Genomic DNA, 138801 nt, shown 5'->3' with positions numbered 1-138801 from the left:
AAGCTTGTAGCATCATACCCAAGAAGACTCAAGGCTGTAATCGCTGCCAAAGGTGCTTCAACAAAGTACTGAGTAAATGGTCTGAACACTTATGTAAAAGTGATATATACGTTTTTTATTTTTAATACATTTTCTAAAAAACACTTTTTGCTTTGTCATTATGTGGTATTGTGTGTAGATGGATGAGGGGAAAATACATTTTAGAATAAGGCTGTAACGTAACAAAATGTGGAATAAGTCAAGGGGTCTGAATACTTTCCGAATGCATTGTATGTGTTAATACACACAGGGTAAAAAAAAAGAGTGATGAAAGGACTCAAGAAGGTTCAGATTGCCATGACAGTATTGCGGCCTTGTTGCCCAGAAGTTAGGCGAAACATGCAATAGGCCTAGTTATTGTACCTGTATGGTGTCTAGGCCTATATCTAAAAACATAAAGGAATCTAACCTGTTCTAACATGAACTGAAGCGACTCCTCTGGCCTGTCAAAAAACAGGTTTTTAGTCATCTCCTGTAGAGAGATCACAAAAAAAGACTGCAAACACTGCATGCCCATGTTTCATAATCACCAACTTTTGTTTCACCTCAGAAGGTGCTTGTTTTCCTCACCTGAAAGATCTGAAGAAAGTTATGGCTTTCCATGTATTTTACAGAGAGCTCAGATGGGTTAATGTTGGATGGCACAGAACGGAAAGACATCAGCAGTATTGATTATAATCACTTTGTTGTTCCTGGATCTTCCATCTTAGCAGAGAAGTTATTAAATTTAATTTTGCAATACTGCATATGACACTACAAAAACTGTATAGGTCTAGGACAGGGGTCGGCAACCCAAAATGTTGAAAGAGCCATATTGGACCAAAAAAACTAATCTGTCTGGATCCGCAAAAAAATAAAAGGCTTATATAAGCCTTATAATGAAGGCAACACATGCTGTAAGTGTCTATATTAGCCTACTATCAAAATGATAAGTAGGCTACAAATACATAATGAGCGTTCATGATTAAACGTTTATTTCACCTGCAGCGCATCCTGGAGAGAATGACGCACCACGTGACTACTCTACTGTACGATGGTGCTTTAAGTTTAACTTCCATTATAATATTAATGTATTATGTTTCGTTGCATTGATGAAATTATAGAAATACAATACAGAAATCAGATTTTTGATGTCATTTTTATTTTAGGATTCGAAAAAACAACAACAAAATGTGCAACGTGCATAATAGGCCTCCTGTAATTTCAGACCTCCCCATGGAGTATATAAAATTAAAATAATACAGTTTAAGTTCGATTTCTGTGCATTATCCGCTTCTCTTTAGTTTTCTGCAAATGTGCAAGGGTAAAATGCAGCAGCACCCTCTTCTCTTTTGACACGCACAATACAATGCAGCCATCCTCGGACCTGAGCAACAAAACACAATAATATCCCTATGTGTCATTCCAAATATATACTGACAAAAATCAGAAATCACTTTATAAAAACAGACACTTTGTTACTAAATATGTGCCTATGACAGGATTGTGTTCTTACCCGTTTAATGTGACTTCTGTTTTCGGACATCACTGGACAGCTTCTCAACATCGGGCATGTAAAATGTAACTTTAATCTTCACGCAGGACTGCAAGCTCTCATCTGTGAGGCGGGTGCGGTATTTGGATTTTATGTAGTTCATGTTTGAGAATATCTGCTCGCACAGGTATGTTGATCCAAAGATGGATAATACTCTAAATGCATATTTCTTCATGTTCCTATAACTGTCAGGAAGAATGGAATTGTCTTTCCACGTTACTCTTTTTGTTATTTGACAACTTCTCATTACAAAGCAAACATGCAGGCAATCCTTCCGCATTGGCAATGTAAGCAAATGATTCGGTCCAAGAACTGTGGAATCCTCTGTTCTCCTCAGCTATCTTTCTCTTTTTCCCTTTGGGATCCATGGCCCATGACACACCCGCCGGTTTGTTTGCAACAGCCACCTGTCTGGCACTACGCCGAGGTGAAAGAAACGTGTGTCGCAGGCTATGACGTAAATCTTCGTTGACAGAAATGTTGAAATTAAATATTTATTATACACATTTTTACAGCATTGGATAATAAATTATATTAAAACAAAAAATATATTCACACCATCTTTTTCCTTTTTCATATTTTTGAAAAAGCTCCAGGGAGCCACTAGGGCGGCGCTAAAGAGCCGCGGGTTGCCGACCCCCGGTCTAGGAGATACAGTGATGCAATTGGCACGAACAATGACCTCTGGGGAATGAAAGAGTAAAATGGTCTGGCAAATTGTCCATAACCTATTTTTCCACTGGTGGTCGATATGCATTTGAAAGTGACAGGTTCTGGAAGAAAAAAATAATGGGTCTATAATTTTGTCTTCTCTCATTAGCCTACCAGTATATCAGCACACAGCTTAAGGCACAGTAAAACCAAATGCCTGAAATTGACACACGAGTGGTCGTTTTTCAATGCCACTGACTGATCTTTTGGCACCGTAGTGGCTGAACGTTAACTAACGCCAAAGAAATGAACCTCTCCTAATGTAGGTTTACAAGTAATAGTCTTTGAGACACCGACAATAGTGTGCAACTGCAGCCCACAATTCGGGGCGTTCCTGCATGTAGTCATTCCTGCATTTGCAGGAACGCCCCCCCTCGAGCATCCCATTGGTTCATTCATGAACACCCCCCCCGAGCGTCCCATTGGTTCTTGCATGAACACCCCCCCTCGACCACCCCACCCGCCCCAATCGAGCACAACATCTTCATGCTTGTGACACTTTTGAATGTGGGTCAAAAGGGAATTAAAATATTATCTGAGTTTTTTCCACCTCCTACCGGAGTCCTCCTTGCTAGCAACCAGGAGCGACACTGGTAGACCTTGACCTTCGCTCCTGCCTGCCGAACACCTGCCCTCACCTTCGTTAACAAAACTGCAGGAAAACAGTGCCCAACAGGCGGGGGTGAAGGACACTGTCTACTGGTCACCCCCGCCTCCACTAGCACAACATGCGGGAGGTTGGGGTGACACCATATGCTAGCCAACTAGCTTGTTTCCGACACCGTGTCGTGTGCTAGCTTGCTAGTTAGCCTATCCAACCGCTAGCACAGCAGGTGGAAGGAGGGGGGAGCGTGTGCTAGCTTGCTATTGTGCATTAATGCCACCTACTGTACTGGTGCACCACCGCCTCCCGCCTGTCCTAACTTAAAAAGTTACCAATAGAATTATAAAGAGGGGGTTCCCAAATGCCGGAATGTCCACATGCAGGAACTCCCCGAATTGCACTCTTCTCAACACTGAGCAAGTATGGGTAGCTGCAACCCAACATGGTGACCAGAGTAAGAGTGAGTGGGTGTATCGAAAGGAGTGGTTTTATGGAAAGCGAATCAGCTAATTGGGCAAATTTTTGGACAGTCTAGACTATTTTGCGTGGCGGATTGGACTGCACAAGTCAACATGAAGTGCTTCCTAATCTCTATCACGGTCCTGTCACCGCGATAACTAACGTGGCAATTTTTCTCTCACATGATTTTATTTTAAGTAGGATAGCAGCCTACACAAGAAATAACTAATATTGATAACCATCTAGATGTCACCTTGATGCATACAGTACCAGTCAAATGTTTGGACACCTATACATTCCAGGGTTTTTCTGCAGAATAATAGTGAAGACATCAAAACTACCAAAAAGGTGTTAAACAAATCAAAATACAGTATATTTAATATTTTAGTTTCTTCAAAGTAGCCACCCTTTACCTTGACGACAGCTTTGCACACTCTTGGCATTCTTTCAACCCGCTTCATGAGGAATGTTTTTCCAACCATCTTGAAGGAGTTCCCGCATATACTGAGCACTTATTGGCTGATTTTCCTTCCCTCCGCGGTCTAACTCATCCCAAACCATCTCAATTGGGTTGAGGTCGGGTGATTGTGGAGGCCAGGTCATCTGATGCAGCACTCCATCACTCCTTGGTCAAATACATCTTACACAGCCTAGAGGTGTGTTTTGGGTCATTGTCCTGTTGAAAAACATGATAGTCCCACTAAGCACAAACCAGATGAGATGCCGTATCGCTGCTGAATGCTGTGGTAGCCATGCTGGTTAAGTGTGCCTTGAGTTCTAAATAAATCACAGACAATGTCACCAGTAAAGCACCATCACACCTCCTCCTCCATGCTTCATGGTGGGAACCATACATGCGGAGATCATCCGTTAACCTACTCTCACAGACACGGCGGTTGGAACCAAAAATCTCACATTTGGACTCATCAGACCAAAGGACAGATTTCCACCGGTGTAATGTCCATTGTTCGTGTGTTTTGGTCCAGGCAAGTCTCTTCTTCTTATTGGTGTCCTTTAGTAGTGGTTTCTTTGCAGCAATTAGACCATGAAGGCCTGATTCAAGCAGTCTCCTCTGAACAGTTGATGTTGAGATGTGTCTGTTACTTGAACTCTGTGAAACATTTATTTGGGCTGCAATCTGAGGTGCAGTTAACTCTAATGAACTTATCCTCTGCAGCAGAGGTAACTCTGGGTCTTCCTTTCCTGTTGCGGTCCTCATGAGAACCAGTTTCATCATAGCGCTTGATGGTTTTTGAGACTGCACTTGAAGAAACTTTCAAAGTTGTTATGGAGTGACTGACCATGTCTTAAAATAATGATGTCATTTCTCTTTGCTTATTTGAGCTGTTCTTTTTTTTTTTAATTGAAAATATATTTTGATTTGTTTAACACTTTTCTGGTTACCACATGATTCCATATGTGTTATTTCATAGTTTTGATGTCCTCACTATTATTCTACAATGTAAAAATAAAGAAAAACCCTTGAATGAGTAGGTATGTCCAAACTTTTGACTGGTACTGTATATATAGTCTACTACTCAATTGGGAGGGCATGAACAGCAACAAGAATGGGACACAGTGCCCTTGGCTCTGCTTGACAAGCACTACTGTCTGGCCCTTGGGAAGTTGCAACCAAGTAGCAAATATCAGGGTGACAGCTGCACACGCATGGAACGCATGGAACACCCGCCATCAATACTTTTAATCAAAAATAAACAATTGCCAGTTGTATAACTTAAAATGAACAATTATTTCGGGAAAAATGAACGGTGAAATACGACTCGGACTCATCCTGTGGCTTAAAAAAAAAGAAGTCCAAACTCTCACGGTAAAGTAGCTCAATGTATGGTAGTTGCATGGTAAGAAACTGAAGAAAAAAAACACTGATCCATCAGAACCATCAAACCTATAGCATAACGCTTTAGACTCGCACACTCTTTTCCACACGTCCACTGATTTCCTTTCGACACACCCTCTCGCCTGTAGTCCAGTTGCCATATTGGGATGCAGCAACCGAAGATTTTTATAACTAACCCAAGATACACCACAACCTGTCGTTTACAACGGGAACAAATGTGTCATAGTGGGCAGATTAAGCAAGAGGGGGGGGGGGGGGGGGGGGAGATCCTATTGGCTAGATATATCATTGATTTGCGTATTTCCGTTAGGGAACGCCTACTCTGTGAAGTGCACGTGTACATTAACCCAATTCACCATTGCACTCCTGAACAACGCAATTTCTTAAAACTTTGGCAAAAGGTAAAATCTACAAAATTTTGTCCACTCGTCTTCGTATCAGATTGTAGTTTTGGGAACAGAAAACTCTATTGAGATCAAACGTTTACTCGATGAGAAAATGTGCAGAATGTCGGCCAAAATCCATTTCGCTCCATCTTCTCCCACTGCCGGCCACTGAGCTTCCTCTCATCACCATATTTGTTGGTGAGCGGAAAAGCCAACCCGATGCTTCACGCGTATACATCTGGTGACATTTCTGGCTCATTGTTCTATCTGTGGCTTCCCCTTCTCACGCCGAGGGTGTCCTCCCCTTAACCCGCAATAAAATTACATAACAAATATCCGCCAGATGGCGCTCATAATCAACCAAATGCACGTCTCTCAAAATCCGGAAATCTACAATTCGGAATGAAAGTTTACCATGAGAAATGGCGATTGTTTGAGTACGTTGTAGTTATGAGATGTGTCTTGCTGGACTAAGCAAAGTAGGAAATACGCGTATTTAATGTTAATGAACTACGTTTGCTCAATGGTTCTCGTCATGTTGTCTTTCTTAGTCTAATTTCATAGTAGGCTGAAGCACGCATATTATGTATTATTAGGCTATGAGTCACACCTAATTATCCTACAACAGAGCATTATGCATGAAACAGAACCTCCTGATAAGCATCATTCCAAGTGAGAACGTGAAAGCCTACTTCGGGTTCTGCAGATATGTTCGACATCTCATGGTGTTGTCGGCAACGAATAGCCCATGATGTTTAGAATGTACAATAAACATTAACTTCAGCTTTAATTAAGGCTGATTATTCAAGTCTAGACATCAGACAAGCGCGCTCGCACACACACACACACACACACACCTGTCACTGTCTAGACAGGGAGGGGGCATTAAGGCCAGAGGGGGGTGTGGGGATTTGCACGATCCACTATTGCTATATTTCATGCCAGTCAGAACATATCTGTGAACGCATTGGAGAACAAAACAATTTAATATTGCATTACTCAATCTGATTGGCCAGCTAAACCGTCAGCATTTTTTTTAATCTTGGCTTGAGGTCAGCTAGGGACGTTAAAAAATAAATAAATGAGAAAATAGAAATGCGTAGAAAGTAAAAGACACGGCAGCCAATCTAGCTTGTTGGTACTAAAAATGATAGGCAGCTACGTCATCCAATATGAAGCTGCAAACCAATCGGGAGCAGTTACTGACAACGACTTTGTCCAATGCAAAGTACAGACACATGATAGACATAATTCTTCAATTGACTGCCCTTTTGATCAATGGAATATTGAAGCAAGAGTTATTCTCTTTACATTATAAACCAAGCGTCATGATTCCAATATAGGCCTATATAATTATATATATATATTTTTTTTTATATTAAAGCGTGTAAGACGAAATTAACCCTTGATGACCTGAATAAAAATTATTTCCTTAAATAACATTCTGCGAAGACGTACATTCTGCATGGATGAACATTTCAAGACACAGAGAGTGGAATTTCATTAAAACTACGGTCTTCGGTTGTTCATATTGGATCAAACAACCCTGTCTGCGTAAGAGGAACATTGACTATTTCGGAGCCACAATGCCATGGTTTCACCGGCCCACTGCGCTCCGTAGAGAGGGTGTACGGCTCAATGATTGGGGCAAAACCACGCTGACCGATTTATGTTCCAACCTACATCGCTCAAGAGAGGCTCTGTTCCAATCGTAAGTGAAAAGGCGTGCCTGTCCAAAATATTCAACGTATAGTTAAAAAATGGGAGGGCACACTTGAACTCGTTGAAGTCCTTTATGAAGGTAGGCTGCAGCGTGTGTTTATTGATGAGATGAAAGAAGATGGAAGTGAGAAATGAAATAAAGTAAGGGAAAATATTAAACAATTCGAAGCCTTGCCGGGGAAAAACCGGGGAAGCTGTGACTCGCTGTCGCCATTGGAGAACAAGCTTAGGACAGCAGGTAAGAAATAGGAAAAGTGAGGGAAGGGGCTGGTGTTAAAACTGTTTATGTTAGGCTATTTATAAGAATATATTACAGTTATTCCCAATATATGATATATACTAAACTTAATAGTAAGTGAAGCTTAAAACATACAGACAATTTTACGCTTAGTTCCATTGCCTCCATTTCTGGATTTCCCAACCAGATTTACAGCAGAATCAGTAAAACTTTATTTCCTTCCAGCATTCCAGAGCCTAATTGAATTAGAACGTAAATGCAAAATGATATATGATATTGTGGGGTCTATTGATTACAGATAGTATGGATTTACAATAGTCAGTTTACGTTACACCCGACAAAAAAGACGCTCTGCTCACTTTCATGACGTCCTAGGTAGCCCATCTGTCATTATTCTCAACATCAATGCTTATTTCCTTAGTTTTACTCCTTCCGATTCTGGACAGAGATATGAATTGTGTTGACTGTTCTACTTTGGACTGTCACGTTATTATGAATGGGGCTCCATGGTTAAGACTGTATAACACAAATTAGACAATTTACATGAAACATCTGGAGTTTAGTGCATGCGGTGTGGTGCGTAAAGCGGAATAAACAGATGTATAAGGAAAGGTCAATCATTTGGGAATGAGAAGGAGCAGGCATACAATTTAAAATCACTATGTTGTATCTCCGTCTTTTGGCAGTTTTCTCGGACTATGTCCAAAGGTGTCCAACCCCCTACCAAGTCAACACTTGTTGGACCGAACAATGGGCGAAATATAAGTAAAATTACAATAAAGCCCTCAAATATTTTAGTTTGGTACATGCTGTACCTAAATTAAAATGAGGATGCAAGGTGTCAGACGTTTGTCAAATGAAATTATACATTAACATCTGCCTGACACAGAAAGGTAGCCTACATATTCAGCCAATATCCTAGGCTAAAAGTATGAAAGAGACTGCGGATTTAGTTTCACCGATAGAATAAAAACTGTCCATCTGCTCTGGATTTTGGTGCCATGTTTTACAAAATGAATGCCCTCTTTTATTGTCACGATCTTTGTTGCGCAATTCCAGCAATATTAACGTACATGACCGTATAGGAAATTAGAAGAGAGACCGTTTAAAAATATTTTGTAATGTAGAAATATGATATCATTAGTTATAGGTCTATAGTCCTATGGGAGACAGTCAGGTTCGTTTGATAAATGACGGCACGGGGGTGCATGAAGCAGTGAATTGGTTCATCAAGATGTTGGTTTCTCCAACTTCAAACAGTTTCATTAGTTTTAACAATTTTATTGACGGTTGATTTGACAGTTGATCAGTGGGGCAAAACGTCCTATCCATCTCACAAAAGTTGTTGAGACTATTGCCTCTGCACCTCATGTTTAGGAGTAGCCACAGCCTATATAATCTATTAGAATGAAACATTGTTACAAATGCTGCAGGTTCAAGAGAATTATGGTTGACTAACAAACTTTATTGAATCAGTCAGAGATTGTTCACAATGTCCTCTTCGGATAATTACATTTTTGAATATTAACTGTTTCGGTTTGGCTTGTTCCCCATTCACCCCCTTGTAACAGTCTTCTAATGGTCACAGACTACTGTTGAGGCTTATCTGCCCCATATAGAATAGGCTTACTATATATAGCTGGAATATACCGGTAACTCCACGACAGAAACTTTGCTTGGCACTGTGAGTTGTAATGGATAACCAGCCACACGTTTTTAAACACATGTGCACTGGCTGCTGCTGACATGAGTGTGTTGAGATGCGCATCTTATCCTAAATGATCATGTGAATCATAGGCTGTAGACATAATGAAGAATAGTGTTGAGCTGTAGGACAGCGAACACGCATTGAAGAATCCATTGTTTCAAATGCCTGTTGACAAGTAGCCTACGTTTACTGATCAATACACATCTTGAGCTAAGATAAAACTCATAACTGAAATGTACATTATAAAGTTTATTGCCTACAAGTATGTTCCCTCCAATTTTTATTATCCATTTCCCTTTTGATGATGAGATGGAGATATGCAGTTGTATGTTAAGTATACTGGTTTGATATGGAAAGTTTTTATTTAACACTTCCACCATTGTAGTGATTGAGGCTGTATGCAGAGTGGGCCTATGCTATGATGGGTGAAATTATAATTATTGTAATGAGTGCCAGTATCACACATGAAGTATTGCAATTCAGGCCTGTTGGTTGGACATTTAGGCCTACTCTTTAGTGAGATTTTGGCATCCAACAGCCATCTCTGCTCTTCGGTTTAAGTTAAATCCAATTTTCTTACAGAGTTCATTAATTGAACCACCAACACATAGTAAACAGGCCCAGTTGTCCGTAATTGTCACATTTTCATTGTAATCCCTCTAACAGTGTAACTACATGCACATCGTTACATAGTACCTACAACTAGTACAACACATTTTCAGGTTGTAAAGAAAAACCTCACTGGTTATTCAGGCTACAGTTCAGAGGGGCTAGCAGAGTTGAAGGAGTTTGTTTGTTAACTATGTCTTACAAGAACTCTTCATGTGAGCAATCACAAAACAAATATTTTAAATGCAAAATGTCAAGTTTCGATTCATGATAATTGATTCAGTACTTTGTCCATAGCGATACGTCTGGATTGGCTCACGAAGACACTGCCAGGACATCAAATGTGATCTGTGATGTCATTGCAAGGTGGGGAGGTTTTGGAGGTGTCCCGTTTAAATTGAAAGGTAAGCCGTGTGCCTATTTGTGCTCACAGAACCAAAGTTTGATGAAAATGTAATGGTATACCGTTCGGCTCTCAAGGGAGCCACCTGATAGCTTTGTGTGGCTAATTCCATAATCATGCAATGGGTACCACATCTTGATTAGATATACATTTTTTAAAGAATTGTAACTATTACAAAGCCAGAGGAAAAAATTGTATTTGCCGTTTTTATATTGCCTCCTGTCCTCTTTTGCTCAAGCACATAGTAGAATGGTTTCAGCCTCTCAGTTTTTGTAGTTACAGCTTCCAACCAACTTAGGCCTGCTGTTCAATCAAAGCTGCCCCCTATGCAAATACTGTAGTATGTTCTACAGTGTTAGCAAGCCCAGCTGTCAGCTCTCTGGCTAATGGTCACTAAAATATTGACATATTGAGACATTTGTAAATGCATCCCCTCCACAGAATGCTGGGGCCTCCCTTTCTCTTCAATACAGCAAGCTTTTAAACTGAAGACGTAGAAAACCGTAAATTAGCTAAGCAACAGCTGTGTTGTTCTCATTTGCTGAATAAATCAGTAAGTGGCAAACTAATGCTCCCCGACACATTATGTAATGATATTTTAGCATTAGGCTATACTCAGAAACATATATTGGTGTGGTATCTAGGGCACAGATTACAATATTGTGCATTTTTTGAAAGCCCATATTAGGCTTTTCAGGAGCATGCTGTAAGATGTCCTGCTGCTAATAGCTCCTTTTAGCCCTGAAATATATCCTGAAAATGTGAAGAAGAGTTCACATTACCATATCATGTCTTCTAGTCTACATGATACTTATTTCCGTTTTAAAGCCTTTTCGTATATGAACAGGAGGGGGGGTAAGCATAAGATATTCAGTAGTAATTGTCTGAGCATATATGTAACATGATTTAAGCTTAATAGTGCTATTGTGCCCAAATTGTGTGACAGATTTCTCTTACAGCTTTGAAAGGGATACTTTGGGATTTTGGCAATGAGGCTCTTTATCTTCTTCCCCAGAGTCAGATGAACTCATTGATACAATTTGTATGGCTCTGTGTCCAGTATGAAGGAAGTTAAAGCTAGCAGATACCAATAGACGTCCAGTCATTGTGCTAATGCTAGTTAGCGTTGGTTCGCTAAACAACTCTAACTTCCTTCATACTGGACACAGAGACATAAAAATGGTATCCACGAGTTCATCATTGCCAAAATCTCTAAGTATCTCTTTAAGGCCGAGCCTACATGCAGAAATGTGGCCACACTGCTACATATGAGTTTGTGGATTGTTTATATGAGTTGTAATTATTTTGAAATTCATAGTTTAATATTTGGTGTTTAACATACTTCAACCTTACTTTGCGTATTGTAGCGACCTAGGCATTAGAAACCATTCATCGACTACTGCCAAGGACATATGCCTAGTAGGCCAAGGAAGTATTGAGGCCATGGAAAGAAAGTTGAGGAGGGGTAGACTGCAGTGCGCCTTCCATTGCTAAATGTACTACAATCACTGCTAAGAGGTGGGTTCTCTTTTAATTTTTCGTTTTGACATCTCATTCATGGGATTCACCAGAATTTCCAAAGTAATTCGAAGAACCAATCATACATGTCTGTCGGAGACAGACAGGTCGAGTGGCGAATGAAGGAGCCCCTCCCCTGATATTAAAGAGCCACTTGCCTGCCCTCTGATCATTCTCACCTCTCTTCCTCACAGAAGACTTCTACTTAGTTTTATTCAGCACAACTTGATCTGTTTTCCTGCTTAACTGTTCACCGGTGTGCAGTCAAGGTTGCACCAACAAGCACAGGGTTATCAGATCTCATCTTTTGTCCTGGGTGACTTTCCTGAAAGGATACTTTCTGCTTCGGGTAAGAATTAGCTTCACCACTTTTCTTCCTTCATCTCCTGTTCTAGCTAGTGTCACACAGCTAGCTACGGAGACTTGGCTAGCTTAGCTGCAAGGCTTAGCTAACCTGGCTATCTCACTGCAAGGCTAGCTATCCTACCGACTAGGTTTTATACCTGCAATGGTAGAATTACTAGTTCGCTCTCTTGGTTAGTTTAACCCACTACCGGCTGTGACTAGATTGACCATCCTGCTTATCAGTCGAGAGCCATGCTTTTGTTCGTCGCAAGACGAACATAGCGCTAGCTTCTTTTGGCTAACTTTGTGCTAATTAGCTAGGCTACTAGCCCACTTGGTGAACACTAGCTACGTTCACATTGTTATATGATTAGCTTCTCCGACCAGCACTGTGTTAACTAGCTAGGCTACTAGCCCACACCTGTATTTGGGGAGTTTCTCCCATTATTTTCTGCTGATCCTCACAAGCTCTGTCAGGTTGGATGGGGAGCATCGCTGCACAGCTATTTTAAGGTCTCTCCAGAGATGTTGGATCGGGTTCAAGTCCGGCTCTGGCTGGGCCACTCAAGGACAGTCAGAGACATGCCACAAACGCCACTCCTGCGTTGTCTTGGCTGTGTGCTTAGGGTCGTTGTCCTGTTGGAAGGTGAACCTTCGTCCCAGTCTAAGGTCCTGAGCACTCTGGAGCAGGTTTTCATCAAGGATCTCTCTGTACTTTGTACTTTTCTGTACCATAGGGTTCTTGTTCACCTCCTTGACCAAGGCACTTCTCCCCCGATTGCTCAGTTTGGCCAGGCGGACAGCTATAGGAAGAGGCTTGGTGGTTCCAAACTTATTCCATTTATTCCATTTTGGTACCCTTCCCCAGGTCTGTGCCTTGACACAATCCTGTCTCGGAGCTCTACGGACAATTCCTTTGACGGACAATTCCTCATGGCTTGGTTTCTGCTCTGACATGCAGTGTCCACTGTGGGACCTTACAGTATAGAGACAGGTTTGTGCCTTTCCAAATCATGTCCAATCAATTGAATTTACCACAGGTAGACTCCAATCAAGTTGTAGAAACATCTCAAGGATGATCAATGGAAACAGGATGCACCTGAGCTCAATTTCGAGTCTTATAGCAAAGGGTCTGAATACTTAAAAAAAACATTTTTTTTTTTTTTTTAACCTTTATTTAACTAGGCAAGTCAGTTAAGAACAAATTCTTATTTTCAATGAAGGCCTACCAGAAGGCAAAAGGCCTCCTGCAGGGACAGAACAGTGGGTTAACTGCCTTGTTCAGGGGCAGAACAACAGATTTTTACTTTGTCAGCCCGGGGATTTGATCTTGCAACCTTTCGGTTACTAATCCAACACTCTAACCACTAGGCTACCTGCAGGGATTTTTTAATTTTTTTATACATTTGCAAAAATGTCTAAAAACCTGTTTTCACTTTGTCATTATGGTGGAATTGTGTGTACATTAATGAGAACATTTTTTAAATAATTCTTTAAAAGAAGACTAACAAAATGCACTGTATTCCCGGTTCTTTGATATCATCTCACCTAGGGTTGCACATTTTGGGGAATATTCAGAGGTGGAAACTTTCTGTGGGAATTAACGGGAATACATGGGAATTAACGGGAATATATGGGAATTAATGGAAACATATGCAAATTAATACAATTTAAATGTAGATGTTTTTTTGCATTGGATATGTTTACCATATCATATGGAGACAGAAATATAAACCTTTTACCTTATCATAAGTAGACATAATTGCAAATGGTTAAATCCTTCCAATATAAATAAAAATAAAAATTTAGTTACGAATTGAACTTTAATTAAATTAGTTGACTCTTCACATGGGATGATTTCACTGAACAACAAAAGAAAGGGAATATTGAATGATCCCCAATGATCCATCGCATTTCCCCAAAACATTTTCAACATACATCTGTAAAGTGATAGTTAAGAAACAAAAGCTTTGGCTGTCTCCGTCTCAGGCTTCCATGTCTTCTCCCTGGACCTCCTCAATGTCCACCTCTTGAACATCAGACTCTGAGGCCTCATCTTCACTGTCACTTTCCAACCTGGTTGAGGATGGCTCGTTGTCAGGCTCAAAAAGCCTCAAATTTGCCCGGATGGCCACCATTTTTTCAACCTTTGTATTGGTCAGCAGGTTGCGTGCTTTGGTGTGTGTGTTCCCAAACAAAGACCAGTTGCGCTCTGAGGCGGCTGATGTTGGTGGGATTTGGAGGATGATGGAGGCAACAGGGGAAAGAACCTCAGATCCACAAAGTCCCTTCCACCAGGTGGCTGATGAGATATGTTGGCACGACTGCCATATTGCATCTCCATCCCAAAGCCCTTGCTTGGAAGTGTACTTCGCCTGACAGCCACGAACCTTGCTCTCATCCAGGCCAAGGTGGCGAGTCACGGTAGTGATGACACCATAGGCCTTGTTGATCTCTGCACCAGACAGGATGCTCTTGCGGGTCCAACATGTACGCTGCGGCGTGTATGGGCTTCAGGCAGAACTGCAGTTTCGTCTGCTTGGAGCAACAGTGAAGTGGGCAGAGCAGTACGGATTTCTTCTCTTACATCTGCAAGCAGTCTGAACATCAGACAGGACCCATTGTCTCCCTCAATCTGTGCAATGGATACTGCTATACGTTTCAGTAGTTTCAGGTTGCTTACCACTCTCTCCCAAAATACATCATTCAGGAGGATCCTCTTGATGGGGCTGCCCATATCGGCAGACTATGAAATGGCCATTTCTTGGGAGAGACTCCTTCCCCTCCAGGAGACTGTCACACATGATAACAACACCTCCCCAACGGGTGTTGCTGGCAGCTTCAATGTGGTGCTCTTATTCTTCTCACTTTGCTTGGTGAGGTAGATTGCTGCTATAACTTGATGACCCTTCACATACCCAACCATTTCCTTGGCTCTCTTGTAGAGTGTATTCATTGTTTTCAGTGCCATGATGTCCTTGATGAGCAGATTCAATGCATGAGCAGCACAACCAATGGGTGTGATGTGAGGGTAGGACTCCTCGACTTTAAATCAAGCAGCCTTCATGTTCGCAGCATTGTCTGTCACCAGTGCAAACCCCTTCTGTGGTCCATGGTCATTGATGACTGCCTTCAGCTCCCCTGCAATGTAGAGACCGGTGTGTCTGTTGTCCCTTGTGTCTGTGCTCTTGTAGAATACTGGTTGATGATTTAGTTAATTATTCTTGCTCACGAACATTCGACCACCCATCAGAGATGATTGCAATACAGTCTGCTTTCTCTATGATTTGCTTGACCTTCACTTGAACTCTGTTGAACTCTGCATCCAGCAAATGAGTAGATAAAGCATGTCTGGTTGGAGGGGTGTATGCTGGGTGAAGAACATTCAGAAATCTCTTCCAATACACATTGCCTGTGAGCATCAGAGGTGAACCAGTTGCATACACAGCTCGAGCAAGACATTCCTCGGCATATCTCTGACTACGTTCCTCCATTGAATCAACAAAAACTTCTGATTCCAGGAGAACCATGAGGTGTTGCTATTGATAAGGTGTCTGATTCATCATTTTCCCCTTGAATAGAAGTAGAGGGACTTTTATCAGAGGTTGCTTGTTGTGAGCGCTGAGGGAACTTTTATGTACTTGGTCAGATGATTCTACATCTTTGTTGCATTCTTCACATAAGATTTCGCACAGTATTTGCAAATGTACACAGCTTTTTCATCTACATTAGCTGCAGTGAAATGTCTCCACACAATTCTGATAGTGCCCGTGGCATTTTCCTGTAAAGATTAGAAAAGAATGAGTAAGAAACCCTCCAGTACAATTCCATGTATGTACAGATAAATAGTTAAGCAGTTAGATTAAACAGCTCCTTTGTAGGATAAATGTTTTAAAATGAAACATGTATGGAAACAGGTGAATTAACACTCCTCAGTTAGCAGGCTCAAGCAAGCTATAACCCACATGGTAGCCAAAACTAACTAGCAGAAATGGTTAACCAGTTAGAAATTATTTTAACACACTTGCTGTAGGCTACTATTTACTAGTTAACAAAAAATCATGAATGTCATATAAAATATATTCACCCCACCCAGTATTGTAATCAAAATTTACCAGAAAGCATGTAGTCCTTGGCTCACAGTGTAGTAGTTTGGGCTCAATAGCTCAATATATATATAAAAAACAGAAATACCTTATTTACATAAGTATTCAGACTCTTTGCTATGACACTCAAAATTGATCTCAGCTGCATCCTGTTTCCATTGATCATCCTTGAGATGTTTCTGCAAGTCGAATGGAGTCCACCTGTGGTACATTCAAATGATTGTACATGATTTGGAAAGGCACACACCTGTCTATAAGGTCCCACAGTTGACAGTGAATGTTAGAGCAAAAACCAAGCCATGAGGTAGAGGGAATTGCCGTAGAGCTCCGAGACAGGATTGTGTCGAGGCACAGATCTGGGGAAGGGTACCAAAACAGTTCTGCAGCGCTGAAGGTCCCCAAGAACATAGTGGTCTCTATCATTCTTAAATGGAAGCAGTTTGGAACCACTAAGACTCTTCCTAGAGCTGGCCGCCTGTCCAAACTGAGCAATCGGTAGGGAAGGGCTTTGGTCAGGGAGGTGACCAAGAACCATATGGTCACTCTGACAGAGCTCAGGAGTTCCTCTGTGGAGATGGGAGAACCTTCCAGAAGGACAACCATCTCTGCAGAACTCCACCAATCAGGCCTTTATGGTAGAGTGGCCAGACAGAAGCCACTCCTCTGTAATAGGCACATGACAGCCTGCACCTAAAAGACTCTCAGACTATGAGAAACAATATTCAATGCTCTGATGAAACCAAGATTGAACTCTTTGGCCTGAATGCCAAGCGTAACGTCTGTAGGAAACCTGGCACCATCCCTACGGTGAAGCATAGTGGTGGCAGCATTATGCTGTGGGGATGTTTTTCAGCGGCAGGGACTGGGAGACTAGTCAGGATCGAGGGAATGATGAACGGAGCAAAGTACAGAGAGATCCTTGATGAAAACTGCTCCAGAGCGCTCAGGACCTCAGACTGAGGTGAAGGTTCACCTTCCAACATGACAATGACCGCAAGCACACAGCCAAGACAACGCACTAGTGGCTTCGGGACAAGTCTCTGAATATCCTTGAGTGGCCCAGCCAGAGCCCGGACTTGAACCCAATCGAACATCTCTGGAGAGACCTGAAAATAGCTGTGCAGCGACGCTCCCCATCCAACCTGAAAGAGCTTGGGAGGATCAGCAGAGAAGAATGGGAGAAACTCCACAAATACAGTTGTGCCAAGCTTGTAGCGTCATACCCAAGAAGACTTGAGGCTGTTATCGCTGCCTAAGGTGCTTCAACAAAGTACTGATTAAAGGGTATGAATACTTACTAAATGTGATATTTCTGTTTATAATTGTTTATACATTAGTACAAATGTATAAAAACTTGTTTTTGCTTTGTCATTATGGGGTATTGTGTGTAGATTGACGAGGGGGAAAAACAATTTAATCCATTTTAGAATAAGGCTGTAACTTAACAAAATGTGGAAAAAGTCAAGGGGTCTGAATATTTTCCCAATGCACTGTATTCCATTGGTTCTTCAAGCTACTTAGGAGAATCTCACGAATGTGATGTCGAAAAACAAATAATTAAGAGAACCCACTTAACAGTGATGGTACTACAGAGAACCGGGGTTACACAAGTAACCTTAAGTTACCCTATTATCACATGAAGAAGAGTTGTTAACACATTTTACTACCAAAAAAAATGTACAGGGTCAAACCACAATGATATTGATCACTAGGCTATATTGTTTATTTGATAAACTATCAAACTTCACAATAGTGACAAGCTTCAACCACCAAACTCTGGCAGTTGACTGGCAAGTTGGAGAGACAAGTTGGAGGGCACGCTATCTGAGCAGATCACTGGATGGTGTTAACATTCTTCCTCAGTGACAGTCACTTTTGACTTGTGAAATATGCATATAACTCAAATAATGCTTGAGATGGCAAACCCAACTGGTTCACCAGGGCTATGTTTTAGCACAAAGGTACACAGTGTACGCTTATAGGCCTACCTCTAATAGTCATGAACCGTGTGAATACATTGCCACTCCTTTTCCAATGTTTAGATTGCAGTTATAAAAAAAAGAACCAAAAGTCCAACAGGAGACTTTGTTGAAAGGATTTTCTATATGGGGTCAAGCAGTAGGCCTATATTATCTCTCTTGCCTAGGTTTATTTCTTTGACAGTACAATGTAAGTCCGTTTTCTGTGCCAGATCTGACATGACTACTTCTTACAATGAATAGTGAATCAGCTTGATCGTCAGATAATAAGGCTGAATTCAATCAAACCCACACCGCAGCCAAGGGGCACATTGGAAAAGAATATTGTTACCATGTTTATGTGTTGGGATTTATTAGACAATGTTTGAGTCAAATAAAGTGAAACAAAGCCATTATTATTCAAACCATGCATTTTTCTCAGAACACTCAAAAGAAAATACCTCAGTGGGGGTATGATGGAGTAGAACATGTAGCGCTAACACATATGTAGTGAACTTTATGGTAGATTGCCATTGATCTAAGGACTTTGTAACCTACAGTAGTTTATTGTTTTAGAATCTCTTTTAGCCTTTACGGTAGTGTCTGTACGTTCTTGCTGTGCTGTTCTTGAATTCCTTAAAAACTGAGTTGATTTAGGCAAAAGACAGGGTCATGTAATTACTTTTTTCTCTGTCTTACTCTTTAAACACATCCACGAGGGCTCGGGCATTTCACTGATGTGAGAAATGTATCTTGGATTCTAATAGGGAAGTTGTATGTTTGCCAAGGTGCATGTGTGTCCTCAGCTAACCCCGCCAACCATATGGTTTTCTACAAGTCATGGTGAGATCACTGTGTATTCAAAAGGGAAAGTTTCTGAAGATGGTTTTCGAAAATAAATAAAATGGTTTCTTCAGTAAAAGTTGTGGATTATCCCATAGTAAGTTTAGACTTATATTCTACTTGTTTACACTTAGACCTCCTGAAAAGCCTTTTAGACCCCATGCTAGTGAACAACGCTTTTAGCCAAAACTGTAAGACGGACTATATCCCATAAAAAAAAACGCACAGGGACATTGGTGTGCTATGGAAAAACCGGAGACGTATTATCTACACAACAGGATTTATGTTATGAAACCAGAGTTGCCCCACAAAAGTAAATGCTATTTGGACTTTCCACACCTTGTTGTTACTTTTTATTAATAGGGTAGCAATTCTTTTTTAGGAAATAGCTGGCAGTCATATCTTTAGATGTTTTGCTTTACCGATGAAAACAGTTAGGCCCTACTTCTTTTATGAAATTATTTTGGTTTATGCACAAACAAGTCTATTTTTGCTTTATGAATATCCACTGAAGAAACAGACACTCCGCTTTTGCATTCTTTCTCTAGCTCGAACACTTGCATGAAATGGATCAGGATTGTCAAATGATACTCATAATATACTCTTTATATAAGCTAGCTTCTCAGTATTATTTTTAGTAAGTGTGCTGACTGATTCAGAGTGTTTAACAGCTAGGTAGCTAACCTTTTTAGAGAGAGATTGTGACAAGTGTGCTTTCTTGTAGGGGTAAGAGAAAACAGGTCACAATGGGGATATGACCTAGTGATCCAGGCACATTGTTATTCTTCTTTCAAGAATTTCTAAGAATTTCTGCTCTCTACTTGCTTTTACATGTTGCAGCAGCTTGCATGTCAAGCATAGTAAAACTCGCTTGTCTCACGTGTTGTTTAAGCTCTGTTCAATTGTTATACTGTGTGAGATAATGCATAACTGTAGCCTATGTTCATGCAAGCTTTGGTGGTCTACTGCAGGCCACTTCACATTCTAAAGGACAATTATCAAGGTATCACAACTACATTTTAGCAAATTAAATATTTGGTAGAATGACTTGTACATTTTTAGCAACATTGCTAGTCAAGGGTTTTTTATTTGTCCTCTGACTATCTGTGTCTGTAACAGCCTTACACATTAGCCAGTAGTTGTGCAAATGATTGTTTTGTCCTAGCCTAAATTAGGACGTCAAAGAGGATGTAGTTCACTCAAACGTATTGTCATGAAATGTATCGATTTTAAGAAATATATTTTATGTCATCTTGTGAAGATGATAGCAGGCGTTTACCTATTTCATGATTTGCCTGTTGCACTTTTCTGTGACAAAGTTTCTGTTGAGCAACAACAAAATATTTGTTATCACGATTAGCTGACATGGCTCTTATTTCATTTTTTTAAGAGTACCGCTGTCATTATGAATTGAAATATTGAGACCATGCCAAATGGTTTATGGTTTAATGGATTACTAAACTTTGAATACAACACCGTAGTCATCACTGTTCACTCTTGCTATTAGCCTAAATCCCGTTGCTATTATTTTCTGAAACAGAAAAAAACAACAGCGAGCTTCTGGCTCGTTGCTTCATTCTTGTGGAATGGCTGGCTTTCTTAAGTCGTTCTCCTTGCAACACCGTTATTAATCTATGGGTCAAGTTTATAAAGACCTTATATTTTCGTGTTGGCAGTTTGCATCTACCCCTTCTGGATTAACAACAAACAATACCTTTGTTTCCTGAATGACACATGCTTTATAAATACTTTGTGTAAGTGTGTGTGTGTGTGTGTGTGTGTGTGTGTGTGTGTGTGTGTGTGTGTGTGTGTGTGTGTGTGTGTGTGTGTGTGTGTGAGAGAGTGTGTGTGTGTGAGAGTGTGTTTTGAAATGTTCTCTATCTCTGATGCAATGTGTAAGCTTTTGTAGCTAGTTACAGTAGCTGGATGAGAAGCTGGCCAGCAGGCCATTGGCACCGAAGTAAGATGAGTCTGCCAGCATAACTATTATAGAGAGGTCAAAGGTTATAAGAGCTAACAAGATACAATATGACTGTATCTTTTATACAACATACCCTTCTTCAGAAGTCTGTGTTGGGTTTGGCTTTGGAGTCTGGTATGGTGTAAAGTAATGACAGAATGCTTTGTATGTAAAAATCTATGACTGTTTTATTTTCAAAGATTCCTTATTACATCCTATAGGTCAAGTGTTTATACTGTTTCTCTTGAATTCAATATTTTTCTTCCTTTTTTTCTTCTTCCAAATTTGGCAGTTGCCATGGACACCTGTTGTGCCAAAATAACGAGACTGCAATTGTACAAATATCTGCTTCAGGGTTAAAGCATTTTAAAGACGGTCACATGAGTGGTCAAATGGTTTGTTTTCTGAATGGCTTTGTGAAACACGAAACCCACTAAAATGCATATCAAAAGGCAACCAAGCCTGAGGTTCAAACAGCATCATGATATTGACTGCTTTTACAAGTACTGTGTAGGCCTACTGCAAGATTAACTTGATCAATGGTTTGAGAATCATTTCTGGTTGAGCCTTAACTTTGTTTTGAGTTCCTGTCTTGATTAATGTTAAGATAGTCAAGATACTTGAGTCATTTGTACAGATGTAGGATTTTGAGCCAGTTTGAAATAATCCTGCAGCAACAGGAAATGTGAATTATTATTATGTGAATTATTATGTTAGAATTAATGGACATTTTTGTAGGCGTTGATACATTTTTCATGAGGGAAAATCCAGTCTGAAATTTCTTTAGAAGCCTTTTTAAACCTCAAATCCAAGTTTTAAATTGTTCTCCTGCAATAGGGTGATCAAATTTAAATCCTACATCTGTAAGTATTTATGATAAACCTCATGAATGCAAAGTAAATCATACTAGGAATTAAGTTGAAGGGGTGTTGGCTGGGAGTTCTTGACATGCAATGAATTAAGTGAACAAGTTGTTCAGCCAATTTTTTGTTGTTGCTGTTGTTCGTTAGACATGCTTATGCTTGCGTCACTCATGATGGCATAATTGCCTCAACCTTTGATGAATTGTTATGTCATTGCATGTTTTCAAGTAGCCCTAGTCTTTACTTTTGTTATCTCAAGATCACGGGAAACTGTGTCATGTTCTGGTCATGTAATACATTTCTCGTAATCTCAAGAAACGTCTTGTGTGTCTACGCCAAAGTCACACTCATTACTATGACGCTGGACTGTTAGCATTTCCCATAGGAATACATGTCCTGATAGATTCAGTAGTGCCATCGAAAGAAAAAGAACAAGGAAAAACTGCCTTAGCAAAGCATCTGGGTGCCCAGGGGTTTCCCCCGCTCTGAAAATGTCACTCTCCGCACAATGATGGTATTCAATTATGACAAACCCAATCTACATCTTTGGCAATGTTTGATCGAAGGACTAGCTCTATGAGCTCACCCACCAACCCCCGCCCAGCTACTGATCTTCTGGTATACCACAATGCAACTGTTTTTCCCATTACGGCGAATGCTAACGAGCGGACTCTATTGGTTTACACCCTATTTGGCTACCTTGCATACTTGCATAACTCAAGTCTCAGAAGAAGGTTCACAAAATGTTTACAGAAGAATGCAAATATACAGAACCTTATTTTGTCATGTTTCAAATCAAAATAAAAACTGAAGTACAATGGTTGAACACACTGTGTGCAGGCTACTTGCAAATAAGCACTTGGTCACACAGTGTAAGCTGTAGTCCATTCAATCATTTTTTATTTCACCTTTATTTAACTAGGCAAGTCAGTTAAGAACAAATTCTTATTTTCAATGACGGCCTAGGAACAGTGGCTTAACTGCCTTGTTGAGGGGCAGAGCAACAGATTTTTTACCTTGTCGGCTCGGGGATTCGATCTAGCAACCTTTGCAATTACTGGCCCAACACTCTAACCACTAGGCTACCTGCCGCCCCAATCATTCTATCTATCATAAAATGTTCCCATTATATTTCCAGCTCATTCTGGAGATTTTCTTTTTTAAGCAATGCAGACTACAGTTATGTCACAACCGAAATGGGAGCTTTTAATGCAACATCCCCTCTAATGTATTTGTTATAGATTGTTGCATAACGTTGTCAGTAGTGCTTTCATAACAATTCGGAGATGGTATGGCAACAGTGTTCTACAGTTCCTAACCTAACATTTTGTTGTAATTTTACTGGAGCCACAATTAGTAATTTCATCAGCCTGACCCTGAAATGTAACCACTGTCAAATTCATAGATATGGATACAAGGACTGATCATTTGATCATTTGAAACAGTTTTTGAAGCTTATGGAGAGAACTTAGATTAGAACAGGGCAATGTTTATCATGTTATTTACCATTGATGAATTCATTCTGATGTGTTGAGTGGTGGTATTGCTTTGACTTAAATGGCCTGTAGTATTGGCACGTATCAATGACCTGTACCTTTTTAGAAACATGCCCGTAGCGCATGTTTCAGCTTCGTTAAGTCCGGCACACGTTTTGAAAATGAGAAAAAGCTAGTAAGGATTGTAGACAGCACATCATGTCATGACAATGTGACCTTTTGGGGGGGATTTTTACATATTTGTAGCAGTGTGTAGGTGTTTTGTTAATGTTGATTTTTCAAACGTGATGGATTTTCTGCCAACAAAGTTCATAAGCAGAACAAAGGATAAATCTATTAAAACCTGAGATTGAGCTTCCAGTCATTCTACTAAAGAGTGTTTGTGCATTTTGGGTGCATTAAGCGTGTTATCAGGCATTTTTTATGTTTATACTTAATAGCACAAGGGTTTGATTTTAAACCACTCAACTGTAATAAGAGATGTAGTACTGTATATTGCTCATTAATTTAATTACCCAACAGAATGTTGTTGGGAGAGAACTGAACAATCAATTGGCCAATAATGTATTCAGATCAGAGTGTCATTTGCAGTATTGTTCCCATTTACATTCTGTTTATTTATGCCTTATCCAGATTTAGTATACATTTTGGTGAATTTATGTGCAATGTAGCTCCTTACAGTGAATGAATAGATGTGACCTATGTGTATTTGGTTATTCATGTTAGTCAAACGATTTAGAAAATCGTGTGAAATTATAGAAATGCCTTGATGAAACAGTAGGCTAGCTGCTAATGGGTTTGATGTCTGTCAGACGATACCTTAGTTACATCAACAATACAGTCACGGGAAACAAATTAGGTTTGAATGAAGTTTGCCACTCATGACATTTTGTGTTTATAATTATTTCATCTGGTGTAAAATGTTTTTTATTTTTTGCAATTTCGTCAGTGTGCAAATACCATACAATTGTTGAAAGCGGACCCCGTTTTCTTATGCTTTATTTTCGGCACGGCAGTATGATGTACATGGTGATGAAATGGTTGAACCAGATTGATAGTACTCAGGTGCAACAACTGTCAAATACTGTCAAATCTACCATTCCAGTGTTTTAATTGCTATATTGTATTTACTTCGCCACCATGGCTTATTTATTGCCTTTACCTCCCTTATCTTACCTCATTTGCTCACATTGTATATAGACTTATTTTTCTACTGTATTATTGACTGTATGTTTGTTTTACTCCATGTGTAACTCTGTGTTGTTGTATGTGTCGCACTGCTTTGCTTTATCTTGGCCAGGTCGCAATTGTAAATGAGAACTTGTTCTCAACTTGCCTACCTGGTTAAATAAAGGTGAAATAAATAAATAAAAAAAGAAGCAAAACACTACGTGCTGCATTAATGGATAATAGCTATTAGCAGTAAATAAAATCAGAATAGGTCGGAATATTCTTCTGAATGGTACAGTATGCACAACACAATACACATCCCAGATTATTCATCACCCAAGGAAGCAAATGGGTTGGTTCATTTCCAATAAAATCCCTCGCCCCGCCCCCCTGTAGGCTCACATGTATCAAGGAGAAAATATACGCTTGTTGTGTGTATTGAAGTCACATTTGCATATTCAAGATGTATATTATTCACATGGCTGACATCGTCTCCTTTCACAAACCCGCCTCTCATCTCTGTCCTCAACCCCATCCCCCACCCCCACCTTTTCATTTTCCCCCTAGATGAAACTGATTTCCAAATTCAGCACAGTATTCGTCATGAGGTTGCCAACTAATTAAAGCAGCTCTGATTAACCTGAAGTCAGACTGGTGATGCTGCTCTCTTCCCATTTCTCCACCTTTTTTCTCCTGTGGTCTTTGTTGTGGCAGCAGGGCATGGCACTGTCAGTCTGGAGCATTGTGTCTGATTTCTAGCAGATGAACTGACCTCTGGGGACTTATTGACAGCTAACTACAGAGGGAAACACAGTGCAGTGCAGGGAGGGAGATAGAGAGAGAAAGGGAGAGCTGTGGGGAAGATCAATATCAGACAAATAAATGCATTTTTGTTTTTAAGAACATAATATTTTCGCAAGTATAGTTGGATTCCCCCTGAACGGGGATGAAAAGAAAAATGCTACAGATTTTGGCAGAGGCATAATGAGTGAAAGAAAATGGCTGCCTCCAAAAAGGATCTAATTAATTTTGAAGGATCATCAGCCCCTTTCGTCCAAGGCAGGGGAGGGAGGAGGGAAGGAGGCAGAGATACAGACCCCTGGACTGATTAGCATTCACTGCAGGTAGGAGCTGGCTGCTGCTCACCCACTGTGTCACAGCTAAAATGGAATCACTGTTGTGAGTGACAGTCTGAGCAGCTGAAGCCTTTGTTGCCCGTATTCACCTCACTTCACCCCTCAGGCAGGTGGCTTTACATGTCTAGATTGCAACGGAAGCCAGGGAGGAAATGTATATGCTCGTGTTGTCTAAATCTAGCCATGCAGGGGCCTTTGTCATCAGGTCATCAGAATGTCCCTGACCACACTATTACACCTGCATTGGCTGGCTTATTGTAAACTAGTGTAATTTCCCTCATGATTTCAGCACTTTGTGTCACTCTTCCAAAGCACTATGGTGAGAATAGAAAAAGGCCCTTTTTATGTGCTTTCAAATGTGAGTGAGTGAGTGAGTGCATACTGTGTGTGTGCTTGCGTGTGTGCATGATGATATGTACATTTTATGACACTCCTTAATATAGAATGTACTATTGTACTTGAATTTAAATTAATACGGAGATATTTACCACAAATGATCTGATAGTAGGAATAGGAAGGGCTGACGTTTAGTCAGTGTTGGGCAATGGGCATACTGGATAGGCAATAGAGAAGTCAAAGAGTGACTACTGTCCTGGCAAGTGTGCTTACACATTCAACCTTATCAGGGGTCCACAAGTGTAGCTGCTGGAACCTTATTGTGATTATATGGATTATTAGGGGTCACTAGACAATTGAGGGTGTCCTATTGGTATTGGTGTGTTTCAGCTGTTGCCATGCATCACTCGACATTTTTCAGCTGCATAGCAATGGCTTCGGACTTGGTTCATGGCTTCGGACTTGGTTCATGGCTTCGGACTTGGTTCATGGCTTCGGACTTGGTTCATGGCATCATTGGAAGGTATTTTGCAAAGTCCCTATATCAAAATAATATGGCTACCGTGAGAGAATCATCAACATCTTAGCTGTGATTTTAACACAGAAAATGGCCATAATGTGTCTGTGAGCAATTGAACTGTGATGTAGTTTCTTGATGGCTTAGTTGGCGAGGCTATCCAAAGCTTGTTTCCTTTGAGCTGTTTGACCTAAAACCCTGTGATTTAGTACAAAGCAATGGTTTGTTATGGGACCATGGTGCCATTTTGTCCAACATAGAAAACAAACAACACATGCTCACGGCTTTATTTACTGTGCCGCAAACTATAATTCAGTAAGACAATGGAGAGAAACATTATTAATGTTGTGGCACACAGCTATTGGCTTAGAGGTGATGCTGTATGTCAATCTTCTGTAGTGAAACCACCACAGGCATTTGGTTGTTAGGAAACAGGTTAATGAGGTCCACATGTATTCAGTGAAGTAATATTTTCGAGGAAATTAAGCTTACTATCTCACCAATATACATTTCTTCTAAAATAAAAATGATCAACAATGGCTCTTCTGAAAAAAAAGTGTTATCTAGGACCTAAAAGGGTTCTTCAGCTGTCCCCATAGGATAACAGGATAACCCTTTGAAGAACCCTATTTGGTTCCAGGTACAACCCTTTTGGTTTCAGGAAGAACCCTTTTGGTTTCCTTGTAGAACCCTTTACACAGAAGGTTCTACATGGAACGCAAAATAGTTCTACCTGGAACCAAAATGGGTTCTCGTATGGGGACACCCGAAGAAGCCTTTTTGAACCCTTTTTTTCGTTGAACTAGTCGGGCATTACATTGTGTTCTCTTAGTTTATGATATTTGACTGTATGTCAATATCATTGTTTTTCCAAAGGTTGTCTTTGACTGCTGCTGTGCATCTACAAATCATTGTTTAATTATGTTCATCTGGCTGGTCTGCCAGGGGCATAGGCATACTAATACAATGGAAAGTATGCAAGGATAAATAAAGCCCTTTTTTAGAAAAATAAATATCTCAGCTCAGAGCAGACTGGGTAAGATAACCAAAAGCAGAAAATAAAATCTGATGAAAAGATAAATTACATAAAGTATTTATGGAGACAATTCTGTATTCATTGCCGTCACATGTTATGTCTTCTTTGTCTGTTGCAGTCATGAACGGAAGTTAATACAAGTTGTGTAACTCGATGCCAGTACATTTTCCCAGTCAAATATATGTAAGGATGGTTGGCTCCTTAGAATATTAAAACGGTTGTTGGTTACCCAAATACCCCTCTACTGAAATATAAGGGTTTAATCAAGCTCAGTGCTTAACATAATATTCCTACTGTATACTGTATGATCCTATTCATGAAGACCATGCAGCAAAATAGATTGTAATAGATGAAGGACACATACGGACATTTCCTCCATTCTGTGAACAGTACCACCCCGAAGATGCATAAATTGGCCGTAGTTGGCCTCTTACAGTTTGTGGTCGTGCACATAGAGTATGATCCAAAATGATTGACACCCTTGATAAAGATGAGCAGAAATGACTGTATGAAATAAATAATTCAAATACTGAGCTATATTGTATGCTCACATGTTTTTCTACTAATACAATTGCTCAGATAAATATTTTGTTTAACAAGTAACAATGTCTCTAAACGGTAGGGGCCATATTTGTTTTCTTCATGTCACCCAACAAATGTACATCCCTCGAGTTGGCACTTGGATTGGAACCAGTGCTTTGGCCAGATGACATGAAATTCAAGCTCTTTGGCCACTCACACCAGGGGTGGGTTTGGCGTCCAAATGAGAATGCATGAGCAGAAAAGAACCCCATACCTACTGTAAAATATGGTGGTGAATCTTTGATGTTATGGGGCTATTTTGCTTTCACTGGTCCTGGCGCCCTTTTTCAGGTCAACGGCATCATGAACTTTACCCAGTACGTGGACATTTTAGCCAAAAACCTGGTTGCCTCTGCCAGGAGGCTGAAACTTGGCCACAAGTGGATCCACAAAGAAATGCTTAATTGGCCACAAAATTGGCATTTTGCAATTGCCATTTTAGTCTCTAGACTTGAAACCCATTGAAAGCCTTTGGTTTGAATTGAAGAGGGCAGTCCATAAGCGCAAACGAAGGATATCAAGGATCTAGAAAAACTCTGTATGGAGGAATGATCTAAGATCCCACTCAATGTGACCAATGTGTTCTCTTTCAGAAAAAGGCTCAGTGTCGTTATCCTCGCCAGGTGAGCTATTGAAAGGTATGGAAAACAGAGTTGTCAATCATTTTGACACTTAACTTCTTTATAAAAAAAAGTGCAATTACTTGTTAACTCGTGGGAATTGGCCTATGTGGATAGGGCTAAATTGAAATGTTTTTACAGAATAAATATAAAAGGTATAACCATGGTAGCAATTGAAAGGGAACAGTTGGAGATTATGGGAATTATTAGACAAAAGGTGAGGACACAACAGTTCACCTGACACAAGACTGAATCCAAACATTACACTGTTGATTTTAAGTGCATTTTACATTTACTGTACTTTTTGCCGCATTTGTTTGATAAGGAAATCTGAAAATACTCTGGATACATTCTGTAACATGGTAAGAACAATCCTGAAACATGTGTTGTAGGTGCAACATAAGATAAAATAATTACAAGAGTTTGAGGGAGAGGACTAACTGGTGTCTCCAAGAGACCGCAGACCTGTCCAAAGTGTGTACAGTTCCTAAGTATTCTCAAAAAAGAGTCTTCAACTATAAGGTGATATTTTTTTTTTCAGCTCTCCTAGGTGTGCCGTTGAACTAGAGCAAGCACACTTGTAGTTGTTTTGAACACAACCCTGCATCTCCACCATCACATAATTACTGTTGTTGTTTACACAGTCCCCCAAAAAACGGTTCATTATAAAACACAGTATTGCGGACTTAAGCTTTCACAATGCAATTCAGGGGAACAGATATAGGTGCGCATAGAAAAGAGTTATGAGTGCATTCAAGTACGTGTGTCGCTGCAAATTTTCATCACTATAGACAAACATAGGCTAATTCTGTTCAGAATAACCCAGGGTATAATAACATGTCATCTTGTAACAGTACATCAAACTTAGTGATCATAAACATGGACACTGTATATAACATGAGTTTATGATATGGAAATTTGAAGTGCACATTTGGACTTCCTTGTATGACATCAAAGCCGTATTTCTTTTTAAACCTCAACGTCTAATCTTTCAAACATACACCGAGTCCTCTTAATTTACAGAATTTCCCTCACTCGGTCAACCAACAAATTTGCGACAGTTGCCCAATTAGCGGGAGGGATGGGGCAATGCTCAAGTTCAAAGCGTCTGTCAGTCAAAACCCATACGGAGCTGTGAAGCACAGAGCCTGAGCTCTGACGTTATGTATAACATATTACTGTACCGATTTAGGCATGCATTTATCAGTGCCCATGCCATTTTCAACTCCTATACAGAGACGAGTGTAAAGGGTTAAACAAAATATATTTCTGAGCAATTGTATTAGTATAAAATAATATAATTTCCCAAAATGTTTTGCATGCAATATAGCTCAGTATTTCAATTATTTATTTCATACAGTCATTTTTGCTCATCTTTATTAAGGGTGTAAATAATTTCGTACCCCACTGTATACTTGTATAGCTTAGAGTCTCTGTAAACCTGAGAATCACGTGCTGGGTGTAGCTGAATGCCTTTTTGTGTTTCTCCATGAATGCCTTATGTGTTATGGTATATATCATTTGACTGTTTCTTTTTATTTAACCTTTATTTAACTAGGCAAGTCAGTTAAGAACAAATTATTATTTACAATGAAGGCCTACCAGAAGGCAAAAGGCCTCCTGCGGGGATGGGGGGGCTGGGATTAAAAATAAAACAACAATAAAAGAAAATATAGAACTAAACACACATCATGACAAGAGAGACAACACAACACTACATATTGAGAGACCTAAGACAACATCATAGCAAGGCAGCAACACATGACAACACAGCATGGTAGCAACACAACGTGACAACAACATGGTAGCAGCACAAAACATGGTACAAACATTATTGGGCACAGACAACAGCACAAAGGCAAGAAGGTAGAGACAACAATACATCACGCAAAGCAGCCACAACTGTCAGTAAGGGTATCCATGATTGAGTCTTTGAATGAAGAGATTGAGATAAAACTGTCCAGTTTGAGTGTTTGTTGCAGCTTGTTCCAGTCGCTAGCTGCAGCGAACTGAAAAGACGAGCGACCCAGGGATGTGTGTGCTTTGGGAACCTTCAACAGAATGTGACTGGCAGAACGGGTGTTGTATGTGGAGGATGAGGGCTGCAGTAAATATCTCAGATATGGGGGAGTGAGGCCTAAGAGGGGTTTCTAAATAAGCATCAACCAGTGGGTCTTGCAACGGGTTTACAGAGATGACCAGTTTACCGAGGAGAATAGAGTGCAATGATGTGTCCGATAAGGAGCATTGGTGGCAAATCTGATGGCCGAATGGTAAAGAACATCCAGCCACTCGAGAGCACCCTTAACTTCCGAAAGTTTTGTCAGAAGTGTTACTGATCATAATGTAAGGTCGCGTCAATTCGAATCTGGTATCAGAACAAAATAGTCAGCACATAGTAACTTCTGATTTCTTTGTACTTTAATTAATGCAAACACTTGAATGGTAAATATGTGGTTCGTATATACGGGCTCCCTGTAACACCACGCAGGGCAGACAGAGAACTGGAATGACATTACAAGTTCTTCCTTAAATACTTTGACAGACTTAGTTCCCTCTCCTTGAGGGCCTGTCATAGTAGAGGCTAGAATATGGTTTAGACTTATTCCAGCCTATCGTTGGCGTGCCGGTTGGTCCCAACCTCTAGACGCACTCCAGCTTCCTGGCGGATGTCTCAACTTGTGACTGCACAATGCACAGTTCTCTAAAACCCTTACACCCCCCTGCATATACATTTCACCCATATCCTGTTATTGCTGTTATTCTACAGAAAATCCTGTTTCTACATCATCAGCATTCTTTCCACATGACCCACCATCACATGAGCCACTTCCTCTTAACATATAGCAGTACTCAATTATCTATAGTTTATATACTCATTATTATAGCATCTGTGTTATATTATATAGGTTATGCAAACAAATTGTTGGTCAAACCCTAACAATAAGCTCTTAATATGGTATGCCATAGTAACACCATTTTTGATATTTACAGTTGATACCGGAAGTTTACATACACCTTAGCCAAATACATTTAAACTCAGTTTTTCATAATTCCTGACATTTAATCCTAGTAAAAATTCCCTGTTTTAGGTCAGTTAGGATCACCACTTTATTTTAAGAATGTGAAATGTCAGATAAATAGTTGAGAGAATGATTTATCTCAGCTTTTATTTCTTTCATCAAATTCCCAGTGGGTCAGAAGTTTACATACACTCAATTAGTATTTGGTAGCATTGCATTTAAATTGTTTAACTTGGGTCAAATGTTTCAGGTAGCCTTCCACAAGCTTCCCACAATAATTTGGGTGAATTTTGGCCCATTCCTCCTGACAGAGCTGGGGTAACTGAGTCAGGTTTGTAGGCCTCCATGCTCACACGCTTTTTCAGTTCTGCCCACAAATTTTCTATAGGATTGAGGTCAGGGATTTGTGATGGCCACTCCAAGACCTTGACTTTGTTGTCCTTAAGCCATTTTGCCACAACTTTGGAAGTATGCTTGGGGTCATTGTCCATTTGGAAGACCCATTTGTGACCAAGCTTTAACTTCCTGACTGATGTCTTGAGATCTTGCTTCAATATATCCACATCATTTTGCTTCCTCATGATGCCATCTATTTTGTGAAGTGCAGCAAAGCACCCCCACAACATGATGTTGCCACCCCCGTGCTTCACGGTTAGGATGGTGTTCTTCGGCTTGCAAGCCTCCCCCTTTTTCCTCCAAACATAACGATGGTCATTATGGCTAAACAGTTCTATTTTTGTTTCATCAGACCAGAGGACATTTCTCCAAAAAGTACAATCTTTGTCCCAATGTGCAGTTGCAAACCGTAGTCTGGCTTTTTTATGGTGGTTTTGGAGCAGTGGCTTTTTCCTTGCTGAGTGGCCTTTCAGGTTATGTCGATATAGGACTTGTTTTACTGTGGTTAAAGATACTTTTGTACCTGCTTCCTCCAGCATCTTCACAAGGTCTTTTGCTGTTGTTCTGGGATTGATTTTCACTTTTCGCACCAAAGTACATTCATCTCTAAGAGACAGAGCACGTCTCTTTCCTGAGCGGTATGACGGCTGTGTGGTCCCATGGTGTTTATATTTGTGTACTATTGTTTGTACAGATGAACGTGGTACCTTCAGGCGTTTGGAAATTGCTCCCAAGGATGAACCAGACTTGTGGAGGTCTACAATTTTTTTTCTGAGGTCTTGGCTGATTTCTTTAGATTTTCCCATGATGTCAAGCAAAGAGGCACTGAGTTTGAAGATAGGCCTTGAAATACATCCACAGGTACACCTGTAATTGACTCAAATGATGTCAATTAGCCTATCAGAAGCTTCTAAAGCCATGACATCATTTTCTGAAATTTTCCAAGCTGTTTAAAGGCAGTCAACTTAGTGTATGTAAACATCTGACCCACTGGAATTGTGATACAGTGAATTATACGTGAAATAATCTGTCTGTAAACAATTGTTGGAAATATTACTTGTGTCATGCACAAAGTAGATGTCCTAACCGACTTGCCAAAACTATAGTTTGTTAACAAGCAATTTGTGGAGTGGTTGAAAAACGAGTTTTAATGACTCCAACTTAAGTGTATGTAAACTTCCAACTATGTAAACTTCCAACTTCAACTATATATATATATATATAGTTGAAGTTGGAAGTTTACATACACTTAAGTTGGAGTCATTAAAGTATATGGACACCTGTATATGGACACCTGCTTGTCGAACATCTCATTCCAGAATCATGGGCATTAATATGGATTTGTAGGTATGGATTTGGTCCCCCCCTTTGCTGCTATAAAAGCCTCCACTCTTCTGGGAAGGCTTTCCCCTAGATGTTGGAACATTGCTGCGGTGTCTTGCTTCCATTCAGCCACGAGCATTAGTGAGGTTGAGCATTGATGTTGGGTGATTAGGCCTGGCTCGTAGTCAGTGTTCCAATTCATCCCAGAGGTGTTCGATGAGGTTGTCAGGGCTCTGTGCAGGCCAGTCAAGTTCTTCTACACCGATCTCGACAAACCATTTCTGTATGGACCACACTTTGTGCCACAGGGGGCATTGTCATGCTGAAGCAGGAAAGAGCCTTCCCCAAACTGTTGCCACAAAGTTGGAAGCATAGAATCGTCTCGAATGTCATTGTATGCTGTAGCATTAAGATTTCCCTTTACTAGCCCAAATTATTCCTCTTTACAGTTGACACTGAATTGGGGCAGGTAGCTTTCTCCTGTCAACCGCCAAACCCAGATTAATCCGTCGGACTGCCAGATGGTGAAGTATGATTCCAGAGAACGCGTTTCCACTGAGTTCAATGGTGGCGAGCTTTACACCACTTCAGCCGACGCTTGGCATTGCGCATGGAAACCCATTTCATGATGCTCCCGATGAACAGTTCTTGTTCTGACGTTGCTTCCAGAGGCAGTTTGGAACTCGGTAGTGAGTGTTGCAACCTAGAGAGACGATTTTTACGCGCAAGACATAGGGACTGGGAAAAACAGGGATTTGAAATCACGTTCAGTACGGCCTTGGTATGCACGCACGCACGCACGCACGACACACACACACACACACACACACACACACGCACACACAATCCAGTTGGAGACTTTTATATTGGAGAGCAATCCTTTTGCGATTGTTGTGTGGGAGAAAGGTAGACGTGCTGAAGGAAGGAAAAATATAAATACATTAGCTAGCGAAAGAGGAGACTGGCAGCTGACCCTGAGTGGAGATAACAGGTGGCCATACATCCCCAAGTAGGAACCACGCAACGGCCAGGCAAGCTGAACGTATGGCCATGACTAAATATATGCCAAGCGTAAGCATGCAATGCATGCATTATTTTCATATCCATATGAGGAGAGTTTAGCCACCATTATGTTAGAGCTAAAAGCAGATGTGGGCGTTATCCTCAGATATGGGCGTTATCCATTGGGTTGAAAGATAATGGTGGCAGAACGCATAGGGGGTTTTACTTCATTTACATAAAGGGTGGACCTATGTATTGTATGTGCATAAAAGCAGAGCCGGGGCCTAAGGAAGGCAGTTGTTGTCCGCAGACCGGCTCGGCTTTACTACTCTGTATTAAAGTCTATATTGAATTTACAAGTTCTTGTAAGAAGTGTTATTCTTAAGACAATTTTCCACGACAGTTGCAACCTTTTATTAAATTGATTCAAGCTCCTGTGTCCTCTGTAGGTCCGCTCGAGGCAGGTTGTAGACATTTCTGGTCTCTAAATGCTTTTCTGATAACGATCAGACTGTGAGCATAATGGTATGTCTATAGCCTTTGACATTTTATTCAGAACTGACAAATATGATATGAGGAGATATAATATAATTGTGGGTAAATCAGACCGAAAGGTGGATGGATTTCCTTTGGCTGTGTGTGGTTCTCTGACCAGTGGTTTAGATAACGGCTGAAAAGAGATTTGGCCTTGTGATTTCCAACCTTGACATATAGTTGGCAGTTAACTGTCCACTAGAGTATTAGTCTAGAAGGTCAACTTACTCTTTACGTTGGAAATTAGAACATATCCATTGCATTGCATCCACGTCGCCACTTCAAAGTTTCCCAGTTGTGTTTTGTGAGTTCCGAATGCATTCGCTGGAGTCGTTCTCTACCTTATCAAGGTCAGACACTTCTTCCTCAGAGTGAGCATGTTGATTTCTGAATGGTTTCTTGTTCCCCTATAGGGTGGTATTGAAGAGACCACTGTGGCAGAGCGACCTATGATAGAGGCAGCAGAGAGGACGGAAGGTATTGCCTAGCACTGGTCTTCACTCAGCCACCTCCACCAGGAACCTGTAGCAGTGTGTCCCGTGCCTCATCACCAGCCTCACACACATCTTCCCAATCAAGCGTCATCTGACTGTGTGAGTATGTTTCTGTGGTCAGTCGGTCAGCGCCCCTCATAGTTAGGCTACACTAGCAGCATGGGTGTGTTTCGCATTCATTAAACAGTCATTGAATATGATTTTATTCATATATACCAAATCTGTCCTGCATGTTGCGATCATTAACATTTTCTGTTTCTGATTGCAGTGAGCCTAATGGATGTGATTTGGTTTGTTCTCATTCTTTGAAAATTTTTTTTTCTCGGTTTAATTTATTTAGATATATTTACGATCATTTGGTTTCCCAGGAATTAATAATAATAAATGGTATTCATTAGTCCTTCCCTTGGTTTTGATAGACTGTCTTCGATAATACCTTATAGTAAATAGGCTTTCAACTTCACTGACAGGTGGTCAAAGGTAACCACTTGGGAGCTCTCCTTTTGTTGACCTAAAAGCAAGGCGCGGCCATGAATATACATTATCTAGATAGATCTAGATGATCGTGTTTAACATCAAGGGAAGGTAGGTTATTTTTTTCTGTCACCATGGATGCATAGTAAAGTAGCCTAATTGTAGTTTTACTGCTAAGCATATGATAATTACAAGGGTGAAAGTAGTGAAGAGGGGTCAGGTGCTATATGAATAAACGTGTGTGTGTGTGTGTGTGTGTGTGTGTGTGTGTGTGTGTGTGTGTGTGTGTGTGTGTGTGTGTGTGTGTGTGTGTGTGTGTGTGTGTGTGTGTGTGTGTGTGTGTGTGTGTGTGTGTGTGTGTGTGTGTGTGTGATGTACAGTATGTACCCAGTGAGTAAAGGGAGAGGCGCTGTATAATAGCAGTGGTTTTAAGAACCCTTGTGCTCCGGGTGTGGGTTATGTGGATGAATGAAAATATGTAAAACGTATACAGATTGTATGAACAGGTGTTCAGTCTTACAGAGAAGCCATTCATTCTTTTTTTGGTTGAGGATAGTATAATGAGGCTGTTTGCTGGAGGGCTAATGCTAAATAATATTTAGTGATTTGATACAGATGAGTTAAGAAAATCAATGATGTTATATTGAGATGAGATGTAATGGTAAAATAGTAGAACACCCCATTTAAACCATTTAATCAATCAAGCTTCCATGTGTGGAGTGACAAAGCTATTGGATGCCATTGATTGTCTTTGTCATATCCAGTCTTGTTAAACTGGTCTACAAATGTCCGTGATAAAAGTAAAACATTCAACAAGTGAGTCGTGTATTGTTTTGTAGCAATTTGTTCATTCTACATGTAGATATCTAAGAGCTTTAACGATGCATGAATTGAGAGCAATACTGTAAGGCGTGAAATATTATGAAGCCTATAGCTGCGACATTTTGTAGATTTGTAGTTTATTATGTACAATTTGTGTTCAGGGCAGTCACTACTCCATTCGTGAGTTTGGCTTCTACATTTTAGCAAAGGAGACGGGTGCAAATACAAACTTAAACACTGCTTAAGCCTAGCTGTGTAACGTCCTGAAATTCAGAGAGGAAGGTAGTTAGATACCACGTCACAGTGCACGCTGAAGGCTGATAAACGAGGCTTTATAGTCTAAACCCACACCACCACCTACTGGGGGTTTGGAGTCTCATAGAAAATATATCACCAGACTTGTAAGACAGGAACAAAACTAATTGGATGGGAACCATCTTGGTTGTTTCGTTGTCGCTGTTGCCCTACAGATCCTTTGTCGTGCTGTTTTGTGCAGACATTCATCCAACTAATAACCAGCTAGTTTACCTCGAATGATATGATTGTTTCGATCTCAAATGCCAACATAAGATGAAATAACATAAAGTAAGATGACCACCGAAATGTGAGGAAAGCACATGGGTTGGATGGGAAAGGTCATATGTTGAAGTGGATTAAATTGGGCATATCTGTGCTAAAAATCGTGATTATGTCCCTACAACAGTGCAGCTGTGTTACTTCTCAAAATGTATTTGATAATCAATTTCACTTTTTTAAAAATTTTTTATTAGATTGTTGCTCGTCACGTGGCCCACATTTCTAAAGATTGATTCATCATTTAAAATGTTTGGCGTTTTTCTTCTTCTGTTTCCAGGTGACATCAGTTGCAAGGGGATGACCGAGCGCATTCATAACATCAATCTCCACAACTTCAGCAATTCTGTACTTGAGACCCTCAATGAGCAGCGCAACCGCGGGCACTTCTGTGACGTGACTGTTCGGATCCATGGAAGCATGCTGCGAGCCCACCGCTGCGTGCTGGCCGCTGGGAGCCCCTTCTTCCAGGACAAGCTGCTCCTGGGCTACAGTGACATTGAGGTCCCCTCGGTGGTCTCGGTGCAGTCCATCCAGAAGCTGATAGACTTCATGTACAGCGGGGTCCTGCGGGTGTCCCAATCGGAGGCTCTCCAGATCCTCACTGCTGCCAGCATCCTGCAGATCAAAACGGTCATCGATGAGTGCACCCGCATCGTGTCCCAGAATGTGGGCCTGGCTGGGCCAGGGGGGTTCCCTGTCAACCCGGGAGACTCTGGGCAGGAGACGCCCCGGGGCACACCTGAGTCAGGCACCTCTGGGCCCAGCAGCGATGCGGAGTCAGTGTACATGCAGGCCACGTCCCAGCAGAGCCTAGAGCGTGCGTACACATCGCATTACTCCTACTCCGGCCTTTCACTGCAGAATGGAACCCGTGAGCGCTCCCACTACGTAACCAGTATGACAACAAGCTACGACCCAGCCCTCGGCACGCAGAAGGACCAGCATGACCAGGACCCGCCGTGGATCACCCGCATCCATGAGAGATCACAGCAGATGGAACGCTTCCTATCCACTCCTGAGACCACCCACTGCCGCAAGCAGCCCCGACCGGTACGCATACAGACAGGAGGCGTTCACATAAAGCAGGAGGCAGAGGACGAGTACAGCAGCTATGGTATGGATGAGTGCACAGAAGACACAAACCACGTTGAGTGTGTGGAGAGTGAGCCGAAGGGTGAAAGCTTTGACTCGGGGGTAAGCTCCTCCATCGGTACTGAGCCAGACTCCGTGGATCAGCAGCAGTACCTGCTTGGCTTTGGGAGGGAAGGGGTTGGAGAGGGGCAACAGTGCGAGGGGACCCCAGTGCAGATCGATATCAATGACTCCTCCCCAGAGCAGATGCATGAGACGGAGGACAGGGGCACATCCCACGGCACTAGCGACAGTAACATGTTGCAGCCCCTGCCCAACCCAATCATGGCCCAGTCCCTGCCAAGTGCCCCACTCTATATGCGTCAGGCCGAATCTCACACCAGCAACCTGAGGATGCCGCTCACCATGACCAGCAACACCCAGGTAATGGGCACGGCCGGCAACTCCTACCTGCCCAACCTCTTTGCCACACAGTCGGCCAACAACAACAAGCCCTTCCTCTTCAGCCTGCCACAGTCCATGGGAGGCCAGCAGCCCCAGTTTGTGGCCGTGCCGCCCCCTAGTATGCCCCCATTCCCTCAGCAGTTGATGGTACAGCAGCAGGCAGCACGGGAACAGCAACAGGCAGCCCAGATGGGACAGGGGGAGAAGAAGCCCTATGAGTGCACTCTATGCACTAAAACCTTTACTGCTAAACAGAACTATGTCAAACACATGTTTGTGCACACTGGTGAGTACACTGGCTCCTCTGATCATTTTGCATGTAACACTAGTATATTGCCATGAGTGGTTTGGGGGTCAAATCATTTCCCTGTACATTTGCAAACATAAAATACACAAACTCAATGAATGGTTCTTTAAGTTAACATGTAGCAATGGATAAATGTTTATTTTGTTTAGTGGCTTGAAATATATAGGCTATTTCTTGATTGATGGCTAATAGCAAACAAATATTTTACTTGCATAAGGAAAATTACATAGGTTTTCTGTGCATGAAAGAAGTATTCATTTTAGGGATTGACATCAATGGTTCCCCTACTGGCCGGGCAAGTGAACTTTCTGGTTTCTCCCCTTATTGAATTCATGGCAGTCGGGCAAGTTGAGCCTGCTCTGTGCCGTCCCCATTGGTCAGGTAGATTTTAAAAAAACTGAAAACAAACTGCAAATAATTCCAGTAGCTTAAATATTATCTTTTTGGTTCCTGCCCATTGTTTAAGTGAAAGACAGAACATTTCTGGCATTTTATGGCCCTAGTTGTTTACACACAGAAATGCCATCAATTGTCTTCACTTAAACAATGGGGAGGAACCAGAAAGATCAGTTTTAGGTTACCTTAATGTCAATCCCTGATTTTGATTCAGCTGAGCGGTACAAATTAGTTCTAAGGCTCTGTCACATTGAGAAATGAACTTTGGCAGCCTGCATCATAGCTGATATTCTGTATTTGATTAATACAGTGAGTGATATTTAAGGTCCTGTATGGTTGCCAATGAAGCTAGTCCTGTAAAATATGACACATTGATTACTATTTGTGATTTAGAGTTTTATCACTGGGTGGTGGTTGGTGCATAAATATTAAAAGGTAAGAGGGATGGCAACTACCACTGAGCAGGACGTTGGAAGGGGTTCTAATTCTACCAGAATTCATAATCGGGCTCTTTATATTCCAGTTAAGAGCAGAATGATGTTATATTAAATAGTTTCAAAAATATATTCAAGCCCGAGATACTTATTCATAAACAGATGGAGGACGAGTGTGCCGATCAACAATGTCTGCTTGGCACTGAGGTCAAACTTTGTTAGGGCATTGGGTTTAACTTGTTTTGTGACGGGCACAGTCCTCGTTCATTTGCAAAATTACATTTTCAAGGCTACATTGGAAGAATTGAGTTGCGCTGTCGGTGTCCTTCATTTAGCACCGTTTTGTGTTTTCCTGTCTCCCGTTTTTCCTCCTAATGACTGTGACTTCTTTGTATATTCAGGTGAGAAACCACATCAGTGCAGCATCTGCTGGCGCTCGTTCTCCCTGAAGGATTACCTAATCAAACACATGGTCACACACACAGGGGTGCGTGCCTACCAGTGCAGCATCTGCAACAAACGCTTCACCCAAAAGAGCTCCCTCAACGTCCACATGCGGCTGCACCGTGGAGAGAAGTCCTATGAGTGCTACATCTGCAAGAAGAAGTTCTCTCACAAGACCCTGCTGGAGAGACACATGGCTCTGCACAGCACAGCGGGCGCCGTCACAGGGCTGTCGGGGGCAGTAGGCGCCGGTGGCCCCGTCTCCATTCCCATGGCCGTGCCCGAACCCGGCGCCGGAGTGGTGGCCATCGCCATGCCCGTCAGCGGAGGCGCCGGAATAGGGGGTGGGGTCGGAACAGGAGTGGGTGTGGCTGCGGAGGCAAGCTGCCAAGAAGGGACCACCTACGTGTGCTCCGTCTGCCCTGCCAAGTTCGACCAAATTGAGCACTTCAATGACCACATGCGAATGCACGTCTCTGATGGATAAGTACAAATAGATGCACTTCTTAAAAAAAAAAAGAAAAATGGCACTCGATTTTTTTATTTTGGGGCATGAAGAGTAATGAGTATAGACACTGGCACATTAAGTTTCCCAGAAAGGAGTTTTTTGTTGTTATTCTAAAAGAAAAACAAGATGGTGGCCTTAAGGCTTTTGTAGTTTGATATTGATCCACTGGATGGATCCTTACTACAGGCCTCTAAATGTATGCTTTCCTAAAATACTGATTTATGTGTTGAACACTACCGAAAGGCCTACGAAAGAAACACACACATACACAAATTCAAACTTACACACCTATATACAGTATAGATATATGTTTGTATGAGTGTATGTGTTTATGTGTGTATGTGTGTGCTTGTGCTTGTGTATTTGTATGTGTGTGTGACTGTTTGTGTGTGCGTGTGCAAACATTGCCATGGAATTTCTAACATGGTAAATGTGATCCCATATTGACCGTTTTGGGCACTATAGGAGTCCAAGCTTACTGTGGTATAATTTTCAAATAAACACAAAAAAAATATCTGGCTTGGGCTAAAGATTCCCTCTTAAAAAACATTGTTGGTCACAAGTTTGCCTTCTTATGTCGGATAAGAGAAGGAGAGTAATTCATTTGACACTGGGTTTTTATTTATTATTATGGTATCGAGGGATTAAAATGCAGCTGTTGTGGAGGTACAAGTTGATTTGACTAATTGTACTGAAATGTAACTTCCTGTGAGTGGGTATAGGAATGGTTATTTGGTTAATGTTTTATCGTCCATGCGTTTTGATGGTTCAGGTTAAGTTGACAAAATTAGGGTTGTCGATAAGGTCGTATTTGAGCAACAACAAAAACAAAGTACGATTGTTAGGAGTTTATTTCGTTCGCGAACACTGCCACTAATATCTTAGAAGACTGTTAAGGCTCTAGCTTATTAACAGAAGACAGAAGAAGGTTCTTCTTGACTTAATCCCTTTCTAAATGATTGTTTAGTTCTATGAAGAGGATTTGACATGTGCAGTTGTGGCAGGCTTGAGTATGCCACCAGACTCATCATGATTGCTGCTCCCACAACTTGCACCAGACTGTTATCAGCTGTAGGTTACAACATGATTCTTCATTATTACTATTATCGTTCAAATAATTCCCCCCAAAAATATGTATCTATTATTTGATAATAGAATGATTTACCAAGGAAGTTTAAGACAGCCGTCAAATGGATTACCGGTGAATTGAGAATGATTCTGTGAACTTGCATTGGATAGAAATATCATCCTATGACCTAAAACTCTTGTCTGTTCTGTTCCTAAGGACATGACCCCGCTATTTGAGCAGGTGAAAAAAATAAAATGCACTACTCCTGAAATCTTAGCTCCACCTGGTGGCCAAAATGGCATGTCATGTCCGGACATGACATGCAGACAAGAGAGACACGAGGCAAAATAAAGCATGATAACGTATACCCGGGTCAATAATTAGCCTACTTCATAATATACCACAACTTGCAGATGGACTTTCCAGACAATAAGATACATTCCTGTTTTCACCGGATACCTAGACACAAGTGTGTACAGAATAGATTTGGGAGTAGGGAGCAGGGATGCCGTTCAAGTGTCACGTCACTCAAAGGCTCTGCTCTGATATTTGTCTTGTTGTTCTTGCATTTTATCCAAAATAAGACAGACACGTCTGCCTGCAACGGCAATCTAACGTTTTTGCTCATTTCTTTGAGTAGACACTTTTTTTTAGTTACAGTGATGAGATCGTAACTAACCACAATTACAGTACAGTCTGAAAACAATATGTTGTAGATAAAAACAAAGTGCTGCATTGCAAAGTTTCTTCAAATGCCTGTGCTTAATATTGAATTGTTTTACTTAAGAAATTAAATTCTATGATTTTCATTTTGTCATTTTCTAAAGGAAAAAAAATATTTCTTAAAAGCTTGATAAGAGGACTGCATTATTTTCTTGCATATATGTTGCACTGCTTAAACCGATAAGTGCACTACTGTTACCAGAGATATTTTAGTTTTAGAGAATAATAATCATTTTTTTATCGAATGTTTGGTTGTAGAATTCACGTGTTAGAATAGCTTTGTTCTATTTTTTTGATAAGGTAATTCAACGTTTCTTGGCTTTTGTTATCGCTTGCTATTATACGTATTTACTTGTGCCGTGTTTGCGCAAGCGTTTATTTTTATTCAAATCCGAACCATCGTGTGAGCTTCTCTCTGTTTTTACCCTTTTAATGTATTCTTTTCAGGAGTTAATCCCTTCTAACAGCAGTTATCGCACTGCATACATTAGAACAGATGCTGAATTTTCATACAAAAGCATTCATGCCAAATGATACCCCCCCCCCCCCCCCAAAAAAAAAACGAACGTTTTTTTATATAGTGTGCGTGGACATAAATGATATACATAAATCATAGGTGTGTTTTACAAATTTCTTTGGGAATAAGAGGGCGGGTGGGAGATTGTACGAAGCTTATTTGCTATTTGTAAATTGTTTCGCGAGTGTGTGTCTCTTGTGTTTGTCTGTGTGAGTGTTTGTGTGTGTTGTATAATCACACTGTTGGTGTCCCAAGTGGATGTGTAATACCTGAACTGTAGGGCTTCCTTTGCAATATGCAGTGCATGTACCATGAGAAGCAGCTTTTGCTAACCCTCATGGGCTAATGAACACATTTGTGATGCACACTTATGAAGACATCTATTGATCAAATATTGATACTGGTAAACACATTGCCCCTATTGGAAGAAGTATATGGCATTTTGTGCCTAGTGCTTTAGTTACCCTCATTCAGCTGGTTGCTATTTGAAAAGGCAAGGTGTACCTGGTGATACTCTTCTGCCAGCTTCACTGTGTTCTATCTTTGTCTCTTTCAAATGGGAAAAACAAGGAAGTGATGAGGACTGTTATTAACATAGATCACAAAGTTAGAATATCCTCATATCAGAAACAACAGACCTACTGCATGCATCAGAGAGGGGACTTCGTATTATGTTATAGAGTTTCCATCTGGTCACTGAATAGCATGTGGTTGTCAAGCGAAGGAGACAATATAGGAGACAACATACTCTCCCCTACGTGTTTTGTGGAACAGTGAATCTATGTGTTTAATTTGTCTCTATACCCCAGCATATATTCATACATATCTGTTTTACCATTTAGAAATTAAAGCACGTTATGTATGTAGTCCCCCCCATTTGAAGGTATTATAAGTATTTGGACAAATTCACTTATAGTGTATTACATTTAGTCAAAAGTTTTGTATTTGTTCCCATATTCCTAGCACACAATGAGTACATCAAGCTTGTAACTACAAACTTGTCGGATGCATTTGCAGTTTATATCGGCTGTGCTATTATGCTATGCCCAATAGAAATGAATGGTAAATAATGTGTAGTGTATTTTGGAGTCACTTTCATTGTAAATTAGAATATCATATTTCTGAACAATTATACATGAAGGTGGATGCTACCATGATTATGGGTAATTATGAATGAATTGTCAGTAATGATGTGTGATAAAGTTACAGAGACATAAATATCATGCCCCCCCCCCCCCCCCCCCAAATGGTAACCTCCCTGTTATTGGTAATGGTAAGAGGATAGCATGTTTTGGGGGATCTTTGTGCATCTGTAACTTGGTACATTAACGTAAAAGTGTTCAGAAACATATTTTTTTCTTATTTACAATAAAAGTGCCTCCAAAATGGCACAATAAGTATTCACTAGAAGTGAATTTGTCCAATACCTATGACACCTTAAAATGGGGGGACAAGATACATGAGGTGCTTTCGTTTCTAAACGGTAAAACAGATATGCACTGTATGAAAATACCTTCAAATAAAAGGTGATATTCTGTACTGGCGCTTCATAAGACAATATTAAACGTTTTAGCTTCAGTGTCCAAATAAATACGTAGGTGAGTGTATGTGACTTGTGATTGGCCAGCAGTTTGTTATCCTCTGCTGCAGAGGTCTCTAGGGGGAACATAAGCCTATACATGCTTCTACTCTATAGCTTCAATTGCTTACACTAAGACAAAGACCACTGAATGGCTGCATGCAATGTTAATTTGTCTCTATTCTTGGAGGACTCTCTGTATTCGTAGGTTTGAGGAGGCAAAGTACTTAACAGACGGCTACAGTATGTAAGGAACTGCTGAGATCTATTTTGGTCACGTTATTGCTCTGGCATACAGTTGTTGTTGTTGGTGGTAGTGTTCAGGGCCGTAAACCAGGGCCTTAGTTTTAGTGAGGTCCGGACTGTTTTAAGAAAGTTGAAGCTCATTTACTGCATTTCGATATATATATATTTTTTTTTTTACTCTAAAATGGTATTTGGAGAACAGCAAACGTGACCCCAGCCATGATCACACTGGTCGCTGTAGGTCCATTCACCTCAGTCCATCTCCAAACACATAGCCTACTAGCTATACAATTAGCCGCTACACATGAACTCAGACCTGGGATTAAAAACTATAATTGAATACGTACAGAGGGATATGTTGGCAGAAAAAAAGTATTTCATTAATGAAAAGTAAACAAATTAGTTTGTTTTACAGAACAATTGTTTTTGCAGTTTTACAGCTAATTTCCTGCCATTCTCCACATTTTGCCATGACTTATTCCATGTGAATGATATCTGAGTGAGAGTGACTAACAAAATCAGTTGGAATCCCCCTGGAGTTCCCTGCTTGCCCAGTCGGTAATTCAGCCACGATTACTACAAGTTTAGATAGCTGGCTAGACTAACTAGACTAATTTACCAATCTAAAAATGTGTTACTGCCATGGGCTAATTGAGTGACTGTCCGTGAGTGACCTATAACAACAGGAAAACTACTGATGGACAACTAAGTTTTGAAATGTCACCCTGTGTATTCTACTATTCTAACTCTCAACAGGAAGTTGAGACCCTGACGGAGTTCCATCTTTAAAAAATGTTTTATTCAGACCTCTGTGTCCTGCTGTGTAGTTACAGCCCTGGTGGTTGTCTGCTCTGTGGAATAATATAGAAATGGTCAACCAGCTAGGCAGAGCAGTACAGTCACCAAATTAGTCCCAGCAAACACAGTGTGTACCATGCACCGTGAAGGCAAGTCCAACCTTCAGTTTCACAAAACAGAGTAATGAATGCACTCTATGATAGCCATGGAGCCATCACTTATTTATAATGAAACCAAGACCAGACAATAGTTGCTTCCAAATGTATTATCAGTGAGATAATCTAGCGTTATTTTGTGATTATAAAGATTATCAAGTGATATCAAGTGATTCTTTTAACCACTTTGCAGTCTCTTACAGTCAGCCTAAATGATATTTATGTAATACCGTGAATCAAATGCACTATTGACTCTAGGTGTTTTTCTAAAGTGCGTCCTTTTCTCGATGTCACAGGTTGTTTAAAAAGATAATAGCGATGTAGATGTTGGTTTTTGAGATGCAGCGTTTTGAGAGTGGGTTTGGGCTATAAATCATCCATATTATCACACGGCTTATGAGAGGTTTAATGGAAATATGACATGACATTGACTGTACTGAGGTATAGGCCTGTTGGTTACCCATAGACGGTTGACCTCGCTCATACGTGTGTTTTTAAGGCAAACTTGACTTACAAGCAGAAGTTTAGCATTAGTATCATCTTATGATACTATACATTGACATGACTTAAGAACTACCTAGGATTTGTTTTCCAACAGCGCCATTTTCCCCTCTCCCTGGCCTTACTTATAACAGCTCTCTTTTTGTTTTATTCACTTATTGTACCAGTGGCTGATGTCCCATTTATTGTGTTCAATGAATAGTCAGAAAGTTGTGAAAACATGCAATGCAACCCTGATATACACCCCTGTCATAATTGTCCAATTTATGTTTGTAAGATTGCTATAACATAATGTATTTTTCAACTATACAATATATTCACAGGTATAGAGTTACGTAGAATTAAGCCTATAGCTTTTCGTTTGGTGTTTTAACGGTCATTTTCTTATATTTCACGTTTTTACTTCAGTGTAGAGACACAGGATCAGTTTTGCAGTGTTTGAATCATCTGTGTGCTTATGTGTTTCAGGGCTTTACTTTGCCCTTTTTTCTTGCAACCATTGTGTACCGGTGTTTTTGTAATTCGTTTTTAGTTAGTGGGCAGAGGATAGACAGCCATTGAAGACATCACAGCTTGCCAGAAGCGCATATCTTCTGGGTGGACACAAACCTCTTTTCAAATGAGAGATTTTTGGGGGAAAATATAAGAACAAAAGTAGTGATATGCTTGAATGCCACAGCACATGTGATGTAATCGATATACACTCTTAGAAAAAAAGGTGCTATGTAGAACCAAAAGGATTCCGTCAGCTGTCCACATGGAAGAACCATTTGAAGAACCCTTTTTGGTTCCAGGTAGAACCCTATTGGGTTGCAGGTAGAGCCCTTTCTACAGAGGGTTGTATATGCCTGGAACCAAAAAGAGTTCTACCTGAAGCGAAAAAGTGTTCTCCTATGGGGACAGCCGAAGAACCCTTTTGGAACCCTTTTTTTTTCTGAGTGTAGTTCTAGTTCTAGCAGGCTTAGAAATACTCATGCTATTTGTCTAACAGCTTACATCAGTGTCCTCACATTCATTTCATGCGCTTACATAGTATCTTGCATAGTAACTCAGATAGTAACGAACCGTTACCCTGACAGTAAACCTGCTGGCATACATTATATCTCAGATCAATTCCAACTACACGGTATCAGTTGAATCGAATGGATATACAGTACATACACCTCTTCATCAACAACACGTATAATATAAACTTTTTGAGATACAGACAGAACTGCAGCTAAATGAATGTGCTTTGAGGGATATAAGGAGTGTGCCTATCTATCAAGTGCCTATTTGTACAGTACTATACGAAATCTTCATAAAGTAGTTTTGCTCTCCTGCAGTACATTTTCCAAATATATACAGTATATACACATGATAATCTATACACAAATGATAACAATATTTATACTACTATAACAACAATGTTGGTCATAGTCATAACACAGTGCATCCTAAGAAAGCCTTTTCAAATATCTTTATCCGCCTCAAATCTTCTATTTATATAATGATAGATTTGTGTTTTTATTTCCTGCTGTCATACATAGCTTTGTAACTAGTACATAAGAGAGAACAGCTATGATAAACAACAGGAGTTCATTTACTGTAATACAGTAAGACTCATAGCCCACCCAACTCTTCTTCATTAAAACAATGAGTAAGCATATACAATAATATGATATAGTAGCTGGTCCCTGTCTTCATATTTTCCGTTACACACACACACACACAGAAATGTTTTGTAATCTCAAAGAGTTTGCCCAGGTTTGTAAGCACACCTAAATTGTCATGACTTTTGGCTTATCAGCTTTAGCTATCATTCTTCTTCCATACTGAACATCCATAATTACATTTTTTATTTTTTTTGCTCTTCTAAAAAACAAAATAGTAATCACTAAAACCCTTTTCACATTTTGTTTTGATGCAAATTGCCTACCACAGTCAAATGTTGTCCTTAGACACAGCCTAGCTGTTCTCTCAGAATTCAGTGATTACGATCTCATGTGATACTCCAGTCAGTTGAGCACATACCGTTTGTTTGTTCCCTGCTCGTGGTTCATATTGATGGATTGCATGTATACTCGTGTCTTGGTGCTGGTTCGGGCGATGATAGGCAGTCGAAATCTGTTTCTGACCTAGCAATCAATTATGCTTCTCTGTCCCTGCACATAGCTACATGTGCACCTACATTTCTGTGCATGATCAGTGACACAGATGCAGTACTATGTTTGATTCAGCTACTCCAGTCTACAACACCACAGCAATACCAGTTAGAAGTGCAAACAAGTTTTACGTGAAGAGTAGCAAGCCTTTGTCCGAGTGTTGACTGTAATTAAGTGTCCTTATAAACCAGAATCAGACAGCTGTCCCATTATTAGCCTCTCTTCAGCGTTCTTCTCTTCACTATCGTTGTATTAGAGTGTTACTCTCTGGAATATGATTTGGAGATAAATCGCCATCTTTCTTTTTTTTGTGTATCTCTAACTTCAATTGATAGGAAAAGTTCATGTTATATATTATCCGAACCCAATACCCGCCGCATATTTGAAATATTGACATTCCTGTATTGTCCAGAACATTCCTAACGAGTCTGGCATCACATTACGTGACTATGCTGTAACAGATGACGTGACCCCCAACAGCCTTACTAGGACACCAGATCATTTACTTTCTTTTCACTATTTGCTGGTCTGCTGGTTATTCTGTCCTGGGACATTTTCCCCTCTAAGTTGGTTGGTCAAATTTAGATGATTACAGGTCAGTCTCAGAAAAGCACTGCTTAGCATCTCTTGCATTGATGATTCCATCGTTGTATTTGCTATAGCTTCTAAATCTAGGGCAGAATATGCCCCTGCGTACACGACAATACAATGGTCTGCTTGCTACCATGGCGTGCTCTCCTGGACCATGGCGTGCTCTGGTGCCTATCTGATTGGGTTTCATATGCAATATCTCACCCCCCCCCCCTCGGTAAATGTTGTCTTTTAGTTATAGAGAATACTGAGTCATCCAGAAGCTGTGGCGTTTGAAAGGTGCTGAATAAAAGAGCCTCAACAGTAGCTTGCTTAGCACCTTTGGATGTCTTGGGGCTTTCGGCAGGTCCCTTGAACTTCTCACATGTCCAAAAGATAGTTTATGTCAATGGTGAGATTAAGCAACATGCACTGCACTGTGTTACCCATATGTTTTTCTAAGTTGGTCCCTCTTTCACCTAATAGGTTCGGTTAACACTTTTCTGTCCACTTTCGGCTGTGTTCCCCTTCCCCCCCACACTTGTGGTCTCAATCAGCATGCAATCATATATAATTAGTTTGAACATGCAGAACTTCCATGACAATACGTTGCTTTGTGTTGTTGTTGAAGGTGCCGGTAGTTGTCATTATTTTTGTCTGTTGTGATATGGATCCAAGAAAACCATTAGGGGGTTATTGAACATGTTGGATGACATGTTTTTTGTTGTTGTTGCCGTAAACACCAAAGAATCATAAGAATATCACAGTGTCTTGAGTTTCAAGCAGAAAGAACATAATCTGTTGTGTAAGCGATAACAAAGACTACCAAGATGTACGTTCCTGTACATTTGTACGCGTTCAGATCTGGCTACATGGCTACTGTTCTATTTTATTTTGATACTAAAGACAGGGTGCTTGTGAAAATGCGTTACTGCGTTTTATACTCTGATCACGATCGGTAGACTGTAGTTGAATAGTTGTGTTGATGTGCCTACTGTAGACCAAAATAGCTTTTCTAAAGAAATTCAGCAAAACAGGAAAAAATTAATCTGACACGTAGTAGCTGGGATGTAAAACTATAGCATGTTATTACATGAATAAGATTTTAAATGTTGCATTGTTCCTCGGCTTTAAAAGTAATACTCAATATCTATTAGTTTTTTTTCTACATACTCTCAGCTAATTGATTTAGGCCTTTCCAATACGTATTTGATTTGGTTTGATTCATCTGTTTGTCTTTGTTTGAGCCGTTCGTCTGCTATTCCAGTTTTCAGTAGGTGATTTCTTCCTGCCGTATTGTTGATTTCAAAGCTTTTATTCTCTGATAAACAAAATGCACTGGATTGGTGGAAAACTGATACTAAACTGAAGTGCCATGCACGATTTATCTATTTGCCTGACTAATATTCAAAAGACACATGTCTCAAAATGTTATTCAAACATATAGTGGAAGATCCATACCGAATTTATACTGTTTTTTTTTCATACTTTGAGATGGACCAAGATGCTAGTTGCTTTTGCACATATTTGTTTATTGGTTTTGCAATGTGTTGATGCCATTGAGTCAAAAACTGCCCATAACAACCAATCCAAGTAACGCAAAGAGGCCTAAATCTGATTTAAGGGCCTTTTTTTTTATCCCACAATACGATATTATTACATTTTGATGGCTACCCTAGAGCCTGCTACAGATACATTTTTTTCCCAGAGAGCATTAAACCCAATAGCCAGCAGACATTTGATGAATAATTACTGCAAAAACAACAAAAGAGTGTAATAATATTCACATTAATTGAGTTGTATTAACATCTTGAAGATGTGGACCAAATTTCTTATCAGTTGGTGTCATACATGATATCGATTACTACATGATATATATTCTGTAAAATTAATTGTTCATATCAAAGAAGAATGTTTTGTTGTTAATATTACACTTATTGATGAGGTATGGCCTTTTGAAGCTTTTTTCAAGCTGGATGTTTGAAATATGATGAGTAATTTCTGTCATGCTTCTTTAGTGTAGTAGTGTCATAAAGTCAGTGTCTCCCTTGGACATTGTAAGATCCCCCTCAGTGATAAATCAGAAATTCAGTGTGCTCTCGAAGTGTAGATGTATGTTACAGAAAGCTTAGGTTTTTAATCAGACAGTCAAGCTTTTTGAGAGAAAAAATGCACCTGCAGTGAAATATGAGGTGCATTTATATATACACATGTATTTAGTTAAGAATACTTTGTTAGGTTTTGTTGCCTGCTTTGGCTTGCGATTTCATTATCTTCCTGATCAAATACTCCTTATATATTAAAATAATGAACTTGGCAGAAGTGGAGCTGTTGTAGTACAGGTAGTTAACATCACAATTAAGCAACCCTGACTTATATGCTGCAGTAATGTTTTGTCAGTTTGTTTCTTTTATGTGTGCTCCAAGTTTATTTTTATTTTTATTACTGTTATGAAACAACCTTGTTTGAATTGTATGACTGCTGTTTTGAAATAGGTGATACTTTTTTTTTAATGTATGTACAAGGAAGTTTTATACTTTGACTTGTCAAACACTGGACTGGACTGAGTTTTCCAACATTTCCAAGTTGAGAGCTATTATATGCGAGACATGAACCGACTGCACAGAATAAAGCCTTACCACACCCATTACCTGACAGATGGAGCATGTCCACACTGCTGGAGAAGGAATAGTGACAACATTTTTTTATGGAAATTGCTAATTTATATTTGCACCATTTTAATTAAGTTCAATAAGGTGCTGAATATATATGCTAAATTGTTGCATTTGTCAGGCTTATAAAATCTGTCCGTCATTATTATACAATAACAATTTCAAAATTCTCTGTTCTAACGAAAGACTGTTCTAATAAGTATATGCTAAAATATCAAAAGGGATACCACTTAATAGCAATTCAATAATCAAACTAAACCACTCAGTATATGTTGTCTTAATGTTAAAGTCTTTTACAGAGTCAACTACCACTTATCAAACCAGAAAAGAGATTTGCACTAAACATATTTTGGTCTTTGTTGATGGAAAGCAATACAACACAGAACATTTGAGACATTCTTCAATCCACAGTATTTGAAATAAAAGCGCTGTCTGTGTACAGGTGTAATGCTGTGTAAAAGGTTATATTTTAAAAGTTTTTTTTTAATTATTTTTGTTTAAAGGTACAGAATGGAAACCTGTTGTCTTTGAGACACATTATGAACTTGGACACGCACATATTGTTGTTTAGAGTTGACATGTTTGACCAATCAGATGTTCTGTTTCCTCTTGTAATTGTTTTGGACTAAATGAAATTGCTCTTACAAGCCCTAAGTGAGGGACAGGAAGGAGTTGAGAGTCACAAGATGTCCCATAAACATGCACTCATTGTAAAATGTCCTCATCAGAAAAAGATGGTGGTAACGGAACAAACGGTAATAAAGGTTTATGTTATGTAGACAATATTTTCTTTCAAATGATGCCAACATAACACATTAAACTTCCTCCATGTTAAAACATTCAATTTCTTCACTGATTTACTTATTTTTTGGTTTTAAAACACTCACATGTAAAGATCTGAGGTCAGGTCGGAGTACATTTTTCTGGGACATATTTGATAACATTTTTGAAAATGGAAAAAAAAGACTACAACATTTCTGTAGAAAAACACTGATGGATGGGAAATGCATCTTTCCTTGTCAATTTTAACATCAGTTTAGTCATCCAAAGAATCAAAGTCCACCCAAATATATTGTAATTCATAATTATCCGTAAGGAAATAGACATCAAGAGTAGTGGGGTGAAATATTATTGAAGTCGAAATGTTCTCTATTGATAATTATAAACTATCAATCATTTATGATAGCAATCATGATAATTCTAATTTTTGGTATCTGGGAATAGTAGCTTTCCTGTTATAACCGCTTTGTGGTGTAATTGAAAGGTGTTGCAGTTTGTCTAAATATGAAGCATAAGTATGTGCCTTGTAATCTCCTTGGTGAGCTTGTTATTATTGAGAAGCTGAAGCCAGCCAATAGTGTTTGCACTAAAACCAAATTGCTTTTGTGATGTAGGCTATTTAAGCAAGCTTGTTGCATCACTTTAAACGTACAGTATGCATGAGGGTGAAATTGGTAAGTTCTAGGGCTAGCGCTCCCATCTGCTTGATCTGTTAACTAGTGCAGCTTAGTGAATACCCCGAATATATATATCAGCTTTGTACTGCGTTCAGTTTTTGATTCCATCTCATTCATTACTCTTCTAATTTCTCAGACGCATGTTCCACATTAAATAACGTCTGTGGAATGTCCATACTCTAAAAGACAAGCAAATGACATAACAAATAAAATACAGCTCTCCTTTTTATTTTCATATGCCACAGCTGAAGAGCTGCATTACTGTAGTAAGAGATATTCAACCATTTCTCTCAATCCATGGGGATGCATGAGTACAAGAGGCTACTTTCGAGACTTGGTCAACTTTATTTTGATTGTTTTTTAAAGTTTGTGTTTCTAAGTTATTTTAGTCAGTTGAAATCTAAGAGAAATAAATACCTACATGCTTTGAGTCTTACAAATGCACCTTATTCATGTCAGTCTGAGTGGAAAAGGCTGGTTATGTAATATCTCTGATTTAGCACCTTACTACACAGCATGTTTTCACTATATGCCAGTTTTGCTATTCTTCCGTGCATATGAAATCCAAAATAAACCTTATATATTTTGTGAAAATGTTTAAAGGGATGTGCCAAAGTTAGGAGGCGATCTCCCGAGTGTTTAAGCTTATAATTTTTTTCTTTCTTCCTCCTTCAGTTATCACAATGGTATGTCAAACCTTTCCTATCAATGTGTGAAAGCAAGTTATTTCAGCAAACAGTATCATTACCTGCCATTTTACAGTAAGCCCTGTATTTCACGTATATTTACCAGTGATGTGTATTTGTTATTATAAAGAAAAATAGCCGTAAAGCTTCATTATGTTACATAATATTGTGACTTTTTTCGAAAAACTGTGAAGACTTATCTTGCATATACTTTATACAGAAGTATTAAGCCTTAATACAAAATACTAAAAAAAGTGTGGAAGAATAAACTGATTGTTGCTAAGTAAGGATGATTTTTTGTAAATGTTACCAGCACTTTTTTTGTAATTTTCACTCTCTGAGGTATTGTACAAGTTCACGCTGTTTGTGAAGTTTGATTATGAAGGAATAAAAAAACTAGTACTTTCTTGTACTTCACAGAAAGTAATGTTGTCTGTTTTTATTTCATTAAAGGATTTGCCTAGTAGATCAGACATACAGTGCATTTGGAAAGTATTCAGACCCCTTGACTTTTTCCACATTCTGTTACGTTACAGCCTTATTCTAAAATTGATCAAATTGTTTTTTTCCCCTTCAATCTACAAATAATACCCGATAATGACAAAGCAAAAACAGGTTGAGAAATGTTTGCAAATTTATTTAAAAAAACAACTGAAATTTCACATTTATATAAGTATTCAGACCCTTTACTCAGTACTTTGTTGAAGCACCTTTGTATAACCTTTATTTAAACGTAACCTTTATATAACTAGGCAAGTCAGTTAAGAACAAATTCTTATTTACAATGACGGCCTACACCGGCCAAAGCCGGACGACGCTGGGCCAATTGTGCGCCGCCCTATGGGACTCCCAATCACAGCCGGTTGTGATACAGCCTGGAATTGAACCAGGGGGTCTGTAGTGACGCTTCTAGCACTAAGATGCAGTGCCATAGACTGCTGCGCAACTCGGGAGCGATTACAGCCTCGAGTCTTCTTGGGTATGACGCTACAAGCTTGGCACACCTGTATTTGGGAAGGTTCCCCCATTCTCCCAAGCAGATCCTCTCAAGCTTTGTCAGGTTGGATGGGGAGTGTCGCTGGACACTTTTTAGGTCTCTGCAGAGATGTTAGATTGGGTTCAAGTCCGGGCTCTGGCTGGGCAACTCAACGACATTTAGAGATGTTGAGGTGTTGGAAGGTGAATCTTCACCCCAGTCTGAGGTCCTGAGTGCTCTGGAGCAGGTTTTCATCAAGGATCTCTCTGTACTTTGCTCCGTTCATCTTTCCCTCGATCCTGACTAGTCTCCCAGTCTGAAAAACATCCCCACAGTATGATGCTGCCACCACCATGCTTCACCGTAGGGATGGTGCCAGGTTTCCTCCAGACGTGACACTTGGCATTCAGGCCAAAGAGTTCAATCTTGGTTTCATCAGACCAGAGAATCTTGTTTCTCATGGTCTGAGTCCTTTAGATGCCTTTTGCCAAACTCCAAGCAGGCTATCTGGCTGCTCTACCATAAAGGCCTGATTGGTGGAGTGCTGCAGAGATGGTTGTCCTTCTGGAAGGTTCTTCCATCTCCACAGAGGAACTCTGGAGCTCTGTCAGATTGACCATCGGGTTCTTGGTAACCACCCTGACCAAGGCCCTTCTACCCTGATTGCTCAGTTTGGCTGGGCGACCAGCTCTAGGAAGAGTCTTGGTGGTTCCAAACTTCTTCCATTTAAGAATTATGGAGGCCACTGTGTTCTTGGGGACCTTCAATGCTGTAGCAATCTTTTTGGTACCCTTCCCAGATCTGTGCCTTGACTCAATCCTGTCTCGGAGCTCTATGGACAATTCCTTTGACCTCATGGTTTTGTGTTTGCTCTGGCATGCACTGTCAACTGTGGGACCTTATATAGACAGGTGTATGCCTTTCCAAATCATGTCCAGTCAATTGATTTTACCACAGATGGACTGAGAAACATCTCAAGGATGGAAACAGGATGCACCGGAGCTCAATTTGGAGTCTCATAGTAAAAGGTCTGAATACTTACAGTTGAAGTTGGAAGTTTACATACACTTAGGTTGAGTCATTAAAACTCATTTTTCAACCACTCCACAAATTTCTTGTTAACAAACTATAGTTTTGGCAAGTCGGTTAGGACATCTACTTTGTGCATGACGCAAGTAATTTTTACAATAATTGTTTACAGACAGATTATTTCACTTATAATTCACTGTATCACAATTCCAGTCGGTCACAAGTTTACATACACTAAGTTGACGGTGCCTTTAAACAGCTTGGAAAATTCCAGAAAATAATGTCATGGTTTTAGAAGCTTCTGATAGGCTAAATGACATAATTTGTGTCAATTGGAGGTGTACCTGTGGATGTATTTCAAGGCCTACCTTCAAACTCAGTGCCTCTTTGCTTGACATCATGGGAAAATCAAAAGAAATCAGCCAAGGCCTCAGAAAAGAAATTGTAGAACTCCACAAGTCTGGTTCATACTTGGGAGCATTTTCCAAACACCTGAAGGTACCACGTTCATCTGTACAAACAATAGTACGCAAGCATAAACACCATGGAACCATGCAGCCGTCATACCGCTCAGGAAGGAGATGCGTTCTGTCTCCTAAAGATGAACGTGCTTTGGTGCGAAAAGTGTAAATCAATCCCAGAACAACAGCAAAGGACCTTGTGAAGATAATGGAAGAAACAGATACAAAAGTATCTATATCCACAGTAAAACGAGTCCTATATCGACATAACCTGAAAGGCCGCACAGCAAGGAAGAAGCAACTGCTCTAAAACCGCCATAAAAAAGCCAGACTTTGCAACTGCACATGGGGACAAAGATTGTACTTTTTGGAGAAATGTCCTCTGGTCTGATGAAACAAAAACAGAACTGTTTGGCAATAATAACAATCGTTATGTTTGGAGGAAAAAGGGGAGGCTTGCAAGCCGAAGAACACCATCCCAACCGTGAAGCACAGGGGTCGCAGCATCATGTTGTTGGGGTGCTTTGCTGCAGGAGGGACTGGTGCACTTCACAAAATAGATGGCATCATGAGGCAGGAAAATGATGTGGATATATTGAAGCAACATCTCAAGACATCAGTCAGGAAGTTAAAGCTTGGTCACAAATGGGTCTTCCAAATGGACAATGACCCCAAGCATACTTCCAAAGTTGTGGCAAAATGGCTTAAGGACAACAAAGTCAAGGTATTGGAGTGGCCATCACAAAGCCCTGACCTCAATCCCATAGAAATTGTGTGGGCAGAACTGAAAAAGCATGTGCGAGCAAGGAGGCCAGCAAACCTGACTTAGTTACACCAGCTCTGTCAGGAGGAATGGGCCAAAATTCACCCAACTTATTGTGGGAAGTTTGTGGAAATCTACCCGAAACGTTTGACCCAAGTTAAACAATTTAAAGGCAAAGTTACCAAATACTAATTGAGTGTATGTAAACTTCTGACCCACTGGGAATGTGTTGAAAGAAATAAAAGATGAAACAAATCATTCTCTCTACTATTATTCTGTAACGCCCTGGCCATAGAGAGAGTTTTTTGTTCTTTATTTTGGTTAGGCCAGGGTGTTACATTGGGTGGGCGTTCTATGTTCCTTTTTCTATGTTTTTGTATTTCTTTGTTTTGGGCCGTGTGTGTGGCTCCCAATCAGGCACAGCTGAAGCTCGTTGTTGCTGATTGGGAGTCACACATAAGGAGCATGTTTTTCCTTTGGGTTTTGTGGGTAATTGTTTCTGTTAGTGTTTGCACCTGACAGGACTGTTTTGGCTGTCAGTTTTCTTGTTTTTGTAAAGTGTTCACGTTGGTCTATTAAATTCTTATGATGAACACTAACTCCGCTGCACCTTGGTCTCTCTCTTCAGACAGCCCTTACATATTCTGACATTTAACATTCTTAAAATAAAGTGGTGATCCTAACTGACCTAAGAAAGGGAATTTCTACTAGGATTAAATGTTGTGAAAAATTGAGTGTAAATGTATTTGGCTAAGGTGTATGTAAACTTCAACTTCAACTGTAGATAGATAGATAGATAGATAAAGATCAGAAGAAGATAAGACTCACTCATTCATTATGGACTGGATGGTTATGATTAGAGAGCCAGGAGTTTTTCTAAAGTGAATGTTAGAGCAGGGCAAGGGGTCAATTTCATCACATCTGGGCAGAGAGGAAGAGAAGAAGCGAAAGGAAAAATATGTCTGTGCAGATTAAAACTTCTTAGGGGTAGGGTCTAAGTAGAGCCGTGTGGCTCAGTTGGTAGAGCATGGTGTTTGCAATGCCAGGGTTGTGGGTTTGATTCCCACAGGGGACCAGTACCGAGGTAGAAAAATAATGTTTGAAATGTATGCATTCACTACTGTAAGTTGCTCTGGATAAGAGCGTCTGCTAAATGACTAAAATGTAAAATGTAGTTTCCTGAATTTCTACCTGACTGATGTGCCCAAAGTAAACTGCCTGTTACTTATGCCCAGAAGCCAGGATATGCATATAATTGGTAGCATTGGATAGAAAACACTTTGAGTTTCTAAAACTGTTAAAATAATGTCTGAAACTATAACATAATTGATATGGCAGGTGAAAATCCGACCAGGATATTTTTTTTTGAGCTCCCAGGCTCTTATTATGGAAACCTATTGTTTCTATGTAACTCCGTCACCCAGATTGCAATTCCTATGGCTCCCACTAGATGTCAACAGTCTTTATTCAAGGTTTAAGGCCTCTTTTTATTAAAACGAACAAGTATTTGGAGTTTTTGTTAGAGAACCACCTGAAGGAAATCAGTCTTTCGGCGCGCGCTTACGAATTTTCCTTTCCTGTTGAACATACTACATTCTGTGTAAAATATTATAGTTTATTTACATTTTAGAGTACCTGAGGATTAAATAGAAACGTCGTTTGACTTGTTTGGATGAAGTTTAGCGGTAGCTTTTTGGACTCCTTTGTCTGCATGTTGAACGAGTGGATTACTGAAATCAATGGTGCCAATTTAACAGACTTTTTGGGATACAAAGAAGGATTTTATCGAACAAAACAACCATTCATGTTGTAGCTGGGACCCTTGGGTTTGCAGAGGAAGATCTTCAAATGTAAATAATTTATTTAATCGCTATTTGGGACTTTGTGAAGCCTGTTCTGGTTGAAAAATATGCTGATGTGGGGCGCTGTCCTCAGACAATCACATGGTATGCTTTCACCGTAAAGCCATTTAGAAACATGACAACACAGTTAGATTAACAAGAAGTTAAGCTTTTAAATGATATAAGACACTTGTATGTTCATGAATGTTTTAATATTACGAATATTTATTTGAATTGCGCGACCTCCAATTTCACCGGATGTTGTCAGCAGGTGTCCCGCTCACGGAACACCTAGCCCTAAGAAGTTTTTTAAGCAGACCAAATTAGATGTTTTTGTATTGGGGGGGGGGCAATGCGAGTGTCTAATTTGGTCAAGATAAAAGTTAATTGCTATTTTGATAGCTGAGGCTTATTTGATCAAATAGAAGTTTCATAATGCTTAGGTTGTTATAGCCCAAACTGAATCAGGTTAGTTACAATTAGGGTTGGAGCAAAAACCTAGCTCTCCAGGAACAGGGTTTGAGAGCCCTGGGCTAGAATGTTCCCACCTGATTTTGCTTCCTCCCGCCTGGCTTTCGCCTTTGCATACATGTATTTCCATCATTAGAGTGGTCAGCCAACCATATTGTCAATATAGATAATCTTTGATCTGGGCCACGTGCACTGACTGTGCAGTGCACAGCATTGATGTCCTCGAACACGCCAGCTGTGGAGCACGTGTTTATATTTACATTGCACATGTGAGTCTAGCTAGTCAAAATCGCACTAAAGGGTGCAGAAACTATGAAGATTTCAAGGTTTGTGCAACGAACTCTAGGCTTTTCAATAACTCGGGCTGTTACTGATATTTTTTGTTGTGCTACTGGTTAGTTGAAATGAAAGGTCGAGAGCCACTGATGGTGCCAGAGACATCTAAATTACATTCGCTAGTTAGCTCATATTAGCGTTGTAGCTACCTGGCTGACCAAAGTAAGCCTGACAATTTTTCCTTGTCCATATGGAAGACCATTTGCTAACTAACAAGCGACACCCTGTAACATTACACAAAACTCCAGGGCTAATGATGACGATCTTTGTTAGCTAAATCAGATATTGATGATACAATAATAACAACAAGCGATTTGCAACATAAGTAATGATTGTTGTCCCTCACTCCAGTGCAACGATGGTCCAGGGGATGGATGAAGAGGAACTTCATCAAGCACTAGCAGATTACATAACTAGTGCCAGTGAGGATGAGGTGGGATACACACACCACTGCAGTTATTATCTTGAGAAAATAAAACAGTAGCATATGGGCATTTCCATCTGAAAGGACCCATAAGCATCAACATGTAAAGTTCTGAGTAGGGATGAAACGGTTACCGGTATCACGATAAATCACAGTAAAATTCCCAACGGTTAGCATTACCGTTTCAAACTTTAATTATCATTTAAACTGTGTTTGATTACCGTGGCTTGAAAAACTCACTGTAAATACTGTCCAGCATCAAGCAAAGTTAGCAACAGTCTGACGCAGGCGCAGCATGCAACGTGGGTTTTGTTTTGTGTGAAAACATGGCGGAAGGCAGTGACAGCGCTCAGGAGGTTTTTCAGCCTTCTAAGAGGACCATATCTGAAGTGTGGTCGTATTTTGGGTTTTACAAGAGTGCTGAGGGAAACTTAATCGGAGATGGTCACCCATGCAAAAAAATAAAAATATCGGGCTCATTGCAATTACTAAGACTCATTTGTATTTATGTAAATTGTGCATGGGGTCATTGCATATACTCAAATGCAACACAGAAGAGTGTGTGTGTGTGTGTGTGTGTGTGTGTGTGTGTGTGTGTTAATCATAATAATACATTTGCTATTCCCTTGTTTACAGAGTGGGCATGCGGCAGGCAAACCCAGTGATGCTACTGTTCCCTCCTTATCTACGGTTGGGACACAGACACTCCAGCAAGTATTTAAAAGGCAGGCTGCTTATGCACCCACATCAAAAAATGCTCAAGACCTCACTGCAGCCCTTTCATATTACATTGCAAAGGACATGATACCATTTCAAATTGTTGAGAGGCCTGGCTTTCTGAGGCTGATGAAGGTTGCCGCGCCTCACTACAAAGTGCCATCACGAACATTATTTTCCAAGACTGAAATCCCAAACCTGTACAACCAGGTTAAAGCTGATGTTAGAAAAAGTTTGGCTCAAGGCACATGGTTTGCTGCAACTACTGACCTCTGGACCAGTAAAAGCGGGGGTGGTCAACCCTATATCAGCTTCACTATCCATTACCTCACCCCAGACTGGTAACTGGAATCAAAACTGCCTGGAAACACAGTTCTTCCCAAAAGATCACTTGGCTCACATCATCAGAGTGTTTTTTGAGAATATGCTGGAAGAGTGGGGGATCAACAAGAAAGACCTGGTCTGCATAACCACAGACAACACAACAAACATGATCAAGGCTTTTGAAGAGTTCCCAGATCTGTGGCTTGGGTGCTTTGGCCATAATTTCAACCTGGCCATCTCAAAGGCTCTGAAAATTCAGAATTGACACAGCAGTCAAGGCCTGCTGTCATCTGGTCCAAGGCTTCTCATGGAGCTGGAAGAGGAGAGAACTGAGAGAAAAGCAAGCTGGCCTCAACATGCCACAAAAGGCTCTGATCCATGATGTGGTGACTCGATGGGGATCTACACACAAGATGCTTGAGCTTTCCTCAGCCAACAGCAGCCAGTCTGTGCAAAACACTGGCTGGAGAAAGTGGAACATGGCATCTGATGCCCAAGGATGCCGAGATAAGTGTCATGGAGAAACTGTGCCAGATCCTTGAACCTCTGAGCAAGTTTATAGATGCACTTGCCTCAGAGACACGAGTGACACTGTCAGCCATCAAGCCTGTCCTGGACCACATCACCTGTGATGTTCTGGTGGAAAAGGATACAGAGCCATGCCTGACCAAGGAGATGAAAGGGGTAATGAGAGAAGACCTTAACAACAGATACACAGAGAAGGCAAAGAGAGTCATGCACATGGCTTGTTTCATTGACCCCCGCTTCAAAAGGAGCCTTTTTAGATGAGCCTGAGGCTGCAAAAGTTGACACTGACAGCTGTGTCCAGGAGGCCTTGAAGCTGGCAGCTGCACAAGTCAGGGAAGAACCACAAAGCACCAGCAGCACCTCCACCACCAACACCTCCACAGCGGCATCGAAGGGGAAAGTTCTGGCTGGGTTATTGAGAAGGAGGCAGCAGAGAGGTGAAGAGGGTCAGATTCCGACCACCCCAGAAGACAGAGTGAAAGAAGAGATCAAGGTCTACTTGTCTCTGCCACCCATTCCAGCAGAAGAGGATCCACTGGTGTGGTGGAGGGACCCCACCCATTCCAGCAGAAGAGGTTCCACTGGTGTGGTGGAGGGGCCCCACCCATTCCAGCAGAAGAGGTTCCACTGGTGTGGTGGAGGGGCCCCACCCATTCCAGCAGAAGAGGATCCACTGGTGTGGTTGAGGGGCCATAAATCAGAGCTGCCTCACCTTGCCAGGGTTGCCAGGAAGCTTTTGATAGAGTGTTCAGTGCCAGCGGGCACATTGTCTCCCCTCGCAGATCACTACTTAAACCGGACAAAGTAAATATGCTGACATTTTTACATTTCAATCTCAAGTGAACAAAGATGCATATATACAGGATGTTAGACCAGCAGCCCCTTATTTATTCATGAAGGAGAGAACGAACATACAATCTGTGCTGTTCATTTCATTTTTTTTTTTTTTTACATATTTTGTGTTGTTATTTTAATGTCAACACCTGCACATTGGATGTGTTTACATATGGTTGTATTGTTCTTACATGCACATTGGATGTGTTTACATGTGGTTGTATTGTTCTTACATGCACATTGGATGTGTTTACATGTGGTTGTATTGTTCTTACATGCACATTGGATGTGTTTACATGTGGTTGTATTGTTCTTACATGCACATTGGATGTGTTTACATATGGTTGTATTGTTCTTACATGCACATTGGATGTGTTTACATGTGGTTGTATTGTTCTTACATGCACATTGGATGTGTTTACATATGGTTGTATGGTTCTTACATGCACATTGCTTTACTTGTGTTGCTTTTATATGCACATTTGATTTGCTTACTTAAGGTTGTGTTCATTTAAACCTGCACTAGGGAAACTTTTACCTCTCATGGCCACATGGTGCCATCTTTAATGTTAATGTTATTATTTTAATGTTTATGCACACAAAATGGATTTCCATATTAAACTTGGTGAAATGATTTCAGTGTGTGTATCAGTACTTTTTGAACATTTCCAGCACGTTTTAACAATACCGTGATAATACTGGGATCATTTTGGTCACTATAATTGTGAAATAAAATCTTCATACCGTTTCATCTCTAGTTCTGAGCATGTCAAATTGGGTGTCAAATGAAAACTAAGAGCCAATATTAAAAATATATATATATACATTTATGAAAGTTTCAAACCTTTAAATGAGGAATAAGCAAAGGCTTTGATTTCTGGGCAAACAGATGGATTAGAAATGCGTCACTCTGCCCAGTGGGTGAATATGCCTTTGGTGATGAATTTCACTTCCCTATGTTATAAAATACTTTTAAATAAAAAATAAAAAAATACGTTTCACCAAGACATTTGATTCTTCTGAATCGTCCAGTGGGGGTTTTCTCAAAATATTGAATTAACACTATATCCAAAAAGTCAGAATTCGTAATCTAATACATCCGATAATAAGCACCGAGCTGTGTTGACAGAGGTGTGCAGCTTTCTCGTTGCAACTTGATTTTACATGTGGTGGTCATTTCCGCAGGTTGCAAAAGGACAAATTAGTATCACGAGCGGAATGAAGTGTGAAAGGCTTTGAAAATAAAAAACTTGTGGTACACACATTGTCCTGACGCTGTTGACATTTCAGAGATACACTTGTTTTTGTGAGAAATAGATATTAAAAGCGGATACTAAATATGAAAGTACTACGTCATGTCTCAAAATCTCAAAATGATGTCCTGTGGCTCCCGAGTGGCGCAGCGGTCTAAGGCACAGCATCTCAATGCAAGAGGCGTCACTACAGTCCCTGGTTTGAATCCAGGCTGAATCACATCCGGCCATGATTGGGAGTCCCATCGGTGCGGCGCAATTGGCCCAGCGTTGTCCGGGATAGGTTGTCATTGTATATAAGAATTAGTTCTTCACTTACTTGCCTAGTTAAATACAAATAAATTAGAGAAGAAATATGACGAGTTCAACGGGAAAGGGAATCCTGTCACCTAGCCTTCGTTCTCGCACAGCATCCAGCCAAGCTAATTCGATGCTGTGCAATCTTCCTTATTTTTGACCACTTTTTTTTGTGGCCTCCATTAATTTAGTCACCCTAATTTTGACCATCCAACAAGGGAAAAAAACTCCAATCATTTTTTTACGGATTATGATAGACAGTATTTTAGGGGATTATCTACACAATTAACATATTATTTTACCCATTGGTCAAAATAGGCATTTTTGCTTGGACACCCTAAATAATGTTGAAGTAAGAACTCCTGCCATCTAATAGCAACACTTATATTTAGTTTTGGAGAAATTATTTGCCTTCTGTATGTTTAAGAAACATTGCTTTGTGCCTTGTAATTCCATTACCCAAAAAATCGAAACATCTTTAAAATATTCAAATTTCTCTCCCTCATGACGGAGGATAAATGAAAGCTCCCAGAATTAACAATTAAGGTAGACCTACCAATTAGTTAGTGTTTTTACTGATATCAAGGTTGTTTATGAATTATTCCTGTTACCAAATCGTTAATTACTGCAACTGAATTGGCTACAATGGGAAATCAATGTAGTCACAAACCACAGTTAGGTCACCTGCTACTGTCCTTCCTTCCACTGACTGTTATGTTCAGCTCATGACAGTTTTTCTTCCATTTGGTGGACAAAGCAAGACTGTGAAAAGTCTGGACGACCCCTCATTCTCCCTTTTGCTGCCGCTCTTCTCACTCGCCCAGTTAATGTCACATCTCATGGCTCTTACGGATACCTACCATGACACCTACCACCTACCCTCCATTTACTGTAACAAGCATCCCCCCCCCGAGCGACCGGCCAACAAGGGACGTCCATGGACGTTGAAAAGTAGTTGAAGGAAAAAGGAAACCGCACACTGCTCTTGATAGTATCACTGATCTTTAATAAGCTTTACGTATCGGCCTCACGGCCTTCGTCAGAAAAGTTGTTCAAATTTGGTCAGTCCGGGTCATTTTCTCAGTGGGGTCATTTTATTTATGAATATTTCTAACAGACAAAAATTATTTTCGCCACGGGATCCGGGAATAACTTTAGAAGGTGTAATACAATACATTACAATGTAATATTATTAATTTATGTTTTTAACCCTGGGCAACATGGGCCTGGGAGGCTCACAGGGATATTGGTATCTGCAGTGCTCCACCAATTAAAAATCTTTAAACTCAAACGTTTTTTTTTCTTTCCTCTAATTAATGCACTGTAATTTAAAGCTAGAGTCCTTAGTTGCTACATACATTTTAGGCATGGAATACCATGATATACCCATTGATTCTTGAAGAATGTAACTTATAAATGCTTCATGAGCTTAGTTCAGCTGCCGTACTTCATCCGAACCCAAAGTATTAGCTTGTTTTACGCCAATGTTTATAAACATTGTAAATGTAAACAAACACTGTATAGCCTCAAAACATTGTTAAAACTATAATGTTGATATCATAAGATGGTCAGTCCTTGCATCCATAGCTCCAGCCTTTCTGCTGTACTCATTTAACTGTGGTGTTGCGCCATGGCAAAATCATTGTCGCCACGTCCAAAAAATATGAAACATGAACAAATATTTCTGTCGAGGCCCACTTTGAAGATGCTAGAACTGTCCACATTTACTTTTCCTCTGCAAACAAAGTAACAAGTAATGATTTGAAAAATTGGACAACCCCATGGTAGAATGTTTTATCAATTTACATTGTCTGCTTGTTGTGTGTTCTATATGAGATAAATATTAATCTCGAGTCGCATTCAAGTTACGAGTCAGAGGGAAACCTGCATTCTGACAAGCAGTCAATGGCCAACAATTCTTGCAATTGCGCAGGAAACAACAGTTTAAAGAGGAAGTTCCTAGCTTTCCGTTCCGACTTCATTTATTTATCAACTCCTAAATATGCACGAACTGTACCATTTTAAACCTTGAGTTTTTTAACAGCGTCATGGTTAAGCACGTTACCACTCCGCAATTCGCTGTGAGTTCATAGGGGAGAGAAGGCAAAATACCACCCTACCTCAATCTGACCATGACTACTCTCCTGCTCAAACAGGAAGTACCAGTGATACGAACGTATCCAAACAAAAAAACATGGATTACAGGCAACATCCGCGCTGGACTAAAGGCTAGAGCTACCCCTTACAAGGAACGGGACACGGACATGGGCGCATACAAGAAATCAAGCTACGACATCAGACGAGACATCAAACGTGCAAAAGGCCAGTATAGGAGTAAGGTGGAATCCTATTACACAGGCTCCGATGCTCGTTGAATGTGGCAGGGTTTGCAGACGTTAACGGATTACAAAGGGAAACCCAGCCATGAGTTGCCCAGTGATGCAGAACTCCCAAACGAGCTAAATGGCTTTTATGCTTGCTTCGAGGAATATAACACTGTGCCTTGCGTGAAAGCCCCTGCTTTTCCGGATGACTGTGTGATCTCGCTCTCCGTGGCCGATATGAGCAAAACGTTTAAAAAAGGCTAATAGTCACAAGGCCTCCGGACAAAAATCCAGGGCTCATTCTCAAAGCATGCGAAGACCAGCTGGCAAGTGTCTTCAGACATTTTCAATCTCTCCTTGTCTCAGTCTGTAATCCCAACACGTTTCAAGCTGACCATCATTGTCCCTGTTCCCAAGAGCCCCAAGGTCACTTGCCTAAATGACATCTGTAATTATGAAGTGCTTTGACAGGCTGGTCATGACACACATCAACATCATCATCCCAGACACCCTGGATCAGGGGTCTCCAACCTTTTCTACCATTAAATATTTCGCAAGCTACTCATCTTTTTTTACCTTTCAAATGGTCACGTTCTTCTCTTCTCTCCCCGGCAACTCTTCCGCGGGTCCTTAGTGTACAAGAGAAAGTAGTACACTATGTTTTCTCTCAATATACACTATATATACAAAAGAATGCAGACACCCCTTCAAACTAGTGGTTTGGGCTTTTTTAGTCACACCTGTTGCTGACAGGTGTATAAAATCGAGCACACAGCCATGCGATCGCCATAGACAAACATTGGCAGTAGAATGGCCTTACTGAAGAGCTCAGTGGTTTTCAACGTGGCACCGTCATAGGATGCCACCTTTCCAACAAGTCAGTTTGTCAAATTTCTGCACTGCTATAGCTGCCCCGGGGCAACTGTATGTGCCGTTATCATGAAGAGGAAATGTCTAGGAGCAATAGTGGCTCAGCTGCGAAGTGGTAGGCCACACAAGCTCACTGCTCGTTGAACATCTCATTCCAAAATCATGGGCATTAATATGGAGTTGGTACCCCCCTTTGCTGCTATAACAGCCTCCACTCTTCTGGGTAGGCTTTCCACTAGATGTTAGAACTTAGCTGTGGGGGCTTGCTTCCATTCAGCCACAGTTAGGTTGGAGGAGCATTAGTTAGGTTGGAGGATTAGGCCTGGCTCGCAGTCGGTATTCCAATTCATCCCAAAGGTGTTCGATGGGGTTGAGGTCAGGGCTCTGTGCAGGCCAGTCAAGTTCTTCCACACTGATCTCGACAAACCATTTCTGTATGGACTTTGCTTTGTGCACAGAAGCATTGTCATGCAGGAAAGGGCCTTCCCCAAAGTTGGAAGCACAGAATTCGATTCGTCTAGAATGTCATTGTATGCTGTAGCATTAAGATTTCCCTTCACTGGAACTAAGGGGCCAAGCCCGAACCATGAAAAACAGCCCCAGACCATTATTCCTCCTCCACCTCCAAACTGTACAGTTGGTACTATGCATTGGGGCAGGTAGTGTTCTCCTGGCATCCACCAAACCCAGATTCGTCCGTTGGACTACCAGATGGTGAAGCGTGATTCATCACTCCAGAGAACACATTTCCACTGCTCCAGAGTCCAATGGCGGTGCCACGTTGAAAGTCACTGAGCTCTTCAGGAAGGTCATTCTACTGCCAATGTTTGTCTGCGGAGATTGCATGGCGGTGTGCTCGATTTTATACACCTGTCAGCAACAGCAATAGCCAAATCTACTAATTTGAAGGAGTGTCCACATACACTATATATACAAAAGTATCTCTCAGATATAGGAGAGGCTCTTCAGAAAAAACTTCCTGCTGATATTTGGGGGGGATTATCTGTTCCATGTGGTGAATCTGTAATGCAATGTGTTTAGCAGTAAGACAAACTGCTTCAAAATCAAATAGCTTATTGGTCCTTAGTATGACCTTCTTAAAACAATTCCATATAGCTTAGTAGACCCCCCCCCCCCCCCCCCCCAGACTCTGATGGGTTAATTGAGAAGGCTTTGGGGAAAGTATTTATAATCAACACACAAGACGGTTATCACATCAACTGACCACACACGGAGTGATAGACATACGCAAGCACCACGCAGACAGACGGGCAATATTGCTGGAAATTAATTGCCAGATATTGTTAGATTTGTCTTTTTAAGCCAATAGTGGATAACTAGGGGTGTGATAATGTCAATGTTCCATTGACTAGATTGTAGCTGGGAATTTGCACTGTCTGATATGTGATATTTGTTTGACAGTTTTCGGTGGAGTGCGATTGAGATTGTGTCATCTCTGGGTCTATTGTGGTGATATGTGAATTGGAGTGGATCTAGGGCAGGGGTCTCCAACAGGTCGATTGCGAGTAGCTCGCAGCCCAACTATGAGTAGCTTGCACTTCACTTGAAAATTGCATGCACTTTCAGAATTGTTTGGCACTGTCAACTGTGGGACCTTATATAGACAGTTGTGTGCCTTTCCAAATCATGTCCAATGAATTGAATTTACCACAGGTGGACTACAATCAAGTTGTAGAAACATTTCAAGGATGATCAATGGAAACAGGAAGTACCTGAGCTCAATTTCAAGTCTCATATCAAAGGGTCTGAATACTTATGTAAATATGATATATCTGTTTTTGTTTTGTATACATTTGTAAAAATGTCTAAACCTGTCTTTGTGTTGTCATTTTAGGGTATTGTGTGTAGATTGATGAGGAAAAATAATAATTTAGTACATTTGTGAATAAGGCTGTAACGTAACAAAATGTGGAAAAAGGGAAAGGGTTCGAATACCTTCCGAACGCGTTGTATGTGAGAATGCTGTTCATTGAGTACAGCTCAGCAGAGGTAGAGAGAATGGTGACATTAAGTGGTTTCTGTCCTTTTGCATAGTTGTATAATTTGTAAATGTTGAAATCAATGGTTTTTGTTTGGCATACATTTTAAAGTGAATAATCTGATTTAAAGAGTTATTCCATTAACCTGGAATTGCTCATATGTGTCTATTGGGATTTTAGAAACATGTAGAAGGAGATCACTATATTGAATCTGACTTTTCCAAGCAAATCAATTATGGATTGGTCGGTCAACTTTGGTACTGTGTGTCTTGTTTGATACAGGGAGGCAGTGATGATAGAAGAAACACTGCAAGCTACTGGAGGCTATCAGCTCGCTTGGGGGGGAAGAAAAGGTCAGAACTGATCATGTTTTAATGGTACATTCCTAGATAAGTGGGGCTTCTGGAGTTGTACAAGATGTTAGATTCTAAATGAACAGAGTAAAACTCGCAGACGACTAGTAAAGCTCAAACCAAGTTTATTCAACCGCTGGGTCATTCAGCTGCTTAAGACAAAGACATGTTTACACAAGCACAAGTATTTATAGCCCCCTTTAGGCTTAGCCTCCTCCTTTTCTCTAAACACTACATCTTTGTTGCTAGGCAGGAATTTATGTGATGTGGGTAATAAAACTGTTCCTTCTCCTTTCATGGGACCTGACCTGACCTGAACTCGGCCCACATTCTTCCCTAATCTACAGCTATCCACCCTTATCAGTGACCACAACAACGTGATTGCCTTTTCCCTTACTTAGTAACTTTCCAAACCCCTGGATCTTATCCACCCTCAATTGACCCCACCATATACATTTCTCCTACATATAACCATTAACTTCTGGTGTAGCAAGTATTTCAAATTACAACCTAACAAAGAGAAATGCAGACCGGAGGACTTAGCCTACCAATTTAATTAAATCACCAGTATGTAATGTAACATTTTTTATTTGTGTTGCTTTTGTAGTCATGTATGCTTGATCCGTTTTTTTGTCAATGTGTATTATTCATACTATTAGGAAGAAGCTTACTGAACGGTCTGAAGAAAGCATTCAGGTGTCAGAATTCACAGTCAAAGGTAAATTAAACTAAATGTACCCTGTTTATTTTTGTGCTTATATCAAGATAGTTTGGCAGTTCACTAGTGAAACGTGTAGCTAAATGTCTGACAAGATCCAGGAACATGTGATTTGACAGTCTGAACTGTATGGCTGTCTGCGTGTCATGAATGACAGGTGAATTAGACAAAATCAATTTGACCTCATTGGAACCTTGGGTAAGACCCCCAGTGCCTTAATGAAGACGGAGAAGCAGCTGAAGAACCTTCAACACAACCAGAGCACCCTGGAAACACCCCTGACCAGGAAGTAGACAGAACGGGTAAGACCATCAATGGGTAGTCTTGAATGCAGGCCTCTGTTTACAACTGAGGATTTAACAAATATCCTTTTACAGATCCAAAGAGAAGTGGCTTTTGAGAAAACGTCAAGAGGTGTCCCGCTGGCAGAGTGTGGTCCTGCAGAACCAGAAGGCAGAACAGCTGGTCTTCCCACTGAACCAGCAGCCCTCTGGCCCAAAACGCATAGAGCAGGTGGTGGCTGGATGGAAGGTTGGTATAAAAAGTTCCTTTGTTTTTTTTTCTGTTTGTGTTCTATAATTGTAAACTAATTTCAGATATTATATGCTCCAGGCCCAAACTTTCCTAGAACAAGCAGCCTCTCCATGACCCTGTTCTGACACCCACTGAGGAGGCCTCTCTGAGGGCCATAAGTCTGGAGGAAGTGGGTCCCACCTCAAGCATCCAGCATGGGGTCATATGCATAAGATAAGCTAAATCTAGTGTGTTAGTGCTGGGTAAGTGCAAAGACCTGCACACACTACTGCCCTTGACTTAATTTTGTATGTGCACTAAAAGGACAATGTACTGGAAAAACAACAACGCACAAAAGTTTTTCTAGATGGTTATTGATGGTCTCACTTATCTACAACCAATATATAAAACTATATTTTTTTTGTCAGGCTAAGATCCGTCGTGCAGATCTCCAAAAAGCCAGAACTCTATAGTCTTATTATGAAGTGAAAGTCAAAAGGGAAATAAAAATAAAAAGCCGGGGCATATCCTTCCAATATACTGTACAGTTGACCGGGGCATATCCTTCCAATATACTGTACAGTTGACCGGGGCATATCCTTCCAATATACTGTACAGTTGACCGGGGCATATCCTTCCAATATACTGTACAGTTGACCGGGGCATATCCTTCCAATATACTGTACAGTTGACTGGGGCACATCCTTCCAATATAGTGTACAGTTGACCAGGGCATGAGTGACTCAGCAGTAATCCGCTTCAAAAGATCATCTCTTTATTCAAGGCTCCCAATTCACTCTCTTCCTCCACCTGCCCTCTTTGTACATAGTGCCGGATTATTATTTTAACCCCCTTTTCTCCCCAATTTCGTGATTACAATCTTGTCTCATCGCTGCAGCTCCTCAGCGACCAAACTACAGAGGCATGCTTTTGGCGGCCCGATCAGCAGCCAGCACTAATGCTTTAGGAAGTTGGCAACTTGTCCTACAGATTCCAAATTCCTGCAGGTACGTTATTTGCTTCCTGTGTGAACTCAGCCCAAATGTTCAGGAAATGCGCAAGGTGTCATCTCCCATGCCGCAATACTAACTTGAAGGACAACACTACTGTGTTTACCTGGATGCATGCCACCCAACACCACCAGCACGGTTTACTTTATGTTAGAACTTAAGAACACCAAATCTAATATTTCAACCTTTGTGAATCTATGTAACTAGATGATCCATTTTTGTCTGCACATACTACAGAAATGATATGAAATGTCATTGAATGTAATGTATGATAAGAATTCAAAGAAAATAGATACATTTACCATTAAATGATAATGATATGACAAATTACAACAAGTGTGTAAATAAATCTGTTTCCCTCACACAGCTTGAATAACAGCACTGAAAGGCAAGCTTTCATTAATCTGCATTGCCTTTTTTTTCAGGGCCAGTGTAACGGTCGTCGTATGTAGTAGACCAAGGCGCAGCGGGTTGAGTGCTCATTTTAACTTTTATTTGAACACTTACAAAACAAGAAAACGAATGAACGCACAGTATTACAGGCTAAACACAGCAGTGCAAAAACAACTTCCCACAAAGGACAGATGAAAACAGGGCTACCTAAGTATGACTCCCAATCAGCAACAACGATGTACAGCTGTTCCTGATTGAGAGCCATACCAGGCCAACACAAAGAAATACACAACATAGACAGAGCATAGAAATACAAAACATAGAACATAACCAAAAACCCCGGAATACTCTAAACAAACACCCCTCTACATAAACACATATCCCAACAAACCCTGAACCACATAAAACAAACACCCCCTGCCACGTCCTGACCAAACTACAATAACAAATAACCCCTTTACTGGTCAGGACATGACAGCCAGTGGAGGCTCCTCAGAGGAGAAAGGGGAGGATCATCCTCCTCAGGGAAATTTCATAAAAATAGTGAAACATTAAAAACTAAACGAAATATATTCATATGTCACCAAATAATTGGTTAAAATACACTGTTTTGCAATGAAGGTCTACATTGACTTCAACAGCACTGTCTGGGCTAGCACCATGGTGTAGTCAGAGGACAGCTAGCTTCCGTCCTCCTCTGGCTACATTGACTTCAATACAAAACCTAGGAGGCTGGTAGGCCTCACCCCCTTCCGTAGACATACATGGTAGTTATGACCACTTCCGGAGGACGTCCTCCAACCAATCAAAGCTTTTGCAGTATGAACTGACATGTTGTCCATCCAATCATAGATGTAAGATCAGAGAACGAACCTAGCGTGTTGTACTGGGATTGTGCCACAGAGCATCATGGGGGTTCTATGTGTTGAGAAGCTTGGTGACATTGTTGGATAGAGATTAAGAGTGAAGAGTGATAGTTCAAATTAGTTTTTTAAATTACAGGTGATGGAGGAGGCAAATTATAAATAGTTTTCTTGGGTTTAGAACTTTATTTTTGTGTCCAGTTAGTGCAATTTATTTAAAGTTGCCTTGCTAACTTCAGTAGCTAACTAACATTTTACCAGTGAGTGTGAGGTTTTCTCTGCCAGAATGGAAGAATGGCCAACGCTGCCTAAAATGTTGTGGACTTTTTATTGAAGAGCCCCTTTCACTCTCTGGGGTACACGGAAAAGGTGCGAATTAAAAGCGAGGGTCAACCTCTTCCTGAGATCAGTTTCATAAAGAAGGATGAAAAGGTGAGAGCGTTCAATAGCAACTGGTATCAAATGTATAGATGGTTTTAACAGGGAGCCTATCATCAAGCCACCTGTAATTGCACGTTACGATGCTTTACATGCTAAACATCTTTTCTGGGATGTCGAAAACAATTCCGAATGACTTGATAGCTTCCATCGCATCATCCATTAAACTTTAGATTAAAGATAGGTTGACGCAGCACATTTTTTTCACGTGCACTGAAGTAGGCTTTGCACTTTCCTCCTGTATTTATTTAGCAAAGAACACAATCACTCCGGACAGACACAAGCAAAAACTCATGACATAATTGTTGCTGCAGCCTAGACTACACCTAAACACTAGAAATCTGACATGCTGTATGGGATGAAAACAAGACTATTTTTCCGTCTGATCAACTGTAGGATACTATTAAGAGCAGCTGCATACAGCCTCTGCGCCCTGTCCATCTGGTCAGGATAAACTAATTGGTAACGTTATGTATTTATAGTCCATTTGTGTGTCAGGAGAAAATGTGAGCGTGATCAAATTTAGATTATATTCAAAATTGGGCTGGTTAGGTTTGTTCAAAAGAAGACCTCATTGGATCTTTGTATTCCCTGACGAAGGCCATGCAGCCAAAAGGTTTTAGTGTTTTTAAATCTTTGTTCCATGTTAGAAGTATTAGAAAATACAAATTAGGAAAAATGGTGAGAGTAGGAGACACATTTTATAGCACACAAGATGGCAGCAAACATGGACCATAGTAGTTAAAACATAGCAATAGGGCAATTATGTCCACTAAATGTCATCAAAGGGACCACTAAGACTACAGGAATGGTGAGAAATCCATATCTTCATTTAAACCAGTGCACTTAGTGGCCTGTAGTTTGTAAACCTTTGGTTTAGCTTTAAGGCGGTCCCATTTTATCTAACTGAGGCCAGAGCATAATCACTACCCATAGATTGTAGGAAGGCAGGGTTCAAATAAATAAGGCAGAATGCAGTCCATAGGCATGAAAAGTTGTGTTACATTTAGCCAGGGATGTTTTAAAAAAGGAATTTAGAGGACTTTCTTGAGCTCATCGTAAAAGACCAGCACAAAGGCACTACCCATGCCTCGGAGAACATTGGCCCAGGCTCCCTTGAAGAAGGCCTTTCCACCCTCATCACGAGCAATCTTCATCCAGCAGTCAATGGTCCCAAGATACATGATATCAGCTTTAAAAATGTAAGATGACACAAGTTAGGATGTTATGCCTATTAAGTAGTATTTGGAATATCATGTTGCTACTAGTCTTCCAGATGTGTAACTCCTCCCGATTCATTTAAAAGCCCTGTTTCCACTGGCACTTAAAATTAGGGACGGATTTGAGCTGGTTCGAATGGAATACTCAAATTCGAGCAGGATCGAGGGAAACCAGGACCAGTACAGCCCAGTTTCACAACTGGTGCCAGCTCGATTAGAATTCGGTCTGGTGACGCCGTGACTATGCAACCACCAAGCTGATCACTGCTGGATGCTGACACAACGTTAGATAGCTTGTCTGGGCTTGTTGCTGTTAGCTAGCACATGGACAAGCAGTACTGCAGTACAGACATGACACGAATAACCACCATAGCTGGATCCTTCATTCATTTTTGCACTACACAATAAACTTTTATGAGAACCTACACAAACTTTTATGAGAACAGTCGACCACTGAATACTAGCTACCTAACATTAGCTAGCAAATCAGAGTTGAAACAAACTACCTAGCTAGCTAACGTGAGCTAGCAGGAATTTTAGCTGGCCAGGTCATATTGAAAGCTTGATATGTACCTGTCGTCTGGTTTGCTTGGTTAGCTAGCTAGCTAATAGCCAATACCATGGCAAGCAAGGTAGGAATTAAGCTAGCTAGCCTGTTATGCTAGAGACGATGCTACGTTTAGCTAGCTAGCTAACGCCAGCAATACATGGCTCTGAGTCTGGCTGGCACTGGCAGGAGTATGGGGTAACGTTAGTTACAGTATGGCATGGGTGAATAAAATTATTGAACATCTTTCTCCTCGCTAGCTAGCAACATTAGCTAAGCCAGCTGCAGTCACACATTGGCTACCTAGCAACATGACATCATTTCTCATTTCTGGAGGCAGTGGAAACGTAATTTGAGATAGCCCACCAAGGCCAGCCCAACCTGGGTGGACTTCAAAGTGCCAATGGAAACGGGGCTTAAATGGTTTGGGTCACAGGGAAACTCACCGCTTTTATGGCCAGACTGCATCATCATACGACGACGGACGGTGTCGAAGGGGTAGGCCGTCAGGCCGGCCACAGCAGTTACAGACTGAGCGATTGCCCAGCTCACTAAGATGGAAGTATTCTTGGGGTCTGGCAACATACCTGCAAGCACACCGAATAGTACATATTCCTATCCACACGCATATCTATAAAATGTCCAGACACCAATATCTTTCTGTGAAAATGTTATCAGTGTTATATACCTTTAGCTGTGTCATACATGCCGAAGTAGGAACCTCTGTAGATGATGATGCCTTGTATAGACACTGCGAAGCCCTGGTACAAACCCCTCAGACCGTCACACCTGAACGTCTTCACCAAGCAGTCTGCTAGACCATTGTACTCCCTCATTCTGGCCTTTCCGACATCAGCTCCCAGACGGGTTCTAGTGAAATCAAGAGGGTAGACGAAGCAAAGGGAGGTGGCTCCTGCAGCACCACCAGAAGCCAGGTTGCCAGCGAAGTACCTCCAGAACTGCTTGCGCTTGTCTACGCCATCAAGGAAGACACTCTTGTACTTGTCTTTGAAGGCGAAGTTGAGGGCCTGGGAGGGAAAGGCTCTGATGACATTGGCCAGGTTACCTCTCCAGAAGGCAAGGAAGCCCTCTTCCTTGGGAATGCGGGTAATGCAATCGACGATACCCTTGTACTGCATTTCTTTTGTGATCCGCTTGCTGGCATGTTGGACCTGTTAAAGAATAGGAGAAAACTGTGCAATACAACCCTTAACATGGCAAGATGGTAAAGCTTTGAAGTTGTAAGCCCTGCAGCTTGCCGGAAGATACCGACCCTACTGTTACAATTGTTTACACTGAGCTGCCCTCCCTTACGAAAAAAGATTGCAGTCAGAGTGCATTATAACTGCAGTACACTGCAGTATAACTACAGTTAGAGTGCAGTATAACTGCAGTATGCTGCAATTACTGTGTCCAAAATACCACAGTCGACAGCAGTTACTGCACTTTTACTGCAGTTTCAAAACTGCAATCTTTTTTTATAAGGCCTGGGGTCTGAACGAAATCATGGTTACATTAAGACAACGTGGAACCGGCGCGAGATAATGGTTGGAAAACGAACCTCAATGCAGGGATGGGATATGCTACTATACTCCAAATTTTACCTTTATCCACACTGGTCAATCGAGAAGATTGAAATACTTCTAGTTTTACCAGGAAACCCAGTGTTGTAGTACTAGTCTGGTCTCAAGACCCCATATTGAGTGTCTCTATTTTGTCTCGGTATTGGATACATTTGTACTAGGTATTGACTCGGTCTCGGACAGTGAGGACTTGTAATTTCTTCCCGAGACCAGCAGATAAAAAAACTCATTATCATCAGCTTCCATTCAGTCAGGCCAAACATATACACTCCTTTCTTGAAAGATTAATGCGGTATCTTAACAGCCTTAATAACTATTATAGATATGTTTGCACAGTGGCAAACCTATATGCCTTCAGTGTGTGACAGGTTCGTGATTCTGAAAAGACAGCAACCGTAATACTAACGCACTCGTGTAAGAGAGTGCACTTTTTGTTGTGGAGGGTATACACAGGTATAAGCCATACGCCTCGATCACACCAACAGAGAGTTAGCATTTTGGTACACTAGAAGTACATTCATTTCCAATGGAACGCTGCGTTTGGCTTGAAGCATTGCGTTGCAGAGCCAGTTGCAGTGCGTTCCGTGTGGTGCATACGTAGACGGCTTCACAGAAATGGTAGCAGAAGGTGAATGTTGAACTTTTGTTGCACACATAACCAGATGATGCCGCATACTATTTTGCACAATGACAACATCGGTGTGATCAAGGCAGTATAACCACTTTTTTCTGTGGGCATTGGGTATACTTACTTCTTAATCCCTACTGATGCCTATCAAAGTAGTGTAGTGGAGGTATACGATTTATCAATTATGTAGTACAATAGAGAAGTCATGCACAAAGTAGCCTACACAATCGCAAAGCACATGAGATATATTCACATGCGCACCACATATAATCTGCAAGCAGCTGGTGTGCAGCTCTCAACTGGTTTTGGCATGGAGCATCTCGCATAAGAATCACATCAGTAGCCGGTAGGGTAGGAAAGACTTTTCAACTTATCTACCACTAAATACTACCTAATGCAACAATGGGTATGTAAACCAGGTATTGAAAACCTTTGTCCAAAGTGTTGGTTATTAGGTGTAAGAATATTCGAAGAATAAATACACAACACAGAGGACTAAAGGTCAAGAAGGAATTAACAATCAATGGGATGTTTTTTTCTGTAATAGGGAATTAATGATCAATGTAAATAGTTGTTTTTAATGATTAATGGGTCAGAGACATGGGAGGAATTTCAGTCCAGGACTCATAGCTACATGTGGTAAGAAGAATGAACATCTACCATCTACTTCTCAGCATAACAACTATGATTTGTTCAATTTGAATAAACCTATTTTTCTCCCCAATTTGCTTTGTGGTCTGTGTTATTGAAGAATCATATTGATGTGGTTTAAGCAATGTTGTGGACTTAGACCATTACATTTTTAAAACATGTATATAGATATATATCTATATACACATGTTGTAAAAATGAATATATATATATATATATATATATATATATATATATATATATATATATATATACACTGCTCAAAAAAATTAAGGGAACACTAAAATAGCACATCCTAGATCTGAATGAATTAAATAATCTTATTAAATACTTTTTTATTTACATAGTTGGATGTGCTGACAACAAAATCACACAAAAATAATCAATGGATATCCAATTTATCAACCCATGGAGGTCTGGATTTGGAGTCACACTAAAAATTAAAGTGGAAAACCACACTACAGGCTGATCCAACTTTGATGTAATGTCCTTAAAACAAGTCAAAATGAGGCTCAGTAGTGTGTGTGGCCTCCACGTGCCTGTATGACCTCCCTACAACGCCTGGGCATGCTCCTGATGAGGTGGCGGATGGTCTCCTGAGGGATCTCCTCCCAGACCTGGACTAAAGCATCCGCCAACTCCTGGACAGTCTGTGGTGCAACGTGGCGTTGGTGGATGGAGCGAGACATGATGTCCCAGATGTGCTCAATTGGATTCAGGTCTGGGGAACGGGCGGGCCAGTCCATAGCATCAATGCCTTCCTCTTGCAGGAACTGCTGACACACTCCAGCCACATGAGGTCTAGCATTGTCTTGCATTAGGAGGAACCCAGGGCCAACCGCACCAGCATATGGTCTCACAAGGGGTCTGAGGATCTCATCTCGGGACCTAATGGCAGTCAGGCTACCTCTGGCGAGCACATGGAGGGCTGTGCGGCCCTCCAAAGAAATGCCACCCCACACCATGACTGACCCACCGCCAAACCGGTCATGCTGGAGGATGTTGCAGGCAGCAGAGCATTCTCCACGGCGTCTCCAGACTCTGTCACGTCTGTCACATGTGCTAGGTGTGAACCTGCTTTCATCTGTGAAGAGCACAGGGCGCCAGTGGCGAATTTGCCAAACTTGGTGTTCTCTGGCAAATGCCAAACGTCCTGCACGGTGTTGGGCTGTAAGCACAACCCCCACCTGTGGACGTCGGGCCCTCATACCACCCTCATGGAGTCTGTTTTTGACCGTTTGAGCAGACACATGCACATTTGTGGCCTGCTGGAGGTCATTTTGCAGGGCTCTGGCAGTGCTCCTCCTGCTCCTCCTTGCACAAAGGCGGAGGTAGCGGTCCTGCTGCTGGGTTGTTGCCCTCCTACGGCCTCCTCCACCTCTCCTGATGTACTGGCCTGTCTCCTGGTAGCGCCTCCATGCTCTGGACACTACGCTGACAGACACAGCAAACCTTCTTGCAACAGCTCGCATTGATGTGCCATCCTGGATGAGCTGCACTACCTGAGCCACTTGTGTGGGTTGTAGACTCCGTCTCATGCTACCACTAGAGTAAAAGCACCGCCAGCATTCAAAAGTGACCAAAACATCAGCCAGGAAGCATAGGAACTGAGAAGTGGTCTGTGGTCACCACCTGCAGAACCACTCCTTTATTGGGGGTGTCTTGCTAATTGCCTATCATTTCCACCTGTTGTCTATTCCATTTGCACAACAGCATGTGAAATTTATTGTCAATCAGTGTTGCTTCCTAAGTGGACAGTTTGATCTCACAGAAGTGTGATTGACTTGGAGTTACATTGTGTTGTTTAAGTGTTCCCTTTATTTTTTTGAGCAGTATATATATATATATATATATATATATATATATATATATATACACACAGTTGAAGTCGGAAGTTTACATACACCTTAGCCAAATAAATTTAAACTCAGTTTTTCACAATTCCTGACATTTAATCCTAGTAAAGATTCCCTGTCTTAGGTCAGTTAGGATCACCACTTTATTTTAAGAATGTGAAATGTCAGAATAATAGTATAGACAATGATTTATTTCATCTTTTATTTCTTTCATCACATTCCCAGTGGGTCAGAAGTTTACATACACTCAATTAGTATTTGGTAGCATTGCCTTTAAATTGTTTAACATGGGTCAAACGTTTCAGGTAGCCTTCCACAAGCTTCCCACAATAAGTTGGGTGAATGTTGGCCCATTCCTCCTGACAGAGCTGATGTAACTGAGTTAGGTTTGTAGGCCTTCTTGCTCGCACGTGCTTTTTCAGTTCTGCCCACAAATTTTCTATAGGATTGAGGTCAGGGCTTTGTGATGTGCAGTTGCAAACCGTAGTCTGGCATTTTTGGAGCAGTAGCTTCTTCCTTTCTGAGCGACCTTTCAGGTTATGTCGATATATGTCTCATTTTACTGTGGATATAGATACTTTTGTACCTTTTTCCTCCAGCATCTTCACAAGGTCCTTTGCTGTTGTTCTGGGATTGATTTGCACTTTTCGCTTCAAATTACGTTCATCTCTAGGAGACAGTGGTCCCGTGGATGATGGATCACCACCTCAAGCTGAACCTCGGCAAGACGGAGCTGCTCTTCCTCCCGGGGAAGGACTGCCCGTTCCATGATCTCGCCATCACGGTTGACAACTCCCTTGTGTCCTCCTCCCAGAGTGCTAAGAACCTTGGCGTGACCCTGGACAACACCCTGTCGTTCTCCACTAACATCAAGGCGGTGACCCGATCCTGTAGGTTCATGCTCTACAACATTCGCAGAGTACGACCCTGCCTCACACAGGAAGCGGCGCAGGTCCTAATCCAGGCACTTGTCATCTCCCGTCTGGATTACTGCAACTCGCTGTTGGCTGGGCTCCCTGCCTGTGCCATTAAACCCCTACAACTCATCCAGAACGCCGCAGCCCGTCTGGTGTTCAACCTTCCCAAGTTCTCTCACGTCACCCCGCTCCTCCGCTCTCTCCACTGGCTTCCAGTTGAAGCTCTCATCCGCTACAAGACCATGGTGCTTGCCTACGGAGCTGTGAGGGGAACGGCACCTCCGTACCTTTAGGCTCTGATCAGGCCCTACACCCAAACAAGGGCACTGCGTTCATCCACCTCTGGCCTGCTCGCCTCCCTACCTCTGAGGAAGCATAGTTCCCGCTCAGCCCAGTCAAAACTGTTCGCTGCTCTGGCACCCCAATGGTGGAACATGCTCCCTCACGATGCCAGGACAGCGGAGTCAATCACCACCTTCCGGAGACACCTGAAATCCCACCTCTAAGGAATACCTGGGCAATGTATTGCCAATATACCACGGCTAAGGGCTGTTCTTAGGATATGTGACCCGATTCAGGAAACTAGGCATATGTCGCAAGTCACGACTTCACAGGAGCTGTGAACGTAGTTTCTTGGCAGGAATGCCTTCTCGAACATGTGAACTTTCATGTGCCTTAATATCAAACTTGTATGCCATCTGTAAATACGAATAAAATTGTTAAATTACGAGCCTGGTTGGTTTAGCCACAGAAAAAGCGAGCAACCTTCCCTCTAACCATGATTGGCTGAGATAATGAGTGGGCTGGACATGCCAAGAGATGAGTTTGGATTGGTCTACCATATTGCATGCATCTGTCTATTGGAGCGGGTCAGTATGTTTAGGTAATCGTGTCGAACGCGGCTTTTAACAGCTAACGTTAGCTGGCTGGCTCGCTAGCTAACATTATGTGCATGCTCTCCACTTTCTGGAGGACCAAGTTTTGAAATCAGTGGAATTCAAGTATGATAGCTAAGAAGATGGAGATGGAGAAAACACCCGTCTGGATTACATCGTCAAACTAAGGCAACCATGATTGGCATCAGACATCAGACGCGTCCAACCATGATGTATACTGGTAAGATATTCAGATATTACATGTTTCTAATTTTGACAGAAAGTTGTTTCATTTCAAGTGTACTGTTAGCTAGCTAACGTTAGCTGGGTGGGTCGCTATCTTATGTTATGTGTATGATCTTATTTTTTGTATCTCAGACACATTTGCTTGACTAGTTATTGCCATAGAACCTGGTTGGTTAGCTACCTGCAGATTCATGCAGGGTAATAACGTCATGAGTTGTGATTACGGTCCATTGTTTAGCTAGCTACATGTATAAACAAAAGACTCCACTCTAATTTTGACAAAGTATTTTCATTTCAAGTTAAAGTGTACTGTTAGCTAGCTAGCTAACGTTTTTATTTAAAAAAATTAATATAACATTTCAAATTACCATACAATCATAAGACATCATGATATATGTATATTTGTATATGTCCATGTATATTTTTTCTTTCATTGTAAATACATGGGTCTTATTGATGAAATGAAAAATGTAAATACTTAACTCGCTCCGAAATAACTTCATGGAGTCACACTCATAAAAATGTGTATAATACTTTCTCCTTCTTTATCACAGAAAAGGCATATGTCCTCTAAATCCAATAATTTAGACAAGTTATTGCAAGGGCATATTTGGTGCAAGATTTTAAAGTGAATTTATTTTACTTCATTTGATTCAATTTCAGTAATATGTACAGTCGTGGCCAAAGGTTTTGAGAATGACACAAATATTAATTTTCACAAAGTTTGCTGCTTCAGTGTCTTTAGATATTTTTGTCAGATGTTACTATGGAATACTGAAGTATAATTACAAGCATTTCATAAGTGTCAAAGGCTTTTATTAACAATTACATGAAGTTGATGCAAAGAGTCAATATTTGCAGTGTTGACCCTTCTTTTTCAAGACCTCGCAATCCGCCCTGGCATGCTGTCAATTAACTTCTGGGCCACATCCTAACTGATGGCAGCCCATTCTTGCATAATCAATGCTTGGAGTTTGTCAGAATTTGTGGGTTTTTGTTTGTCCACCCACTTCTTGAGGATTGACCACAAGTTCTCAATAGGATTAAGGTCTGGGGAGTTTCCTGGCCATGGACCCAAAATATCGATGTTTTGTTCCCCGAGCCACTTAGTTATCACTTTTGCCTTATGGCAAGGTGCTCCATCATGCTGGAAAAGGCATTTTTCATCACCAAACTGTTCCAGGATAGTTGGAAGAAGTTACTCTCAGAGGATGTGTTGGTACCATTCTTTATTCATGGCTGTGTTCTTAGGCAAAATTGTGAGTGAGCCCACTCCCTTGCCCACTCCCGCTCACCTTATCTTCTCCGGACAAGCTTTTTTCCGGATGCCCCAAACAATCGGAAAGGGGATTCATCAGAGAAAATGATTTTACCCCAGTCCTCAGCAGTCCAATCCCTGAACATTTCGCAGAATATCAGTCTGTCCTTGATGTTTTTCCTGGAGAGAAGTGGCTTCTTTGCTGCCCTTCTTGACACCAGGCCATCCTCCAAAAGTCTTTCCCTCACTGTGCGTGCAGATGCACTCACACCTGCCTGCTGCCATTCCTGAGCAAGCTCTGTACTGGTGGTGCCCCGATCCCGCAGCTGAATCAACTTTAGGAGACGGTCCTGGCGCTTGCTGAACTTTCTTGGGTGCCCTGAAGCCTTCTTCACAACAATTGAACCGCTCTCCTTGAAGTTCTTGATGATCTGATAAATGGTTGATTTAGGTGCAATCTTACTGGCAGCAATATCCTTGACTGTGAAGCCCTTTTTGTGCAAAGCAATGATGACGGCACATGTTTCCTTGCAGGTAACCATGTTTGACAGAGGAAAAACAATGATTCCAAGCACCACCCTGCTTTTGAAGCTTCCAGTCTGTTATTCAAACTCAATCAGCATGACAGAGTGATCTCTAGCCTTGTCCTCGTCAACACTCACACCTGTGTTAACAAGATAATCACTGACATGATGTCAGTTGGTCCTTTTGTGGCAGGGCTGAAATGCAGTGGAAATGTTTTTGGGGGATTCAGTTCATTTGCATGGCATAGAGGGACTTTGCAATTAATTGCAATTCATCTGATCACTCTTCATAACATTCTGGAGTATAAGCAAATTGCCATCATACATATTGAGGCAGCAGACTTTGTGAAAACTAATATTTGTGTCATTGTCAAAACTTTTGGCCACGACTGTACGTTCCAGAAGAATTTCCCTCTAGGAGAGATCTTGTTCTTGGAGTGAAAAAGTTATCTTATGAATGTATTATTACATTTCTTATCCAGCAGGGGGAAATCTAATAACATAAAATGTGTATCTAACGTGACATGTTCGCCAAAACACAAATGAGATATAATTAATTGAGTAAGTCCTGAAGGTATTGCTTTGCATATAGAATTACATTCTTTATAATGTATTGGGAAGTTATATGTTTGTAAGAACTTTCTATAAGAGAGTATATTTCCTTCTTGATCAAATAAATCAAACACAAATCTAATATTTATTTCGAATCACTTAGGAAAGAACAAAGACTTGTTTTTAACAACAATATCTTTGTTGTTCCACAGAAGTGCCTTGTGTGGGGAGAAGTTGTGGACATAATATAGTTTCCAAGCTAAAAGGGCTTGTTCATGAAATTTGGACACTGATGGGTAACGTTGCTGGACAATAATTGCACTTCACACAAAAAATGAAAACCACTCAATTTCAGAAAAATAATTAACGTTACGTCATGTGTTGGGATTCATTGTTTACCTAGCTAGCTATCTAGCAACGTTTCTTTACAAAACACTCTCCTCTTAGTGTGCCAGCGTGCAGAATAACTGATACATTTTTGAATGCTCTACACACGTTGAATATGTCCGGTATCAGTAAACGTCGGCAACAAAGCTTAATTAAATTGTTGCCAGCAGCAGTTACAGTCACCAACGCTCTGGATAACATGAAAAAAACCTAACCAGCTCTGCTAGGGCGAGTAAAATGGTCAGAGTGGGGTGTTCTCTCATTATGTGTCTGGAAGTAACTAGCCAATGTTAGCCACTTAGCTTTGATGCTTGATTGTAGTTGTGATGTCAGAGCTTTCAGAACAATCCTACTTATTGGCCAGAGCGTCCAGTGTGCGCTCTGAACGCAAAACCACAGATAGGGCGAGTAATGTTCAGTGAGCTGTTCTCTCTCAGATGTCTGGAAGTAGCTGGCAAGTTAGTACAAAACGGTTGGATCAACCCTTAAAGAGATGTGTGGGGCTAAGGCTTATGAGAGTGGGAACAATGCTGAATGGATGTAGACAAAGAAGGGCTCTCCAATAGTAGTACCAAAACATTGAAAGACGGTTTTCTCAAATGGGCGTTTAAGTTATCAACTTTCAAATCATAATTACTTTCCCATTGTTTCCTCAAATGCAGTGTATGATATACACTTTTGTAGCTCTGAGTCTCTACTTGTATCCAATGTAAAAAAAAAACGAATCCAGGTGCTGAGTCACATATTGGCCATATACCACAAACCCCTGAGGTGCCTTATTGCTATTATAAACTGGTTACCAATGTAATTAGAACAGTAAAAAGCTAAGTTTTTTGTCATTCCAGTGGTACACTTCTGATTAACCATGGCTTTCAACCAATCAGCATTCAGGGCTTAAACCACCCTGTTTATAATTGTGAATAAATCCCGTTTGCGCATGTGCATAACCATAGATAAATCGGACAGGAGTTTGAGTGATGAAAGCTGGACAGAGGATCTTGAAATCTCTGTGCAAGAAACACTTCTTCGAACTTTCTGGCAATTGTACCATTATTATGTGCCAGATGTTAAAACTACAAACCGTTGACCTGTTATTTCAATAGGCATCAGCTACTGACTAAAATCTGGGTTTATAATTGCAATTCAAAATGCCAACATCTCATTTTAGGGAAAGGTCCACAATGAAACTGTCATTAAATGTGGAGAATAATTCACTGCATCCGGAAAGTATTCAAACCCCTTCCCTTTTTACACATTTTGTTATGTTACAGCCTTATTCTAAAATGGATTAAATAAATAAAAATGTCCTCAATCTACACACAATATCCCATTATGATAAAGCAAAAACAGGTTTTTAAAAAACAGAAATAACTTATTTTACATAAATATTCAGACTCGAAATTTAGCTCAGTTGCATCCTGTTTCCATTGATCATCCTTGAGATGTTTCTACAACTTGGAGTTCACCTGTGATAAATTCAATTGATTGGACATGACTTGGAAAGGCAAACACCTGTCGATATAAGGTCCCAGAGAGCAGAAACCAAGCCATGAGGTCGAAGGGTTTTACTCTGTGGAAATGGGATAACCTTCCAGAAAGACAACCATCTCTGCAGCACTCCACCAATCAGGCCTTTATGGTAGAGTGGCCAGACGGAAGCCACTCCTCTGTAAAAGACACATGACAGCCTGCTTGGAGTTTGCCAAAAGGCACCTAAAGGACTCTCAGACCATGAGAAACAAGATTCTCTGGTCTGATGAAACCAAGATTGAACTCTTTGGCCTTAATGCCAAGCGTCACGTCTGGAGGAAACCTTGCATCATTCCTACGGTGAGGCATGGTGGTGGCATCATCATGCTGGGGGGGATGTTTTTAAGCGGCAGGGACTGGGAAACTAGTCAGGATTGAGGGAAAGATGAACGGAGCAAAATACAGAGAGATCCTTGATGAAAACCTGCTCCAGAGCACTCAGGACCTCAGACTGGGGTGAAGATTCACCTTCCAACAGGACAACGAACGTAAGCACACAGCCAAGACAACGCAGGAGTAGCTTCGGGACAAGTCTCTGAATGTCCTTGAGTGGCCCAGCCAGAGCCTGGACTTGAACCTGATTGAACATCTCTGGTGAGACCTGAAAATAGAGCAGATATGCTCACCATCCAACCTGACAGAGCTTGAAAGGATCTGCACAGAAGAACGGGAGAAACTCCCCAAATACAGGTGTGCCAAGTTTGTAGCGTCATACCCAAGAAGACTCGAGGCTGTAATCGCAGCCAAAGGTGCTTCAACAAAGTACTGGGTAAAGGGTCTGAATACTTATGTAAATGTGATATTTCAGTTTTTTATTTTGAATACATTTACAAAAAGTATATCAACTGTTTTTGGTTTGTCATTATGGGGTATTGTGTGTAGATTGATGAGGGGGGAAAAACGAAGTAAAGGGTCTGATTACTTATGTAAATGTATACTTCTGTCTAATATATATATATATATATTATATATATATATATATATATACATACATACATACATACATACATACATACATACATACATACATACATACATACATACACACATTTGCAAACATTCTAAAAACGTGTTTTTGCTTTGTCATTATGGGGTAGTCTGTACTGTAGATTGATTGAAAAAAAACAATTGAATCAATTCTAGAATAAGGCTGTAACGTAACAAAATGTGGAAAAATCAAGGGGTCTGAATACTTTCTGAATGCACTGTACATTTGCAATAGGGCTGTGACCATGTTCACAGTTGATAACTTCCAATTTAATTAACTAAATTTGGCCATTAATAATTGCATAATAACACAAGGCTACAACAACAAACTGAGTTATAGGTTTGCCAGCTCCAGGTAGGCTACACAATTGGCACAAATAGATTTGCAATGACTCCAGTGATATAGTAATTTCAATATTTTTATTGTATGAAATGTTAGGCTACAGTAGTCTGCAATGGCATCAGTGGCAATTTTAGCATGTCAATCTTTGTGGGCCATAAAACAAAATTGGGGGGGGGGGGGATGCGTGCCAGCAAAGCCCCTAAACAATACATTAATTGCACTATAATGGTGATAAACAGTGCCCACAAACTGTTAGGGCCTACATAAAGCTGTCCCAACACCTTACCACTGCTACCCCTGGCTATCAGCGGAGCCTTGTCTGGCAGGGAAACAGTTCATTCAGCCTCATTTACTGCCTTTTAAAAAAACATAGCTAACATGGCTGACTTTCTTAAACAAATGTGGTTTCTACTGACGATTGAGATTTACAAACTATGGCATAAGGGGACGACAAACGGATAAGAGGCAATACGTAAATTAAGATATTAATGAGCGAGCTAGGAAGGACATAGTCAATATAACTATTTGTTCAACACTTTTGAAATGTACAGTGACAGAATTCAGAACATGGGCCATTCTTACAGTGTTCTCACTGTACACCATGTCAGAACCGTAGAATAAATAAAGGGGGCATATAAGCAGACAATGAAAGCTCTTACAATATTCGATGAATACATTTCTCTGAAACAGGTTATAAGCTGCATATGCCATGCTATCAATCCAGCAGGATTTCTGCTGTGCTCAAAACAACTTTTAACTCAGAACTGGGAAATCTGACTTACGTGAATTCTAGACAACTGGAAACTCAGGAAGAAACAAGCTCCGACTGGGAAAATGTGTTTTGAACGGTCATCCAACTCGGAATTGTAAGTCGGGAACTCTGGCGTGTCGTGATCGCATTTGGTGTAGGGGGACAAAATAAATGTATGCACGATGTCGCACGCACGCAGCCGGTTTGGGTTCCGTGTTAAACCAATAATTGGGACCACATACCCACTCCACCGGCTAGTGATTGCTTTACAATGCTTGCAGTTAGCCACTGATTCCTTCCAAACCACTCATTGTTGAATTTTCGATTTCCAACTTGTTGTGTAACGTTTATGTCCAATGGCCGATAAGCACCAATACGTTTTATCTATAATTTCTCTTCATTATTTCTCTTCATATGACACAAATTAAGAAGGATTTGCCAGTAGATTGTCGAGATTTTTAGCTTAGCTAGCTAAGATTTTGTCCAATCTGTAGATATAATATGATTTGACGTAATTTTATCTGTGGCCAATGACCTTGAGCCTTCTTAGATGGACACTTCTAATGTAACTAAACACAGCAAAGAAAATAAACGTCCCTTTTTCAGGACCCTGTCTTTCAAAGATAATTCGTAAAAATCCAAATAACTTAACAGATCTTCATTGTAAAGGGTTTAAACACTGTTTCCCATGCTTGTTCAATGAACCATAAACAATGAATGAACATGCACCTGTGGAACGGTTGTTAAGACACTAACAGCTTACAGACGGTAGGCAATTAAGGTCACAGTTATGAAAACTTAGGACACTAAAGAGGCCTTTCTACAGACTCTGAAAACAAACTAAAGAAAGAGGCCCAGGGTCCCTGCTCATCTGCGTGAACGTGCCTTAGGCATGCTGCAAGGAGGCATGAGGACTGCAGACGTGGCCAGGGCAATACATTGCAATGCCCGTACTGTGAGATGCCTAAGACAGCCCTACAGGGAGACAGGATGGACAGCTGATCGTCCTCGCAGTGGCAGACCACGTGTAACAACACCTGCACAGGATTGGTACATCCGAACATCACACCTGCGGGACAGGCACAGGATGGCACCAACAAATGCCCGAGTTACACCAGGAACGCACAATCCCTCCATCAGTGCTCAGACTGTCCGCAATAAGCTGAGAGAAGCTGGACTGAGGGCTTGTAGGCCTGTTGTAAGGCAGGTCCTCACCAGACATCACCGGCAACAACGTCGCCAATGGGCACAAACCCACCGTCGCTGGACCAGACAGGACTGGCAAAAAGTGCTCTTCACTGACGAGTCGTGGTTTTGTCTCACCAGGGGTGATGGTCGGATTCGCGTTTATCTTCAAAGGATTGAGTATTACACCGAGGCCTGTACTCTGGAGCGCGATCCAGATTTGGAGGTGAAGGGTCCATCATGGTCTGGGGCGGTGTGTCACAGCATCATCGGACTGAGCTTGTTGTCATTGCAGGCAATCTCAACGCTGTGTGTTACAGGGAAGACATCCTCCTCCTCCCTCATGTGGTACCCTTCCTGCAGGCTCATCCTGACATGACCCTCCAGCATGACAATGCCACCAGCCATACTGCTCGTTCTGTGCGTGATTTCCTGCAAGACAGGAATGTCAGTGTTCTGCCATGGCCAGTGAAGAGCCCGGATCTCAATCCCATTGAGCACGTCTGGGACCTGTTGGATCGGAGGGTGAGGGCTAGGGCCATTCCCCCCAGAAATGTCCGGGAACTTGCAGGTGCCTTGGTGGAAGAGTGGGGTAACATTTCACAGCAAGAACTGGCAAATCTGGTGCAATCCATGAGGAGGTGCACGGCAGTACTTAATGCAGCTGGTGGCCACACCAGATACTGACTGTTACTTTTGATTTTGACCCCCCCTTTGTTCAGGGACACATTATCCATTTCTGTTAGTCGCATGTCTGTGGAACTTGTTCAGTTTATGTCTCAGTTGTTGAATTTTGTTATGTTCATACAAATATTTACACATGTTAATTTTGCTGAAAATAAACACAGTTGACAGTGAGAGGACGTTTCTTTCTTTGCTGAGTTTATATATATTTTTAAATTTTTATCCAGAACATTAACCATGTGTGTTCTCTCGTTTTGTACTGCTCTGTAGTTTCGACCCTGCGTGCTGCAGGCCCAGGCATGGATCAAAGTTGGTGAGACATTCAATGACATCATCAAGAGATATGTGTCACGCCCTGACCTGAGAGAGACGGTTTATTTCTCTAGGTTGTTAGGTCCGGGTGTGGGGTGGGCATTCTATGGTTTATATTTCTTTGTGTTGAGCCGAGTATGGTTCCTAATCAGAGGCAGCTGTCTATCGTTGTCTCTGATTAGGAATCATACTTAGGCAGCCCTTTTTTCCACCTTTAGTTGTGGTACTTGTTTTTGTGTAGCTGCCTGTGAGCAGCCCAGAACGTCATGGTTCATTTTCTTCTGTATTGTTTTTTGTGAGTTTCTTATTTATTAAACATGTGGAACTCTAAGTACGCTGCGCCTTGGTCTACTCCTTTTGACGATCGTGACAGAAGATCCCACCACCAAAGGACCAAGCAGCGTGCCCAGGAAGAGCAGGGATCCTGGGCTAGGGAGAAGAGAGAGTGGAGGACGTCCTGGACCTGGGAGGAGGTAATGGCAGGGGACAAGACCCTGCCATGGAAGCAGGTGGAGACGGCGATGCTATGAGGAGCTAGCCCAACAACGGAAGCCCGAGAGGCAGCGTTGTTGGGGGGGCACACGGGGAGATTGGCGAAGTCGCGGTTGAGACCTGAGCCAACGCCCCGTGCTTACCGTGGGGAGCGAGTGACCGAGCAAGCACCGTGTTATGCGGGGATGTGCACTGTGTTGCCAGTGCGCACTCACAGCCCGGTGCGCTCGGTGGAAGCTCCTCACCGTTGCCGTGCTAGAGTTGGCCGTCAGCCAGGAAGAAGTGTGCCGGCTCAGCGTTCCTGGTCTCCAGTGCGTCTCTTCGGCCCAGGTTATCCTGCGCCAGCTCTACGCACGGTACCCCCCGTTCACCAGCACAGCCCAGTTCGTCCTGTGCCAGCGCTCCGCCCTTGCTGGGCTAAAATAACCATCCAGCCAGGACGGGGTGTGCCAGCCCTAAGCTCCAGACCTCCAGTGCCCCTCTACGGCCCAGTATACCCTGTGCCTGTTTTGCGCACCCAGTCTCCTGTGCGTCTCCCCAGTCTGGTGAGACCGGTTCCAGCTCCACGTAGGAAGCCTCCAGTGATGATCTGTGGTCCGAAGCCTCCAGTGATGATCCATGGCACGAAGCCTCTAGTGATGATCCATGGCCCGGAGCCTGTAGCGATGATCCATGGCACAAAGCCTCCAGTGATGATCCATGGCCCGGAGCCTCTAGGGATGATCCATGGCACGAAGCCTCCAGTGATAATCCATGGCCCGGAGCCTGTAGGGATAATCCATGGCCCGGAGCCTGTAGAGATGATCCATGGCACGGAGCCTCCAGTGATAATCCATGGCGCGGAACCTGTAGTGATGATCCATGGCACGGAGCCTGCAGCGACGGTCCCCTGTCCGGAGCCTTCAGCGACGCTCCCCAGTCCGGAGCCTCCAGCGACGGCCTGCAGCCCGGAGCCTCCAGCGACGGCCTGCAGCCCGGAGTATTCAGCGAAGGTCTGCAGCCCCGAGACTTCAGCGACGGTCTGCAGCCCCGAGTCTTCAGCGACGGTCTGCAGCCCCGAGTCTTCAGCGACGGTCTGCAGCCCCGAGTCTTCAGCGACGGTCTGCAGCCCCGAGTCTTCAGCGACGGTCTGCAGCCCCGAGTCTTCAGCGACGGTCTGCAGCCCAGAGTCTTCAGCGACGGTCTGCAGCCCAGAGTCTTCAGCGACGGTCTGCAGCCCAGAGTCTTCAGCGACGGTCTGCAGCCCAGAGTCTTCAGCGACGGTCTGCAGCCCAGAGTCTTCAGCGACGGTCTGCAGCCCAGAGTCTTCAGCGACGGTCTGCAGCCCAGAGTCTTCAGCGACGGTCTGCAGCCCAGTGTCTTCAGCAGCAGCCTGCAGCCCAGAGTCTTCAGCGACGGTCTGCAGCCCAGTGTCTTCAGCAGCAGCCTGCAGCCCAGAGTCTTCAGTGGCGGTCGGCAGCGCAGAGCCTCCGGCGATGATCTATGGTCTGGTTCCTCCGGCGACACAGAAGCGGGGGGATCAGCGGGCGGTGTGGGTGCTACGCCCCGAACCAGAGCCGCCGCCAAGTACAGATGCCCACCCGGACCCTCCCCTATAGGTTCAGGTTTGCGGCCGGGAGTCCACACCTTTGGGGGGGGGGGGGGGGGGTACTGTCACGTCCTGACCTGAGAGAGACGGTTTATTTCTCTAGGTTGTTAGATCAGGGTGTGGGGTGGGCATTCTATGGTTTATATTTATTTGTGTTGAGCCGACTATGGTTCCTAATCAGAGGCAGCTGTCTATCGTTGTCTCTGATTAGGAATCATACTTAGGCAGCCCTTTTTTCCACCTTTAGTTGTGGTACTTGTTTTTGTGTAGCTGCCTGTGAGCAGCCCAGAACATCACGGTTCGTTTTCTTCTGTATTGTTTTTGGTGAGTTTCTTATTTATTAAACATGTGGAACTCTAAGTACGCTGCGCCTTGGTCTACTCCTTTTGACGATCGTGACAATATGCAGTATGTCAGAGAGGTGTTTTTGGGACCACATCGTGACTATTATCCTGCTAATAGCCCTTGTGAAAAACAAGTGTTTGAAAACATGTTATCTAACATCTAAGGGGCTTTTATATAATTATAATGCTGGGTTAATAATAATAATAATCGTTGGATAACAGATCGGCTCTCTGAACTCATTATCTTCAATATAATCATTAATTCAGAAGGTTAAACCCTTAGGTTTTAGGCCTGCAGTATGTTATGGAAACATTGTTTTAAAGTGGAACGGGTAGCACCATAGAAAGAAGCTGGCTTGAGGAAAATTATGTCCATTTCGTCTGTTCTCTTTTTATTTTTTACATTTATTTAACCTTTATTTAACTATGCAAGTCAGTTAAAAACAAATTCTTATTTACAATGACGGCCTACTCCGGCCAAACTCGGACGATGCTGGGCCAATTGTGCGCCGCCCTATGGGACTCCCAATCACGGCCGGATGTGATACAGCCTGGATTAGAACCAGGGACTGTAGTGACGTCTCTTGCACTGGCTCTTTGGTCGCCATGCCATTTTTTGAAATAAACAGCTTGTTTTTTAATGGTAACTGTTTTAAGGGTGGAGTTTGGGGCAGAGTGAGGAGTACTGAAAAGGTGTGACTCCAGGTTATAATAGGCCATTAGTACACAGCAGATCGCCGATTGTCCTCACTTTGATTATGCTGTTCATATTCATTTAAGTGAGCAGATTAGGGCTCTTAGGAGGAACGGAAAATTGCGTGTCAATTCATAAATCATGTGCCTTGAAATTGGTACATCGAAAATCTCTTGCCAACAATTTTGAAATCTATACAGTGGGGGAAAAAAGTATTTTATCCCCTGCTGATTTTGTACGTTTGCCCACCGACAAAGAAAGGATCAGTCTATCATTTTAATGGTAGGTTTATTTGAACAGTGAGAGACAGAATAACAACCAAAAAATCCAGAAAAACGCATGTCAAAAATGTTATAAATTTATTTGCATTTTAATGAGGGAAATAAGTAGTTACGTTGGAAATTGTATTAGGTCCCACTCTTTCGGGGTCCTTATAGGAATTAGTCATATTCCATCCGTTTAATCCTTCATAATGCCCTAGGCATTAATGTGTTAATACTTCCACCTAGTGGTGCTTTAGTTTCAGCCCTTTATATGTAGTAACATGGTTATAGTGTTGCCTTTATAGTTTACACAACCGGTCAAAAGTTTTAGAACACATAAACATTAAAGGGTTTTTCTTTACTTTTACTATTTTCTACATTGTAGAATAATAGTGAAGACATCAAAACTATGAAATAACACATATGGAATCATGTAGTAACCAAAAAAGTCACCTAATATTTTATATTTGACATTCTTCAAATAGCCACCCTTTGCCTTGACGACAGCTTTGCACACTATTGGCATTCTCTCCCGAGTCTGTACCAGAGTTGCAGTGATGGGACAAGACTGTAACTAGCAATTGGATATCACGAAATTGTGGAGAAAAAGGGGTAAAAACTACCACAAAACATTTCGAGGTGAAGAGGACGTAAGGAATCGAAGAAAGACAAATTGAGAAAGAGCTTATCCCTGAATCCCAAATCAACCCTAGCCCTTACAACATATACACTTGTGTAGACCTGAGCAGATTGGATAGGTGCAATATGGGGACAATTCACCTTGGCCTGGATCAAATCAAATTTTATTTGTCACATGTGCCTAATACAACAGGTGTAGGTAGACCTTACCATGAAATGCTTACTTCCAAGCCTTTAACCAACAATGCAGTCCAAGAAAGAGTTAAGAAAATATTTACTAAATAAACTAAAGTGAAAAATGTCATACAAATTAACACAATAAAATAACAATAATGGGGCTATATACAGGGTGTACCGGTACGGAAGCCAATGTGCGGGGTACAGATTAGTCTAGGTAATTTGTACATGTAGGTAGTGGTAATATGACAATGTATAGATAATAAACAGCGAGTAGCAGCAGTGTAAAAACAAAGTGGGGGGGTGTCAATGTAAAAAGTCTGGGTGGCCATTTGATTAATTGTTCAGCAGTCTTATGGCTTGGGGGTAGAAGCTGTTAAGGAGCCTTTTGGACCTAGACTTGGCCCTCCGGTACCGCTTGCCGTGCAGTAGAAGAGAGAACAGTCTATGACTTGGGTGACTGGAGTCTTTGAAAAAATGTTGGGCTTTCCTCTGACACTGCCTAGTATATAGGTCCTGGATGGCAGGAAGCTTGGCCCCAGTGATGAACTGGGCCGTATGCACTACCCTCTGTAGCGCCTTACAGTCGGATGCCGAGCAGTTGCCATACCAGGCGGTGATGCAACCGGTCAGGATGCTCTCGATGGTGAAGCTGTAGAACTTTTTGAGTATCTGGGGACCCATGCCAAATCTTTTCGGTCTCCTGAGGGGAAAAGGTGTTGTTGTGCCCTCTTCACAAGTGTCTTGGTGTGTTTGGACCATGATAGCTTGTTGGTGACATGAACACGAAGGAACTTGAAACTCTCTACCCGCTCCACTACAGCCCCGTTGATGTTAATGGGGGCCTGTTCGGCCCTCCTTTTCCTGTAGTCAACAATAAGCTCCTTTGTCTTGCTCACATTGAGGATGAGGTCGTGGGTGAACAGGGAGTACAGGAGGGGACTAAGCACGCACCCCTGAGGTGCCCCCGTGTTGAGGATCAGCGTGGCAGATGTGTTGTTGCCTACCCTTACCACCTGGGGTCAGCACGTCTGGAAGTCCAGGATCCAGTTGCAGAGGGAGGTGTTTAGTCCCAGTGATGAGCTTTTTGAGGGCACTATGGTGTTGAACGCTGAGCTGTAGTCAATGAACAGTATTCTCACATAGGTGTTCCTTTTCTCCAGATGGGAAAAGCCAGTGTGGGGTGCGATTGAGATTGCGTCACCTGTGCATCTGTTGGGGCAGTATACGAATTGGAGTGGGTCTAGTGTCTACCTGTAACCTGTGTGTTTTCTTTCTGCATCCTTCTATGCCCCTATATCTTTCCCTTTTATTCTGCTCTTGTTCTTCAGGATCTAGGCTTTCTGCCATGCTCTGAGACGCGTACTGTATCCCTTCCCCAGACCTGGATCCTCCATGATCAACCACCCTCCAAGATCCCACTGTTCATTACAGCTACTGTTAATGTCATGTGGTTTCATCTAATCTGCTAAGGACCTGGGCTTGACATATCATCCTGGGCACAGTGAGATACACAGATGGACTACATACACTAGCACTGCAAACACTCCAAGAGCAAAGAGAGCAGCTGTGCCTGGACTTTACAGTCTCCCTCTTCAAGTCCACCTTCTGAGACTGGCTGCCTGTGGAGGGAAAGTGACTGGCAGAACCACCTGTAGCACCCACCTCTTCTCTATACCACACGCCAGCACGGAGAATAAAAATAAACACCCAAACCTTACTTCTGACAAGACTGCCCCCCTCTCATATGTACTTTTTTAAATACATGATTTAACCTTTATTTAACTAGGCAAGTCAGTTAAGAACAAATTCTTATTCACAATGACGGCCTGCCCAGGTCAAACCCGGACGACGCTGGGCCAATTGTGCGCAGCCCTATGGGACTCCCAATCACGGCCGGATGTGATACAGCCTGGATTCATACTTGTGTTTCCTCAACTAAATGGCATTTGATTGTTTATGTGTTGATGTTAGCCTATACTCATGTATTTCATTCTATAACTGCCATGTGGGTATATTCATTACAATTAAATTAATTAAGTCCATGACACACTTGTTCCACAAAAAACTACTTTTTCATGTTATAATCTTAAATATTGGCAGGTTGTTTTTTTCCACAGGCTGTTCATTTAATTAATTGTTGTAAATCCCTTTTGGTATGTGCGAGTTCAACATTATTCACCTGTCTGTCCTGCATTATATTCCACCACAAGTGTACTGCTGTATTACAGAGCTATGCCATGTGGTGGAGGAAGGAAGGAAGGTAGGGGAAAATAATTATAATAGGACTAATTGCATACTTTAGTAAGACAAGGGAAGTTCAAAATAAAAAAATATGGCAGCCAGAGTACAACTTCAACTGATTAGCACATTAAGTAAGTGTTAATAGCTTCATGGGAGCTCACTTCACGATCTGAAAGTTGAGTTAATGTGCAGTTTACGGGAGGAGGGGGGGCTAGCGGCATGGTGCCCAAAAAGACCGCTTATTTCGCCTATGCCTGGAGCCGGCCCTGTTTGATATCCAATTTCTGTCCCTTAGATCAGTCATGCGAGACTTACGTTTACATTTTAGTAATTTAGCAGACGCTCTTATCCAGAGCGACTTACACTAGTGAATTACATACCCTTTTTTTTTTGTACTGGTCCCCCGTGGGAAACGAACCCACAACCCTGGCGTTGCAAACACCATGCTCTACCAACTGAGCCACACGAGACTTCCTACCACTTTCCACACATCAGTAGTATGGTGCAGTTGGGACAAAAGTTGGCATTCAGACATTTAATTGATAGTGCGGGACACATTTCACTTTACATCTGGTAAGTAGAGTTCCTAGGGACTATACGTTTTTTTTTGTGATCCGGCTATATTGTGGTCGGGTCATTTTCCGTCGCCATAACGATGCACAGCTCAGGGAGTCCAACCAATACACATACACACTCCCCATGTTGTGTCTCAAAGCTACTACGGAACCATAGCTACCTGAAGGAGAAGCTTGACTCTCTCGATGGGAGCAACCGCCGTTTCGGAGATGGCAGCGGAGATTCCACCAGCCAAGAAATCCTTTGCGAATGAAACTGCGGTCTCATTCATTGTGAGATGTTGGAAGATGACTTGCAGACGGATCACCCAGATATCCCCTCTGCCCTCCAACAGCGGATGGCAGGTATAACATACACCGACTTTCCTGGCACAACCTGTTAAAGGGGCAATCTGCAGTTGCTACATACATTTTTAGGACATAATTGAATATGCACCCACTGATGCTTAAAGAATAACTTAGAAATGCCTCATGAGCTGTCGTAGGCCTACCCCATCAGAACCCAAAATATAAGCTTGTTTTACTCCAATGTTTGTAAACAAAGTAAATGTAAACAAACACTATATAGCCTCAAAACATGGTTAGAACTATCATGTTGATGTCAATGATGGTCAGTTCTTGCATCCATAGCTTTGTCTATAAATTTCAGAGTGGTTACAGTTTTCCAGCCCCATCCCTCAGTTTTTTTTATATTTTTATACCGAAATAGGTGTGGCGTTTTGTTATTGTATGAATAGCTGATTGCCGCTTTAAGCGAAACACGTTAATCTGTTTGCGCATGTCCAACGAAGAAGCCCATTTGGCATGGCTGCGGATAAATTACAAGGTCCGTGCTATCCGGTTAGGTAAGGGTTAAGCTTAGGGACTAGAGCTATTCACGGATCCACCTGTACCCAAGGCCCGAGTGAGTCCGGATCCAGATTTCTAAATAATGTCACGGGTCTGGGTCAGATCTGATATGATTGTCATGGGTATGTGTACTTTTCACTGACTTGACCGAAAGGGCCGGTACAGATCCAAACGCGACTGCTGCAGTAGAGAGAGGGAGAGACATTTTATAATTTATGCTGCTGCTCTTGCTTTTCACAAGAGGTAGTTTGTTGTTGTTGTTGGCCAATCATAAATCAGCAAAAGCGGAAATATGCTACGGCCATAGAGCTTCCGTGTGTGTCAAAAGTTAGGAGATATCTAATCAATGGAAGATGGAATTAAAATTACAGAATTAAAAGTTCAAGGAGAAGAATAGGCTACAACGACCAAGAGCTAACAGGTAGGCTGCTTCTTAATATTTGAATGGAGTTGTTCTTTGTAACTGTAGGATGAGAAAGCGCGTGTAGTGCAGCCTCAATTACCCTAGTTAGCTCATGCTTACTAATTCTCCTGGTTTGATGCAGTCAAGACAGGCACTATGTAATCATATTTGATGATAAATAACCTAGCTATTGCAGAGTCTATTATAGCACGAGTTGGCTTGGTTGTTTGCGTCTATCCCTCCTGCCTGTTCATCCCCTTTCCCCCCTCCTCCTCCTCCCTGCTCCTCCCTGCCCCCCGTGTCACTCGCTCACAGTATAGCCCCACCCCGCCTGCAAGAGCGTCATATCTCTCTTCCTCTCGCACTGTATCATCTCCTTTTAATAAAGTTGCTTAAACAAATCAAATCAAATTTATTTATATAGCCCTTCGTACATCAGCTGATTTCTCAAAGTGCTGTACAGAAACCCAGCCTAAAACCCCAAACAGCAAGCAATGCATGTGAAAGAAGCACGGTGGCTAGGAAAAACTCCCTAGAAAGGCCAAAAACCTAGGAAGAAACCTAGAGAGGAACCAGGCTATGAGGGGTGGCCAGTCCTCTTCTGGCTGTGCCGGGTGGATATTATAACAGAACATGGTCAAGATGTTAAAATGTTCATAAATGACCAGCATGGTCAAATAATAATAATCATAGTAGTTGTCGAGGGTGCAACAAGCACGTCCGGTGAACAGGTCAGGGTTCCATAGCCGCGGGCAGAACAGTTGAAACTGGAGCAGCAGCATGGCCAGGTGGACTGGGGACAGCAAGGAGTCATCATGCCAGGTAGTCCTGAGGCATGGTCCTAGGGCTCAGGTCCTCCGAGAGAAAGAAAGAAAGAGAGAAAGAAAGAGAGAATTAGAGAGAGCATATTTAAATTCACACAGGACACCGGATAAGACAAGAGAAATACTCCAGATGTAACAGACTGACCCTAGCCCCCCGACACATAAACTACTGCAGCATAAATACTGGAGGCTGAGACAGGAGGGATCAGAAGACACTGTGGCCCCATCCGATGATACCCCCGGACAGGGCCAAACAGGCAGGATATAACCCCACCCACTTTGCCAAAGCACAGCCCCCACACCACTAGAGGGATGTCTCCAACCACCAATTTACCGTCCTAAGACAAGGCAGAGTATAGCCCACAAAGATCTCCGCCACGGCACAACCCAAGGGGTGGACGCCAACAATGATTGATTTTTGCTGCTTCCCTCACTCGGCTCCGGCCAGGTCTGGATCAGACCAGGTCTGTCTATATGGAACGGGTCTCTAAATTAAAATAAATTGTTTATGCATATTGGGTCTTGGTGGGAAAGCCCCAGCTGGGTCCGTGGAGACCTCTATATGGACGTCAGCAATGACTGGAGGCAAAGCATCAAAAACAGTCAGCTTGCCTCAAAGTATCTCTTCAGGTCATCCCATACAGAACCAGTCAGTCCATGAAGTTGATATTTTTGGCATCGTGTCATTTCCTTTTTTGGGTGTTTGGCAGCATCTCATTTATCTTTTTCTGGCTGCGTCTCCATTCTCTGGTTGCATCTTAATTCTCCACACTTCTCCCAAAGTGTGCACTAGTACACTTTCGCCCATGGATTTAAACGCACTCTAGCCAACGCTTACACCATTTCTATACTTTTAAATCCACGACAGGATGCAGCTTATTTCCTTAAGCCTGAAGTGTGCTCTTGATGACTTGTCTTAATTAATCTGAAATAAAATGACTGGTATGGTATGCGCATTATGGTGGGAAATCCCCCTATCTCTTGTTTACACCAATCAAATTAAATGACAGTTGGGATGAAAGGAACAGATATATACAGTTGATGTCGGAAGTTTACATACACCTTTGCCAAATACATTTAAACTCAGTTTTTCACAATTCCTGACATTTAATCCCAATAAACACTCCCTGTCTTAGGTCAGTTAGGATCACCACTTTATTTTAAGAATGTGAAATGTCAGAATAATAGTTGAGAGAATATTTTATTTCAGCTCTTATTTCTTTCATCACATTCCCAGTGGGTCAGAAGTTTGCATACACTCAATTAGTATTTGGTAGCGTTGCCTTTAAATTGTTTAACTTGGGTCAAGTGTTTCGGGTAGCTTTCCACAAGCTTCCCACAATAAGTTGATGAATGTTGGCCCATTCCTCCTGACAGAGCTGGTGTAACTGAGTCAGGTTTGTAGGCCTCCTTGCTCGCACATGCTTTTTCAGTTCTGCCTACAAATGTTCTATAGGATTGAGGTCAGGGCTTTGTGATGGCCACTCCACTACCTTGACTTTGTTGTCCTTAAGCCATTTTGCCACAACTTTGGAAGTATGCTTGGGGTCATTGTCCATTTGGAAGACCCATTTGCGACCAAGCTTTAACTTCCAGACTGATGTCTTGAGATGTTGCTTCAATATATCCACATAATTTACCTTTCTCATGATACCATCTATTTTGTGAAGTGCACCAGTCCCTCCTGCAGCAAAGCACCCCCACAACATGATGCTGCCACCCCCGTGCTTCACGGTTGGGATGGTGTTCTTCGGCTTGCAAGACTCCCCCTTTTTCCTCCAAACATAACGATGGTCATTATGGACAAACAGTTCTATTTTTGTTTCATCTGACCAGAGGACATTTCTCCAAAAAGTACGATCTTTGTACCCATGTGCAGTTGCAAACCGTAGTCTGGCTTTTTTATTGTGGTTTTGGAGCAGTGGCTTCTTCCTTGCTGAGCGGCCTTTCAGGTTATGTCGGTATAGGACTCGTTTTACTGTGGATATAGATACTTTTGTACCTGTTTCCTCCAACTTCACAAGGTCCTTTGCTGTTGTTCTGGGATTGATTTGCACTTTTTGCACAAAAGTACGTTCATCTCTAGGAGACAGAACGCATCTCCTTCCTGAGCGGTATGACGGCTCTGTGGTCCCATGGTGTTTATCCTTGCGTACTATTGTTTGTACAGATGAATGTGGTACCTTCAGGCGTTTGGAAATTGCTTCCAATGATGAACCAGACTTGTGGAGGTCTACAATTTTATTTCTGAGTTCTTGGCTGATTTCTTTTGATTTTCCCATGATGTCAAGCAAAGAGGCACTGAGTTTGAAGGTAGACCTTGAAATACATCCACGGGTACACCTCCAATTGACTCAAATTATGTCAATTAGCTTATCAGAAGCTTTTAAAGCCATGACATCGTTTTCTGGAATTTTCCAAGCTGTTTAAAGGCACAGTCAACTTAATGTGTGTAAACTTCTGACCCACTGGAATTGTGATACAGTCAATTATATGTGAAATAATCTGTCTGTAAACAATTGTTGGAAAAATTACTTTTGTCATGGACAAAGTAGATGTCCTAACCGACTTGCCAAAACTATAGTTTGTTAACAAGAAATTAGTGGAGTGGTTGAAAAACGAGTTTTAATGACTCCAACCTAAGTCTATGTAAACTTCCGACTTCAACTGTATATTGTTTATTTATCGCTATTATATATATATATATATATATATATATACTATATATATATATATATATATATATATATATAGATATATATATAGTATAGTATATATATATATATGTATATGTATGTGTGTGTGATATTCCAACCCATACTTGAAGGCAAAAGATGTCATCACCTGTTTCAGAAGCCATTTCAGACTTCTTGTGTCTTTGCGAAGCACAACTTCCTACCCATAACAGATTCCCTATAAGAAAACATTTGAGAGTGTAAGCAATGTACCTACACCAGTCATGCATGATGATGGATAACTGTGTCCTGTGTATCAGATCATTTAAATGTAATTAATATTATATCTGCATTTAGAATAAATCAAACTTATTTGTCATTGTCTTGTTTTTCTTTACAGATGCCATCTTTTAGAAGAAAACAAGCTACGCTGGTTTACAGAGACAAGACCAGAGGAGTGATAGCACGTACACTCCTGGAAAACAGAAAGGAAAATGCTGCACACTGCTTTTCATGCTCCCAGGTGATATTTATTTACAACGTTTCGACCCTTAGGTCTTCATCAGGCATCCATATCCCAGGGTGGAAGGTCCTATTTATATGGGCAGTACTCAGTGACATCACTTCCTGAAACAGGAGGTAAAAAATGTACAACATAGTTTCACAATATTAACATTCAATGTATCAAAATATATGATCATACACAGAGAATGTGATCAATATTTATAGTAATATACATACACATACAATATTCAATTAGGATAAAAAAAAAACACAATTTAGAATTATTGAAACTATAAAAACGGTTTCAAGTCAAACTCCTCGTTAAGGCCAAGAGGAGACAGTGTGTTCAGCCTGTGGATCCAGAAAGATTCCCTTTGAAGACGTTTCCTCTCAATGTCCCCTCCACTGTGTGACATCTTGACTCTTTGTATTCCAATGTATCTCAGAGAACTAGCAGGATGTCCAGCTTGTACAAAATGAGCAGCAACCGGATTTTTTGTCTCACCTGTCCGTATATTGCTGCGGTGCTCACTGATCTGTGTCTTAAGGCTTCTACGGGTTTTCCCTATGTAAGACAACACCTAAAGTCCCCGCCCCACACACGGAGCAAGACATGGTAATAAACTTGTCCAACAGGTCTGTATCTGATACATGTTCATCTGCCCTAGGTAAGGCACTATAATTTGTTCCAACATCACAGGCCAATGACTGTGACACAGTTATAGACTTTCAAAAGTTTTTTCGTAGTTTGAGATTGACTATATTTTTTGGTAACGGGGTTGCTCCCTATGCACCTGCCAATGTTAATCTATTGAACGATATTAGTAACCAGACAGGAAACTGAAAAAAGTGCTAATGTTTTTCCAATTGATAACCTCAATGACAATGAACTTGACTCTCGCCCTGAGGACATGACAAGGGAAAATACATATTTCACATTTTTACCACCCAAAAGAAATCCCTCTCTTGAAACATAATGCTGCCTAGTTGAGAAAGATGTACATAATCTCCTGGCTAAGAAAAAAAGAATACAAGGTATTCCACAATATGTCCAAAGCAGAGAAAGAATCTCTTATGGAACTGAAAAATGACTCCAGTATCATTATAACCTCTTACATCTAGACGTTCCGCTAGCGGAACACCTGCTCCAATATCCAATGATAGGCGTGGCGCGAATTACAAATTCCTCAAAAATACAAAAACTTCAATTTTTCAAACATATGACTATTTCACAGCATTTTAAAGACAAGACTCTCCTTTATCTAACCACACTGTCCGATTTCAAAAAGGCTTTACAGCGAAAGCAAAACATTAGATTATGTCAGCAGAGTACCCAGCCAGAAATAATCAGACACCCATTTTTCAAGCTAGCATATAATGTCACAAAAACCCAGAAGACAGCTAAATGCAGCACTAACCTTTGATGATCTTCATCAGATGACACACCTAGGACATTATGTTATACAATACATGCATGTTTTGTTCAATCAAGTTCATATTTATATCAAAAAACTGCTTTTTACATTAGCATGTGACGTTCAGAACTAGCATACCCCCCGCAAACTTCCGGAGAATTTACTAAAATTTTACTAAATTACTCACGATAAACGTTCACAAAAAGCATAACAATTATTTTAAGAATTATAGATACAGAACTCCTCTATGCACTCGATATGTCCGATTTTAAAATAGCTTTTTGGTGAAAGCACATTTTGCAATATTCTAAGTACATAGCCCAGCCATCACGGGCTAGCTATTTAGACACCCGGCAAGTTTAGCCTTCACCAAAATCAGATTTACTATTACAAAAGTTTGATTACCTTTTGTTGTCTTCGTCAGAATGCACTCCCAGGACTGCTACTTCAATAACAAATGTTGGTTTGGTCCAAAATAATCCATCGTTATATCCAAATAGCGGCGTTTTGTTCGTGCGTTCCAGAAACTATCCGAAATGGTAAATCAGGGTCGCGCGCATGGCGCAATTCGTGACAAAATCTTTTCTAAATATTCCATTACCGTACTTCGAAGCATGTCAACCGCTGTTTAAAATCAATTTTTATGCAATTTATCTCGTAAAAAAGCGATACTATTCCGACCGGCAATCTCCTTTTCGGTAAACAGAGGAAAAATCACAAAGACGGGGGCAGCCAGTGCACGCGCCTAAGCCCACAGTCCCTTGATCGGCCACTTGAGAAAGGCGATAATGTGTTTCAGCCTGGGGCTGGGATGACGACATTCAGGTTTTTCCCGGGCTCTGAGAGCCTATGGAAGACGTAGGAAGTGTCACGTTAGAGAAGAGATCCTTTGTAATGAATAGAGATGGCAAAGAAGTTCAAGAAATGGTCAGACAGGGTACTTCCTGTACAGAATCTTCTCACGTTTTGGCCTGCCAAATGAGTTCTGTTATACTCACAGACACCATTCAAACAGTTTTAGAAACTTTGGAGTGTTTTCTATCCAAAGCTAATAATTATATGCATATTCTAGTTTCTGGGCAGGACTAATAATCAGATTAAATCGGGTACGTTTTTTATCCAGCCGTGAAAATACTGCCCCCTAGCCATAACAGGATTAAACCTGCCGACAAAGGAGGTGCAATAGTCTGCTGCATTTAGTATCACTATGAAAAGGACATTCTGAGACAAATTCTGAGACAACTTAGTGAGGATGACTCCCAAAGTACCCTACTAATCAATTCAAGTCTCTGATCCATGATAAATTGTCAACATTTTTTGAATGAAAGGGAAATTACAAAGCCAGAATATGACTAGATTAAAGTTGACTGCCCAACCACACCTGTCATATACACTCTACCCAACATTCACAAGAGCATGACACCACCTATACCAGGCAGGCCCATTGTGAGCAGTAACGGATCTCTGACAGAGAATATCTCTACCTTTGTAGACCATTTTGTGAGACCCTGGGTGATCTCCCTCCCCACGTATACTAGAGACTATTGATTTTATACATTTTTTAAAATCTGTGGACCATATATCTGAAAATTCTATTCTGTGTATTTTTTATGTTACCAGTCTATATACTAACATCCCCACCAGGGCGGCCTAGAGGCGCTCAATTTCTACCTCAATGAAAGTCCCCCTAATGCTCTACCCAGCACCAATTGTATTGTGGACTTGGCTGAACTGGTACTAACCTCCAACTATTTTCTCTGTAGAGGTGACTTCTTCCTCCAGACCAAAAGGACAGCGATGGGGAGCACTATGGCTCCTTATTATGCTAACCTATATCTAGGAATGTTTGAAAAACAGGTGGTGCTGAATCCAGACCTGAACCCTTTTCTCACCAATATTCTCCTAATTCTGAGATATTTGGATTACATTTTCGTGATCTATACAGGCACCCAGGAAGAACTTTTGGAATTCCATGCTTATCTAAACTCTATGAATGAACACCTTCACTTCATCGTTAACTATGACCTATCACAAATCAGTTTTCTTGATGTGATGGTTATTAAGGACAAAGCATCCCTCTCTACAGATCTCTATAGGAAACCTACGGACAGGAATACCCTCCTTAGAGGTGACAGCTTTCATCCATGTCAACATAAAGAAATGTAGCCTAATTATGAATTAATAGATTTAGTTAACATTAGATAGTTCATCCAGAGATTCTTACCTTTGCCTTGATTCGGCAGTCTCGCACCAGATCATCATGGCATTTGTAGTTCTTTATGATAGCCACATTAGCAGCTAATTAGCGTTTCATTTTTGGGGGGTAAATACATGCGAATATATTGATAAAATTCAGCTTGTCCTAGAAAAATGTACAGTTATCAAAACGTCACGTTAGGGTAATCCTACATGAAACACAGCCCTTATTTTAAGTGTTTCTAAAATCTATGGGAAAAATGAATGGTGGAAAAACTATTATTAGAACCATTTCCCTGATTGACCTCTAGGTTTTATGGGTATTATGACTCATACTGTGGTACTCTATAGTCCACTCAGTAACAGTAAAAGGACTCTCCAACCATTTTCCTGGAGAGCTACCCTTCTGTAGGTCTTTGCTCCAACCCCAGTTGTAACTAACCTGATTCAGCTAATCAACCAGCTAATTATTAGAATCAGGTGTACTAGATTAGGGTGGCTGCAGTTCTGCAGCTGTGAGCTGGAACCTGGGGCTGACTATATTCAACCTGTTTGAAAATGATCGGGACACCGCAAGTGCCCGTGTGAGCCATCAACCTCAAATCGGTATGTGCTTACACTTTACGAGCTGCGGCGTTACATTTCACTCCGGGTTTGCTCCGATTTCCTCCAACTTGGAAAAATACGCCAAGAGCTGATCGGGAGCCATAGATCGGAAGGAATGCAAGCACCATTCTAACCATTGACAGCCGCAATCGCGGCCATGTTTGTTGCCATTTGCAGTGGTGCGTAACGTCAGGGTTCAGCATGTGGGTCCAGAGATATTACCCGAGTTGTGAGCTGAAACCTGTCACCCTGATCCGCCACAGACTCTAGCTTGCTACCTCCCATTAATTTCAGTGGACCTCCTGCGCCAGTTTGCAGCCCTGCATATGGAGTGTAGGGTGTCTTGGCTGGGGATGACCTTGCTGGAAAGCAGTTGTATTTTAAATTGTAAATCAAACCATACATTTAAGTGTTTTCTATGAGGGGTAGTTTTTAATTCTCCAGCCAGTTGAGCTCTACAAGAAGCTCACAAATGATTCCTTTGAGGAGTTCAAACATTGTCAGTTTGAACGAGAGACTGTCAGGAAGTTGGCGCCACTGACCTCAGATGGAATAAACGGAGAATCTCAATTGCATACTCCTCACATCCTTGTTAACCTGTCTCCTCCCTTTCATCTACACAGATTGAAGTGGATTTAACAAGTGACATCAATAAGGGATCATAGCTTTCACCTGGTCAGTCGATGTAATGACAAGAGCAGGTGTTCCTAATGTTTTGTACAGTCAGTAGCGAGCCGTCATTCAGGGCAGGTGGGGCAGAGCAAAAAAATATATAATAAAAAAATTCTAGCCCTCTGGGTCCTGCCATATAATTACATTAGTAATGCCCTTCCAAGAAGGTCATTGGCCATAGATAAAATGACATTAAATCACGTTATATGTACAGTAGCTTTGATTGGACTGATCATGCCAACATCTTACTTTCAAAATCTTAGCTAGCAGTCATCATCATGATTCAAGTTGACAATCTACTGGCAAATCCTTTTTAATCCTTGTCATATGAAGAGAAGTAATGACGATAAATTACAGATAAAACGTATCGGTGCTCATCGGCCATAAACATTATACAACAAGTTGGAAATCACAAATTCAACAATGAGTGGTTTAGAAGTAATCGTGACAGTGGCTAACTGCAAGCATTGCAACTGGGAAGTCGGGAATAAACGAGTTCAGACTGGGAAAATACGTTTTGAAAGGTCATCCAACTCGGAATTGTAAATCTTTGTAAAATTGTAAAACATTTGCCCATGAAGAATCGCTGCGCCACCCTGTTCAAGTGAGCCCATCATAACAAGGTGAGTCCAAAAATGTCTTATATGCTGCTGCATAAATTATGTAATATGCCAGGGAGATATGCATACAGTAGCTAAGAAAGTAATACTAAGTGTATGTTGTGTTGTAAGCCGTTAGTACCCCATGTGCCTCATCCTAATAATTTGGTCTATTTTCACCTCATAATTTCGCCTATTGTTACTGTTTCTGACTTGGTGGTGCACATGTAGCCTATAACCTGTTTTTTGAGCAATGTCATCATCTAATATTTTAAGATCTTTCATTGTCTGCTTATATGCCCTCTTTATTTATCCTACGATTCTGACTTGGTGTACAGGGAATGTTCTGCATTCTGTCACTGTACATTTCAAAAGTGCTGAACACATAGTTATATTGACTACGTCCGTCTTAGCTCACACATTAATGTCTTATTTGAAATTACGGATTGCCTCTTCTCCGTTCATCGTTCCCTTATGCCATCTCAATTGTCAGTAGAAACCACATTTGTTTAAGCAAGTCAGCCATATCAGCTATGTTTTTTTTTAAATCAGTGAATGAGGCTGAATGAACTGTTTCTCTGCCAGACAAGGCTCTGCTGATAGCCAGGTGTAGTGGTGGTAAGGATTCACTCCATGGTCCTGGAAAGAAAGCTCTGCTGTTGGGACAGCTTTATGTAGGCCCTAACAGTTTGTGGGCACCGCTTGTCGCCGTTATAGTGCAATTCATGTATTGTTTGGTGTTGTGTTGTGTAGTGGCCTTTGCTGGCATGCACCTAAAAAATGTTTTGGGAGTTTGCTCCACCAAGATTTACATGCTAAAATCACCACTGTGTACAGTCATTGTATAAAGTCTCAGTAAGCTAATTTGTGATACAGTGAATGGTAATACACATATAGGTGAATTTGTCCCAATACTTTTGGTCTCCTAAAATGGGGGGACTATGTACACAAAGTTCTGTAATTTCTAAACAGTTCACCTGATATGGATGAAAATACCCTCAAATTAAAGCTGACAGTCTGCTCTTCAATTATATCATTGTATCATTTAAAATCCAAAGTGCTGGAGTACAGAGCCAAAACAACAACGGTATTCATAAACAGCTAGTTGTAATCTGTCCTAGTTCCTTAATTCAACATCACCCATTGTAATGCTCATTATGGTTTCTGATTGTATTTTACATTTCAGGTCACAGATGGTACCAGATATGTGACTTGTAGCAGGCTTGCTGACGGAGAACAAATTAAGTTTGTGGTCTTACCTACAAAAGTTTGGGAAGATCACAAAAGAGATGACACCATCACTGATTCCCTCCTCTGTTACTCAGCCAGGGTCAGGGCAAGGTAGGTATTGAGAGGGCCCATTTTTCAGGATTGTGTTGATATCCCATCATTTTGCACAGAATACAACGGCAATGTATTTTAAACAATCTATGAAATGTATGTTCACCTTCATGTTTTAGCACTGGAAATACAACTCTGTCGGCAGAACGTCCTGAAGGAGGAAACCGAGGCAAAGGAGGAGTTGATGGTGCTGCTAGGCAGCATTCCAGGTTAGATTCCATGTGTTTTGCTCATATCTTTTGTTTATATGTAATGATCCATTTCTGCCAATTCAATCAGTTGAATATGTCATAGGCAGCACACTGTCGGACGTAGAAGTTTGAACCAATCAGATAAAGGAGACCCTCACAGAGAAGAGGATGTTGTCCCTGATACGTGGAAACTCTCGCACAGCAAGTAGTTGCTACGTCTCTGACCTAAGGTTTTATCCCATTCTATAGACACAGTCTGGCTTAGCCCTGCCATTCATGACCGACACGTTCCTATAGTGTGCGCTGTGTCCTGCTCCCACCATCTCCTGGATCTGCATAGCTACTCCCTGTTGCTTTATACTCGGATCACCTCCTGTTGTCAGCTGCCATTTTCCACTACATATCCCAGAAACTTAAGTGGCCCCTCCCCTGCTTAGTAACCCTTTACACTCGTACCCGTATACGGGCTGAAAATAGCAGATTTGGGCACTAATAAGAGCCTAAATTGTAACGTAGTGGCTATACAGTAACATGCTATATATGACGTCAGAGCTCAGGCTCTGCGATTCACAGCTCTGTATGGGTTTTGACTGACAGTCGTTCTGAACTTGAGCACTGCACGCGACAAGAAGTTTCCCCCATCCCTCCCGGTAATTAGGCAACTTTTGCACATTTCTTGTTGTCTGAGTGGGGGATATGCTTTAAATGAAAATGACTCGATGTATTTTGAAAGATAAGACGTGGAGGATTATAATAAATACCACTTTGACGTCATACAAGCAAGCCAAACACCCATGAGTCCAAAATTGCACTTCACATTTCCAAATCTTAAAACGCATGTCATATACAGTGTCAACATTTATGATCACTAACTTTGTTTGATGTATAGTTACAAGATGACACGGCATCATACCCTGGGTGGTTCTGAACAAAATGAACCTACGTTTGTTTATTGTGAAGGAAATTCGCCGTGGCACATGCACCTGCCACTCATGACTCCTTTCTATGCGCACCAAAAGGATGTTTCCCTGAATTGCATTGTGAAAGCCTGACACTATAAGATCATATTTTATTACATAACTACTAATGTTGGCAATAGATCAAGCTTTCAAATCATGCCTACCTGACCCAGATTGCGATTTATAATGGACTGTTTTTGGATTGTGTAAACAACAATCACTGATGACAATCACAGCTGACCACTCTGCTTGAAATGTAAATCACTTTTTTAGGATGCTGTCTCCATCATATTTGTCCCTGTATTGGTACAACTGTATATGAAAGATTTCGATCAAACGTCAAGATTTATATTACCATTTATTTTCAATTGTTTTTAGATGGATCAACCATTGCTGTGCGGCTCTCCAGAAATGTCAAGCGGAAATAGCAGAGAATAAAACACCAGATCGACGCCGACAATGGAAGGAACCTCAAAATGACTGGAGTATGTGGATGTTCTCTGGCAAGACCATCCAGTCTGGTCCCAGGTGTCCAACAGCTTGGGAGCCAGTCTGCTCCGGGCCAAGCAGCGTGTAGTGATGCTGCACAACATGTGCCTTAGGGCAGCTGAGGAGAGGCACCTTATAGAGCCACACCTACACAATGGCCTTTTTTATTGCCAGAGAGAGCTGGGGCTTTTTGAAGAGGCCCTTGCTTCTCTTGGGCAGTGTTAGGCCGAGCCAATGCCTCTGTGCTGCTCCCAAATAAAATGCAGAACAGATTGAACTTCCAGCAAGCATTTACAATGTTGGCTGGGGGTGGTATGGTCAGGACTGATGTAGAGGTGGTGGACAGTGACCCAGAGGATGAAAGTGGTTAAGGAATGACTGTCTGTTTGAAGTGGTATCGTTTGAGTTAGATATTATTCCTGTTTTCCCAAGATATTTTTATGGAAATGGTATCGTTGGAGTTAGATTAGATTATTATATTATATTCCAGTTATGAACTATTGTCACGGGTTTCGTCGGTGAAGGAGGACCAAAATGCAGCAGGACTGTGTTTGTTCATTTTGAACATTTATTAAATCAAAACGAACACAAAAACAACAAACAAGAGAACGAACGATCCACTGACAGTCTGGCAAGGCACAAGGCTAAACACAACAATTTCCCACAAACACACCCAACTAATATAGGACTTCCAATCAAAGGCAACACCACACAGCTGCCTTCAATTGGAAGTCCACCCCAATTAACTCCACATAGAAACACACTTACTAGACTACACATAGAAATACATAAACTTAGACCATAAACCAAAAAACCTGGAAATACTAAATCAAACACCCTTTTACCAAAACACCACCCCGGACCACATAAAACAAATACCCTCTGCCACGTCCTGACCAAACTACAATAACAATTAACCCTTATACTGGCCAGGACGTGACAACTATACTGAACGAAAATATAAACGCAACATGTAAAGTGTTGGTCCCATGTTTCATGAGTTGAAATAAAATATTTCCCATATCCACAAAAAGCTGATTTCTTTGCACAACTGAAGAATTTCTGCACAAACTGTCAGAAACCGTCTCATTGAAGCTCATCTGCCTGCTCGTCGTCCTCACTGGGGGTGACTGCAGGTCGGCGTCAAAACCGACTTCAGTGGGCAAAAGCTCACCTTCGATGGCCACTGGCACTTTGGAGAAGTGTGCTCTTCATGAATGAATCCCGGTTTCAACTGTAATGGGCAGATGGCAGACAGCGTAGCGTATATGGCGAGTGGTTTGCTAATGTCAACGTTATGAACAGAGTGCCCCATGGTGGCGGTGGGGTTATGGTATGGGCAGGCATAAGCTACGGACAATGAACACAATTGCATTTTATCAATGGCAATTTGAATTGTGCCATTCATCCACCAGCATCAAATTTCAGCATGATAATGCACGGCCCCATGTTGCAAGGATCCGTACACAATTCTTGGAAGTTCTTCCATGGCCTACATACTTACCAAACATGTCTCTCATTGAGCATGTTTGGGATGCTCTGGATCGACATGTTCGATAGCGTGTTCCAGTTCCCGCCAATATCCTGCAACTCAAATCAAATTCTATTTGTCGCATGCGCCGAATACAACAGGTGTAGACCTTACATTGAAATGTTTACTTACAAACCCTTAACCAACAATGCAGTTTTAAGAAAAATAAGTGTAAAAGATAAAAGTAACATAATTAAAGAGCAGTAGCGAGGCTATAAACAGTAACAATAGTGAAGCTATAAACAGGGGATACCGGCACAGAGTCAATGTGCAGGGGCATCGGTTAGTTGAGGTAATTGAGGTAATATGTACATGTAGGTAGAGTTAAAGTGACTGCAGAGATAATAAACAGAGAGTAGTAGCAGCAGTCTTATGTCTTAGAAGCTGTTAAGAAGCCTTTTGGACCTAGACTTGGTGCTCCGGTACTGCTTTCCGTGCGGTAGCAGAGAGAACAGTCTACAATTTTTAGGGCCTTCCTCTGACACCGCCTGGTATAGAAGTCCTGGATGGCAGAAAACTTGGCCCCAGTGATGTACTGGGCTGTACGCACTACCCTCTGTAGTGCCTTGCGGATGGAGACCGAGCAGTTGCCATAACAGGCAGTGATGCAACCAGTCAGGATGCCCTCGATGGTGCAGCTATAGAACTTTTTGAGGATCTGAGGATCCATGCCAAATCTTTTCAGTCTCCTGAGGGGGAATAGGCTTTGTTGTGCCCTCTTCGCGACTGTCTTGGTGTGTTTGGACCATGATAGTTTGTTGGTGATGTGGACACCAAGGAACTTGAAGCTCTCAACCTGCTCCACTACAGCCCCCGTCGATGAGAATGGGGGCGTGCTCAGTCCTCCTTTTCCTGTAGTCCACAATCATCTCCTTTGTCTTGAGCATGTTGAGGGAGAGGTTGTTGACCTGGCTCCATACGACCAGGTCTTTGACCTCCCTAGCACAGCCATTGAAGAGGAGTGGAACAACATCCACAATCAACAGTCTGATCAACTCTATGCTACGGAGATGTCACGCTGCATGAGGCAAATAGTTGTCACACCAGATACTGACTGGTTTTCTGATCCACACCCCTACTTTTTTTAAGGTATCTGTGACCAACAGATGCATAACTTTATTCCCAGTCATGTGAAATCCATTGATTAGGGACTCATTTATTTATTTAAATTGACTGATTTCCTTATATGAACTGTAACTCAGTAAAATCTTTGAAATTGTTGCATGTTGCGTTTATATTTTTGTTCAGTGTAATTTCCTCATCAGTTTTGACTGACGTTATTTTATGTAAATATGTTGTGCTATGGTCCATATTCTAGCATTTATTTGCTGACTGTGTTACAATACTGTTGCTAACAGTTGTTATGGAATTAGTGTATTATTTGCATTGGGAATTTAGAACTTTACCGGTAACTATTGCATAATAAGATGCATTACAAATGGAGGATTGTAATACTGGAGTCCTGATTTGTGTGGGGCTGGACAGGGTCCGGATCAGAGGTGACACACACATTCCCTGTCCACTGCACCATAAAACACACACTCATACGCTTACACTCACACATACACACACACATTCACTTTGTTTGTACTCATGTTATAGCCAACTCTTGACTTTTGTATTAATTGTTTTTAATACAATATTTCTTATGTAGTTCACTGTCATTTATTCATGATCTTTAACTGGTTAAATGTTTGTAGTTTGAATGTTTCAGTGATGATTAACATGTTTAAATAGTTGACTAGTGTAGTGTTAGCTAGCTACATAGTTGTCTTTGTCATAGTTTGATAATTGTGTAGTTTAGAGTAATTATCGAGGTTAGCTAGCCAGCTATTTTCGTCCCCCGCGACTCCATCTTCCAAACCTAGCCAACTATTACCGACGAGCAGCATTGTAGAAACTAAATACATTACAAAGGAACGTCTTTATTAGTGTTATGTTAGCTAGCTACATAGTTGCCTTTGTATCATGATAATGCTGTAATACTGAAACTATCGAGGTTACCTAGCCAGCTACACTTTCAAACAAAGTAAACTACGCAGCCACTGCTAGCTAGCCTACTTCACCAGCCAGCAGTAGTGTATCATTTTAGTCATTTTAGTCTAAGGTTTTTGCAACGTAAGCTTAACTTTCTGAACATTCGAGACGTGTAGTCCACTTGTCATTCCAATCTCCTTTGCATTAGCGTAGCCTCTTCTGTAGCTTGTCAACTATGTGTCTGTCTATCCCTGTTCTCTCCCCTCTGCACAGGCCATACAAACGCTTCACACCGCGTGGCCGCTGCCACTCTAACCTGGTGGTCCCAGCGCGCACGACCCACGTGGAGTTCCAGGTCTCCGGCAGCCTCTGGAACTGCCGGTCTGCGGCCAACAAGGCAGAGTTCATCTCAGCCTATGCTACCCTCCAGTCCCTCGACTTCTTGGCACTGACGGAAACATGGATTACCACAGATAACACTGCTACTCCTACTGCTCTCTCCTCGTCTGCCCACGTGTTCTCGCATACCCCGAGAGCATCTGGCCAGCGGGGTGGTGGCACTGGAATCCTCATCTCTCCCAAGTGGACATTCTCTCTTTCTCCCCTGACCCATCTGTCTATCACCTCCTTTGAATTCCATGCTGTCACAGTTACCAGCCCTTTCAAGCTTAACATCCTTATCATTTATCGCCCTCCAGGTTCCCTTGGAGAGTTCATCAATGAGCTTGACGCCTTGATAAGTTCCTTTCCTGAGGATGGCTCACCTCTCACAGTTCTGGGTGACTTTAACCTCCCCACGTCTACCTTTGACTCATTCCTCTCTGCCTCCTTCTTTCCACTCCTCTCCTCTTTTGACCTCACCCTCTCACCTTCCCCCCTACTCACAAGGCAGGCAATACGCTTGACCTCATCTTTACTAGATGCTGTTCTTCCACTAATCTCATTGCAACTCCCCTCCAAGTCTCCGACCACTACCTTGTATCCTTTTCCCTCTCGCTCTCCTCCAACACTTCTCACTCTGCCCCTACTCGGATGGTATTGCGCCGTCGCAACCTTCGCTCTCTCTCACCCGCTACTCTCTCCTCTTCCATCCTATCATCTCTTCCCTCTGCTCAAACCTTCTCCAACCTATCTCCTGATTCTGCCTCCTCAACCCTCCTCCCTTTCTGCATCCTTTGACTCTCTATGTCCCCTATCCTCCAGGCCGGCTCGGTCCTCCCCTCCTGCTCCGTGGCTCGACGACTCATTGCGAGCTCACAGAACAGGGCTCCGGGCAGCCGAGCGGAAATGGAGGAAAACTCACCTCCCTGCGGACCTGGCATCCTTTCACTCCCTCCTCTACATTTTCCTCTTCTGTTTCTGCTGCTAAAGCCACTTTCTACCACTCTAAATTCCAAGCATCTGCCTCTAACCCTAGGAAGCTCTTTGCCACCTTCTCCTCCCTCCTGAATCCTCCTTCCCCTCCCCTCCCTCCTCCCTCTCTGCGGTCGACTTCGTCAACCATTTTGAAAAGAAGGTTGACGACATCCGATCCTCGTTTGTTAAGTCAAACGACACCGCTGGTCCTGCTCACACTGCCCTACCCTGTGCTTTGACCTCTTTCTCCCCCCTCTCTCCAGATGAAATCTCGCGTCTTGTGACGGCCGCCCAACAACCTGCCCGCTTGACCCTATCCCCTCCTCTCTTCTCCAGACCATTTCCGGAGACCTTCTCCCTTACCTCACCTCGCTCATCAACTCATCCTTGACCGCTGGCTATGTCCCTTCCGTCTTCAAGAGAGCGAGAGTTGCACCCCTTCTGAAAAAACCTACACTCGATCCCTCCGATGTCAAGAACTACAGACCAGTATCCCTTCTTTCTTTTCTCTCCAAAACTCTTGAACGTGCCGTCCTTGGCCAGCTCTCTTGGTATCTCTCTCAGAATGACCTTCTCGATCCAAATCAGTCAGGTTTCAAGACTGGTCATTCAACTGAGACTGCTCTTCTCTGTGTCACGGAGGCTCTCCGCACTGCTAAAACTAACTCTCTCTCCTCTGCTCTCATCCTTCTAGACCTATCTGCTGCCTTTGATACTGTGAACCACCAGATCCTCCTCTCCACCCTCTCCGAGTTGGGCATCTCCAGCGCGGCCCACGCTTGGATTGCGTCCTACCTGACAGGTCGCTCCTACCAGGTGGCGTGGCGAGAATCTGTCTCCGCACCACGTGCTCTCACCACTGGTGTCCCCTAGGGCTCTGTTCTAGGCCCTCTCCTATTCTCGCTATACACCAAGTCACTTGGCTCTGTCATATCCTCACATGGTCTCTCCTATCATTGCTACGCAGACGACACACAATTAATCTTCTCCTTTCCCCCTTCTGATAACCAGGTGGCGAATCGCATCTCTGCATGTCTGGCAGACATACCAGTGTGGATGACGGATCACCACCTCAAGCTGAACCTCGGCAAGACGGAGCTGCTTTTCCTCCCAGGGAAGGACTGCCCGTTCCATGATCTCGCCATCACGGTTGACAACTCCATTGTGTCCTCCTCCCAGAGTGCTAAGAACCTTGGCGTGACCCTGGACAACACCCTGTCGTTCTCCACTAACATCAAGGCGGTGACCCGATCCTGTAGGTTCATGCTCTACAACATTCGCAGAGTACGACCCTGCCTCACACAGGAAGCGGCGCAGGTCCTAATCCAGGCACTTGTCATCTCCCGTCTGGATTACTGCAACTCGCTGTTGGCTGGGCTCCCTGCCTGTGCCATTAAACCCCTACAACTCATCCAGAACGCCGCAGCCCGTCTGGTGTTCAACCTTCCCAAGTTCTCTCACGTCACCCCGCTCCTCCGCTCTCTCCACTGGCTTCCAGTTGAAGCTCGCATCCGCTACAAGACCATGGTGCTTGCCTACGGAGCCGTGAGGGGAACGGCACCTCCGTACCTTCAGGCTCTGATCAGTCCCTACACCCAAACAAGGGCACTGCGTTCATCCACCTCTGGCCTGCTCGCCTCCCTACCTCTGAGGAAGCATAGTTCCCGCTCAGCCCAGTCAAAACTGTTCGCTGCTCTGGCACCCCAATGGTGGAACATGCTCCCTCACGACGCCAGGACAGCGGAGTCAATCACCACCTTCCGGAGACACCTGAAACCCCACCTCTTTAAGGAATACCTGGGATAGGATAAAGTACACAATAATAACCCCCCCCCCCCCCCCTAAAAGATTTAGATGCACTATTGTAAAGTGGTTGTTCCACTGGATATCATAAGGTGAATGCACCAATTTGTAAGTCGCTCTGGATAAGAGCGTCTGCTAAATTATGTAAATGTAAATGTTGTAAACATCTGCTTGATTTAGCTTTCAGTATATTTGCACTTTTTAAGACCGCAATAGTTAATCAACACACAATTATTGTAAATAAATGGACACTACCTTTTATGAAACGGAAATTGCTCTCCGTAAATAAATGCTGAGAAAGGATTAGTCTGGACTCCGAAGCCATTCGGCTATGGGTTTCAGAGCCCTGTGATTATGATACAATTTATATTAGTTTAAAAATGGTTTATTTACAACCTCTGGGGTGTAACATGTTTGGCAAAGTGGTATAGGAGATTCTGACATGAAATATAACCCCTAACCCTAACTTGAGTTCAGTCTAAGCCAATGAGAACCAAGAGGGGGGTCTAGCTTCATACCTGCCTCCACTGAGTGAGAACGGCTGCAACCTGTCCTACTAGGCCCCTTGCATGCAACTAACACTATATCTTACCCCAATACAGTAGTGGCCGTCAGTGAGGTGCACAGCTGCAGGTTTCTGTCCTTCATGACTGGGAAAGGCCTAGATTCTAGGCCGTAGAAGATCCTACAGCGATCTCATTAGATGAAAACAGGATGGATCAACAGTGATTCATATTACTGGTTTGCATCCTAAAAAAAAGGATAGTTGTGTTTTGCTGCATTACACATCATTTTGTCTACCCATATGATGTGGATCATTGTCAGGTTATTAGATGTATACGTTTCAGTAACAACAGAACACCATGGTTGTAATAACACTTTTAACAGGTGGTTTGTAAATGTGTGGAATGTGTTTGTTTTGGGTCATCACTGGTAAATGAATTGATGTAAATTAGACAGTCAGAGGATTTTCTGAGGAGCTGGTCAGGGCATAACACGTTCCATTCAGCTTCAGGCAACTTTGATGTAAGGCTTGATCACACCTGTAGTGACTACTTTATCAGGCCCATTGATAGTGAACAATGGATAAGCAACAATGTAATAACACCCAACACAATGTTGACAGAAAGTTTTTTATTAAAAAAACAATTAATGGGGTTAATTGTAACTGCCATTGCAAATGTTTATGTATGACTGGGGGAAAAAAAATAAGATACACAATAATAAAGTGATAATTGTGAGGAAATACTGTATGTTCTTCATAATCAAAGAAAAAATACAGGTTGACTTGTTGTCTACGTTCACAGTACACTTTGATGTGTTTTGAATATGGTGTCTGCATTGAAACCCCTCCTCCAGTTCACACATTTACCCAATTACTAATTCAGGATTTACATTGTACAACTTTCTACGCCAGCAAAAATTCTGGTTATTAACCAGGTTTCCATCCAAACTTTTTATGCAAGTAAAGTACATGTTGGATATAAAAAATGTCATGACCTGATGGAAACAACATATTTCCAAATGTCGACAAAACAAAATACGCTAGACAATGTGAGATATTTTTGTGTCAGTAAAATTTATTTTGTGAGAAATGTCGGTGGAAACCCTTTTATGCACAAATATTGATATAATAACCATCATATTGAAGTCTCCCAGTCCCTGCCGCTGAAAAACATCCCCACAGCATGATGCTGCTACTACCATGCTTCACCGTAGGGTTGGTGCCAGGTTTCCTCCAGACGTGACGCTTGGCATTCAAGGAGTTCAATATTGGTTTCATCAGACCAGAGAATCTTGTTTCTCATGGTCTGAGAGTCCTTTAGATGCCTTTTGACAAACTCCAAGCGGGCTGTCATGCGCCTTTTACTGAGGAGTGGCTTCCGTCTGGCCAATCTACCATAAAGGTCTGATTGGTGGAGTGCTGCAGAGATGGTTGTCCTTCTGGAAGTTTCTCCCATCTCCACAGAGGAACTCTAGAGCACTGTCAGAGTGACCATCAGGTTCTTGGTCACCCTGTCCAAGGCCCTTCTCCCCCGATTGCTCAGTCTGGCCAGCCGGCCAGCTCTAGGAAGAGTCTTGGTGGTACCAAATAGAGGTTGACCAATTAATTAGGGCCGATTTTAAGTTTTCAGAACAATCTGTAATCGGCATTTTTGGACGCCGATTACATTGCAATCCATGAGGAGACTGCTATGCGAGTGCAGCAAGGAGCCAAGGTAAGTTGCTAGCTAGCATTAAACTTATTTTATAAAAAACAATCTTAACATAGTCACTAGTTAACTACACATGGTTGATGATATTACTAGTTTAACTAGCTTGTCCTGCGTTGCATATAATCAATGCAGTGCCTGATAATTTATCATCGAATCACAGCCTACTTCGCCAAACGGGTGATGATTTAACAAAAGCACATTCGTGAAAAAAGCACAATCATAGCACCAATGTACCTAACCATAAACATCAATGCCTTTCTTAAAATCAATACACAAGTGTATATTTTTAAACCTGCATATTTAGTTAAAATAAATTCATGTTAGCAGGGAATATTTACTAGGGAAATTGTGTCACTTCTCTTGCGTTCCGTGTAAGCAGAGTGTCACGCCCTGACCATAGAGAGCCGTTGTTTCTCTATGGTGTAGTAGGTCAGGGCGTGACTAGGGGGTATTCTTGTTGAACATTTCTATGTTGTGTTCTAGTTTTATTTTCTATGTTGGTGTTTTGTATGGTTCCCAATTAGAGGCAGCTGGTAATCGTTGCCTCTAATTGGGGATCATATTTAAATCAAATCAAGTTTATTTATATAGCCCTTCTTACATCAGCTGATATCTCAAAGTGCTGTACAGAAACCCAGCCTAAAACCCCAAACAGCAAGCAATGCAGGTGTAGAAGCACGGTGGCTAGGAAAAACTCCCTAGAAAGGCCAAAACCTAGGAAGAAACCTAGAGAGGAACCAGGCTATGAGGGGTGGCCAGTCCTCTTCTGGCTGTGCCGGGTGGAGATTATAACAGCATATGGCCAAGATGTTCAAATGTTCATAAATGACCAGCATGGTCAAATAATAATAATCATAGTAGTTGTCGAGGGTGCAACAAGTCAGTAACACAAGAGTAAGTGTCAGTTGGCTTTTTCATAGCCGATCTTTGAGAGTATCTCTACCGCTCCTGCTGTCTCTAGAGAGTTGAAAACAGCAGGACTGGGACAGGTAGCACGTCCGGTGAACAGGTCAGGGTTCCAGCAGTTCTGGGACAGGTAGCACGTCCGGTGAACAGGTCAGGGTTCCATAGCTGCAGGCAGAACAGTTGGAACTGGAGCAGCAGCACGGCCAGGTGAACTGTGGACAGCAAGGAGTCATCAAGCCATTTAAGTAGCTATTTTTTCCCACCTGTGTTTGTGGGATATTGTTTTGTGTTTGTGCATGTGCACCTCGTAGTCACGTTTCGTTGTTCGTTTTTTGATTTATTGTTTTTGCTTAAAGTTTCACTTTGTAATAAATATGTGGAACTCAACATCCGCTGCGCCTTGGTCCCGTTCTTACGACAACCGTGACACAGAGTCAGGTTATATGCAGCAGTTTGGGCCGTCTGGCTTGTTGCGAACTGTGTGAAGACCATTGCTTCCTAACAAAGACCGTAATTAATTTGCCAGAATTTTACATAATTATGACATAACATTGAAGGTTGTGCAATGTAACAGCAATATTTAGACTTAGGGTTGCCACCCGTTCGATAAAATACGGAACGGTTCCCGAATTTCACTGAAAGAATAAACATTTTGTTTTCGAAATGATCGTTTCCGGATTTGACCATATTAATGACCGAAGGCTCGTATTTCTGTGTGTTTATTGAATTATAATTATGTCTATAATTTGATATTTGATAGAGCAGTCTGACTGAGCGGTGGTAGGCAGCAGCAGGCTTGTAAGCATTCATTCAAACAGCACTTTCCTGCGTTTGCCGGCAGCTCTTCGCAACGCTTGAAGCATAGCCCTGTTTATGACTTCCAGCCTATCAACTCCCGAGATTAGGCTGGCAATACTATAGTGCCGATAAGGACATTCAATAGTCAAAGGTATATGAAATACAAATGGTATAGAGAGAAATAGTCCTATAAATTCATATAATAACGACAACCTAAAACTGGGAATGTTGAAGACTCATGTTAAAAGGAACCACCAGCTTTCATATGTTCTCTGGTTCTGAGCAAGGAACTTAAACGTTAGCTTTTTTTATATGGCATATATTGCACTTTTACTTTCTTTTCCAACACTGTGTTTTTGCATTATTTAAACCAAATTGAACATGTTTCATTATTTATTTGAGACCAAATTGATTTAATTTATGTATTATACTAAGTTAAAATAAAAGTGTTCATTCAATATTGTTGTAATTGTCATTATTATATAGACATGTGTGTGCCTTTCCAAATCATGTCCAATCATTTTAATGTACCACAGGTGGACTCCTATCAAGTTGTGGAAACATCTCAAGGATGATCAATGGAAACAGGATGCACCTGAGCTCAATTTCGAGTCTCATAACAAAGGGTCTGAATACTTATGTTTTTAATTTTTAATACATTTGCAAACATTTCTAAAAACTGTTTTCGCTTTGCCATTATGGGATAGTGTGTAGATTGCTGAGGATTTTTATTCATTTCATCCATTTTGTAATGTAACAAAATGTGGAAAAAGTCAAGGGGTCTGAATACTTTCCCGAAAGGCACTGTATATACTGTCAGAGTCACCCCCCCAACCCCAGTCCCATTCTTCGTTGCATTTGTTGACCTCCAGAAGGACGTCAAAGGAGGGGGTAGGAGGAAGTTTGTTTTCCATTGACCTTCCCCAGGCTCCATTTTTAGCTCTGCTGATGCTGGCGTCGGTGGTAAATGTGCTGATGTTGGCAGTAAAGGTGCTGATTCTACAGTCTTTAGCTGACCGTGACTGTAACGTTGACGCAGGGAGCCAAGAAACAGGTGCAGTTTGTGAGTTTTAATAATAATGAACGTAGAACGATACAAAACAAGAGAACCGTCTGACGAGGAAACATAACCAATACTACCTGAAGAGTGATGCTAGGGAGTGTTAGATAAAGGGGGAGTAGTCAGGGAAGTGATTGAGTCCAGGTGTGCCTCTTGATGGGGTGCAGGTGTGCGTAATGAGGGTTGCCTGGTGTGCATAATGATGGGTTGACAGGACCGGTGGTTAGTAGACCGGCGACGTCGAACGCCGGATAGGGAGAGTGGGAGTAGATGTTACAGTTACGCTGCTCAGATCTCTCCTTCCTGTATTTCTATATTTTAAGTGTAGCTCAGCAGTAGTGAGAGTTATATCCAGCCCATGGGTCATTAAAATAGTCAACACAAAACTACTATCTTCCAGGGACTAGTGCTCTCGTGGACGACACCTTTTTCTAGCTAGCCGATTGTAACGGGTAAATGTGATGCTCCATTAGCCTTTACAGGTTAGCTTATACAAGACAGCACGATAGATTTTTCAACTAACCTGCCCTTGGCGATATTGTCTTTGATAAGGGATTTGTTTTGTTATTAATGTCCATGTCCAGTCATAGATAGCCACATCCTTCCCTTCTCCTCAGTGATCACTAATTTGGGTGTGAAATTCTAACCCTGCTCTCTCCAATGCCCACATTAGTCACGTCTGTAAAACATAATTCTTTCACCTGAAGAACATCTCCTGCCTAAGACCCTCTCACCACATCGGATGCAGAAAAGCTAATCCATGCATTTTTGGGAATGCAGTACTTGGGGACCTGCCTGCAAATTCAATTTGTGGTCCTTTTGAGGTTTATTTTGACTTTATTTTCTCGAAATGTATCCGCAATCATTTCTTATAACCGATAACAACTTTTGAACATCAGATCGGCAGTTACTTACATCAATTCCGGCTTCAACTTTGACTCATCTGCCCTGGGCTCTTTCTGTAATTCCTACCCAATTTTCCACTACCGAAGAGGAAACACCCATGTTACGGAGGCAAGAGAGTGGGGATCCGGGCGAGGTCAAGTCAAAGGGAGAAACGGCCACCTCTTCCCTCCATTCTACTGGCCAATGTCACTTGATAATAAGATGGATGACCTCCGACTGCAATATTCTCTGCTTCTCTGAAACATGGCTCTCCAACTTGATGTATTCTCCATTCACCGTGCCGACAGGACAGTGGAGTCGGGGAAATCGAGGGGGGGGAGGGGTTTGAGTCTTCATCAACAACAACTGGTGTGCTGACTCGAGTGCGGTGGAAGTGTCGACCCATTGTTGACCCATCATGGAATACCTGATTGTCAAATGCCGACCCTTTTACCTCCAGAGGGAGTTTTTAGCTGTTATCGTGACTGTTGTACATATTCCAAGAAAAATAACAAGTGAACTGTACGAGGAAAACGTACATCCAGAGGCTGCTTTTCTGGTTGCTGACGATTTTAATTCTGCGTCATTACAACAAGTGATGTCCAACTTCCCTCAACACGTCTCCCTCGCCAGTATGGCGATAAAGTCCTAGACCACTGTTTTTCTACCCACAAGCAAGCATACAAGGCACTGTCTTATCCACCTTTCGGCAAATCAGATCATGACTCCATACTCCAGCTTCTTGTTTACAAGCAGAAGCTCAAACAGGAATTCGCCGTGACTTGCTCCATTGAGAAATGGAGATTATGCTAGACTGCTTTGCCAGCGCTGATTGGAATATGTTTTTTAATTTAATTTTTTAAATTTATTTAACCTTTATTTAACTAGGCAAGTCAGTTAAGAACAAATTCTTATATACAATGACGGCCTACCCCAGCCAAACCCTAACCCAGACAACGCTGGGCCAATTGTGTGCCACCGTATGGTTGTGATACAGCCTGGAATCGAACCAGGGTCTAAAGTGATGCCTCTAGCACTGAGATGCAGTGCCTTAGACTGCTGCACCACTCGGACTCTGCCGATAACATTGACATTTTAGTCATTTAGCAGACCCTAGCTATCTTAAGATGAATACAAGAAGTCCCGGTATCAAAATCATCAAACGAGCAAAAGTGCCATATACTGTAGGAATAAGATGGAATCATGTTACACAGGCTCCGATGCATTCTCAGAGCATGCGCAGAATAGCTGGCAGGTATATTCACGGTCATTTTCCACCTCTCCTTGTCCCAGTCTGTAATCTCTACATGTTTTAAGATGACCACCATCATTCCTGTTCCCAATATCTCCAAGGCTTCATGCCACAATGACTACCCCGCTGTAGCACTCTGTAATCGTGAAGTGCTTTGAAAGGCTGGTTATGGCACACATCAACTTCATCATTCCAGACACCCTAGACCCACTACGATTTGCATACCACCCCAAAAGATCCATAGATGATGCCATCTCAATTGCACGCCACACTGCCCTCACCCACATAGATTAGAGGAATACCAATGTAAGAATGCTGTTGATTGACTACAGCTCAGCGTTCAACACCATTGTCCCCTCCAAGCACGTCACCAAGCTTAGAATCCTGGGACTGAACACCTCCCTCTGCAACTGGATCCTGGACTTCCTGAAGGGAGGAGGTCAGTGACCTGGCAGTGTGGGTCCGGAACAACAACCTCACCCTCAATGTCAGTAAGACCAAAGAGCTGATCGTGGACTACAGGAAAAGGGGGGGGATGAGCATGTTTCGTTACATTTCAAAAGGGGGGACGAAAAGACTTTTGAATGCTTAGCAGAACAGAAAATGGTCCAATTCACGCACCTATCAGGAGAACATACCTATTATCTCTGATCTGGCGGACTCATTAAACACAAATTCTTTGTTTGTAAATTATGTCTGAGTGTTGGTGTGCCCCTGGCTATCCATAAATAAAAAATACAAAATTGTGCCACCTGGTTTGCTTAATATAAGGAATTTGGAATGACTCATACTTTTACTTTTGATACTTAAGTATATTTTTGCAAATTACATTTACTTTTGATACATGTATTTAAAGCCAAATACGTTTAGACTTTTACTCAAGTAGTATTTTACTGGGTGACTAACTTTAACTTGAATCCTTTTCTATTAAGGTATCTTTACTTTTACTCAAGTATGACAATTGGGAAACTTTTTCCACCACTGGTAATTGTTTACAAAAAAAATGTGTGAATGTGCTAGAAAGCTAAACGGCTACCCTGCTAGCTAGTTGACGCTGTGGCTAGCCAAAAAAGGACTTGTTTTGAAAGTTGGATCATCTTATCCTTTGAGGCTTTAAAAGTGTTCTTACCCTGTGATTTTCAACATTCAAAGCAATTGGGAAACATCCATGGCATGCATTGTTGTCACCTTAGCTTGCGACGTAACTTCTGAGTGATAGGAAGCACAAACACCACCACCAAATTGCCTACAACACTGCACACACACCTGTCGTTACTATGACAACTAGCTTTGCCTTGTCAGCAAATTACTGCTGTCTGAACACACACAAATACGATTTGGTCACTTGTAACTTTCTGTTTGGACTGTCAGTAGTCCAAAATGGATTTGAAAAACAAAACTGATTTGAGCATTAAGGCCTGCATTGTAAACGAGGCTTAAGTAGACCCAGCTGCTATGCATTGCATGTCTATGGGAGAGCCACTCCTTCAAATCGGCAATCAGCAGTAACAAAGCATTCTACCTGAGTTGGCCTTAACTGTTTTTTTGAGTATCCATTTCACAGCCACCACAAAAATGGAAGTAAAAACCGGTTTAGGCCAGCTTGGATGTGTATATCTGTGGAGCATTTCATAAGGACTCGGCTGATCCAGAGTGCTGGTTGTGTATTGGTTTTGTACTGCCGAATTTTGTTTTCTTAATTGGGAGTAAAATATTGCCTTTTGTCAAGATTGAAGTGTTTCCCAACTCCAGTCCCCCCAACACACATTTTTGTTGTTGCTCAAGACAAACTCAACTGATTCAACTAGTTGAGCGCTTTATGATTAGTTGACAAGTTGAATCAGGTGTGCTTGTCTGTGGCTACAACAAAAATGTGTACTGTTGGGGTTTCTTGAGGACTGGATTTGGAAAACACAGCCTTACACCACACACACACACACACACACACACACACACACACACACACACACACACACACACACACACACACACACACACACACACACACACACACACACACACACCCTATGCAATAACAACAACTACCTCTGACTTGACTCAATGTGCCCACCGGACCTACTGTAAGCTGTATTTTTATACAGTGCATTCAGAAAGTATTCAGACCCTTTGACTTTTCCACATTTTGTTACGTTACCGCCTTATTCTAAAATGAATAAAATCAAAAAATTGTCTTCATCAATATACACACAATACCCCATAATGACAGATTGAAAACAGGTTTAGATTTTTTTGCAAATGTATAAAGAATAAAAAACAGATACCTTATTTATGTAAGTATTCAGACCCTATGCTATGAGAATCGAAATTGAGCTCAGGTGCATCCTGTTACCATTGATCATCCTTGAGATGTTTCTACAACTTGATTGGAGTCCACCTGTGGTATATTCAATTGATTGGACATGATTTGGAAAGGCACACACCTGTCTATATAAGGTCTTACAGTTGACAGTGCATGTCAGAGATAAAACCAAGCCATGAGATCGAAGGAATTGTCCGTAGAGCTCCGAGACAGGATTGTGTCTAGATACAGATCTGGGGAAGGGTACCAAAACAATTCTGCAGCATTGAGGGTCCCCAAGAACACAGTGGCCTCCGTCATTCTTAAATGGAAGAAGTTTGGAACCACCAAGACTTTTCCTAGAGCTGGCCGCCTGGCAGAACTGAGCAATCGGGGGAGAAGGGCCTTGGTCAGGGAGGTGACCGAGAACCCGATGGTCACTCTGACAGAGCTCTAGAGCTCCTCTGGGGAGATGAGAGAACCTTCCATAAGGACAACCATCTCTGCAGCACTCCACCAATCAGGCGTTTATGGTAGAGTGGCCAGATGGAAGCCACTCCTCAGTAAAAGGCACATGACAGCCCGCTTGGAGTTTGCCAAAAGGCACCTAAATGACTCTCAGACCATGAGAAACAAGATTCTCTGGTCTGATGAAACCAAGATTGAACTCTTTGGCCTGAATGCCAAGTGTCACGTCTGGAGGAAACTGGCACCATCCCAGTGGTGAAGCATAGTGGTGGCAGCATCATGCTAGGGGGATATTTTTCAGCGGCAGGGACTGGGAGACTAGTCAGGATTGATGGAAAGATGAACGGCGCAAAGTACAGAGCGATCCTAGATGAAAATCTGCTCAGAGCGCTCAGACTGGAGCGAAGGTTCACCTTCCAACAGGACAACAACCCTAAGTACACAGAAAAGACAATGCAGGAGTGGCTTCGGGACAAGTCTCTGAATGTCCTTGAGTGGCACAGCCAGAACCCGGACTTGAACCCGATTGAACATCTCGGGAGAGACCTGAAAATCGTTGCGCAGCAACGCTCCCCATCCAACCTAACATTGCTTGAGAGGATCTGCAGAGAAGAATGGGAGAAACTCCCCAAATACAGGTGTGGGAAGTTTGTAGCTTCATACCGAAGAAGACTCGAGGCTGTAATTGCTGCCAAAGCTGCTTCAACGTACTGAGTAAAGGGTCTGATTACTTATGTAAATGTATACTTCTGTTTTTTATATATATAGATATATATACATTTGCAAACGTTCTAAAAACCTGTAGAAAGAGGAGGAAGGGAAGCGCTACTAAGGTACACAATAGTTAAGTTTGGAAGATAGAAGGTGCTCTTTGGTAAAAGGGGTGAATTGGTCATCAGAAAGAAAGGAGGACCAAGGCAATCTTCATATAATTATTAAAATGCCTTTATTTGTATGACATGTTCAAATGAAACAAAGTTTTTAAAAAACGACGTGTTTCGGCTGCATGGCCTTCGTCAGGGAGTACAAAGAAATAATACAATGTCCTCTTGAACAGCTTTTCCAATTAGCCCTAATTTGAAGAGGGAGTGGTTACAAAATTGATTGGACACACCTAGTAAACAATGCTATACACATTAAAAAGTGAAATACTGTAGCTATGTTATCAAAAAAATACAACTCCAAGCTAGAAGTACAAAAAATAAAATGCATGAAATGAAATGTATGCATTCATTACTGTAAGTCGCTCTGGATAAGAGCGTCTGCTAAATGACTAAAATGTAAAATGTAAATGTAGAAGTATCAGAACACTTAGAAAGGTAGTTTTAACCTTAAATATGACTGGGAGAAGTGTCAAGAATAAGAAAGCAATATATTCCATAGTACACTAGAACACAGCAAACATGAACAACAACAGTCTAAACATAGCTGAGGGCAATTGAGCAAAATGTCCACTAGATGACAGCAAATGGACCTATCACGACCCTATAGGAAGGGTGAGAAGTCCAATTCTTAATTTAAACCAGGGTCTGTAGTTTGTAAATCCAAAAACCTTCCCTTGGTTTAACTGTTTAAGACGGTCCCCTTTTCTAATAGAGGCCGGAACATGATCAATACCCATAGCTTGTAGGGAGGCAGGGTTGCCATGGTGTAAGGACTTGTAGTGCCTTGCCATGGGATAGTTTTCATTGCCTACCCGTATAGCGTACTTGTGTTCCGCTAAGCGGTCTTGAAGGCATCTCTTTGTCTGTCCAATGTAGAACTCCTTGCACTGTGGACATTCCAATCTATAGATGACATGAGTGGTTTTGCAGTTAATGAAATGCTTGACGTAATACTCCATTTTGGAAGCTGTGTCAACAAAATACTTTTTCTGTGCAATATTTCTGCAATGGTTGCACTGGTTGCATTTAAAAGAGCCCTTTTTTGAGAGTCACCCGGAAGATAAAATGATCTACCGAAATTGTTGCAACCCCTATTACTAGCCTGTTCAACCTCTCTTTCGCATCGTCTGAGATTCCCAAAGATTGGAAAGCTGCCGCGGTCATCCCCCTCTTCAAAGGGGGTGACACTCTAGACCCAAACTGCTACAGACCTATATCTATCCTACCCTGTCTTTCTAAGGTCTTTGAAAGCCATGTTAACAAACAGATTACCGACCATTTTGAATCCCACCGTACCTTCTCCGCTATGCAATCTGGTTTCAGAGCTGGTCATGGGTGCACCTCAGCCACGCTCAAGGTCCTAAACGATATCATAACCGCCATCGATAAGAGACATTACTGTGCAGCAGTATTCATCGACCTGGCCAAGGCTTTCGACTCTTGTCAATCACCACATTCTTATTGGCAGACTCAACAGCCTTGGTTTCTCAAATGATTGCCTCGCCTGGTTTACCAACTACTTCTCTGATAGAGTTCAGTGTGTCAAATCGGAGGGCCTGTTGTCCGGACCTCTGGCAGTCTCTATGGGGGTGCCACAGGGTTCAATTCTCAGGCCGACTCTCTTCTCTGTATACATCAATGATGTTGCTCTTGCTGCTGGTTATTCTCTGATCCATCTCTACGCAGACGACACCATTCTGTATACTTCTGGCCCTTCTTTGGACACTGTGTTAACTAACCTCCAGACAAGCTTCAATGCCATACAACTCTCCTTCCGTGGTCTCCAACTGCTCTTAAATGCAAGTAAAACTAAATGCATGCTATTCAATCGATCACTGCTCGCACCTGCCCGCCCGTCCAGCATCACTACTCTGGACGGCTCTGACTTAGAATACGTGGACAACTACAAATACCTAGGTGTCTGGTTAGATTGTAAACTCTCCTTCCAGACTCACATTAAGCATGTCCAATCCAAAATTAAATCTAGAATCGGCTTCCTATATCGCAACAAAGCATCCTTCACTCATGCTGCCAAACACACCCTCGTAAAACTGACCATCCTACCGATCCTCGACTTCGGCGATGTCATCTATAAAATAGCCTCCAACACTCTACTCAACAAATTAGATGCAGTCTATCACAGTGCCATCCGTTTTGTCACCAAAGCCCCATACACTACCCACCACTGCGACCTATACACTCTCGTTGGTTCGCCCTCGCTACATACTTGTCGCCAAACCCACTGGCTCCAGGTCATCTACAAGTCTCTGCTAGGTAAAGCCCCACCTTATCTCAGCTCACTGGTCACCATAGCAGCACCCACTCGTAGCACGTGCTCTAGCAGGTATATCTCACTGGTCACCCCCAAAGCGAATTCCTCCTTTGGTCGCCTTTCCTTCCAGTTCTCTGCTGCCAATGACTGGAATGAACTGCAAAAATCACTGAAGCTGGAGACTCATATCTCCCTCACTATATTTAAGCACCAGCTGTCAGTGCAGCTCACAGATCACTGCACCTGTACATAGCCCACCTGTAAACAGCCCATCTATCTACCTCATCCCCATACTGTATTTATTTATTTATCTTGCTCCTTTGCACCCCAGTATCTCTACTTGCACATTCATCTTCTGCACATCTACCATTCCAGTGTTTAATTGCTATATTGTAATTACTTCGCCACCATGGCCTATGTATTGCCTTAACTCCCTTATCTTACCTCATTTGCACTCACTGTATATAGACTTTTTGTTTTATTTTTTCCTACTGTATTATTGACTGTATGTTTTGTTTATTCCATGTGTAACTCTGTGTTGTTGTATGTGTCGAATTGCTTTTCTTTATCTTGGCCAGGTCGCAGTTGCAAATGAGAACTTGTTCTCAACTAGCCTACCTGGTTAAATAAAGGTGAAATAAATAAAATAAAAGATAACTGTGGACTAATTTGTCATTTAGGGTAGGACATTTCTTAAAGCTTATGACTGGTGGCTCAGGAAAGACTTGGTGTAGTAGCGTATCACTTTGGATGATACCCCAATAATTTTTTATGATTCTTTTAATGTTCTCTGCGTCAGTGCTGTATTTTGTAACAAAATACACTCTCTCCGATGTATCACGAGGCTCTCCCCTTCGCAACAAGTTCTCTCTGTCAAGTAATCCAGCCCTTATAGCTGCATCTTTCAGGACCTGAACGCTGTAGCCCCGATTCAAGAAGCGATTCTCCAATTCAGCAGATTTGACACTGTAGTCTGTTTCTTGATCACAAATTCTGCGGACTCTTTGGAATTGGTCATATGGAATATTCTCTTTTAGCCTTTTGGGGTGAAAGCTGTCTGCCCTCAGAATGGTATTCCCATCTGTAGGCTTCCTAAAGATTGATGTGTGCAAACAACCTTTGTCATTTTTACTGATGTCGAGGTCCAAAAAATGAATGTTATCCTTGCTGTACTCCATAGTTAGTTTGATGTTAGGGTTAATGCTGTTAAGGTATTGGTGGAAGGAAATAAGTTCATATTCTGTGCCGGACCAAAATAGGCAAACATCATGAATATAGCGTCCCCACCATATAATCCGGTCAAAGAAATGGTTATTAGAAGGATCCAAAATGAAGTCATTTAGCCATTTATCCAAGTACAAACCAGCGTAGGAAGAGCTGTAGCAAGCTCCCATGGCACATAATTTGACCTGTTTAAAAATACGGTCCTGAAAGATAAAGATGTTATGATTAAGAGTCCATTCAGTCAGTGAGACAATGAATTCTGTAGGAGGCATCTCAGTTTCAGGTCGGGTACTCAAGAAATGGTGCATAGCTGCCAAACCTTGTTCATGTTCAGTGGTGGTGAATAGAGACTCCACATCCATGGTGACTAAAAAGGAAGCTGTATCTATATTGTTCAAATCCTTAATTTTGTTCAACACATCTGTGGTATCTTGAAGATAGGCTGCAAGTGACGTCAGAAAAGGCTTAATAAAGTAATCAATGTACTTAGAGATGGGTTCTGTCAGACTTTCATTACCACTAATGACTGGTCTGCCTGGGGGGTTTCAAGATTTTGGTGGAGTTTTGGAAGAAGGTAAAAAGAAGCCATACGCGGACTGCCATTGAAAAGAAATTTGAACTCATTGTCGGAAATGTAGCCATTCTCCTTAGCTTCTGTGAGGATCCCTTTCCATTCAGTTTTTAGGTCCTCTGTAGGGTTGAAGGTAAGAGATTGGTAGAATTCATCATTGTCTAATTGATGGTAGGATTCTGTCACATATTTGTCTTTACTCCACACTACTGTAGCGCCACCTTTGTCTGCTTTTTTAACCACAATCCGTTCATTTTTGGACAATGATTCAACTGCATCCTTCTCTGTCTTAGAAAGATTACGTCGTGTTTGGTTGGAGTCAGTTTTCCCCTTAAACAGATTCTCCACATTAAAATTCACCTTCTTGGCAAATGTATTTTGTGTGGTATTCTGGACGATGGGACAAAAGGTGGACTTGGGCTTAAAAGGTGTTTTTGAGGGAACAGAAACTGCCTGACCTGAGACACTGGTGTCTGTAGTTGGAGAGATGTTTTGCTTGTACCAAGCCTTCAGATGTAGATTCCTGAAGAAACGAAATAGGTCAATCTTTATATTAAATTCATTAGTTGAGTATGTGGACAGTCCTTTAGGCAATACCCTTACACAATCATCAGAAAGGGGTTCTCCAGAAATGTTGATCACAGCTTTGTTCTGGTCCTGCTCCGTGTGGTTGGATAGTCTTGATTTCTTCCTCCCCCTCCGTGTTGTCCTTTTCCACGTCCTCTCCCTCTCTTGTTGAGGAACCTGCGTGATTCTTCTTCCTGATCTAAAACATCTTGGGAGGAGCTGACCTCTGAGTGTCTGGAGTGTCTGGGCAGTCATCTTCACTGCTCGTAAATTTGAAAGTAACAGATCAGGCTTCCTGCTCTGCGGATGTGATTCTGAATTCTTGCGCGTTGGTTTTCTCCAGGCAAAGACCTTGCCATTTCTATAGTCTACTTCATCTCTTCTAAATTTTCTTAGCTTGTCTTGCTTCAATGTCAGAGTGAATGTGTCTACTTTCTCTTTCAAGATCTCATCACATTGTGCTTTGTTAGAATTGTCACTGTGTTCTGTGATTTTCCTTTTTACTTCTTCAATTTCTGTTTGGACGACTTGTCTGTCCTTGTTAGATTCTTCTGTTAGAAGAAAAGCTGTTCAAAAGAGGACCTTGTATTATTTCTTTGTACTCCCAGACGAAGGCCATGCAGCCGAAACGCGTCGGTTTTTTAAAACTTTGTTTCATTTGAACATGCCATACAAATAAAGGCATTTTAATTAATTATACGAAGAGTGCCTTGGTCTTCCTTTCTTTTTGATTCTAAAAACCTGTTTTTGCTTTGTCATCATCGGGTAGTCGGTGTACTGTAGATTGATGAGGAGAAAAAACTGTTTAATACATTTTAGAATAAGGCTGTAACGTAACAAAATGTGGAAAAAGTCAAGGGGTCTGAATACTGTACTTTCCGAATGCACTGTATGTATAGTAAGGTTTATTTGATCTTGTACACATTGGCAGCTAAAAGGTTAATTTAACAGAAGTCTATAAGTGACAAAAGAACATATAGAAAGGGAAGGTGGGTGGAATGGTTGATTCAAGCAGTCCTGGATGAATTGTGCCTGCGCAGGGAGTATCAATAGTCTGCAAAGCTTTAGTACAGAGTCGTGGTATAGCATCACCTACAATTCAAAGAATCATGAATGCCTTATCTGCCTCCTTGAATCCAATGTTTACACCGTCACCGGTGGGGGATGAGTACTTGTTGCGGATGGTATTCACGACGCAACTGGGCAACACTCGTCTTGACAACGGCCAAGTTGTTCGCCGATCAACCCCATTCCAAGACTACTCTTTAAGAAACCAGCCTAAATTGCCTAAGGAAAAATAACATAAAACAGGTGAGCTTGCTATGCCAAAGCAGAATAACACTAGGTAGATCTACTCTGATGAAAAATATACACTACATGGCCAAAAGACACCCCTTCAAATTAGTGGATTTGGCTATTTCAGCCACACCCTGTCACGTCCTGACCAGTGAAAGGGGTTATTTGTAATTGTAGTTTGGTCAGGGCGTGGCAGGGGGTGTTTTTCTGTGTGTTTTGGGGTTATATTCTATGTTCTTCTATGGTACCTATTTCTATGTTGGATTTGTTTGGGGTTGGTCTCTAATTGGAGGCAGCTGAATCTCGTTGCCTCTGATTAAAGACCATATTTAAGTAGTTTTTTTTTTCATTGTGTTTGTGGGTGGTTATTTTCTGTTTAGTGTTTTCGGGACCTGACAGAACTGTTTGGCTGTCGTTTTCTCTTTGTTTATTGTGTTCTCTGAATATATATTAAATGATGAGCACTCACCACCCTGCGCCTTGGTCTACTCCCTTCAACAGCCATTACAGAACCACCCAACACAAGCGGACCAAGCAGCGTGGAAAAGAGGACTGGACATGGGAGGACATCCTGGACGGCAAGGGATCCTACACGTGGGAAGAGATCCTGGCCGGAAGGGATCGCCTCCCATGGGAACAGGTGGAGGCAGCCAGGAGAGCGGAGGCAGCAGGAAGGAAGGACCAACGGCAACGGTATGAGGGAACACGGCTGGCAAGGAAGCCCGAGAGGCAGCCCCCCCAAAAAAGATTGTGGGGGGGGGGCACACGGGGAGTGTGGCAGAGTCAGGTTGGAGACCTGAGCCAGCTCCCCGTGCTTACCGTGGTGTGCGTTGTACTGGTCAGACACCGTGTTATGCGGTGGAGCGCACAGTGTCTCCAGTGCGCGGTCACAGCCCGGTACGTTATATCCCAGCTCCCCGCATCTGCCGGGCTAGGGTGAGGATCCAACCAGGAAGGATTGGGCCAGTCCTACTCTCCAGACCTCCAGTGCGTGTCCTCGGGCCAGGATATCCTGCGCCAGCTCTGTGCGCTATGTCTCCAGTGCATTGGTACAGCCCAGTGCGTCCTGTGCCTGCGCCCCGCACGTGCCGGGCCAAAGTCACCATCCAGCCAGGACGGGTTGTGCAGGTTCTCAGCTCAAGACCTCCAGTGCGCCTCCACGGCCCAGGGTATCCGGTGCCTTGGTCAAGGACAAGGCCTCCTGCGTGTCTCCCCAGCCTGGTGAGTCCTGTGCCTGCTCCCAGAGCCAGGCCTCCTGCTTGTCTCCTCAGCCTGGTGAATCCTGTGCCTGTGCCCAGAGCCAGGCCTCCTGCAACTCTCCCCAGCCTGGTGCGTCCTGTGTCTGCTCCCAGAGCCAGGCCTCTCCCCAGCCTGGTGAGTCCTGTGCCTGCTCCCAGAGCCAGGCCTCCTGCATGTCTCCCCAGCCTGGTGAGTCCTGTGCCTGCGCCCAGAGCCAGGCCTCCTGCATGTCTCCCCAGCCTGGTGAGTCCTGTGCCTGCGCCCAGAGCCAGGCCTACTGAAAGTCCCGCAACCTGCTCTAGAGGCGCCACCAAAGTGGGGTGAGCCAGTGGTGGAGCGGGGTCTGTGTCCCGCTCCTGAGCCACCTCCGTAGGGGGGAGGATTGGGAAGGGGGGGTGTAGCACAAGAACCGTCGTTGACGGTGGCCACCCTCCCTTTCCTCCCTTTAAGTTTGGGGTTGTTTTTGTGTTTTTTTTTTTTTTTTGTGTATTTCGGGGTCTGCACCTTTTGGGGGGGGGGGGGGGGGGGGGGGGGGGTACTGTCACGTCCTGACCAGTGAAAGGGGTTATTTGTTATTGTAGTTTGGTCAGGGCGTGGCAGGGGGTGTTTTTCTGTGTGTTTTGGGGTTTTGGGGTTATGTTCTATGTTCTTTTATTTCTATGTTTTTGCTAGGGTATCTATTTCTATGTTGGATTTGTTTGGGGTTGGTCTCTAATTGGAGGCAGCTGAATCTCGTTGCCTCTGATTAGAGGGTTTTTAAGTAGGGTTTAAGCAGGGGTTTTTTTCATTTTGTTTGTGGGTGGTTATTTTCTGTTTAGTGTTTTGTAGACCTGACAAAACTGTTTGGCTGTCGTTTTCTCTTTGTTTATTGTGTTCTCTGAATATATATTAAATGATGAGCACTCACCACGCTGCGCTTTGGTCTACTCCCTTCAACAGCTATTACACACCCGTTGCTGACAGGTGTATAAATCAAGCACACAGGCATGCAATCTCCATCAACAAACATTGGCAGTAAAATGGCCTTAGTGGAAACCTCAGTGACTTTCAACATGGCACTATCATTGGATGCCACCTTTCCAACAAGTCAGTTCGTCAAATTTCTGCCCTGCTAGAGCTGCCCCGGGCAAACTGTATGTGCTGTTATTGTGAAGTGGAAACATATAGGAGCAACAACAGTTCAGCCACGAAGTGGTAGGCAACACAAGCTCACAGAACTGGACTGCCAAGTGCTGAAGTTTGTAAAACGTAAAAATCGTCTGTCCTCAGTTGCAGCACTCACTACCGAGTTCCAAACTGCCTATGGAAGCAATGTCAACACAAGAACTGTTCGTCGGGAGCTTCGTGAAATGTGTTTCCATGGCCGAGCAGCTGCACACAAGCCAAAGATCACCATGCTCAATGCCAAGCGATGGCTGGAGTGGTATAAAGCTCGCCGCCATTGGAGTCTGGAGCAGTGGAAACATGTTCTCTGGAGAGATGAATCACGCTTCACTATCTGGCAGTCTGACAGACAAATCTGACAAATGCTTCCTGGCATAGTGCCAACTGCAAAGTTTGGTGGAGGAGGAGTAATGGTCAGGGGCTGTTTTTCATGGTTCGGGCTAGGCCCCTTAGTTCCAGTGAAGGGAACTCTTAATGCTACAGCATACAATGACATTCTAGACTATTCTGTGAGCCAGGCCTAATCGCCTAACATCAGTGCCCGACCTCGCTAATGCTCTTGTGGTTGAATGAAAGCAAGTCCCAGCGCAATGTTCCAACATCTAGTGGAAAGCCTTCCCAGAAGAGTGGAGGATGTTATAGCAAAAAAAGGGGGTGACCAACTCCATATTAACACCTATAATTTTGGCATGAAATGTTTGGCGGACAGGTGTCCACATCCTATTGGCAATGTTGTGTATGTGTGACAACTGGCATTTTTTACACAAAGCATAACAGAATACTGCAACACTGGGAAAACTATTTATCAAACACACACGACATATGTTATTGACAACTGACCATTAGGTCACTCTGGCCAAGGTCTCTTCTACCAGTTTATTTTTGGCATGCATCACTGTGCTGCGAGCTTTACCGTTTCTAAAAGGACGTATTTTGGGTGTTTTAGGAGCCTTTGTTCATGTTTTTTTTATCAGGCCCCCATACTGTTAAACAAGGATGAGGAAATGATTCACTGATTGGGGTAAGTTTCTCAAAAACATGTGAAATCACACAAAAAATAGTGTCTGGACCCTTCCATAAAATTCCATTTACATAAAAAATTGCGATTTGGTTGTAAAAAATGAAAACTTCTCATTTAAATTAAGATATGGATTTCTCACGTTACTGTAGGGTCTTAGTGGTTATTTTGCTGCCATCTAGTGGAAATATTGCCCTATTGCCCTCTACTATGTTTTGACTACTGTGGTAAATGTTTGCTGTCATCTTGTGCAAGGTTTCCCAAACTCCGTCCTGGAGCCTCCCCTGGGTGCACGTTTAGTTTTTTTGCCCTAGCACTACACAGCTGATTCAAATAACAAACTTATTATCAAGCTTTGATT

The 138801-nt window shown here is 41.9% G+C and overlaps 2 protein-coding genes and 4 long non-coding RNA genes across 8 annotated transcripts; 4 read left to right on the top strand and 2 right to left on the bottom strand.

Annotated features, from left to right (window-relative positions):
* Positions 1 to 1158: 1158 nt before the first annotated feature.
* Positions 1159 to 2558, bottom strand: LOC123742576 (uncharacterized). The gene is made up of 2 exons (XR_006769733.2): positions 1535 to 2558; positions 1159 to 1405 (listed from the first exon to the last, which is right to left on the bottom strand). It is a non-coding gene; the product is annotated as an uncharacterized LOC123742576 (long non-coding RNA).
* Positions 2559 to 7309: 4751 nt separating this feature from the next.
* LOC106603045 (zinc finger and BTB domain-containing protein 20) lies at positions 7310 to 54566 on the top strand. 2 transcript variants are annotated; one of them, XM_045716907.2, is made up of 6 exons: positions 7310 to 7551; positions 10166 to 10272; positions 28731 to 28775; positions 35449 to 35628; positions 37679 to 39223; positions 40476 to 54566. In XM_045716907.2, exons 5-6 carry the CDS (start codon positions 37699 to 37701, stop codon positions 41003 to 41005), a joined length of 2055 nt encoding a protein of 684 aa, XP_045572863.1. In that variant the 5' UTR covers positions 7310 to 7551; positions 10166 to 10272; positions 28731 to 28775; positions 35449 to 35628; positions 37679 to 37698; the 3' UTR covers positions 41006 to 54566. The 2 variants fall into 2 exon arrangements, with proteins under 2 accessions (XP_045572863.1, XP_014051648.1); XM_014196173.3 differs by lacking the exon at positions 28731 to 28775.
* A 5043-nt stretch (positions 54567 to 59609) lies between these two features.
* LOC145878643 (uncharacterized) lies at positions 59610 to 63481 on the top strand. Its single transcript, XR_014392146.1, has 3 exons — positions 59610 to 60010; positions 60372 to 60453; positions 61081 to 63481. It is a non-coding gene; the product is annotated as an uncharacterized LOC145878643 (long non-coding RNA).
* Positions 63482 to 66412: 2931 nt separating this feature from the next.
* On the top strand, positions 66413 to 72555 carry LOC106603044 (uncharacterized). Its single transcript, XR_001328359.3, has 5 exons — positions 66413 to 69944; positions 70604 to 70662; positions 70820 to 70964; positions 71040 to 71193; positions 71275 to 72555. It is a non-coding gene; the product is annotated as an uncharacterized LOC106603044 (long non-coding RNA).
* A 101-nt stretch (positions 72556 to 72656) lies between these two features.
* On the bottom strand, positions 72657 to 98226 carry LOC106603043 (ADP/ATP translocase 2). The gene is made up of 4 exons (XM_014196171.3): positions 98093 to 98226; positions 76335 to 76818; positions 76093 to 76233; positions 72657 to 75071 (listed from the first exon to the last, which is right to left on the bottom strand). Exons 1-4 carry the CDS (start codon positions 98201 to 98203, stop codon positions 74914 to 74916), a joined length of 894 nt encoding a protein of 297 aa, XP_014051646.1. The 5' UTR covers positions 98204 to 98226; the 3' UTR covers positions 72657 to 74913.
* Positions 98145 to 114838, top strand: LOC123742453 (uncharacterized). Of its 2 annotated transcripts, none has more exons than XR_014392145.1 (5): positions 98145 to 98276; positions 103083 to 103205; positions 109861 to 110015; positions 110135 to 110224; positions 111544 to 114838. It is a non-coding gene; the product is annotated as an uncharacterized LOC123742453 (long non-coding RNA). The 2 variants fall into 2 exon arrangements; XR_006769614.2 differs by lacking the exon at positions 98145 to 98276 and adding an exon at positions 98694 to 99201.
* Positions 114839 to 138801: the final 23963 nt, after the last annotated feature.

The sequence above is a fragment of the Salmo salar genome, chromosome 04 (assembly GCF_965601325.2).
Source record: "Salmo salar chromosome 04, fSalSal1, whole genome shotgun sequence".
NCBI classification, from domain to species: domain Eukaryota; kingdom Metazoa; phylum Chordata; class Actinopteri; order Salmoniformes; family Salmonidae; genus Salmo; species Salmo salar.
This window is presented reverse-complemented; position numbering and strand designations above follow the sequence as displayed.

Coding starts and splice junctions, on each gene's coding strand:
- LOC106603045 (XM_014196173.3), top strand. CDS start 37,699: ATGACCGAGCGCATTCATAACATCAATCTCCACAACTTCAGCAATTCT. Junction 39,224..40,475: donor ACACATGTTTGTGCACACTG/GTGAGTACACTG, acceptor TTGTATATTCAG/GTGAGAAACCACATCAGTGC.
- LOC106603043 (XM_014196171.3), bottom strand. CDS start 98,203: ATGAATGAGACCGCAGTTTCATTCGCAAAGGATTTCTTGGCTGGTGGA. Junction 76,819..98,092: donor GAGTCAAGCTTCTCCTTCAG/GTAGCTATGGTT, acceptor ATTCTTTAACAG/GTCCAACATGCCAGCAAGCG. Junction 76,234..76,334: donor CATGTATGACACAGCTAAAG/GTATATAACACT, acceptor GTGTGCTTGCAG/GTATGTTGCCAGACCCCAAG.